This window comes from Halichoerus grypus, chromosome 10, assembly GCF_964656455.1.
Source record: "Halichoerus grypus chromosome 10, mHalGry1.hap1.1, whole genome shotgun sequence".
In the NCBI taxonomy this organism is placed as follows: domain Eukaryota; kingdom Metazoa; phylum Chordata; class Mammalia; order Carnivora; family Phocidae; genus Halichoerus; species Halichoerus grypus.
In genome coordinates this window covers 51,507,446-51,634,828 of record NC_135721.1, presented here as the reverse complement: position 1 = coordinate 51,634,828, position 127,383 = coordinate 51,507,446, and the positions used below count along the sequence as shown (strand labels likewise).

General features: G+C 41.8%; 2 protein-coding genes and 2 long non-coding RNA genes across 5 annotated transcripts; 2 read left to right on the top strand and 2 right to left on the bottom strand.

Annotated features, from left to right (window-relative positions):
- Positions 1-52,728: 52,728 nt before the first annotated feature.
- On the bottom strand, positions 52,729-58,379 carry LOC144379220 (uncharacterized). Its single transcript, XR_013441748.1, has 2 exons — positions 57,667-58,379; positions 52,729-53,522 (listed from the first exon to the last, which is right to left on the bottom strand). It is a non-coding gene; the product is annotated as an uncharacterized LOC144379220 (long non-coding RNA).
- Positions 58,365-127,068, top strand: ANXA4 (annexin A4). 2 transcript variants are annotated; one of them, XM_078056453.1, is made up of 13 exons: positions 58,365-58,489; positions 88,557-88,615; positions 100,327-100,414; positions 104,121-104,215; positions 106,578-106,691; positions 107,516-107,606; positions 109,160-109,239; positions 110,972-111,028; positions 115,932-116,025; positions 119,052-119,147; positions 119,706-119,764; positions 120,736-120,858; positions 126,003-127,068. In XM_078056453.1, exons 2-13 carry the CDS (start codon positions 88,613-88,615, stop codon positions 126,060-126,062), a joined length of 960 nt encoding a protein of 319 aa, XP_077912579.1. In that variant the 5' UTR covers positions 58,365-58,489; positions 88,557-88,612; the 3' UTR covers positions 126,063-127,068. The 2 variants fall into 2 exon arrangements, with proteins under 2 accessions (XP_077912579.1, XP_035944165.1); XM_036088272.2 differs by having other exon boundaries at positions 58,365-58,548.
- On the top strand, positions 67,894-72,283 carry LOC144379354 (uncharacterized). Its single transcript, XR_013442182.1, has 2 exons — positions 67,894-68,189; positions 71,404-72,283. It is a non-coding gene; the product is annotated as an uncharacterized LOC144379354 (long non-coding RNA).
- LOC118533251 (ubiquitin-ribosomal protein eS31 fusion protein-like) lies at positions 72,422-73,091 on the bottom strand. The gene is made up of 2 exons (XM_078057447.1): positions 72,930-73,091; positions 72,422-72,734 (listed from the first exon to the last, which is right to left on the bottom strand). The coding sequence occupies exons 1-2, from the start codon at positions 73,079-73,081 to the stop codon at positions 72,422-72,424; spliced, it is 465 nt and encodes a 154-aa protein (XP_077913573.1). The 5' UTR covers positions 73,082-73,091.
- Positions 127,069-127,383: the final 315 nt, after the last annotated feature.

The window sequence follows — 127,383 nt, the reverse complement described above, 5'->3', positions numbered from 1 at the left end:
TGGGTGGCTCAGTCAGTTAAGCATCTGCCTTCAGCTCAGGTCAAGATCCCAGGGTCCTGGGATTGAGCCCCGCGTCAGGCTACCTGCTCAGCAGGGAGCGTGCTTCTCCCTCTCCCTCTGCCTGCTGCTCTGCCTACTTGTGCTCTCTATCTCTCTGTCAAATAAATAAAATCTTTAAAAAAAAGAAGTTTAGGGGCACCTGGGTGGCTCAGTCGTAAAGCGTCTGCCTTCGGCTCAGGTCATGATCCCAGGGTCCTGGGATCGAGCCCCACATCGGGCTCCCTGCTCGGCGGGAAGCCTGCTTCTCCATCTCCCACTCCCCCTGCTTGTGTTCCCTCTCTCCCTGTGTCTCTGTCAAATAAATAAATAAAATCTTAAAAAAAAAAAAAGTTTAAAAAAATGTGCATATGTGGGCACCTGGGTGGCTCAGTCGGTTGGATGTCTGACTCTTGATTTCGGCTCAGGTCATGATCTCGGGGTGGTGGGATCAAGCCCCGTGTCGGGCTCTGCACTGAAAGTGGAGCCTGCTTAAGACTCTCTCTCTCCCTCTCTCTTTGCCCCTTCCCCCAGTGCTCTGTCTCTCTCTCTCTCTAAGATAAATAAATAAATCTTAAAAAATAAAAAAATAAAATGTGCATAAGATCTGAATTTTCACTTCTTCCAAGATACACAAATGACTAATAAATACATAAAAGATGTTAACATCATTAGTTATTAGGGAAATGCAAATAAAACCACAAAGAGATACCACTTCACACCTATTAGAATGGCTGTAATAAATGAGACAAACAATAACAAGTGTTGGCAAAGACATGGAGGAATTAGAACCCTCATCCACTGCTGGTAGGAATGTAAAATGTGCAGCCAGTGAAAAACAGTCTGGCAGTTACTCAAAACATTAAACATAGATTACCATATAACAGCAGTTCCACTCCTACTTATATATTCAAGAGAAATAAAAGCAAAATATATACATCTATACACAAAAATATACATGAATGTTCATAAAAGCATTATTCTATATTATACCATATATAACATATAATAATAGCATATATAATATATATCACCATATATATTATAGTACATAACAACACGTAACTATGTAATATATACTATATGTAGTATATTAGTATATATTATATAAGTTAGTATGTAATATATTAGTATATTATACTAGCCAAAAAGTGGAAACAACTCAATGTCCATTATCTGATGAATGAATAAGTAAAATAGAGTATAATCCATACAATGGAATATTACTCAGCCATAAAAAGGAATGAAGTGGGACGCCTGGGTGGCTCAGTCCATTGAGCGTCTGCCTTCAGCTCAGATCATGATCCTGGGGTCCTGGGATCGAGTCCCACATCGGGTTCCTTGCTCGGTGGGGAGCCGGCTTCTCCCTCTCCCTCTGCTGCTCCCCCTGCTTGTGCTCTCTCTCTCTCTCTCTCTCTCTCAGATAAATAAATAAATAAATAAATAAATAAATAAATAAATAAATAATTTTAAAAATGCTATATAATATATTTAACAATAAAATAAAAAGGAATGAAGTATTGACACTGCAACACGGATGAACCTTTAAAGCATTATGCTAATTAAGCGAAGCCAGTCACAAAGGACCACATACTGATTCGATTTATATGAAATATCCAGAATAAGCAAATCTGTAGAGGCAGAAAGTAGATTAGTGGTTTCCTAGGGCTGCAGTAACTGGAGAAGACGATGGGAAGGAAGTGGGGAATGGCTGCTAATAGATACAGGATTTCTTTTTGGAGTGATGAGATGTTCTAAAACTAATTGTGGTAATGGTTGCACAACTCCACAAATATGCTAAAAACCACTGAATTGTACATTTTAAATAGGTGAACTGTGGGCTATGTGAGTACTTCAATAAAGCTGTTGGAAAAAGAAGTCCCATGAAAGTGTTACAAACTAAGATTTAGTCTAATTTAAGAAGTACTCCAGCCTATCCTTAGAAAAAGGGACAGAATATTCTGTGATGCGATGTCTGGAGATGCTGTGGCAAAATTTATATAAACTCTCCTTTTTGTCTCTTGGTTTTCTCCTCTCTACACAGCATATTAGTTTTTCTTTGTTGTATCAGTTATCCATTAATACAATAATCTGATGACAAACCACCTGAAGCCTTATGCTCGCTGCTCACCAGTCTATGGTAGCTGAGCCGTTACCTGATCTTGCATTGATCTTGGCTGGGTTCTCCCACATGTTGGAGGTTGGCTGGCTGTTTTCTGGACAAGGATGGTCTCTGCTTTTCTTCACTTGTCTCTTACATCCCTCAAATGGACAAGCTGGGGCAAGTTCTCATGCTGGGGCAGAGATTCAAAAGTGAACAAGCTCAGCGCACAAGAGAGCAAGCAGAAATGCACAGGTGCTTTTCAAGCCCCTGCTTGTTCACATCTGTTAACATTCCATTTGCCTAGGTAAGTTACATGGCTGAACCCATAGTCAGAGGGAGAGGGGCCTACAAAGTTACAAGGCAAAGGACATGGAGACAAGGAACCCGTAATTGGGGCCATTGATATAATACATAGTTGTGTTTATAAGTTTTGCTTATCTGTTTAATAAACTCAACATAGTTTATTTCATATTGTGAATTTAATCTTGAAGTAAAGAATTGCTTCTTGAAGTAAAATTTCTTCTATTGTTATGTGTTACTGCAGAAGTATAAGAAACAAAGAAATTATAGCCAAGTAAAATGAGCATAAGGAAATGTGATCATTTCCCCTACCTATAAAGATGGTCTCTCTTGATGTACATTCTCCCAGCGCTCTTCCTCTTTCTCCAGTAAGAGGTATATATTCATTATAAATTTTCTTGAGAAATTAAAATTAAGTATTTAATTTTTTATTAAATATGCACTTTCTTTTTTTTCCCCTTGAGCTCATTTTTGTCAAAGGGCTTATTGCACAAAAGTGTTACCAAACAACATAAAGAATTGTCTATTATCACCATAAAATGAATGGCAAAATCACTATGACAAGAGTGTCCAGTCTACTTTCTGTATACTCCGTTGCAGCACTGTTCAGCTTCTATTTCCTGTGCATTGTCCACATGATCTCACCTCGAATTTCCCACATTTCCCACTGACTGGTGGCCCAGCAGGCCTGGCACTGCTGTATGGTATACCAAGTAATCATCGGAGGCAGCAACATCTAATACTTCTGTCTCCACCGCCCAAGATCACAGAGCTCACTGTCCTTGCCTTATTTGTTCAGGAAGTACCCAGCATGTTGTTCTTGAAAGGGAATTAATAGGTCTCTTGACTCTGGAAAGGGTTGGAAGAAGACATACAGATTATTGCTGATTATATTTCAATTTTAACCATGAGTTACAGTGAGAATTCTGTTTGCTGCATATGTGTCTCACAGGCCAGAGATGGCAGAAGCTGAAACACAAAGTGGCGGTTTACCAAGCTCATTCCAGCTATTGTAATGCAACTATTAATAATGGTATGTGGTTTTAAAAAAATGACAAATCTGAGACAAATGCCAAACTGGATGGCAGCTGGACCACAGTAAGCCTGAAGCATTGTTGCTCTAATGATAAAGCTGTAGAAATTAAGACAATGCAGTGTGGGCACAGGGATAGACAATCAGACCATTGACAGAATCAAGAGACCAGAAACTGACCTATAGATAAATGGACGCCTGGTATATGATAGGTCTGTAAGGAAAGAGTAAATGGTACTGAACATTTTGGTTATCTATATGGGAAAAAATGAATGTGGACCTTTACCTTACACTAATCATAAAAATAAGTTCAGAATGGACTCAAATGTGAAGGGCAAATGTTTAAAATATCTAGAAAAAAATGAGTAGAAGTGCTTTATGACTTTGGGGTGGTAAAGAATTCCTTAAATGAGACACAAAAAATTGATAAATTTAACTACATTAAAATTGGTAACTTCTGTTCATAAAAAGACACCATAAAGAGAGACAAAAAAAGACAAGCTACAAATTCAAGATATCTGCAACTCAAGTAACAGAGGTTTAGGATCCAGAATATGTAAAGAATTCTTATGAGTCAATAAGAAAAAGACAACACAATAATAAAATGAACGAAAAGACATAACAAAACATTTAAAAATATAAATTGTCAATCAGGACACAAAAAGATGATTGACCTCATTCATAATCAGGGGCATGCAACACAAAACCAAAGGAAGATATTTTATCATAGCTGTAAGATTGGCACAAAATTAAAACGTCAGAAACCGCCAAGTGTTGATGAAGATGTAGAGCAGTTAGAACACTCATTCACTGTTGTTGAGACTGACAAATTTAAAAACATTTTGATATTTTCTGCTAAAGATGCACAAACATTACGACTCAGTGATTCAACTCTTATGGTTATATGTCCTAGAGAAACTTTTACACAGCTTACCATAAGACATGTGAAAATGATCTTAAAGTATTGTTTATAATAACAAACAAAAACAGTTGGAAGCAACTTGTTTATAGATTGGAGATAAATTGTGGAATATTCATGAACTGCAGTTACATGGATCAACATGGTTGAATATAAAACATACTACTGAGCAAAAAAAAAAGTCTCCAAGAATTAAATAACAGTTTAATTTCATTTTTATAAATATATACATTTCAAAAACAGCAAAATCAAAAAATATTTTTGTGAATACCTACATGTATAGAAGTAGTCTAAAAGCTTATTTGTGAATGATAACACCACTTTCAGAATAATAGTTACCCATGGAGATAGAAGGAAGGAAATGGATTTAGGAAGAAATTAATAAACTGTTTCAACTGTGTTATTACTTTCTTTTTTCTAAAACAATTATGGGAACGTGCAAAGATTTGATAAAGCTGGTAGTGGACATATGTTGCTTAGTGTGTTATTTTTTTTTCTATGCAATTAGTTGGTATACATAACAAAAATGTTTTCCAAAGACAAACATGCAAAGGAGAAAAGCAGTGCCCTGCTGTTTCCCTCCATGGAACTGACTTCGGCACCACCTCTCTCCTTTGCTCAGCCTAGCACCAAACACGACTGAGCTGGGAGGGCCCTTCCGGGATTCTACCTCCCTACAGACTAAGGCATAAGGGTGGACTGCATCTGGCCTACCTTGATAGTCCTTGCTCTGAATTGTCCCCGAGGGTAGCCAGTGGGGCTTAGGGGCTGGAGGGAAACTGGCTCTCCACCATGCTATTTACACTATGTGCCTGGCACAAAGGAGGTGTCCGAGATGTATTTGTTGAGTCGATGCAAGCCATTGTCAGCACTTCTGTGAGCTGCTAGTAGGACATGAAAATAGCTACATGATGAGGTGGTGTTCACTAGCGTCTGTCGAGGTGCCTACCTCTGCCAGCACTCTAGCTAACATTCTCTGGGAAACCTGGCCCATTTGCAGGAGGCTGACAGCAGGTATTCAGAATTTTTAGGATTTGGGCTTAATTTCAGATAAGCAGGGCAATCTGGGCTCCATGCCAATGAGAAGCAGATTCTGCTGTCTTTTCCTGCCTTTTTAATATTTCCAGCCAAGTTCTTACACCCATCCATCCATATAAAACTTTCTTGTGCAGAAAGTCATCTGAGCAACTGGCAGAGCACCATCTCAGAGTTTTCTATTTTTATCCGTGTGTGTAATCAATGGGAACATAGTGTGACAGAAATGGAGAATTATGAATTGATAAGAACAAACTATTGACACTTGTTTTTTTCCTGGGCAAGCTTACAAAAGAAAATGTACCTCATGTGCAGAAGTATAATGGACATTTTATGGGTCAGCCTTTCTACAAATATACCCAGTGATTTCTGTGTCTATTTTCAGGAAGGAAAAAAATACATATGCTTTCAACATTCAAACCGGTTTGGAAAAAGTTTTCACAAGAGCTTGATTTTTTAGAAACATTAAGATATAAGATACTATCAGCCCTTTCTCCTCTAAATGATTAGCCTGTGAATTCAATATCTGTTTTCTGCCATCCTTTCATAATCAAAACTATTTTTCTCCAACTTGATAACACAGTTGATAATTTTTTTAAATCGCATTTCAAAAAGTGTACCACCCTAAAAATAAACCATTTTTATTTTCCATGGTCTTCCTTTCTAGTCTTTCTCCATACAAAGGAATTCCTTTTACATAGTAGAATCACAGCATATAGATTTGTCTGCTATTTTGTTTAGGTGTATAATGTGACTTCAAAATAAAATGGCACACAAGTCTCATGACTTCATAGTCATGCTGACAATACACTGTCACATATACATTCACATAAGATAGATAAAAATAAGTATATTTTTAAGTATCTGTATGCATTTTATTGTATGTAAATATTACCTCCATTTTTAAAAAACACTGGGATTTTTTTTAAGTTGACTCTTTGAAACTAGCAGTGTTTTCAACCAAGATAGAGCAGAGATTTTTTTAGGGCTTAAAAGTGAATAAAGTTGAGGTATTTAGAATAGTCCGCCATAGGGATAGAAAGTAGAATGGTGGTTACCAGGAGCTGGGAGGAGAGGGGGAATGGGGAGCTATTGTTTAATGGGAGTTTCAGTTTGGGAAGATGAAAAAGTTCTGGAGGTTGATGGTGGTGATCATCATCCAACCGTGTGAACGCACTCAACGCCGCTGAACTTTAAAATGGTTAAAATGGTAAATTTTATGTTTGCATATTTTACTGCAGTTTTTTAAAAAACGAAAGTTAATTACCAAGTAATAACATCTGCTGCCTCATATTCATTTTGAAAATGTGATAATATGTAAATAATACATTAATGTTCAGATGCATTGAGTTTCAAAATAGTAGGTTCAGAAACAAATGAATAAAGGAATTTCACCTCAAAATTAAAAATTAAACTTAACAGATGTGGTTTGTTATAGATTAATGAGAATTGAAGGAGACTTTGAAATTGTGGGAGGCCCAGAATTGGTAATTAGTTCACTTGTTCAAAATCTTAGTCCGTTCAGGCTACTATAACAAAATGCCAGAGTCTGGGTGCCTTATAAACAACATAAATTTGTATCTCACCGTCCCGGAGGCCAGAAGTCAGAGACCAGGGTGCCAGCATGGTCAAGTGAGAGTTTTCTTCTGGGCTACGAACTTCTCATTGTGTCCTCGCATGGCAGATTCGAGCAGCAGCTCTGAGGGGTCTCATTTATAAGGCACTAAGCCAGGCGCCAGGGTGGCTCAGTGGGTTTAGCATCTGCCTTGGGCTCAGGTCATGATCCCAGGGTCCTGGGATTGAGCCCCACATTGAGCTCCCTGCTCAGTGGGGAGTCTACTTCTCTCTCTGCCCCACTTCCTTCCCCTCCCGGTCCCCCCCCCGCCCCTCCCCTTTCCCCTCCCCTTGCTCCTGCTCTCTTTCTCTCTCTCAAAAATAAGTAAATAAATAATCTTTAAAAATATATAAATAAGGCACTAATCCCATTCCCCAGGGCTCCACCCTCATGACCTAATCACCTCCCAAAGACCCCACCTCCAAATACCATCACATTGCAAGTTAGGATTTCAATGTATGAATTTGGGGGGGAACCAAACAGTCTGTAGCAAAGTCTCACACCTACTGAATGACAGAGATGTGAAAATCCAGGCAATTTTTACTAAATGGTAAAAAATGATTAAGATTTTTAATACTGTATGGATTCAGATTTTTAAATGTTATGTTTTATTGTGTTTGAATTCATATTTAAATTCATTAAATATGTATTAGTTTCAGTATTTTTTAAAAAAATTATTCTTCTGGCTATAAGAGAATACATGATCCTTGTAGAAAATTTAGAAAATAAGAAAAGTATATAAAAATTTTAAATCACCCATACTCCCACCTCTGATAGGTACTTGTTAATATTTTGGTGTTTTTTTCTTTTTTCCAGGCTATTTTGTATATGTAGCTGAAATGACTATACATAAAATTTTGTGCCCTCTTTTTCTCACTCAATATTATATGTCTTAGTAACTAGTTATTTAAGTTTCTTTATAAACATAGTTTTAAATGTCTTCAGAGTATTCTAACTTACGGCTGCATCATACTTTAATCATTCTTTCATTGTTGGACATTTAAGCCATTTACAATTTTTGTTATAAATAATGTGATCTGCTTCTTTATGTGTAAAGGTTTTATCTGCATTTCAAATTATTATTTAGGAGAGAGTTCTAGAAGTAGAATTACTAAGTAAAGATTATTAATATTTTTAAGATACTTGGTTTATGTTGAGCTATAATTTACTTTTAAGCCATTTTAAGTATTATTTGTAAATCATTAGTTGCATATTTTTTTATTGTGAGTTACTGTCCTTACTGGTTTATATGAGCTCTTTATATGTTAGTATGTTAACCCTTTGTCATATTTGCTATAGCTATTTTACAGGTTGTTTCTTATTTTTAAATTTTCTTTATGCTATTTTACATATCTATGTTGTCAAAACTATTGAGTTTTACTTCGTAATTCATCCTTGCTTTTTAAAATGTTTAATTTTATTAATGGCTCAGTAATAATAAAGTTATATCTTATAGGTCTGACACTCACTGTTTCCATACACTATTTCAAGCTTTTGCAGTAGGAACAACCAAACCAGATTCTTGTGCAAATGTGTTACTTTACATAACTTTATATTTTTTACATAACAGTTCTTTTGAAGCTTAAAAAAGTTCCTTCTCAACAACCTATATTTTCATCCATATGGAATTCTCTAAGTATATGGAACAAATAAAATACAGTGGAAAACTAAGGAGTCCTTGAAAAGTCATGCAACATAGCTGTATTTAGTGACACATAAAGATGTTAATGACATTATTGAGGAGGAAGGAAGAATATAATGCAGGAAATAAAGAACATGCCACTCGTGTAAAATTAAGCATATATATACACAGGAAAATGTCTGGAGAGACTTTACCAAAAATCTGCCAGTGTTTATTTCTAGATCATAAGTCTTCAGGTAATTTTTATTATCTTCTTTGTGCTTTTCTGATTTGTTTCAATATTTCACAATGAACACGAATCATTTTTACTAAAATAACCAATTTATTTTTAAAAGCATGAACAGGGGCACCTGGGTGGCTCAGTCGTTAAGCGTCTGCCTTCGGCTCAGGTCATGATCCCAGCGTCCTGGGATCGAGCCCCGCATCGGGCTCCCTGCTCCGCGGGAAGCCTGCTTCTCTCTCTCCCGCTCCCCCTGCTTGTGTTTCCTCTCTCGCTGTGTCTCTCCCTGTCAAATAAATAAATAAAATCTTTAAAAAAAAAAAAAAAAGCATGAACAAAACTTTTTTCACATACAGAGGGACAATAATATTTGCCTATTTTTTTCCTGGTCTTTAAATATGTAGACACATAAATAACATTTTCCTTAGCATTTGAGCAATTTCCAGAAAGGTATATACATTTCTACACATGGGTCAAATCAATATCAATAAATGCATTTTCCAAGAAACTTGGGACTTCTAAATACTGGATAAAAGTTCTGACTGAAAAGAACTCTTCGGTGAGCTATTCTAATCCGAGACCTTCCTACTGCATAACTCTCTGGATGATGTCATACAACCTCTTCCTGCATCTGGGAATGTTTCCAGTGGCTACACGTGGGAGCTTCCCGTTTTTGTTCTAAGTGAGTGATGTTTACTGGAAATGAAGGTGCACTAGCAAGATCTCAGTTCAGATAGCTTTGTGGGGGCATTAAAGAAGGATTGTGAGATGAATTTGGCCAAAAACTTTTACTTTCTCCCTTGTCATTATCTTGTTTTGATAGGTTGATTTACTTTTGTTTTGAAATTACCTCTTGTGAAAAACCTAGGAGGAATGATATGGGCTGTCTTCCTCCTCCCCCTCCTCCTCCTTCTCTCCCTACCAAGACTCTCAACTCAAATCTTTCTAACCCACCCCTCCATACAAAACCTGCACCCTCATGTCAAGTATAGAGAGTAGATGGTGGTGGCCAAGAACCCACAGGTAAGATAGCTGGATATTTCTCTTAGATCTGAAAGGGACTTACAACAATAATTAGATGTGAAAAAGAAAAGAAAAGGAGACTTTTCTGCCAAGATTGCAGAGTTGATGAGTGTCAGAACAAAGTGGAAAACCTAGGTTTCACATTCTTAGTTCGGGGCCTCTGGGTTAAAACCCATAAACATTGTTAACATTTTTTGGAACTATGCATAAGGGCAACTTAGAGAGTTCCATGTAGAAGAATGTGGTATAACAAGAGTTGATTATATTAAGAGGTTATTTTATGTTAAAGATCAGCTCCGTAAAATTAAAGAAGAAAAGCACCTAAATATACTGAGTTCTTCCCTATTTGCAGGTCCCCTTAATTGTGATTTTGTGGTATCAGAGCTATCTACAGTTTTTGTGTTTTTTTGTCAAAAAACTTAAAGATGAAAAATTCTCCAGACCCAGTTAATTAAAAATTTCAAGACTAATATACACAATGCTGCACTTTAGGAGATGGGGAGCTTATTGCAAATTCAAACAAGGATGTGATTTCACAACTACTGAAAGGTCATGAATCTCTTTACCAAATATCTATCCTACTGTCAAATTACCATTACCTGTGCTGGGATATCCATGGGACACATTTGTAAGTATCAGAAAGACTAAAGCTGCAAATAAGCTCAAGTTATTCCAAAACAACAGTTTTCTGTTATGGCTGTCATTTGGGTCTTCCATTCCTTTTAGGAAAGTTTGAGGAATAACTTCAAGTAAAGGACAGAACCTGCAGCTTGGGGCCCACTGTCAATGGGGGAATATAGAAAAAACAGAGCTCTTCCATTTTCTTTTGTTTCTGACTTTCAGGGCAAGGACATTTCTTCTCCACATGGAATGAGTGCGGTGAAGAGGAATAGAAAAATGGAATGAATCTTGGTAAGGGAAGATGAAAGCCCAAGATGGAGTAATAGAATGTGGAAAAGCCCAGAGCTGCTCTAAGTGAGTTCCAGCCCCCAACTTTGAGAAATAATGTCTTAGGGCCCTGAGAAAAAGTTATTATGGGATCACCAAACAATTGTCAGTGATCTTTTGGGCATCATGGAGAATTCGAGAGCTATCAGAAGACTGGAGACAGTGGAATATTCTAATTTTCAGAAAGAGAAGCCAGAGCCAGAAAAATTGTAGACAGTTGTCTACAACTTCAGTCTCAGGCAAGACTCTAGAAGGGGTTACTAGAGGAACAGTTTCAGGCACTAATGAAGAAGGAATGATTAAGACCCAGAATGAATTCACTAAGGATAAGCCAGGACTGGTTTACATACTTCCTTCCTTGACAAGGTTATGAGCCCTGTAGTTCTGGGAAAGCCCATACCTAGAGAGTATTTTGTCATTGGTTAGATATTTAATGAGCTTTTTCATGATATTCTTTTGAAAAAGAGGGAGAAATATGAATTGTTGGACTCTAGCATACTGAATGAATTAGTAACCAGTTGATTATATACACAAGGTGCTGACTAACGAATTCATACCAAACTACAAGGAAGTATGTAATGATGCGTCCTAGGGCTGTGTCCTTCATCTGCCCCTCATAAATGCTTTCATAATAAATATACAGAAGGTGTGCTCATCAAAGTTATAGGTAACCTGAAGTTAGAGGTATGGTGAATATTTGGATGACAGAATGAGAATCAGTGACTTGAATTTTCAAGGATGCATTTAAAAGCAATTAATATGAGGTCTTAAGGAACTAATTTTATCAGTAGGAATGGCTTATACTTGCTTTAGCAGTACTAAGAGCTTTAGCCCAATTTGAGTCAGAAATGTAATGTGGTTGCCAAAAAAACCTAAGATTTTAAGCTATAGCCAGTGGTGTGGTGGTAAATGTGAAATAACTGGCTCTCAGGAGGAAAAAAGCACCTTGATTTATAGCACTTGCCAATTTCTGTCATGTAATTACTTCCATCATGGTCAATTTCAAGCTACCAACATGATGTCACCGAACACAGTTTGGAAGAGATTCGCAGTAGCACACAATTATATAGTATTCTCACCACACAGATACAATAAATGTAAATAAGCTCAAGAGAAGAGATAATAGTAATATGTAATAAAATAATTAGGAAGTGATGAGTTTTAAGTATTACCTTTGTTGGTTTTTTCCTTTTGTTTTTCAAAGTTTTTATTTAAATTCAAGTTAGTTAACATATAAGGTAGTATTGGTTTCAGGAATGGAATTTAATGATTCATCACTTACGTATAATACCCAGTGCTCAACACAACAAGCACCCTCCTTAATGCCTATCACCCATTTAGCCCATCCCCCCACCCCCATCCCCTCCAGCAACCCTCAGTTTGTTCTCTGCAGTTAAGAGTCTCTTAGGGTTTGCCTCTCTCTCTCGGTTTTTATCTTATTTTATCTTTCCTTCCCTCTCCCTATGTTCAACTGGGGTTTTTTTAACTTTTTTAAAGATTTTATTTATTTATTTGTCAGAGAGAGAGAGAGCCACAAGCAGAGGGAGAAGCAGACTCCCTACTGAGCAGGGAGCCCTATGTGGGACTCGATCCTAGGACTCTGGGATCATGACCTGAGCCAAAGGCAGACGCTTAGCCAAATGAGCCACCCAGGCATCCCTGTTCATCTGTTTTGTTTCTTAAATTTATTACCTTTATTTTTAATAAAATATATGTTATTGTAAGTTTATGTAATTTAACTTTTAATTATGGCTGCGTTTAACAATTAGCTCAAAGAATTCTTGAAAATTTAACACTCAGCCCTTGGAACTTTGTGTACCCAGGCTCCAGCCCATAGGAACAAGAAATGCGTAACTGGAACAAGGGAGGCGATAGCCCTGTTGTTCTCTCCAATTGTCAAGCCACACCCAGATCACTTCATTCCAGAACACATAACTTATAAGTCAAAGTGTTCTGAGATCAGGGCAGAGCCGCCAGGATGGCAGGGGACCAAAGTCATGGGTCTGTGGAACAGTGGACAGAATTAGGGCTGGAGCTCAAAGGCCCTGCGTATGGGGTTAGGGTGGGAGGAACAGGTGAATGCTTGTTTTCAAATATTTGAGGGACTATTGTGTGAGGAAGGTCTAGGCCTAGAATTTATGGGTAAAAGAAAGATATAGGGAGACAGATTTCTGCTCAATATAAGAAAATAAGTAAATAGAGAATAAGGAAATAGATAGATAGATAGATAGATAGATAGATGATAGATAGAAAAATGAGTGAATGAATAAAATATATAAGAAAGAACTTTGAAAGCTGTCACAGGGGAATGGGTTGAGGGTAACCCTGCAGAAAGTGGGCAACAACCTTTAGGGGCACTGTAGAAGTGGTTCAAGCCTTGGAAAAAGGAATAGAGTCTCCCTGAAGTCTATGATTTCCTGATTTTTTTAAAAATCTTATTCATTTATTTGAGAGAGAGAAAGAACACGAACAGGGGGAGGGACAGAGGGAGAAGCAGGCTCCCCCCTGAGTAGGGAGCCCGATGTGGGGCTCAATCCCAGGACTCCGGGATCATGACCCGAGCCAAAGGCAGCTGATTAACTGACTGAGCCACCCGGATACCCTGATATCCTGATTTTTGATCCATTGCTCTTTCTAGGTACATGCAAAGAGGCATCCCCCACTCCTGGCTCTGCTTGACTCATATTAGAAGGCTGGTACAGGGGTGCCTGGGTGGTTCAGTCAGTTAAGCATCTGGCTCTTGATTTTGGCTCAGGTTGTGATCTCAGGGTTGTGAGATGGAGCCCTGAGTGGGGCTCTGCACTCAGCACAGAGTCTCCTGGAGATTCTCTCTCCCTCTTCCTCTTTCCCCCACCCCCAAATAAATAAATAAATAAAATCTTTTTTTTTAAAAAAGGGTGGTTTACATTTTATATATTTTTTAAGATTTTATTTATTTGGTAGAGGGAGAGAGAGCACAAGCAGGGGGAGTGGCAGGCAGAGGCAGAGGGAGAAGCAGGCTCTCCACTGAGCAGGGAGCCCGACGCAAGACTCAATCTCAGGACCCTGGGATCATGACCTGAGCCGAAGGCAGATGCTTAACCAACTGAGCCACCCAGGCACCCCATAGAGTGCACTTTAAAAAGCCTTTTTAGGGCGCCTGGGTGGCTCAGTTGGTTAAGCGACTGCCTTCGGCTCAGGTCATGATCCTGGAGTCCTGGGATCGAGTCCCGCATCGGGCTCCCTGCTCAGCAGGGAGTCTGCTTCTCCCTCTGACCCTCCTCCCTCTCATGCTCTCTGTCTCTCATTCTCTCTCTCGCAAATAAATAAAATCTTAAAAATAAATAAATAAATAAATAAATAAATAAATAAAAAGCCTTTTTATTAAGGAAAATCAAATATTAAAAAGTAGAAAGAATAATATCATGAATACATCACTATGTTTCTACAATTATCAATTTGTGTCTGTCAAATAAATAAATAAAATCTTTTAAAAAAATATATATATATATATAATTATGTAAAATATTTACAAGTGTCTAAAGTCAAATCTACAATCCCAGCTGCATTCAGAGGAGTGTGTCTTCTACCCCAGGCTTCTTCACCTGTTCCTCCTCTCCCACATAGATGATCTTTTTTATTTTTATTTTTTTAAAGATTTTATATATGCATTTGACAGAGAGAGAGATAGAGTGAGCACAAGCCCGGGGAGTGGCAGGCAGAGGGAGAAATAGGCTCCCCGCTGAGCAGGAACCCGATGCAGGACTCGATCCCGGGACTCCAGGATCATGACTTGAGTGAAAGGCAGATGCTTAACCGACTGAGCCACCCAGGCATCCCTGATAATCTTTTTTAAAAACCAAGTTTTATGGTTTATTCTTTCACTTAAAAAAAATAAGCAAATGCTTTCATAGATTGAATACTCCCTCCTTAGATAAAACAGGAGCCCTCTCTAGATACTTTTTTCTACCTTGCTTTGTTTTCACTAACTGTGTATTCCCAGGATTGCTCCCTATAGTCCTCCTTTGTTTTTACAGCTGTGTAGTACTCCAGTGTGGGAATCAAGCACAGGGTTTGTTACTTGAATGTTAGATACATTTAATCGAAATAAAAATTTAAAGCATTGTAACACGGAGCATGGTCTGCTGAGATAAAATTCAGGCACCCCTTGAAATTTGCCCTCAATTTCTCTCTCCCACCTGTTTAGAAGCCCTGCGCTGTTTGTCCAGTTCCAATACCCTTTTCCTTGGGACACTCTAGCCTGAGCAAATGTCCTATATTTTTCAAACAATTCTCTCAGGCATCTAAATTAAGCCTTTTTTTTTTCAGTCCATCCCCTTAAAACCCTGCTCTTTTTGAGGTGGCAATGCATGCTGAGGAGTTCATTTAAAAATAACTCCTGCAAAAGCTTTACCCACCTAATGAGTCACCTCTCCTGGGTAACATGAGGCCTTGACTTCAGATGCGCATATATCAGGACATCACTGGTTGCTTTATTAAGCACCATGTTTTAGTTGATAGTGCTTTAGTATTGCTTATAAAACAAACAAAGCAACTCACAATTATCCTGGATCTTGTTGGGCACAAACATCCCAGAGTAACAGATAATAACAATAATGGTAAATCGTATGTACCTATGAATGTTGGGGATGGAGGATGTGGCAGCAGTTTTTCTTGCCTTTTAATATGGCAAGGTTTTTTTTTGTTTTTGTTTGTTTGCTTGTTTGCCTTATGTGGGTAACAGAAATACAAATTTTTACAAATACTCTGCCCAGGAGACCTACCACTTCCTGGGATAGTCTTTGCACTGAAAAACAGATGACCCACCACAAGATAAAGATGAGAGTTTATTCTGGAGACAGAAGAGAAAAGGGAACCAGAATAAAAAGTATAGGCTCAAACTTAAAATATGAGAAACCTCAGTAATTTTACACACACACACACACGCACGTGCACACACACACACGCACGCAACTATAAGCTATTTGATCAGAACCAGCCACCAGTCCCTGGAAGCTGCCACTGAGATCCAGAGAGCTGTAGAGTACAACCTGGAAAGGCCTGGTGTGGAGGGTCTGGAGTAACCCTCCTGAGCTGTCCAGACCTCACACAAGAAGGACAGGAGTGAGCAGAATGGGAACAGAGAGTAGGGCCAGAGCTGCCTGGCCGCTGTGCCTGGCTTCTCCGCATCTGTACACCTTGAAGAGAAATGGGATTAGTTACTATCTAGTAACTTATTTTTCTTAAGAAAAGCCCAGACTCTTATCTCAGATGGAACCACTATAAGGAGATTTGATATATAGAACTCTGAATTTAAAAATATAAATTTGCGGGAAACCTGGGTGGCTCAGTCCGTTAAGCATCTGCCTTCAGCTCAGGTCATGGTCCCAGGGTCCTGGGATCGAGCCCCGCATCGGGCTCCCTGCTCAGCGGGGAGGCTGCTTCTCCCTCTGCCCCTCTGCCTGCCACTCCCCCTGCTTGTGCTCTCACTCTCTCTCTCTCTGACAAATAAATAAATAAAATCTTTTAAAAAATAAATAAAAATATAAATTTGGGCATGATAATTTGCATTATGCAATTTACTACAACGTTTATAAAGTCAAGGAATTTAGATCTAGAAATGTCTCAGAAAAATTTAGTGCTTTAGGCCTCTAAGCATTTATACATTCTGTGCCCTTAGCTTAGAATTCCCTTTCCCCATATCTTCTCATCCTAATAAACTGCTCATTCTTTGAGACCCAACTCAGTGTTACTTCCTCTCTGTACTCCCATAACACTTAGTATATATCTCTTATAACAGTATCATATTGTATTGCAATTATTTGTCTATTGCTTGTTTCTACTAGGAGTTCTTTTGGAGGAGGAGCCTGTTCTTTACACCTTAGTGCTTGGCCAAGTGCCTGGCATAAAAAATACTGAATATTTATTAAGTGATCATAGAAGCCAACTTAGGACCAAATAATCCTCCAAGTATAAGAAGCTGAGACCCCAAAATTTTCTTCAAATTCAGTAATGCAATAAGTGTCTGCTGAGTATCTACCATGTGCCGAGTTGTATAAGGCTAAATGTCTTTAGTGAATTTAAATGTGATTCAAAGTATGCTTAATTTCTGTTTGTCCACAGATCAAAAGATAAATGCTAGAACTTTATAAGTCCTCAGAGAAAGATTAAATTATATTCAGAATTGGTTTACATCAATGTATTATATTCTAAGTTAGCATCACCCAAGAACAGTGTCTGCAGAAAGCTACCTTAATTGTGTGTGTGTGTGTGTGTGTGTGTGTGTGTTTGAGAGAGAGAGAGAGAGGGATGGGGGACAGGTTGAATGTCCAAATTAATTTAGGAAACACTGGGTTAAATAAGTAGTTTCTTCCCTAAACTTTCAACATACTTAATAGTGATTAGTTACATCTAATTTGTAGTGTTTCACAAATTCATTTGCCTAGGAAACCCCCCCTCTTTGTTGTTGTGCTTATTAATATACACCAGAAATGGTGTTCTGAGAAGCACAGAGTTGGTAAATGGACCTGTTCTTTGAAAAGTGCTCACCCATGTTTAGTGAGGACTTCAAAGGAAAATAGGAGCCAGAGTCAAAGGGCTGACGATAAAGCTCTGGGGTAGAGGGCAGAACATAGCTGGAGGAGAAGGAAAGCTTCGGAGGAGAGGCAGTGGCAGGGAGACTGGGGAGGTAACTGGTCCTATCTAGGGCCTGCAAGAGAGCCACAAGCAGACATCAGAGAAGCTGTTTTCTTGCTAAGCTCTGTGAAGTGTTTGGGGCACAAGCAGATGGACTCCAGGGCAAGATTTAAGATGGATCACAAAGAGAGCTGAGAGCACTCCTGCAGGGACATGCAGCATGATGTCAGCCCTCTGGGGACTCCAGAGGACACGGGCACCCTGCCTGTAGCTCACCACGAGCTGCCACACATCGCAGCCACGGTGTCTATCTGTGGGGACAGGAGAGGAAGGAAATGCAGGGGCACAAAGCAGGTGACCAGGTGATTTCATCAAATCTGTGAAACCCCCAACCCAGGGAGCTACTAGACAGAATTCGGGTTGGTTTTAAGAAGGGGTTGTAGCAACAGGGAGCAAAAGTAGATGGAAGCAGAGCCAGGGAACAGGATTGGCTCCCTAATTTGCAAGGCCCAGGGCAAAATGAAAATGTGGGCCCCTTGTTTTTACATTAAGAATTTCATGAAAGAAGATGTGGTATATATATACAATGGAATCATACTCAGCCATCAAAAAGAAAGAAATCTTGCCATTTGCAATGACATGGATGGAACTAGAGGCTATGATGCTAAGCAAAATAGGTCAGTCAGAGAAAGACAAATACCATATGATTTCACTCGAATGTGGAATTTAAGAAACAAAACAGATGAACATCGGGGAAGGAAAGGAAAAATAAAATAAGATGAACGTTGAGAGGGAGGCAAGCCATAAGAGACACTGAACTCTAAGAAACAAACAGGGTTGCTGGAGGGGAGGTGGGTGGGGGGATGGGGTAACTGGGTGATGGGCATTAAGGAGGGCACTTGATGGAAGGAGAACTGGGTGTTATATGCAACTGATGAATTACTAAATTCTACCTCTGAAACTAATTAAAAAAAAAAAAAAAAAGGATTTCATGACATGACAGCCACAGCAGGGAGTTATAAGCATAGGGCCTGAGTATGGAGGCTATGCAACTGCATAGGCTGCCCGACCACAAAGCTGACCCTGCCAGAGAGTTATCACTGGTCCTGTGACCCCCATTTGAATCCTCTGGCTAATGTAGCCTGGAGACACCAGGTTACATATGTGTCCTATAGAAGGTGGGTTTCCTTCTCTTAAGATACTTGATTATCATGGAAACCCTATTTACCAGCCATACTGGGTAAGCTTAACTTTGCTGCAAGATAAATCTATGTACACATTAAATTTCAGGAACATATTTAATGCAAAAATCCACGCACATCCAAGATATTCCCATATATAATTCTCACATCACAAACAATATCCTTTTTTCTCATGCCAAGAATAAAAACAGCCTTGCAGCTGCATAGCAGAAATGTATGACCTTTGACTTTGTCCTGGGGTTAAATACCAGTATTTAGTTGGTGCTGAGGCAGCACTCAGCACCATGCTGAGTTCTCTCAAAATGAAAAACAAACTCAGGTGGAAAATCTGGGCAAGCAATGTCATTTGCTATTTTTGGAGGTGGGGGAGAGAAGAAAGTTGTGGAAAGTGTAAACAGCACAGAGCAGCACCATGAGTGTGAAATAAAATAACACCCGAGTGCTCTCCCTGTTGATTGGATGGAAGCCACGAAGTTAAGAAGAAACCATCCCAGGAGAGCTGGCATCCTCTTGTGAGTGGCCACTGGCCTCTCAGACAATGGAATGAAAGCATGACTCACCTCACCCTGTTAGATTAATCTCCAGCTAACCAGCAATCCTATCTCTGAGAGCATTCAAAGTGTCCCCCAGGGAAACAGTGAATACAAGGGGGCTTGAGGACCAGACACTTTCCCCCCCCGCCAGGAGCCACTTCACACTGAATGTTTTGGAGCTGAAGAGCTACCCTTCACCTCCCCCATCCATCTCCTTCACAGCTGCCTTCCACCTGCCTCTCCCCACTGTTGCTCCACAGAGAGCCCTGGTTCGCTAAGAGGACAGGCTCGAGTGGAGTAAGCCATGAGGTGCAGTTAGTGGGAGAGGAGAAGGAGTACCAGAGGGCCTGGGAGCTGGGGTGTCACCTGTAGAGAGGATGGATCCTAGGGACAAACTGAGATCAGGTAGGGCAGGACAGGACTGGGCAATGGGCAAGCATGACTATTTATTGCCCATCATACAGATGGTCCCAGACTTATGATGGTTCATGACCAATTTTTTTTTAATTTATTTATTTGAGACAGAGAACGCCTGAGTAGAGGGGAGGGGCAGAGGGAGAGGGAGAAGCAGACTCCCCGCTGAGCAGGAAGCTGGATGTGGGACTCGACCTCAAGACCCTGAGATCATGACCCGAGCTGAAGGCAGAGGCTTAACCGACAGAGCCACCCAGGTGCCCCTCAAGGAACGATATTTTTATTTTTCAATTTTACCATGGTGCAAAAGTAGTACATAGTCAGTAGAAACCCTACTGAATTTCGAATTTGGATCTTTTCCTGGACTGGTGATAGGCAGTAAGGTCCTCTCTCAGGACACTGGGCCGTAGCAGCAAGACACAGCTCCCAATCAGCTACACAATCACAAGGGTCAACAACCCACACACTTGCCACCATTCTGTACCCACACAACCATCCTGTGTTTCACTTTCAGTACAGTATTCAATAAATTTCATGAGATATTCAATACTTTAAATAGGCTTTGTGTTGGATAATTTTGCCCAACTGTAGACTAATGTAAGGGTTCTGAGCACGTTTAAGTTAGGCTAAGCTATGTCGTTGAGTAGGTTACATGTATTAAATGCATTTCGACCTAGGATATTTTCAATTTATGATGGGTTTTATTGGGACATAACCCTACCATAAGTTGAGGAAGGTCTGCACATTGAAGGACCTGAAGCCCAAGGAGGTCAAGAGAGTAAGTGGTCATATTGGAATCAACTCTAGTCCTTGTCGCTCTAGGACTCATGCTCTTTCTGCCATATCGAGCTTTATCCCTGCTTCTCAACACTGTAATGTAAACTACAAATGCTCAGCAAGGGGTGGTTTTGAGTTGTAATTTCAATTAGGAGTGGAAAGAAAAGATAGAAACTAGATTTGTTTTTATGACTCGAAATGTTGAGTGAAGGAATCAGCATCCTTCAGAAGGAAATAAGAGGATAAGGAGAGGAAGGAAGGGGAAAATGCTAAACAACAAAGTCTGGAAAATATACTGTGCTGATATCTGAAAGGGCTAATGAATTAAGGGAAAGATGCTGGGGATGGGGTGGGGGTGGGGAAGACCCTCCAAAATGAGATATGTCTAAGATATACATTGTGAGTGAAGAGGAGGGTGTGAAGTTCTTGGCTGAGACTTGAACTGGCAGTGAGAACGGGGGGTGGTGGAGGGTCAGGGGGTCCAAAGTTCATCTTCATTTCATAGAGTTGCACAGGAAATTGATGGCCACAGTGGGACTAAACTTTGGTCTGCAGGCACAAGGGTCCAGGACTCTTTACTCTGCTCACCCCGAGAAGGGAGCTAAGGACCAAAGATGTGGAAAACCATCTGTGAAGAGTTAGAGGACAGCCATACACAAACAACTACAGGCTTACCAGTTGGCCACGAACATGACTCTACTAAAAATGGAGAGAGGAAAAACGGTGCAGGGTTGAGGTGCTGGGAACAAAGTGTCCGGACTGCAGCTTGGAGGCTTTCAAAGCCAGGGCATCAGTCACTACCAAGAAAAATGTATCTTTCGGAGAGGTATTGAACTTTCAGTACATGCTGTGCATGTACCACGTACAAGGAGAACTACAAAAAGTTCGAGGGAGCAGTTCCAAAGACGTCCCGACGCATTGTCTAACAGCCACACGCGAGGTGGTGGCTGGATTTAGGCAGGGAAGTGAGCACCCGGGAGGAGTGGAAGGAGAAAAGGAAAAACAGAAGAAAGGTGTAGACAGTCAAAGTAACGTTTAACGTTATGATTTTGAAATTTGACCTTTTTAAATAAGGATGGTTAGATAAGATACTCAAATGGAAATACATCTTGTAAACCATATGCCGAGGCTCAGCATCTGAGTACAAAATGTTACATTTCCTTTATACTTAGAAAAACCAAAAACGAATACATTCCAATAGGGGAAAAAAATCCAAGTACTGCCAAAAGGCCTGACGTGACGTCTTACTGTCACCACCACCATCATTACTCCTCTCCCCATTATTAATAATTTATTTGTAACTGCAGCAAAACATTTTGTGGTCATATAAAAATTATCATGAATATAATTAGTAGTTGGTTCTGTGTCAGCTGGGGCTGTGGGGTGACTTAGCCACATGTCTCTCACCATCCAGCAGGCTAACGTGGGCTCAATTCAAGAGTAGTGGTTTCGCCAAAGGTAAAAATGTAATGCTCCAAAGAGGCACATACACCCCAATGTTTATAGCAGCAACGTCCACAATAGTCAAACTATGGAAAGAGCAGAGATGTCCATCGACAGATGAATGGATAAAGAAGATGTGATACACACACACACACACACACACACACACACACACTGGAATATTACTCAGCCGTCAGAAAGGATGAACACTTATCATTTACATGGACATGATGGAACTGGAGGGTATTATGCTGAGTGAAATAAGTCAAGCAGAGAAAGACAATTATCATATGGTTTCACTCATATGTGGAATATAAGAAACAGCGCAGAGGATCATAGGGGAAGGGAGGGAAAATGGAATGGAAAGAAATCAGAGAGGGAGACAAACCATGACAGACTCTTAACTATAGGAAAGAAACTGAGGGTTGCTGGAGGGGAGGTGCGTAGGGGGATGGGGTAACTGGGTGATGAGCATTAAGGAGGGCACCTGATGTGATGAGCACTGGGTGTTCTATGCAACTGATGAATTACTGAACTCTACATCGGAAATTAACGATGTACAACTATATGTTGGCTAATTGAATTTAAATTTTAAAAAAAAGAGTAGTGGTTTCAAATTTCTTAAAATGGTTAAAAAAGAGGGCCAGTTCCATTGCAAAAGTACTTTGCAAGTTTCTGTTTGCATCATGTTTCCTAATGTTCCATAATCCTAAGTCAGTGGTCCAACTCAGATGCAAAGTGTGGAGAAATAAACTCCACCTCTGAGAAGAGCTGCAAAATAGTGTAACCATTCTTGCAATTTCCCACAGCTTTCTAGTATTTCCTTGGTCTATTATCTTCAGGTTTCTAGTTATTCTTTTTTTTTTTAGGCTCCATGCCCAACCTGGGGCTTGAACTCACAACCCTGAGATCAAGGGTTGAATGGCCTACTGACTGAGCCAGCCAGGTGCCCCTCTAGTTATTCTTTGATATCATTTCAAATAATAAATCTTTCTTACCTTAAGTGGTACTTTACCTCAGGGCACCTGGGTGGCTCAGTTGGTTAAGCAACTGACTCTTGGTTTCAGCTCAGGTCATGATCTCAGGGTCATGAGCCACACGTCAGGCTCCCTGCTGAGCTGGAGCCTGCTTAAGATGCTCTCTCTCCCTCCCACTCTCTTGCGCTCTCTCTGTTTAAAAAAAAAAAAAAAAAAAAAAAAAAAGAGGTACTTCACCTCTTAAATTCTTTCCTTACTTAATTATACTGGTTAGGATTTTCAGAACATTATTAACCTATGATAGCTTCTTCCTTTAATGGAATTAAAGTATGATGCCAGATTTTTATGATGGCAAAAAAAAAAATCTATTCCTAGGATACTAAGATGTTCTGGGTTTTGTTTTGATTTCAGTTTGTTTGTTTAATCAGGAATGGATGTTCGATTTTGCTAAGTGGCATTTCATCCTGAGATGATTGTATTTTTTTCTCCTTTGATCTATTAATATCGTGGCATATTAAAACAAATCCCTATAATGAACCATACTTGCATTTCTGACATGACACTTGCTTGAGGTATGTTTTTCATTATAGCTGATGTAGAAAAATTATGTTTCAATGGATCTGCCTATTCTGGAAATTTCATATAAATAGAATCATACAATTTGTGGCCTTTTGTGTATGGCTTCTTTCACTTAGCATAATATTTTCAAGGTTCCATGTATCAATACATCATTCTTTTTCATGGCTGAGTAAATCTCATAAATGGAAATAATACCCCATTTATGTGTGGTATGGATGTATACTTCTGTGTCATCTACTGAGGGAGTGATCATATCATCTTCCTCTTTTATTTTGCCTTTCCAGTGGATTGCATTCTAGATATTCTGGTGTTGAAACATCTTTTCATTCCTGGGATAAATCTTGTGTGAGCATAATTATTATTCTGTTAATGAATTGCAAGATTTGACTTACTAGTACAGTTGACCCTTGAACGAGGGAATGAAGATTGCCAACCCCTGTGCAGTGGAAAATCTGCATATAATTTTTGACTCCCAAAACACTTAACTAATTACTAATATAACTTACTATTAACTGGAAACCTCGCTGATGACATAAACAGTCTATTTAAACACATACTGTGAATGTTGTATGTATTATATGTTGTATTCCTTCAATAAAGTAAGGTAGAGAAAATAAAATGTGATTAAGAAAATCAAAAGGAAGAGAAAATAGGGGCGCCCGGGTGGCTCAGTCGTTAAGCATCTGCCTTCGGCTCAGGTCATGATCCCAGGGTCCTGGGATCCAGCCCCACATCAGGCTCCCTGCTCAGCGGGAGCCTGCTTCTCCCTCTCCCACTATCTCTCTCTGTCAAATAAATAAATAAAATCTTTAAAAAAAAAAAAGAAAATCAAAAGGAAGAGAAAATACATTTACAGTACTGTAGGTATATTTATTGAAAACAGTTCCTGTAAAAGTGGACCCATGCAGCTCAAACCCATGTTGGTCAAGGGTCAACTAACTGTACTTTATTAGAATGCTGGAATATTTTTATAAGTGAGTTTAACTTGTGTTTTTAATTTCTTTTGCTTTTCTTATTTAGTTCTGTTATAAGATTATGCTAGCACAGGAACAATTGTATAAAACTGGAAATATCTGTTCCTCGAAAGTTTGTTAGCATCTAAGCATAGAGTCACAGGATCTGGTTCCTCTTAGGAAGGAGATCTTGGGCTACCATCTTCTATGGTTATTGGCTTACTCGATTTTTCTATATCTTCTTGGGCCTGTCTGATACACAGTATTTTTTTTTTAAGATTTTTTATTTATTTATTTGACAGAGAGAGAGACACAGCGAGAGAGGGAACACAAGCAGGGGGAGTGGGGGAGGGAGAAGCAGGCTCCCTGCAGAGCAGGGAGCCCTACAGGGGCCTGGATTCCAGGATACACAGTATTACAAAGTTTACAAAACAATTTGATGACATTTCACAAAGCAACACCCAGGTCAAGAGTTACAGAATTGCCAACACTTCAGAAATCCCCAAAGTCATTGCTCCTAATCACTACTTCTTTTCTTTTCAAAGATAATTATTACCTTAACTTCTGTGATAACTATTTTCTTGCTTTTCTTTATAGTTTTATCTCCTAACCATGGAACCCTAAATAGTAAATTTTTGCCTGTATTTAACTTTATATAAAATGGAATTATGCCATATATATTCCTGTGGATCTGGCCTCTTTTATTCAATAATATGTTTTTAAGATTCCCCCAGGTTATTATGTGTAGCTCATGTTTTTCTTTTACTTTGCTTAATAGCATTATATTGTATGAATATACCGCTATTTCTATATTCATTTTGCTGTTGATGGACTTTGAGGCAGTTTCCAGTTTGAGAGGATTACAAATAGAGCTGCTATGATCATTCTTGTGTATGTCTTGTAGACAATATGTATACGTATTTTTGTTGGGTATATTTCCTATAAATGATATTGTTCTTTATAAGTTACATAAGTTATATATAACTTCAATTTTATTAGATACTATTAAGAATTTTTTAAAGTGTCATACTAATCTGCACTCCTCTAGTAGCATATGAACGTATTTCTCCCCACATCCTCACCAACACTTGGTAGGGTTGGTCTTTTAATTTTAGCCATTCTGGTGGGTATATAATGGTGTCTGGTTATGGTTTTTATTTGCATTGCCCTGATTACTAGTGATTAAGTATCTTTTCATATGTCTATTATCCATTGGATATCCATTTTCCCCCCCAAAAGTATCTGTTCAAGTCTTTTGCCCATTTTTCTTTTGGGTTGGCTGTCATTTTCTTATTGGTTTGTAGAATTTCTTTATGTATTCCATACTTGAGCTCTTTGTAGGTGATAGGTGTTGCAAGTATCTTCTCCATGGTCCTTATCTTTTAATGAATAGAAGTTCTTAATACTAATATTAAATTTAAATGTTAAATAAATGTCAAATTTATCTATCTTTTTCTTTATGATTAGTTCTTTTGTGTCCTATTTAAAAAATCTGGGGTGCCTGGGTGGCTCAGTCATTAAGTGTCTGCCTTCAGCTCGGGTCATGATCCCAGGGTCCTGGGATTGAGTCCCGCATGGGGCTCCTTGCTCAGTGGGGAGTCTGCTTCTCCCTCTCCCTCTGTCTGCTGCTCCCCCTGCTTGTGCTCTCTCTCTCTCTGTCAAATAAATAAATAAAATCTTAAAAATAAAATAAAATAATAAATTATAAATAATTTTTAAAAATCTTTCCTTACTTTAATGGGGTTTTACATTTTAATGTACTCAAATATATCAATCTTTTTCTTTATGGCTAGTACTTATTAAGTAATCTTTCCCTACCTGAAGTCATGAAGCTTTTGTTTTATATTGCCCTCTATAAGCTTTATTTTGCCTTTTACATTTTTGTCTATGATATATCTAGAATGAATTTTTATGTATAGTGTAAGGTAAGGGTCATGTTTCCCCTCATAGTTATCTAATTGTCCCAGCACCATGTATTGAAAAAGTTTTCTTTACTGCTTTGCAGTGCCTTTTTTTGGTCATAAATAAAATATCCATATACACATGGATCTCTTTCCAGATTTATATTCTATTCCACTGGTCAATATGTCCATCCTTATGCCAAAATTATTTATAGCCCATGTAAATATCCAGTAGAGGAAGTCCTCCCACTTTGTTCTTCTTCACCATTGTGTGGGTTATTCTTGGCCCTTTGCATTTCCATTTTATCAAGCTTCAAAGAAAAAAATCTTGGTTGGATTTTGTTGGTTAACAAATTAAAAAACAAAACAAAACAAAAAACCTCTACTGGCTCTTCTGAGTAATCATTTGAATGCTACATCTTGGTTTCACAGATGACTCATCAGCCAACATATATACTGTGCCTGCCTTAGGTAAAGTAATTGACCAGATTCAAAAATATCTCTGCTATCAGCTGAATCACTGACCTTCTCAAGATATTTTACCTTAGGAAATTGCCTTCTTCTGAGAGTAACCCCTATAGGGACCTCTGAGTTCCTTCCTCTCAATAAACCCAGGAGTAAATGTACTTTCTTTCCAGTCTTCATAAGATAACAAATAACTTCAGAACTAGAAATAAAAATGAGTAAAAGGTTACAAATTATTTGTAGGCTAAGACTTCACAGGTGCAGAATTTATCTACAAAGTTCTGATTCAAAGTCTGACCTTTCTCAGTCCAGAGACCTGTTTGCTTCCATTCTCCCTTCTTTCCTCCATTTCCTCTTTCCCTCCCATCTGTCCTCTTCTCAGTTCCAATATCTTCTTCAACCCAAGCCTTTTCTCTTTGCACACACTGCTTTCCCTCCAGCTCTCTGAGTCCGTGTCTCTTTGGCCTCATTCTCTATTGAGTGAAAAACAGATATTCTCTCTTCTAAGTATTAAAGTCATGTCTGACTTCTCAAGGTCTTCCCAAGTCATTGAACACAAGCTCAGGAGCTTTTGCATATCTTAGAGCACATACTTGGGGAGCAGTTTCTCAGAAAGCTACATGGCAGCCTTGCTAGGTACTTCACAGTTCTGAATCCCATTTTAGACAGGAAGAAAAACTGCCTGGAGTTCAAGGACAGAGCTGGAATTATAGTTCAAAGCTTTTGGATGGTCTGTTAAGGAATTAATGAACTCACTTGGTTACTAATGGTATCACAAATCATGCCAAAGTTCAGGTGGACTTGTAAAGGAAGCATCAACCACTACTTTAACCACGTAGTTTTTTTATGAGATGCTTTTCCTTTTTTAACTAAGACATGCCTACTGTATAAATCTTGAAAAATATAGAAAAGTGGACACCTGGGTGGCTCAGTCAGTGAAGTGCCTGCATTCAGCTCAGGTCATGATCCCAGGGTCCTGGGATTGAGTCCCGCATCGGACTCCTTGCTCAGTGGGGAGCCTGCTTCTCTCTCTGGCTGCCACTTCCCCTACTTGTTCTCTCTCTCTCTCTGACAAATAAACACAAATCTTTAAAAAAAAAAAAAAAAAAAGAGGGGCGCCTGGGTGGCTCAGTCGTTAAGCGTCTACCTTCGGCTCAGGTCATGATCCCACGGTCCTGGGATCGAGCCCCGCATCGAGCCCCGCATCGGGCTCCCTGCTCGGCGGGAAGCCTGCTTCTCCCTCTCCCACTCCCCCTGCTTGTGTTCCCTCTCTCTCTGTGTCTCTGTCAAATAAATAAATAAAATCTTTAAAAAAAAAAGAAAAAAATATAGAAAAGTATAGAAAATTTAAACCCCAGCCATAATCTTACCTCTTAGATATTATCATTCTTACTATTTCAGCATATACTTCCAGGCTTTTTTAATACATGGCTGATATTATACATAATTTTATTTTCTACTTAAGAATTATATCAAAAGTAGGTTTCCAAATCTTTAAATGTTTAATATTAAGTGACTGTAAAATATTCCTTTGAATCATAAGGAAGTGGACAGTTTCCCTTTTATTAGATTGTAACTTGTTTCCAATTTCATCATAATTGTAAATAACATTGATAGGAAAACCTTGTTCATGACTCTTTGAATTTCAGGCTATTTCTATAGGCAAAATATGTATCTGATAAAGGTCTTATATCCAGAATATGTAAAGCACTCTTACAAAATCAATATAAGAAAACAAACAACCCAATGTTTAAATGGGCAAGGAATGTGGCCAATTCACCAAAGAAATTATACTTAAGGCAAATAAGCACATTCTTTTTTTTTTTTTTTTTTTTAAAGATTTTATTTATTTGTTTGAGAGAGAGACACAGCGAGAGAGGGAACACAGCAGGGGGAGTGGGAGAGGGAGAAGCAGGCCCCCCGTGGAGCAGGGAGCCCGATGTGGGGCTCGATCCCAGGACCCTGGGATCATGACCTGAGCTGAAGGCAGACGCTTAACGACTGAGCCACCCAGGCGCCCCAAATAAGCACATTCTTAAAGTATGTTCAACAACATTAGTCATCTGGGAAATAGAAATTAAAAGGACAATGAGGTAATACTACACATCCATAAAAATGGCTAAAATTTTAAAAACTGACAGTACAAAGTGTTGACAATGATATGGAGCAACTGGAAGTTGCATATATTGCTGCTGGGAGACTGAAAATGATGCACCCTCTTTGGAAAACAGTTTATTCATGTTTTATAAGGTTAAACTACACTTAACCATCCAACTCAACAATTCTCTTCCTAGCAATGAAACTTCCCAAGAGAAGTGAAAATATATGTCCACACAAAGACCTATATGTGAATATTCATAGCACTGAATTCATAATAACCCCAAACTGAAAACAGCGCAGATGTCCATCAACAGATGAATGAATAAACAAACAATTGTGATGTTTCTGTACAGTGTAGATAAAAATGAATGAGCTACCAATACATGCAACAACATAGACAAACTTCCAAAGCAGTGTGCTGAGAAAAGAAGCCAGACACAAAAAACTACATTTAATTCCATTTATATGACATTCTAGGAAAGGCAAAACTATGGTGATAGAAAGAAAACTTTCTGGAGTGATGAAACTATTTTATATCTTGATTATAGTGGTGGTTATATGACTGCATACATTTGTTAAAAATGCATTAAACCGTACACTTAAAATGGGTGAGGTTTTGTCATATGTAAATTATATCTTGATAAAGCAGATTTTAAAAATAAGGAATGAGTCTGAGTGGCTTTTTTTTTTTTTTTTTAAGGCAACTGACCTGAAGTGGAACCTGAGAACAGTTGGGGGAATTCAGAGAGAGAAGTAGAACTTGAGTGCAGTGGGTGGTGTCAGGATAATGACTTCTGGTTTTGGAAGTGTTAATGAGGTTGAGTTAATAAGGGCACAGAGAGAGAAAAGAGACCTATAGAAATGAGAATGGAAAAAAAATCTGAATTCAGTAAAAAAGGAAAAAAGAGCATGAAATTGAGAAAAGGAAAGACTTGGTTCTTGTACGTGGGCTTTTTTGTGTTGCCTATTTTTGTCTCAATTTATTTCCATTTCTTTATTCTTTATTCTATTGGGTCTTTCCTTTTTCTGGAGTGTGTGTGTCAAGTGTGTGTGTTGGTGGGGGGGTGTTACACACCATGTGTTACCATTCTGTGCTTCCAAAGTCTATCTCCCTCCAAACAGACCACACACATGCATTCCTATACACACATACATGCATGTGTACATATGCACACACACACCCCAACAGTACAACCAGATGAAAATAGTAGGAGGAAGAAGTAAACCAAGAAAACAAGAAGGTAAAGAAGTTTGGCACCTGCCTAACACGCATTAGCAGGGAGGGTTCACTCTTGGTCCTTCACATTCTATGGAGAAGAGCAATAGAAAAAAAGTACCAGGTTATTTAAACCGACTTCCCAGCTTTTTAAACTCTGAGTAGGAAAATAGCTTTAATAGTCCCATTAGGGCCTGGGCCAAGGACTTTTCCTTTGGATTTGTGAATAATTAAAAGTTAATGGTGGCATTTCTCTTTCAGACTAGGGGCGGCAACCATACCATCATGATCCTAATTGAATCCAACTGGGAAACTCTAGAAAAATGTCAACAAATTTGCAATGGTTAAAACGTTCTGGGCCTTTTAATCTGTATCCATAAAAGGCAATGAAGCTGTATTTTTATTTCCATCCTATGAATGAGGAAGTTGAAATTCAGAAAAGCCATGGGATCTACTGACTCCCTCATAAAGAAGAACCAAAAGACAGATGTTAGCAGCAGGATCTCCAGTTTGGCATTTTGTAAAGGTCCTTTTTTTTTTTTTTTTTTTTTTGAGGGGGAAGGGGAGGGGCAGAGGGAGTGGAGAGAGAGAATCTTAAGCAGGCTCCACGCCCAGCAAGGAGCATGACGCAGAGCTGAGCTCGATCTCGTGACCCTGAGATCGTGACCTGAGTTGAAATCAAAAGTCAGATGCTTAACTGACTGAACTATACAGGCACCCCAGGCATTTTGTTTTTAGATGTGTCTGGACGAGGTGGACAAGAGAGCTTCTTAGGCTGTTGAGGCCTGAGTTCTGCACGAATTATCAGGATATCACCTAGATCTATCCATATTTCTATAGACCACTACCACCATTCAATACAGTAGCTCAGAGAAAGTGAGGGCAGGACTCTTTGGGGCCCTTCAAGATTCTCTTGAGAGAAGTGAAGAAGAGAGCAGCCTGGCTTCTGCCCCAAAAACTTATCGTGATACTTCTCATTCCAACTTTACTCCACTTTACACAATACCACATAGTTAGAGAGTGTGCAAGCTGGGTTATGAACCCAAATTCTGTGCTCTCAACCGCCATACTATGTGGCCTCCTATTCTTTTCTGACATTTCCAGTATATATGAGGTAAAAAGAAAAAAAAAAGGAAGGAAGGACAGTAGGAGGACACCCCCTATTTCCATTTCATTTGTTTCCATGAAGAACTTTCCAGTCTGCTTTTTAGGAGGGAAGCACTGCTTGTGCTCTCTCCTGCCCCTTCTTTCATTCTCCCCAAGATAGGAGCCATTTACCTGAAGGAGACTGGGAGAAGGTCACTCTTACTCGCGGGGGTTTGTGGGTAAATGTTTCGCAAGCGGCTCTGGGACAGGGGTGGGGCCCTGGTAGCTAACCTTCCATTGTTTCCACTCCTTCCCTGAGGGCATCACGTGTGTCCCCTCGCCTCCTGAAGCAACTAACTCTTTAAGGGGTTTAGGACTTTGAGGAGTTCCGCCTTTCTCTCTCTCTCTCTCTCTCTCTCTCTCTCTCTCTCTCTCTCACACACACACACACACACACACACACACCCAAACAAATTAAAAGAGTTTCAGCAGCTTTTACTTTCTACCCTACAGCACAGACTTCACCTGACGAAGGAACACAAGGGCCTGGCTGCTTGCCTTGAATAGGAGAAAAGGAAATTTTAATATAGAGTGAACAGGATCACACTTCAGAGAACTTTTACTTTCCACTGCTCTGTCTTCCACTACAGAATGGGGTATAGGCAGTCTTCAGTCCTCATCTTTGTCCCAAATAGGTCCCAGTGAAAGCAGTGCCTGGTGGGTGACATCTGGGCCTAGATTCTGAGCATGTTTCTGACCTGGGCTGAGGTCAGGCTGGATATGTGAGAACGTTGTGATTGGCAGCCCCCTCAAATCCCATAGACCGGGGAATTGACTTTCTCTAAAGGAAGGGAGTATTCTGTTTCCAGGGGGAAGGGAGGATGCTGTGAGAACCTAAGGCACCCACCACAGGACTTCAGATATAAACAAGTCTGTAGAATATAAGCCCCTACTCTTGACCATCAAAGCAGGAGGAAGCATAAGAAGACCGGACCCTGGGGCTGAAGTAGGGGCATGTGGCCGAGACCTCTCACAACACTCGAGCCTTCTCCAGAGCCAGCCTGCTGTCCATAGTGTGTCCACTGCTGGGCCACTGCCACCCCTGTGGGCACAGGCCTTATCGAATATTAGTAGTTTATCTCCTGGGACTCAGGCGGGGTTGAAAGGCTGGCTGGGCTCCCACTGAACTTCCTGTGTTGTCCACTTAGCTCATATGCATGGGAGAGTGTTTACACTGGGCCAGATCCCAGAACTGGGGCATAATTTGTGATGAGATGCCCTGGGAGGGCAACCATGGTTCAGCCTGGGCCCAACCAATAGCCAGGCACTCATGTGCAGAGGGGCCTGAGTCAGTTGGTAGAATGCTGTGCCTGCTCCAGGTCTAGGTTCAGAACTATAGCCCTTGGATTTCCCCGGGCTTGTTCGCAGCGCCCCCTGCTGACCATTTTTGGTTAACCCTGTGTCTTTGGATCCTTCGTAATTCTGTTCCTGAAATCTAATTCAGGGCCCTCTGGGATAACACAGTAAAATTAAGTTAAGAGACATGAAGGTGCTTTGGAGAGTCAAAAAAAAAAAAAAGACTATATAAATGCAATGAACCATTATTATAAAGCCAATATTGAGAAGGACAGAACTAAATGACTCCCTTATCCTCAAAATTTGCCTTATCCTGCATGACTTCTCACTAAAGTTTTGGACAGAAATGAATTGTAATGGGCTGAATTGTGTCCCCCCCATAATTCACATGTTTAAGTCCTGACCTCCAGTACCTCAGAAAGTGACTGTATTTGGAGATAGGGTCTTTAAAGGGGTGACTAAGTTAAAATGAGGTCATTAGGGTGGGCTCTAATTCACTATGACAGGTGTCCTTACAAGACAAGGTAGTTAGGACACAGACACACAGAGGGAAGACCATGTGAAGACAGAGAGGAGGCAGCCGTCTACAAGCCAAGGAGAAAGTCTTCAGATGAAACCCACCCTGTTGACATCTTGATCTCAGACTTTTAGCCTCCAGAACTGTAAAAAATAAATTTCTGTTGTTCAAGCCACATAGTCTGTGGTACTGGTCATAACAGCCCTAGCAAACGGATACACCAGTCTCTGAGCTCTGCTATTGTAACTGAGTTTTACTGTACCTAAAATAAGGCCCTGCCTAAAGTAATTCATGGTCTAGAAGGAAGAAATAGGCAGATCAGATAATTGACTGTTATGAGTATTATTAATATTGGTACCATCTGTGTACCAGATACTTTTCCTATGTTGTCTTTAATCCCCACAGCTATCCTAAAATATTGTATAGATGAGAAAGTAAAGGCACAACGAGGCTTAAAACTTTCTCAAGGTCACATAGTCATCATAAAGCCAATAATTGAATCTATGTCTGACTCAAAAACCTGTTTTGTCCCCCATTGGTTCCTCTGCCTCTGCACAGAGGACAATGGGAACACGAAGGAGTGGGAGGGAGGGATGAGATGGTGGTTGTAGTAGACATCAGTGGTCTACTCTCTTTTCCTGATAACAGTACTCTCTTTTATTGGAGAAGGGTTCCCCAACAAAAGGAGTACACATTCTTCCTCCCCAGGTTAAGAGGAACAGTCCAAGGCCTGGCCAATCATAACTTTTTCCCTCCAGCCATGGGTCAATGGCTGGGTACATGTCTACAGCCAAGCTAATCTTAGATTCTCCTATAATTGTTATAAGCTGAAACCAGGGGAAAGAAGACTTCATTCTCCCCTGGGGTGACCAAAGTGTATGTAAGCCTGGAACTCCCTTGACCACATTTTCCCTTAACAAGAGAGAATGAAATCAACTCATAACAAGAAGCCAAAATCCCTGTGTGTGTGTGTGTGTGTGTGTGTGTGTGTGTGTGCACCTGTGTGTGTCTCTGTGTGTGTGTAAACAGAGACAGAGAGAGTGATAACAGCATCATTTGAGTGTCTGGATCCAGCCATTCCTGAGGCTGCCTGCATCCAGTCCTTCCTTATATGAGTTAATACATCCCCTTTTAACTGAAGCTAGTTTGTGTTGGGTTTCTGTTCCTCAAAATCAAGAGTCCTCAGAAATATAATACTGGTCAAAAAATATTTCATAGATGAAGTGACACAGGAAAGAAGGGGATTCACCAGGAAGACAGGAGCAGAAGAGCTGCAGAGGTTGAGGAGTGTAATAGCAGCTACACTCGGAACTGCAAGCAGCTCAGTGTGGCTAGAGCTGAGACATGTGGGATGGCTAGAGAGGTGGGCAAGAGCCACATCAGCAAAGGCCTGAGTGCCCTACTAAGATAATTTGGCCTTTATATGAGGTCAGTGAGGAGCTGCCCAAGAGTTTGAAGCAGTGGTGTGACATGATCAAACTTGGGTTTCAGCAGGTCACTCAGGAGATGAATCTGAGAGAACACAACAGGAGGCAGTCTCAACAGGAGGCTGCTACAGGAATCCAGGTGAGAGATCCAGGTGGAAAATGTCTCCCAAGTTCTTGGCTTAGCCATTGGCTGGAGGGGAGGACAGGGACAAAAATAATTGCATTTTGGTCATTTCAAGGTTGAAGTGTCTGAGACATTTAAGTGAAATTCTCCAGTTGATATATTAAGAGGTGCCTGGGTGGAGATTTATTTTATTTTTTTTTTAAGATTTTATTTATTGGGGCACCTGGGTGGTTCAGTCGTTAAGCGTCTGCCTTCAGCTCAGGTCATGAACTCGGGGTCCTGGGATCGAACCCCCGCATCGGGCTCCCTGCTCGGCGGGGAGTCTGCTTCTCCTTCTCCCACTCCCCCTGCTTGTGTTCCCTCTCTCGCTGTGTCTCTCTCTGTCAAATAAAGAAAATCTTAAAAAAAAGATTTTATTTATTTATTTGAGAGAGAGAGAGAGAGAACACCAGCAGGGGAGGAGGGAGAGGGAGAAGCAGACTCCCCGCTGAGCAGGGAGCTCCCTCCCAGGAGCCGGAGATCATGACCTGAGCCAAAGGCAGAAGCTTAACCGACTGAGCCACCCAGGCGCCCCCTGAGTGGAGATTTAAAGAAACATTTTTTGAATCATTGATTCAACCATTTACTGCATACCTCCTACTGGCCAGGCAGTGTACCAAGAATAATACGGTCAAATCTCTGGTCCCCCAGGATTACACTCTGGCAAAAACAAAACAGATAATAAACAAATAAACAAATAAAGAAACCAGGTACGTGCTTCATAGGCGATAAAGCAGTGTCATGTGGTAGAGGCCACGGAGTAGGGGCCTCTATTAGTTTGGGAGGCCGGCTGGTAGCAGGTGCGGAAGCCCTGAGGGCATAGAGGCAGCCACAAAATGAGTATTCCCACATTCATGTGAATATGAACATGCCCATTAAAAAGTTCCATCCATGTGGCGCCTGGGTGGCTCAGTCGGTTAAGCATCTGTCATCAGCTCAGGTCATGGTCCTGAGGTCCTGGGATGGAGCCCCGCATGGGGCTCCCTGCTCAGCGGGGAGGCTGCTTCTCCCTATGCCCCTCCCCAGCTCGTGCTCTCTCTTTCTCTCTCTCTATCTCTCAAATAAATAAATAACTAAAATCTTAAAAACAAACAAGAAACACTTCCATCCATTTGGTGAAGTTGCCCTCTTTGCCGGGCCACGCCCTCGAGGCTCGCGCTTGGGAGACGCCCACCAGCGCTCCTTTGTGCTTCCCCAGCGCCTTTCATCCCACGTTCACAAAGCCCATCGTGTCGTCCGCTCTGGCAGGCCCGGTTCACCGACACAGGCAGAGGCTTTTGATCATTATCCCTGCATCATAAATAGGGGCAACAGAGGCCTCAGTGTACAGAGCATCAGCCAAAATTATTTTCTGAGTCAAGGGATCTTGCTTCTGAGTTGAACCAAAAAATACCTGATGCCTGCTTCTTCTGTTTTCCTGGAATCGCCAGGTGCTGCATCTTTCCTCTTACAGCTGTTTTCTCTTTTATTCCACGCATCTGACTAAAAACTTAGTTTTTCTTCAAGGCCCCTGAAGCCACGTTGCTTTATTCCACTGATGCCAGGCCTGTTACCCAAGCTAATCGGCTTTTCTCCCCAGAACACTCTTTAAGTTGAAGTGGTACATAAAATTCTAACTATCCAGTATAATTTATTTCCTTTTGTAGGGCCCTTGGTATGATGGCATAATTTACATTACACTTAAAGACACAAGTTTTAAATGTACAGTTCAGTGAGTTTTAATAACTGCATATACCAGTGTAACTACTAGCTCATTTAGAACATAGAAGATATTTGCAATCCTAGTAAAAAGACAACCTAATTTTTAAATGGGCAAAGGACTTGAATAGATATTTCTCCAGAGGAGAGTAGACAAATGGCTGGTGAACTCAACATCATTACTTTTTAAGAAAATGCAAATCAAAACCACTTAAGATACTCCCCCCACACACACATGACTAGAATAAAAAAAGTGGAAAATAACAAATGTTGGCTTAGATGTGGAGAAATTGGAACCTTTGCACCTTGCTGTTAGGACTATAAAATGTTGCAGCTGCTGTGGAAAACAATTTGGCAGTTCCTCAAAAAGTTAAACAGAGTTACAACATGGCCTAGCAATTCCACTCCTAGGTATATATATACCCAAGAGAATTGAAAACATCTATCCATACAAAAACTTGCACATAAATGTTCACAGCAGCATTCACATTAGCCAAAAAGTGGAAACAACCCCAATGTCAATTATCTGAGGAATGGATAAATAAAATGTGACATATCCATATAATGGAGTATTATTCAGCCATAAAAAGGAATGAAGTATTGATATATACTACAAAATGGGTGACCCTTGAAAACAATATGCTAAACAAAAGAAGCCAGAAACAAAAGGCCACATATTATAATACTTCATTTATATGAAATGTCTAGAATAAGCAAATCCATGGAGACAGAATATAAATTAGTGGTTCAGGGAGTGGGAAAAGGAAGGAATGGGGGGGGTGACTGCTAATGGGTAAGGGGTTTTCTTTTGGGATGATGAAAATGTTCTGGAATTAGATAGTGGCAGTGGTTACATGACCTTGTGGCTATACTAAAAACCATCTAGGGGCATCTGGGTGGCTCAGTCGGTTAAGCGTCTGACTCTTGATTTTGGCTCAGGTCATGATCTCAAGGTTGTGAGATCAAGCCCCGCGTGGAGCCTGACTAAAATTCTTTCTCTCCCTCTCCCTCTGCCCCTCCCCCCCCCGCCTCTCTAAAAAACAACCCCCAAAACGCCATTTAATTGTACACTTTAAAAAGGTGAATTTTATGGCATGTGAATTCTGTATCAGTTTAAAAAGTTTAAATCTGGAGGGCGCCTGGGTGGCTCAGTTGGTTGAGTGTCCAACTCCTGATTTTGGCTCAGGTCATGATCCCAGGGTTGTGGAATCAAGCCCTGAGTCGGGCTCCACACTCAGCACAGAGTCTGCTTGAGATTCTCTCTTTCTCCCTCTGTACCTCTCTCCACTCCTGCTTTCTCTCTCTGTCTCTCTAAATAAATAAAATCTTTAAAAATAAATAAATAAAACATTAAGATTTTTGCACTTCAAAAGACATCACTAAGAAAATGCAAATACAAGGTAGATTGGGATAAAATATTTGCAAATCACATATCTGATAAAGGACTAATACCCAGAACACACAAAGAACTCCTACAACATGATGACAGTAAAACAAACAATCCAGTAAAAAATAGGCAAAAGACCCCTGGGAGTAAACTAGTTATATGCCCCAGACTTCAATTTCTGACCCCCAATACTGATCACATTTCCTGTGGTATATACATGCTTACAGAACTGTTCTTTACTTCAGAAAACTGTTTTTAAGGTATGTCTATTGGGGATTATTTGACTGATATTTGCATTTTCTAATAAACTGTAAATCCCAGGAAAAAAAAAATAGGCAAAGACTTGAGTAGACATTTCATCAGAGAAGATATTCAAATGGCTTATAAGCATATGCAGAAATCTTCAACATCATTAATCACTAGGGAAATGAAAGTTAATAAGACAGAGATCTACAGACTCACTAGGATGCCTATAAGCAAAAAGACTGAAAATAAGCATTGGTGAGATTATAGAGCAATTGGAACTCTCAGACATTCCTGGAGATTGTAAAATTAAAGTTACTTGGGAAAAGTTTGGCAGTTTCTTAAGTTAAATATAAATATAACCTAACAATTCCATTTCTATGTATGTATCCAAGAGAAATGAAAATACATTCCCAAAGAAACACTGCCTCACAAATATTCACAGCAGCATTATTCATAATAGCCTCAAATTGGAAACAGCCCAAATGTCCATCAACTGATGAATAAACAGTGTGGTTTATCTATACAATAATATATATCTTAGCAATAAAAAGAAGAAATTACTGATGCATGCAACAAATGCATGAACTTCAAAAATATCATGCTAAGGAAAGAAGACAACGTATTACATGATTCCATTTATATGAAATTTCTAGAAAAGGCAGAACCAGAGACAGAAAGCATATCAGTGGTTGCCTGAGGCTGATGGCAAGAGTAGGAACCGACCATATGGACAAGAGGGAACTTTTTGGGATGCTAGAAGTGTTCTAAAAGTGGATTATGGTGATGGCTACACAACAGTATAAATTTACTTAAAAATCAGTGAACTGTTAGCAGAAAAGAACCACCACCATCACCACCACCACAACAACAAAAACAAAGAAATGGACACAGGAAATCTTCGGGATAAAGGTAATATTCTTTTTCTTGGCTTGGATGGTAGATGGTTATTTGGATATATTCACTTGATGATAATCCATGACCTTATATATATATTTATCAAATGTATAATTTATTCCTTTTACTGTACACATGTCATTCTTTAATTTAAGAAACTTTAAAATAAAAAAAATAACAATGCAGATGGTCTAAGCGATTTATTGATGAAAGAAAAATCAGGGTGAATTTCAGTGTATTGCCAATGGCTGGTGGGCCTGATTTGTGCTCCCATAAACCACCAAGACTACCCATTCTACCCATAAATTAACATCAACATATTTTCCACCCATGGTGTCTATTTACCCTTCTCTCAGGGATCATCTCACTACATTTTTTGGTTTATTTCCATACCTGTTCTGAATCCTGTAAGATCGGAGGAGAGGCAGATGCTTCTTACACAGATTTTTTTGTTTTTGTTTTTTAGATATAACTTGTAGACAGTAGAGTGAGCACATCTTAGGTGCACAGCAAGGTGAATTTTTACACATGTATACACCTGGGTAACCATTACCTTGATAGAGAATATTTCCAACACTCCAGAAGCTCCTTTGTGCCCCTCAGCAGATCCCACCAAGTATAAGCACTGAATACCCAGATCCACCAAGTATAACATCCTGACTCGTATCATCATAGATTACTTTTGCCTGATTTTGAACTTCATATATGGGTCTAGACACGTTTGTGTCTGACGTCTTTCATTCAACACTGTCTGTGAGATTCGTCCATGCTGCTGGACTGTACAGCCGTTCCCTCTTCTTCCTTATTGTGGGACTCTGTCACAATTTACTTTAAAAAAATGTTTTATTTATTTATTCATTTGAGAGAGAGAGAGAGAGTGAGCAGGGGGAGGCGCAGAGGGAGAGGGACAAGCAGACTCCACACTGAGCTCAGAGCCCCACGCGGGGCTCGATTCCACGACCCTGAAATCATGACCTGAGCCGAAATCAAGAGTCAGACGCTTAGCCGACTGAGCCACCTAGGTACCTCACAATTTACTTTTGATGGACATTACATTTTTCTAGTTTTTGGCTTCACAAATGAAAGTGTCCATATCTTTTGGTGGATGGAAGCACTCACTTCTGTTTTCACCTAATGATATTTTACACTGTTTTATTTATTTTATTTTATTTTATTTTATTTTATTTTATTTTATTTACTAAGTTTTAATAAAGTAAGGTGCAACATCCAGATCAGAGTAGGTCCAAGCATTTGGACTTACAATCCCTGATCTCTACCATGCAAAGGTAACATCAAAAGGCTATGAATGCTGGTAATTTTGAAAACAGAAAATAATATCCATTTCACGTCTATAGGAGATCTAAATAAGAAGGAGCCTGTGAAGACCCCAGCAGAAATTGAAATCTGTCATGTCTTTTCTCAGCGAGTATCCAAGACTTATTGCTTTACTAGTGAGTGAGCCCAGCCTTCTGCTCAACCTTTGTAATTACTAATGGTTTTAGAGAATTGAGGCATTCTCAAAGAACTATAAACTATTCATTGATTATATAAAGGATCTAATTGCAATTAATGTTGTTGTTGTTGTTTTCCAGAGAGTGATAAGAGGAGAAAAGAGGAGGGACAAAGACAATTGATTTAATTATGACTCTGAGGTATTGGTCAGTCCTAGAGAAAATTGTAAAGTAGGTCAGGTGCCTTTAAGGACCTCCTCCACCCATGCTTTTCTCTTCTTTGGAATATCTTCTTCCCTGTGAGGCCCTCCTTCCAAAGCCCCTGTCCTCATAATGCCCTGGACTTGGTACCTCATTCAACCTACTCATTTTAGGTGATGTGTAAACTCTGAATCTGCCTACAACTCTACAGCAGATGCCCCTGGGGCTTGGCTTTCTACCAGGTGACAGGCAATCAGGAAACTTACACCATCTATCCCTTCCTTCTAGGATGTTTTAGTAGACTCATCTAGGAAGAAAGCTGGAATTAAAAGGAGCTGTTTTAATGGTGGAAAATCTGGCTGGGGGTAAGCTCTCATGGGAACCACAGGGCTGTGTCTCAAGCTGGCTAGGTCAGGCATAGCTCAGCAGGCTCTGCACTTCACTGCAGATGTTTGGTTTGGAAAGTCCCTTGGTTATTTGGCTTCTGGAGTCCTTTCTCACCATGGGGCTCCTCTGTGGGAGGACAGAGCTCATCAATCACATTCTCCAAATGTCAGGCTTCTGCTGTGAGACCCCAGAAGAACTTGCTTCCCATCTACGTAACAGAAGCAAGGACTCTACATTTGCTGGAATCAAGTGTGAACTGTGGGGCAAAGGTCCTCCCTGATGGTTAAGAGTTCCCAAGAGACGTGACTGTTGGGATATAAATTGGAATATAAATGTCTCCCCAATCCTCTGACTGTTATCATTTCACCCTTCCTTCTTCTCTTTCCTACAGTCTCTTAAGAGACTCTTGGGGGATGTAATTCACCAGCCAGAAACTAAATTATATTTAACTTTCTCAATTAGATGCTATTTCAGCTATGTTAAACCCATACTTGAGATGCTAAGCCAGAACATGAGAGCCCTGGAAAGGGGTCCTGGAATCATTCAGGTTCGGACTTGTAGAATTATTACTTTCACTTTCTAGAACCCACTACACCTTCTTTTAACTATAAAGCTTTAGATCTGCTGCCCTCTTTGCCTGAAATTCCCTCTTTTTCACCAGGCCTATCCAACACACACACACACAGAAAGAGAGCGAGAGAGCAAGAGCGCTGAGTGGCTTCTGCTTGTCCCTCAGGACTCAAATCAGGCATTATCTCTTTAGGAAAGTTTTCTGATATCCCACCCCTGTACACAGTTTTCAATCACTGATGGATTTTCCAGTCTTAACCAATTGGCAATAAATGACCAATAAATATTAGTGTCATTGAATGAATAAATGGATTCTTATGGCTACTGTTGTACTCAGACTCTCATTCTGGTTAAGAATGAGCCTCCTCACTACTGGGTATTTACCCCAAAGATACAAATGTAGGGATCTGAAGGGGTACGTGCACCCCGATGTTTATAGCAGCAATGTCCACAATAGCCAAACTGTGGAAAGAGCCAAGATGTCCATCGACAGATGAATGGATAAAGAAGATGTGGTATATATATACAATGGAATATTATGCACCCATCAAAAGGAATGAGATCTTGCCATTTGCAACAACGTGGATGGAACTGGAGGGTGTTATGCTGAGCGAAATAAGTCAATCAGAGAAAGACATGTATCATATGACCTCACTGATATGAGGAATTCTTAATGTCAGGAAACAAACTGAGGGTTGCTGGAGTGGGGGGTGGGGTGGGAGGGATGGGGTGGCTGGGTGATAGACACTGGGGAGGGTATGTGCTATGGTGAGTGCTGTGAATTGTGCAAGACTGTTGAATCACAGATCTGTACCTCTGAAACAAATACTGCAATATATGATAAGAAAAAAAGAAGAAGAAGAAGATAACAGGAGGGGAAGAATGAAGGGGGGGAGATCGGAGGGGGAGACGAACCATGAGAGATAATGGACTCTGAAAAACAAACTGAGGGTTCTAGAGGGGAGGGGGGTGGGAGGATGGGTTAGCCTGGGTATTAAAGAGGGCACGTTCTGCATGGAGCACTGGGTGTTATGCACAAACAATGAATCATGGAACACTAAAAAAAAAAAAAAAAAAGAATGAGCCTCCTCCCCAAATAACCAACCAGCTTGGAGAATACTTTCTGAAAATGTAATTCAATTATACTCACTTCAATTCAGAATTTGCTTCATATACTCAAGGCCCTAGAGGATTGGAGAGAGGGAAAATAGCTACTAATTGTAATCTCTGCCTTCAAGAAGCTTTCCATCTTTTTGAGGATGGCACTAGTGTTGGCCTCCTCCCTACACCACTTCAGATCCTCTCACCCTCCCTCACTCCAGCAGTGCCTGGGTGACCACCCTCATACAGCCTCCTCCAGTTGCACATGTTCAAAGGCTCATGAGTGAAAGTGTACATCATGGAACTTCGAGGTTTAGCGTAACTGAAATAAAGTGCATTCATAGCGGGGAGGAGCACAGGTGATGGGAGGAGACGAGGCTGGAAGGCTCAGCAGGGGTCAGATCCTAAAGGACCTCCCGATCATGCAAAGTAATTTATCCTGATGTCAAGGAGCAGCCCTGGAAGGGTTTTGAGCAGAGAAGTGACTTGATCAGATTTATGTTTGAAAAAGATTCTTCTTGCTGCAGTGTGAAAAATTAAGCAGAGCATAGCAAAGCTGGAGGCAGGAAGTCTGCTTGGCAATTACATGTTGTCAATCCTGCCGTACATGAGAATCACCTGGGGAGCCTTAAAGATAAATATCAAGAGGTGGGACCCAAATATCACTTTTTTTCCTTCCAGCTCCCCGGTCATTCTCATATGCAGCCAGTGTCGAGAACCACTGCAGTAGAGGTACCAGAAGTCCAGCAGGGCCGGAGAACAGAGGGCCATGGACCAAGGCAGGAGAAGCATGCAGGGAGAGAGCTGAGGGCCCTGTGCCCTGCGGGTTGTGTCCATCCTGTTCCGTTTTCGCAGATTCGCACTCATTTTGGCCCAACTGGTTTTTAAGTTTAAATCAGTTGTGCAGAGGATTTTAGGGCAGTGAACCTATTCTGTATGATACAACAATAGTGGATACATGTCATTACCCATTTGTCCAAACCCTTAGAACATACAACACCTAGAGGGAACCCGAATGTAAACTATGGACTCTGGGTGATATTGCTATGTGCATGTAGGCTCATCAACTGTAACAAGTACACCACTCTAGTAGGGGATGGTGATGGTAGGGGAAGCTGTGCATGAGTGAGGACAGGAAGTAAATGAGAAATCTCTATACCTTCCTCTCAATTTTGCTGTGAGCCTAAAACTGCTCTAAAAAGTAGTCCATTGGGGCGCCTGGGTGGCTCCATAGGTTAAGTGTCAAACTCAGTCTTGGCTCAGATCATGATCTCAGGTTGGTGAAATGGAGCCCTACGTGGGCCTCCACACCCAGCAGGGAGTCACCTTGAGGATTCTGTCTCTCCCTCTGCCCCTCCCCCCTCACCCGTGCTCTCTCTCGCTCTCTCTAAAGTAAATAAATCAGTCTTTTAAGAAAGCAAAGTCTATTAAAAATATGTAAAATTCACACAAAATATCCAAATTTCTGCTTCTCTAGGAAGTTGGAAGCTCCGGCCACACTGGGTCTGCATGCCTGCAGGACAACAAACCAAGGACTGGCTGCCCACTTTAGAAGTGGCACGCATGCCCCACACCCCCACAGTACCCACCAGTGCAGCTCAGTGTCAGTGCTACTTCATCTCACTTCCCACCAGCTCACCCATTTAACTGTCTAGTGCCTATCAGGATGGGAGTTGAGAATGTAAGAGCCAGACTCTACCGGGTGGGTGAACTTGTTAAGGATTTTCTTTTTGGGGACACCTGGGTGGCTCAGTCGGTTGGGCAGCTGCCTTCGGCTCGGGTCATGATCCCAGGGTCCTGGGATCGAGCCCTGCATCGGGCTCCCTGCTCTGTGGGAAGCCTGCTTTTCCTTCTCCCACTCCCCCTGCTTGTGTTCCCTCTCTCGCTGTGTCTCTCTCTGTCAAATAAATAAATAAAATCTTAAAAAAAAAAAAAGAAAGCTAAAATTGACAGTGACTGTTGAAAAGAAAACTGAAATTCAGGTCCCAAGTATCTTTTTATTTTTTTAATCTTTTTTTTATTTTTAAAAGATTTTACCTATTTGATTCTCTTCTGCCAGGAGACCTTCAGAGTTCTGTAAAAAGGCAAAGATAAACTCACTACCCCCACGCTGCTTTTGGCCCTATGACTGCCCGTCCTGCCACTAGATGGCAACCTCCCCCAGGTACTGGAAGTGGACTCTCGAGGACTAAACTGGGGAAGCAGGAAGCGCGGATGCAGGGCTGCCTGTGTAGAAAGGACTTTAGTTTGATCCCAGCTTTCTTAGTGTGTGATTTGGAAATATGTTATCATCCCGTCATGCAATTTTATTAAATTGAGCAACAGTTTTATAGCACTCATCAAGCTCATACAGAGCTAATTCTTCTCTTGTTCATCTGATTCTGTTTCAATCTGCAGATGCTTAAATTCGGGAGACACAGGTCAAGCTACAGAGAACTTAGCTCCCTGAGAACTAGTACTTCTAGAACGCCTTATTAATAACATAATGGGGGGGGGCGCCTGGGTGGCACAGTTTGTTAAGTGTCTGACTTCGGCTCAGGTCATGATCTCAGGATCCTGGGATCTACCCACTGTGAGCAAGTTGGGCTCTGAGCTCAGTGGGGAGTCTGCTTGTCTCTCTCCCTCTTCCCCTGCCCCTCCCCCAGCTCGTGCTCTCTCTCTCCCTCCCTCTCTCTCTTTCATATAAATAAATAAAATCTTTTAAAAAGACATAATGGAGTATTGGTTAAATAAATTCTAATTCCAGGCAACCAATAGCCATTAATGATTTTTAACATTCTTCTTTTTTAGTTGGGGCATAATTTATATTACATTTGAAAGTACAATTTTTAAGTGTACAGTTTAGTGGGTTGTAATAAACGTACACACCAGTGTAACCACACCCCATTTAGGACACAGAACCTTTCCATCACGATGGTAAGTTCTCTTGTCTGCTTTCAAGTCAATCCCAATGACCTGAAGAAGGCTCAAGGCCCAGAGGAGTACAAACAGTGGGTTGAGCAGGGAATCTGTGTGGCCTTGAGGATAATGCACACTGTAAGAGGCTAAATACAACTCATAATTACTCACAGCCTTGTGCTTTTGTGTTTTCCTGGTAAAATCAAGCAGTCATTTATTTTTAAGAAAGAAATGACATTTTAAGAATCAGTTCCTTTTACCCAGCATTTTAGTAACATAATTTTCTTCCAAATATAAAAATGCTCAAAGTTCTCTAAAATGTTTGATCACTGCTTGACAATTTGGTTCTTGTGAAGTTCTTTTACTTTGCAGTTGTCAGGCTGTCGCTGAGAAAATGATCAAAATCATTCAGTGAGACCATTGCTTTGTTTTGAAAATACTTCTTCCTGAAGAACTAATCGGAGCATTCTTCAGCCCAGGAGTTGAATTCATTTGTCAGCCTGCACTAAGCTTGCCTTTATTACTATGCTAGAGAAATGCAGTGACTTCTACTAAAAGATGATTTCTTTATTGTTGACTTCTTATGGAAGCATAACATACATGCAGAAAAGTACACAGCTCAATTAATTTGCATTAAAATGAACACACCCATGTAATCAGCACCCAGATCAAGTAACAGACTACCAGAACCCTAGAAGGCCTTCTAGTCACTCCAGAGGTAACCATTACCTTGACTTCTAAGAACATAGATGAGGGACACCCAGGTGGCTCAGTCGGTTAAGCATCTGCCTTTGGCTCAGGTCATGATCCCAGGGTCCTGGGATTGAGCCCACATCGGGCTCCCTGCTCAGTGGGGAGTCTACTTCTCCCTCTCCCTCTGCCACTCGTGCTCTCTCACTTGCTCACTCATTCTCTCTCTCAAATGAATAAATAAAATCTTTATAAGAGCATAGATGAATTTTACCGGCTTTTGAACTTTCCATAATAGAATCGTATATTAGGTGCTGTTTTATGCCTAGTTTCCATCACTCAATGTTTTATTTGAGAAAGACATTCATATTGTTGAGTTGTAATTTGTGCTTTCTCTTTCCATTGTGTTGCCCTTCCACCACTTATTTATCCATTCCATATTGATGGACATGTAAATTGTTTCTAGTTATTGGCTATTACAAATAAGCCTGCTATGAAAATTTTTAAAAAATATCTCTCGATGCACATTACTTACATATTGCTGGAATCTACATTTGTTCAGCTTGAATTGGTGCTGCCAAAGTGTTTCCCAGTATGGTTGTACTAATTATACTCCTACCAACAATGCATGAGAATAGTAGTTGCTCCATTTTGACAACATTTGATATAATCAGTCTTTTTCACTTTAGGTATTCTGGTATGCACAGAGATATCTCACCAGGGCTTTAATTTGCTTTTCTTGATGACTAAAGTCGAGCACTTTTTTCATGGTATATATTGGTTATTTGGATATCTTCTTTTGTAAAGTGCCTGTTAAGTCTTTTGCCAATTTTCTGTAAAATACTTAACGCAAATTTTTAATTGTTTTCTTTCTTTTTAACTTTCCATTATGAAACAATTTCAGACTTTTGCAAAAATAGTACCAAAAAATCCCATATTCCCTTCATCTAACTTTGTATCTCCATATCTTGCTTGACTATAGTCCACTTATCAAAATCAAGAATTAACATTACTCATCTACAGACTTTATTAAAGTGTCATCAGTTGTCTCTCTAATGTCTTTTTCCAGACCAGGATTCAATCCAGAATTACACATTGCCTTTAGTTGTCATGTCATCTTGGTCTCCATTAATCTGGAATTGTTCTTGAGTCTGTCTTTAATGATCTTACCACTTTAGAAGAGTATTGGACAGTTATTTTGTAAAATGCCTTCAATTTGCTTTTGTCTAATGTCCTCAGGATTAAATTCAGGCTATGCATCTTTGAAGGAGTGATGTTGTATCCTCAGTGCATGATAGCAGGAGGAACATGATGTCAATATATTTTATCAGTGGTGATGTCAACTTTGATCACTGGATTAGGCTGGAGTCTGCCAGATGTCTCCACTTTAAAGTTACTATTTTTCCCTTTGTAGTTAGTAAATATCTAGTAATGCAGTAGGTACATACTCTGTTTCTTTTTCTCTACAATGTTTTTAATGTACAGTATTCACTTAGGTCTTCTTCTAAAAGCTTTATTGTTTTTCCTTTCATGTTTGCATATACAGCTGATTCTCTTTTAGTAAATGTCAAGATTTATTATTTTCTCATATGATATCAAATTGACCTAGCACCATTTATGGAAAATCCATCTTTTGTTATAAATCAGGTGACTATATGGGTGAAGGTCTCTTTCTGCCTTCTCTTGTTACGTTGGTTCATTTGTCTATCTTTGTGTGACCATACTGACTTAAGAACTATACTATCACTTCTTGATATCTTTATATTTCTGGCTTTGATCTTTTTTCAAGATAGACTTGGCTATTTTTGGCCTTTTGCATTTCAGCTTAAATTTCAGAATCCATTTGTCAATTTCCACATATACCCCATAAACCTCTGATAGGATGATTTGGATTGTTTTGAATCTATAGATATAGATTGTTTTGGAGGCATTTACGATATTGAATCTTCAAATTATGAGCACAGTACTTCCCTCCATTTAATTAGATCTTTATTTCCCTTTATAATGTTTTACTGTTTTCGGTGTAGTGGTTTTGCATAGCTTTCACTGATTTATTCCTAGATATTTGATGTTTAACAATTTTTGAACTATGGAACTACATGAGCAGAGAATAGCATAGAGCAGTGGTTCTCAGTGGGAGGTGACTTTGCTCCCAGGACAACTTTGGCAGTGTCTGGAGACATTTTTGTTTGTCACACTGGGGGTAGTGCTGGTGACATCTCTTGGGTGAAAGCCAGGGATGATGTCAAACATCCTACAATGCCCAGGTCAGTCTCCCACAATGAAAAATTATACAGCTGAAATGTCAGTAATGCCACTCTCAAGAAACTTCAGTATAGAGTTAAGAATTTCAAAAGCAAAAGTCACTTAATATAGTCATGATTTTTTTTGTACATTGTTTAGGAATTTTTGTATGTCATGTATGTAGTTACGTACAGTGACATTTTCATCATATTAAAGTTATACTTTCCTACTGGGGTGTGAATAGATCTTGGAATTTTCAGGATTTTATAAAAAGGGTGTTATAATTGTTGGGAGATAATTCTCCATGGGTTTTGGGTTTTCTGAGCAAAAGACATAGACCATTTTGTTCAAGGATGTTTGCATAACAGACAGCCTTGGAAACATAAAGACAGAGGCTTCCTGCAGAGAGTTGGAGATAGCTCTCCCTGGAGATATTCCAGGGTAATAAAGCTAGAGACCTTGCCCTTCCTTCCCTGGAGATTATTTGCTAACATTTTAGTGTAATAAAAGATAATACCTCTCTCTGGGGGGATAGGCATGTTTGTTAGCAGTTCCCTCATAAGATTAGGGGTTTCCTAATGCTCACTGTTCCTCAGCTGTGACACAGATCCACAGTATGCCCGGTATCCACCTCAGCGTACCCCTGTGTGGCCCTGGGACTTGGAGGCAAGATGGAGGCCATGCTGCCTGCTGTGCTGTGAGTAATAAAACTGTCTAAATCCATTTGGGCTTGTTGTCTCTTTACTGGCTGAATCTATAGATTCCATATCTTGGCTATTGTAAATAACGCTGCAATGCACATGGGGTGCATATATCTTTTCAAATTAGAACACACAGGTTTTCTACGTGAGAATCCCTCTTATAAACCTTTCATAGATTTTTTTTTATGCAAGCCTAATACACTGCTGTGACTTGTGATTGGGATGTCCTATTACAAAACCTCAGGAATCACTGGATTCTATGGTGCCCCAATGGGTTTGTGCCTAAAGCAGCACTAGTTGCCTGGCAGAAAGATGGAGGAGAGGAGATGGGGCACTGCCATTCTTGTTGCAACGAGCCTTGTAGAACTATTTGCCTCTTAAAATTCTGTGCATTTGCAACTTCGATTAAAATAAACATAATTCTGTGCATTTGCAACTGTGATTAAAATAAAAGCTATCTTTTTAAAAAATGTGGTAGATGGGATGAATAAAATGGACACAAGTAAAAATGGAACGAATGAATGTGTAAGATGAATCCTAAAGAGTCTCTCAAACTCAGAGGTAAAGGGCTAAAGCAAAAACAAAAACAAAAAGAAACAAAAACAACCAATGAAAGAAAAGTTAAGTGACATGGAGGATAAGGTCAAAAGTTCCTGCAGCATCAAACAGAAATTCCAGACCAAAAGAATGGAGATAACAGAAGAGAGATAATATAAAAGAAGAGCACTTCTGAATTCAGAAAAGAGTCAAGTTTTTGGAGTGAACAGACCTAAGAATGCCAACCAGGTTTAGAGAAACAGGTCCCACTCCTAAATGCATAGGGAAAGGGGAAAAAATCTTAAATTTTTCTAGTGAGAAAAACTAGATTGTTCCTACAAAGGAACAAGAATCAGTTTAACATCAGATTTTTCTTTGATACCAGTGGATTCTAGCAGACAATGGAGAAATATTTTGAAGGATGGTGTCAAAGTTAGTTTCCTTTAGAGCCCCCAAACATGGCATTTACATATATATTAGGTGATAGCAAATACTATTTTTTTTTTTTTAAAGATTTTATTTATTTATTTGACAGAGAGAGAGAATAGCGAGAGCAGGAACACAAGCAGGGGGCGTGGGAGAGGGAGAAGCAGGCTTCCTGCCGAGCAGGGAGCCCGATGTGGGACTCGATCCCAGGACCCTGGGATCATGACCTGAGCCGAAGGCAGACGCTTAACGACTGAGCCAGCCAGGCGCCCGATAGCAAATACTATTGATTGAGGAAGGGAGTGATTGGTTAAAAGTTTTATTATTGAGAGTCGCCTGGGTGGCTCAGTCGGTTAAGCACCTGCCTTCACCTCAGGTCACAACACCAGGGTCCTGGGTTGAGCCCCACATCAGGCTCTCTGCTCAGCAGGGACTCTGCTTCTCCCTCCCCCTATGCCTCTCCCCCTTCACTCATGCTCTCTCACTTTCTCTTTCTCAAATAAATAAAAAATTTTTTAAAAGTTTTATTATTGAATTTTATCTTTATTTAGCTGTGATCAGAAAAATAGCCAACACTAATATAGAGCTCACAATGGGCCAATAACTCTTAAAAATTTACATATATTAAGTCATTTAATCCTTATTACACATAAGAGGTAAGTACTATCATTATTCCCATTCTACAGATGAGAAAACTGAGACATAGAAAAGATCAGTGACTTTCTTTCTGTCTCCAGCTAATAAATGGTAGAGCTGAGATTCAAACCCTATTTTTATTTTGGAATTTAATGAAGATTTCCTTGCAAATAAATATTCTGTCAGTTTTTGTAAATATTCAGTAGATGATTGAAAAGAAGGTGCTTTCTCTGTAGAATATGGAGTCCAGTTTTCTTCATAACTATTAATTCTATGTCATTAAAATATTGTTCAGATTACTGCTATGTTTTTCGGTTTATCTGTCAAAGTCATAGCAGAGACCATTGAAAATTTATTTCTGCCGGGCGCCTGGATGGCTCAGTTGGTTGAGCGTCCAACTCTTGATTTCAGCTCAGGTAATGATCTCAGGGTCATGTGATAGTCGAGCCCCTAGTCGGGCTCCACGCTCAGCAGGAAGTCTGCCTGGGATTCTCTACCTCTCCCTCTGCCCCTCCCCCTGCTCATGTGCTCTCTCTCTCTCTCAAATAAATACATAAAATCCTTAAAAAATTATTTCTGCTTCATATTGTAAAAAATTTTTTAAGTTTCTTCTGCCTCTTAGAGGCTATGTTTTTGTTTCTATGTTCCAGACTTTTTTCATAGTTCTATATACTTTTTTATGCTTACTCATCCTTGAATGTTAAAAGTTTTATGTATGCTTTGCATTTGTTCCCAAACAGGATGAGCTAATTCTTCTTGGCTCCCTGCCTGTCTATTTGGATGCTGTTAGAACCTTCTTCTCATATCTTAAGCTGAAGGATTGGTTACCTTTCGGCAGCCTGAGAAGATTGTGGAGGGAGCCAGCTGGCAAGGAATGTCACCTCTGCAAGATTTCTCCCCAATGTTTTACAAAGCCACTGTCCCAAGGGGCCAAAAGTTATTTGGCCTTTGTCCTTGCCTCCTTCCTGGCAAACAGCCAGACTAGATATCAGAGAGGAGCTTGCCATTCAGAGTAAAAATTCTCCCTTTTTGCCTTAGGCCGCTTCAATAAGCATTGGGACGGGAGAGTCAGAAGATTGGGCTAAACCCCCACTCTTCTCTGGAAGTGTTCTGGTTATCTATTGCTCTATAAAGTAATCCCAGCAATCACTCACTATTGTTACCTCTCCTGATTCTGGTGAGTGACTGGGCTCAGCCAGGTGGTTCTCATGCAAGGTCTCTCATTTGGCTTCCGTGAGACAGAGAAGATGAAAGAGTCATCTCAAAGGCTTTTCCATCCACGTGTCTGGCACTGGGACTGGGGAAGTTCAAACTGCCAGGGCTGGAACAGCTGGGGCTTCTCTGCCTCGCTCTTTACCTTCATGTGTGCTGTCCATGTGCTCTCTGCAACATGGTGGCTTCAGGGCAGATCTACTTGCCACTCAAGGCTCCACAGGCATCCGTTCTGAGCAAGAGAACTAGACGGAAGCTGTGTCATCTTTTAAGACCCAGCCTCAAAAGGCACATAGCGTGTTACTTTCGTTGTGCAGTCCCAGAAGCTCACCCAAGGAGCCCATTCAATTTCAAAGAGGCCATCTCTTGACTAGGGGTGGGGGTAGGGGGCTGGATTTTGGAAGCACATGAGACTGAATACATCGTTGTGACCAATTTTGAAAAATACACTCTGTCACAGGAAGTTTGACACAATTTTGTTGAATTAATAAATGACCGTATACCATCAATAGTAATACTTATTGACACCTACTTTATGTGAATATCTAACTGATGGAGCTGTTGTGAGGATTTATTGGTTAAAACTGTATATCTAAAGTACTTGAAATAGTGACTGGCTCATAGTAAGTGCTTATATAGATGTTAGCGACACTCTACAGTTACAGAGAATTAGGGATCAATAAAGATAGTGTCCACTGACCACTCTTCCCTGCCATTCAGTTTCAGTTGTCCATTCTACTATTCAATAACTTTAAAAAAAATCTTCTTGGTTTACCTACTTGCTTCGATGGAACATACCATCTGAAAGCTTCCTAAGAAAAGGCACACAGAAGATCAACTTTTTGAAATCTTGCGTGTCTGAAAATATCTTTATTTACCCCTATACTTGACCAATAGCTTGAGTGGCTATGAGAATCTACGCTGGAAATAATTGTCTCTCAGAATTGTAAAGGCATTATTCCATAGTCTTTCAGTTTGATGTGTTGTTATGGAGAAATCTGATGCCATTCTGGTTCTTGATCCTTTGTATTGTAGGGGCCAATGGCAGGTTGCTCCAAGATGGGCTGCTTTGGCAGGAACATTATTTTGAGTTCAAAGCAATCAAAACCCAGCTGATTTAAGAAAAGCTATTTACCTCCCCCTCAGCTGCCTGCCTGTACCAGGAAGAGAGCTATTAACAGATTCCTCTTTACCTAAGAAACTTACCTACATAATAGGGCAACTTTTGTTTTCCAAACATCTCCTCTCACCTTCCTGCTAATGGTCTTTCTCCCCTTTGTATCCTCAGACCCCTACCCCTCTTCTTAGCTCATATAAGTGTCATGTAGCCTCACTGTCTTTGGAATTTCCATGTCTGTGTGGACATGTCTGTGTGGATTTCCTGTATGAATGCTATTAAATTTGACTTTCTGTTGTTAATCTGTCTCATGTCGATTTGAATCTTAGTCCAACTAGAAAGACCTTGAAGGGCAGAGGAAATTCTTCTCCCCCGACAGTATGCAACCTCATTTTTCCCTCTGGGTGCTTGTCAGATCTTCTCTATTTCCCCAGTCTTCTGAAATGTTATCATGATATACCTTGATGTGATTCTGTTTTTGTCCATTGTGCTGGGCTCAATGAGCACTTTCAATGTGGAAACTCAATCTGTAAGCAGAAAGAATTAGGGGTCTTCAGAAAAAGACAGACATAGATTTCTCGACATAAGAAAAGTCATTTTAGGCCCCCCACCACCTTGTGAAAGAACGTAAGATCAAATAGCCACTATTAGGCCAGGAGATAAACCTAATCATATCAGGGACAATAAATAAGTGGTAAAACTCCCAGGGCTAATTCAAAAGTGAAGATTGACTTGTTGTAATTCTTAAATTATCTTTGCAGGATCTTAAACTTCTTTGAGCGCTCAGATAGCAGACCAACTGGAGCCAGAGAATTAATGACGCTGACCCTTGCCAGCTCTTGTGACTTTGACCTGGAATCTATTACCTTTTTTTTTTTTAATTTAAATTCAAGTAGCCAACTTATAGTACATTTTTAGTTTCAGATGTTGGACTCCATTCCCTTAAGATGACTTTTACCCCAAATCCCTGCCTAATTCCTCATTGCATAAGCCCTTTCATGAATATGTATGAGCCTGTAACTTAAAACTTCCCCCCCATTGTTCTGGGAGACACTACTTTGGGAAATATCCACCCGGTGTTCTCCTTTACATGTTGCAAGTAAAACACTTCCTTTTCCTAGTCTTCGGGCTTGGTTGTGTCTTTTGGCTCGACAATCACCAAGAGGCAAAGCCGGTTTCGGGTAGCAATATCCTGTAGTTCTAAAAATGTATAATTGGGTTATTTAATTGATTTCTTTTCTGTTTCCCAGGTGTCTTGGGCTGGCTTTCAAATATTCTTATCTCTTTCTCTCCTTTTTGCCTTTTGTCTACACATCCTAGGATATTTCCTTAACTTTGTCTTCCTACCACTGTACTGAGTTTTTCATTTTGTTATCGTATCTTTAATTTACAAGAGCTCTGGTTCTCTGGGTGTTCATTTTTTAGAGACTCTGTTCTGGTTTTTATTCTAATTCTTTTTATTTCTCAAAGGAAATTGATAATGGATTTTTAAGTTTTCCTCTCTCCACATACTCTGTTTCTTTGAAGTTTCTTTTTTCCTGTTCTGATTTATGTCAGATTCTTCTCTTAAATTCTGATGATGTTCAGCTGTCTGTTCTTATTGAAGAGTGCCAGATTTAGCAAAACAAAACAAAACAAAACAGGACATGTAGTTAAATCTGAATTTTAGATAAACAATGTTTAGTATAAGTGCATCCTGTGCAATATTTAGGACATGCTTATGGCATAGAAGTATTCTAGGGGTGCCTGGGTGGCTCAGTCGTTAAGCGTCTGCCTTCGGCTTAGGTCGTGATCCCAGGGTCCTGGGATTGAGCCCCGCATCGGGCTCCCTGCTCCACGGGAAGCCTGCTTCTCCCTCTCCCACTCCCCCTGCTTGTGTTCCCTCTCCTGCGGTCTCTCTCTCTGTCAAATAAATAAATAAAAATATTTTTTAAAAAAGAATTATTTATTGTTTATCTGGAATTCCATTTAACTAGGTGTCCTCTATTTTATCTAGCAACCCTAAAAGTGAGATCTTAAATGCTGCCTGGACGCTATGTACAGGTGGGTAGGACTTCACTAGGATAAGTTCACTAAAGGGTCGCTCTAGTTCATTGAGTACCTGATGATCTCTTTAGGTCTTTACTCTCCCCAAAGAAGAACATTCCAAACTCCATGTTCTGGCTGCCGTGTTAGAGAAACCACATAAGGAAGAATACTGTCCAGCTCAAGATTCATCATTAAGTTTCATGTAGATATTCAATTTCAGTACAATTGCTGTTTAAACAGAAAACCACAGGCCCAAAATGGCATCACTTAGGATGAGGCCCCAAGTCATTAAACCAAGACTTAATACCTAACCTGACTGCAGTTCCACGCCGGCCCGCCCCCTCCAGGAATGTAACCTTTAACCAGCCATGGAATTCCCTGATCAGCACTAGGAAATTTACTGATAGACCCCTTCTGTTCCCCTTAGGAGGGCAACCTTGTCTAAAACAATGGATTCTTTGCTAATAATTTCCTTTTTTCCACTCTCTCCCTACCTTTAACAACCTTTCCCTTTCTGTAGCCCTTTGGAGTTCCCCTCTACTCGCGAGACAGGATGCTGCCCGATTCATGAATCGATTAATAAAGACAACGGGATCTTTAGAATTTACTTGGCTGAATTTTTGTTATTTAACATTGCCACTTTTTTGTTAGTACCCCCATTCAGGGATGGAGACTAATTCCCCTTCCCTTGAACCTGGGCTCACCTTAGTGACTTGCACGACCTGTAGGATGTAATGGAAATAACATTCAGGGGCTTCTAAGCCTAGGTATTAAGAAGCCGAGTAACATCTACCTGGATCTCTTGGAGCATCCTATCTGGGAGCCTGAGCCTCCAGGTAGGAAATACGACTACCCTGAAACTGCCATGTGGAGAGAGCATGCTTACTTAGATGCTCTGCTGGCCAGTGCCCGCTGAGACCAGTCTCCCAGCTCACCTTGCCATGATACCAGACACGTGAGTGAATCCTCCAGACTGGCCTGTCAGCTGAATACCACTAAGTGACCTTTGTTGATGTGGTGTGGAACAGAGGATTGCCCAACCAACAAAATCATAAATACCATAAAATGATGGTTGTTTTAAGTCACCAAGTTTTGAGGTACTTTGCGAGAGAGACTTAAATAACCGGAACAATGTGACTACACCCGGAATGCCCCCATTCAAGAGATCCTCTGCTTTATGCCCTCCGGAGAATATGGTTTCAATCGTCTGCCGAAGTGGGAGAGGGCGGTGGCCGCAGTGCAGTACTGGGGATTCTACACACAGAAAAAACCCGGTGTTTTTATTAAGTATACATAACCACTTTCAGAAGCACCTGGTGTAGCAAGACCTGCATAGTCTGAGAAATTCTGCCATACTATGTTGCTTCCTGGCTTGACCTACTCTGGGCTCAGGAGCCCCCTTTTTCTCAGGTCTGCTAAGTCAAGGATCACCTGTCTCTCTGCTTTCTAGCTTCCAAAATTTCTTTCTTTTTCCTCTCTTGTTACCTTGTTCTTGTGAGATTTTTTGTTTAATCTGCTTTTGTTTTACTTGAATTTCAAGAGAGAGCTGACACGAATGGCGTATGTTTAATCTGCTATCTTTAATCTAAAGGCTCCTTTGAGTCTTTAATTTCAACAATGGCATTAATATTTTTTTAAAGATTTTATTTATTTATTTGACAGAGAGAGACACAGCGAGAGAGGGAACACAAGCAGAGGGAGTGGGAGAGGGAGAAGCAGGCTTCCCGCTTAGCAGGGAGCCTGATGTGGGGCTCGATCCCAGGACACTGGGATCATGACCTGAGCCGAAGGCAGACGCTTAACGACTGAGCCACCCAGGTGCCCCGGCATTGATTTTTTTTTTAATACTCTGTCTTAGATCAGGCTCCCTAGAAGCAGAGGTTCTTGTGTAAGTGCCTTACTTAGTAAGGGCTCATTCTTGGGAAACACTTGTACTTGAGACAGAGCAGGAGAGTGCAAAGGAAGAAGCAGAGCACAGATGTGGTTTCTACAGAAATTTAGCTCCAGTCCAAGCCCACAGGAGCTCTGGAATTGGAAGGGTATCACAAATTTATTCCTGGCCTTTTGTACCCCAGAAACTTGGCTTTGGACTGTGGCTCCCCAACCTGCTGTGAGGGCATTTATTAGACAAAGGGGCAGTTGTGAGCTAGGTGTACCTGCCTGGTAAAGGTGATCTTGGCAGAGTGCATCAGCTCCATTCCCAACCTTTTATTTGTTTATTGTTAGAGTAGCCTAATTGTTAATTTTTAAGGAATGCGATAGTCTCTCTAATCACTCTGAAGACATGAATTTTCCTATTTCATTCTTTTTCATCCTGATTTTGTTTCCTCTAGGTGAGTTCATAAAGTGAAGCTTAGAAACTTTAATTTATCAAAGCAGAGAAAAGGGGCAGAACGAGGTCTAGAATCTAAACCAGTCCGATCCTAAAACCCATGTTCTTAACCATGTCAAACCACCTTCTTTTGCTACATCTTAATGACATGATTTAATGTCACCTCTCCGGCTTTAAGGGTGTAACAGCCACTTGGATTTTGTTCTATTGGATAGCAAACACACTTCCCCAAGCTACCTACCCTCTGTTAAATAAAATCCGAATTTGCCGGTAGATTCAAAGGATTCATTCTGCAAGCACCAAGCACCTACCATGCGCTGGAACCGGTACTAGGCGCGTGTGCCAAGACGACCTAGACTCGGTGCCTCCGAGGCCAGAGTCTCGGGGAGGCAGCAACGAACGCATAAACCGGTCTCACCCGGCGTGAGCGCGGCTCCCGGGCCGACCCTAGGGGCTGCCGACCAGTACCAAACCCTGGTAATTTCCTGGGGAGGAGAGAACGATCTGCGGCGGCTCCGAACTCCTATTCCCAAAGGTCTCCCCAAGGAAAGGGAACTCCGTTTTCCGCAAGGGAGATGGGGTACTACTGGGAACTTTTCGGGGGTATTTGTTTCAATGTACCGGCGTGATTTCACTTCCCACTGCTCGGGCCGCAGACTGGGCGAGAAAAAGTGCGGTTTCCCGGCGGGGGGGTTGGGGGGAGAGCGGTGATTCGCTGCGGGCCTCCGGGCCTCCGCCGGCGCAGGGCGGGTGCGGGAGAGGCTCGCAGCTCCGAGAGCGTGGGGGCGCCCGGGCGCCTCTGACCCGGAGAGTCCAAGTGCTCGGAGTCTGCGGAGGCAGGCGCGGGGCCGGGCGGGGCCGGGCGGGCGACGGGGCCGCGGAGCCTGCACAGCGGGCCGGGTCCCCGGAGGGGCGCGGGCACGTGCCGGGTGCAGCCCCAGGTCTGGGAGCGAGGCTGGTCCCCCGCTGGCCGCCAGGCGTGGGGGTCCCGGCCCCGGGCCCCAGGTGCGCTTCGCCCCCCCTCCCGCAGGATCTTCCGGTCCCGTGTGCAGAGGGACAACCAGGAACTCGGACTCAGTCTCCACCCCGAAGTGGGGCGGGTCCGCCCGGGATATGACCCGCTGCCGGGCCCCGGTAAGGGTGTGATCTGCGCGGCCGCCGGGGACGAGCTCAACCCGGTCTCGGCACGAGCGGTAAGGGGCCCCGGGTCGGGGGTCCCGGGCTCGGGGAAGGGGACGCAGCAGCCTCGGGGCGCCTCACGGGGACAGCCCTGCGCCGCGCCCAGGAGGGGGTGCCCGCCGCCTGCCTGCGGGCGGGGCTTGGGCGGCCACCGGGTGGAGCGGGCGCCGGCCGCCCGGGGTTTGCCCGAAGTGGGCCTCGCGCAGGCGGGTATCCACCGGCACCTTCGGGAAGGAGCCGTTGATACAGCTCGGAATGTAGACCGGTCGGAGACCACAGCAGTTTTCTCTTGAGTTCTTGTGTCAAGAGCTGCGCTGGCTTCGGGCATTAACAAGAAAGCATTGAGTTAATACTCCCTGCAGCTGACTCAGTCTAATACCTAAGTTTTCTTTTTCGTTCTTTCTTTTCTCCTTTTAAGAAACTTACTCGCTTTTCCTAGTTTCTTACCCTGTCTCTCCTCACGTATCTAATGGCCTCGGCAGAATGGCCGGCTGGCACATGGGAACCTGTTATTATGAGATCTATGACTTGAGTCTGCCAGCGGCACAGTCTCACTCTTTTGTCTTGGCTTTGACTCGCGGGAGACTTTGGGGCCAAAGAGACTTTTGCTCTTCAACAGTCTGCCCCACTGTAAGTGCTCCCTGGCTTGATGCAAGTCCAGGAGCTGTACTGAGTAACCCACACCTTTCATGACAAGTGGGCATCTGCTCTCTCCAGCTGACCTTGGGAAGAAGGGATAGGGTCACCCCCTCCAAATTATGCATCCCACCTCCTCCTTACATTGCAGGTAACACTTCTGATAGCCAACCCCTAGCTCTTTCCTTACCAGGGAGTTCTCAGAAGACACAGAGGTGCAAGAGCAAGCAGGACGGGAAGGGAACAGGAATGAGATGGGTAATCACAGCCACCCACGACCTGCTTGCTTCCCAGAACCCAGCCCTATCTGGTCAAGGCCAGATCCCTTAGATTCAGCTCAGGCCAGATTTCTGTTGTTTTGGGGGAAACACACACACACACACACACACACGTGACTGTTAGATCAAGGGCGTCTATGGATTTCCCTCCTAAATATTTTTGTATTTGGCTAGGGATATTTTTTCTCTGAAAGCAAGTAGGAGAGTAACATGCAGTCAAATCGAAACACACGAGCCCTCAGCATCTGAAGAATGAGCCCCATGGCCATCCTCAGACTCATATCCTTTGGCCCATTTCTTTATGTCTAACCACTCATTTGTTTTTCCCCATCTTGATCCTCTGCTTGTCCATGAAGCCCACTCTTCAAGAGTGAGTACAGGGCACTGCCGGGAATACCTGAAGCTTCAGCATAAACCAAGGGCCTGGGGGGTGGGCGTCAATTATACCTCGATCTTTGAGATTAAAAACACTTTTTATGCTAAAACAACCAGATATATTTTAGAGTAGAATTCAAAATTTGTACCTTTTTAATATAAAACAAGAAACTTAAAATTTTTTTTGCTTGGGGTTTGGGCTGTGATTTGGCCCATACCTAGCCCTTGAAGGTTTGCTTTCACTGCCGTTAGGGCTACTGTGGAGGCAGTTTGATGGGTGCTGCCGTGTCCTACCTGGAGGGACTTTGAATAACAGTCGTCCTTGGTTACTCATTTAGTAGTGATTTCAACTTGAGGTAGGGTTCCTAATCTTGTTTTACAGATGAGGTGGGTGTGGGGACACGTTAATGGCCCTAAATTCTTTTTTTTTTTTTTCAACATTTTATTTATTTATTTGACAGAGAGAGACATAGCGAGAGCAGGAACACAAGCAGGGGGAGTGGGAGAGGGAGAAGCAGGCTTCCCGCAGAGCAGGGAGCCCGATGTGGGACTCGATCCCAGGACCCTGTGATCATGACCTGAGCCGAAGGCAGACGCTTAACGACTGAGCCACCCAGGCGCCCAATGGCCCTAAATTCTTGAGGAGCTTGGCATGTGGACCAGAAAATAGACTCATTCCTTGTGGTTGGGCAGAGCTATGTTAGATGGCGGGTTCTGCTGGATGTAAGGTGTGGCTTTTGAATCCCCTAGGCTGGGTGGACTTGGAGATGGAGAGCTTTCTCAACAGAGGTGTCTAGGCAGGGGCCTTGTAGCGCCTTTTGGATGGGGCTGTGAAGGGTAGAAGGTTAAACTAAGATGACCTCCAAAGCCATAGCTTCCTCACTTCAGGGTACATCAGAGTTCCTCAGGAAGCTTGCACAACATGGAGATTCTTGCCCCAATCCCCAAGATTCTCATCCAATATGACAGGGTTGGGCCCAGGAAAATGCATATTTAATAGGTTCCCTGGATGATTGTGATTCAGATGTTTCTTGGACCTTGCTTTGAGAAACTAAGCTTTAGAAACACATGAATATATGCATGCTTGATAAATAAAGTCAAGCATTACAAAAACCTGGAACTTCAAGGAACTTAGGCCTGTCATTATGCTGTAAATAATGTGGTAAAGCTGACATTGTCCCCATTCTCAAGGACAGCTCATTATTATACCTATCACATCAAATGCACCCCATTGTTTTATAGTGCTTGACACCCCTACGCCAAATAGAGGGTCTAAAGCAAAGGGGTTTTGTTTATTTTTAAACTTAATTGAACCTGAGATGGATTACTGTATTAAGAATAATTTACCTAGAAATTTAGGATTTGTTAGGTCTGTTGCTTGTTTTATTGGGACTAGCTTGTTAGTGTTCAGTTGTGTCTGCACTGGACTAAGAGCTTTTGCTATGGAAACCTGAACCACCACCTTTGAAGAATTCTTTTTAAAGGTTCAAGATATTTGAGGTCAGTAAATTGCCATATTGCTTCTTGGTCCAGATTGCTAGACATAAGAACCTGGGTGAATGTTTTCACCAGAATGAACCACAATCAGCAGGAGGGATAAATTGCAGCTATAGGCCAGACTATAAATTGCTCTGGAAACGACCTCCACCAACCCCACCTCTCCATCATTAAGGCCTACAGCATGAGCGGCCTGACTTGTAACAGAACAGGAAGTCCCAAGAGTGGCCTTTTGTCAGGTCAGTAGAAAGACCTCCCTGCCCAGTCGCTGTGGATTCATTTCTCTGGGTTAAGGCACTCATCCCCCCTGCACCCCTCCCACCAGAGGTAACATTAAATTATTACCAGAAAGTAACATAGAAGGTTTGTGATGGGAACAATTCTCCTGATTTATGTGTACTTGAGTCATCTCCCGTGGAGGAGGTCTTTAATAGATACAAGCCCGGTGGTATAATCAGTCCCCAGCAGCTTCCCTCTCGCTCCTCTCCAGGGGGTCAGGAAGGCATTTTCTGGGTCCTGCTTTGTTTCAGCTTTTGCTATTGATGCTTTTGGATGCTATACACGAATCCGTTGACTCAGTAGTTCTCATCCTTGTTAGTTACAGACCCCTTTGAGAATCTGGTTAAAGCCATGAATTGTCTCTTGAGAAAAAGAAACACATATTTGACATTGTTCTTACAGTTTCAAGGGGTTTATGGACAGCTGTCTAAACCCAGTCATGAATACCTAGCAGGTACATAGATGGAATTGCCCTGAAATTTGGCAGTTTGTTAAAATTTAAAAATGGATTTGCCTTTGTTCTAGCAATTTGAATTCTGAATTTATCATAAAGATATACTTGGATATGTGTGTAGAGGCATGTGTACAAGGATATATATACTGCAGCTTGTTTGTAGCAGCAAAAGATTGGAAATGAACTAAATATCTGTCACCAAAGGGCTGGTTAAATTATGGAACATCTATTCATTGTAGTACTGTGCACCTGTTAAAAAGTGATGCAGGTTGACAAGAACAGATATAGAATGATATCAAAGAATCTTTTAAAAAAACATTTTTAAAAAAAGTAAAATATAGGTTTGCATGGTATTCTACTCCTTTTTTGTAAGAATGGAGACTATCGTCTATATGCTTGTTAATGCATTAAACAGTCCTGATAGTATACATAGGAAAATTATAACAGTGGTTGCCGGGGCGCCTGGGTGCCTCAGTCGTTAAGTGTCTGCCTTCGGCTCAGGTCATGATCCCAGGGTCCTGGGATCGAGCCCCACATCAGGCTCCCTGCTCCGCGGGAAGCCTGCTTCTTCCTCTCCCACTCCCCCTGCTTGTGTTCCCTCTCTCGCTGTGTCTCTCTCTGTCAAATAAATAAAATCTTTAAAAAACAAACAAACAAACAAACAAAAAGTGGTTGCCAAAACAAGGTAGAGGGGTAAAGTTCATCCAGACTTATCACTTTATACCTTTTTGTATTATTTGAATTTTTTAAATCATACTCACATATTATCAATTTTTTTAAAATAGAGAGTTACAGCTATCACCTACCCATTTAACATTGCTTGTGAAGAGGGAGAATGAAGTAGAAATGAAAAATACATGTGTATTTTAAAATTTTCCAACCTCAAAATTAATACAAGATCATATATTTTCTTATTTGTATACAAGGAGCCAGTATGCAGTTATGCTTCGGTCTCCAGTGAGATATGATAGCAATCACTCGTTCTTATCATACATTTCAGTTGGGCTAATTTTTCATTTGGGTATGCTCCAGCTAGTTCCAAAAAGAATGTAAGGTGCCTTGAACTGCATGGGGGAGAAAGCTCTGTATGTACATGGGCTGATGAGTTCCATGTGTTTTTAGCTGCAGAAGCAGAGACAGGAGTAGATGGGTTAAGTCCCAGCCTGTCGACTAGATAGACCTGCTAGGGCAGGGCCTAGGTCAAAGTCCTAGCAATGGTACCAGATCCTGGGCACTGAGGGGCCTGGCCTTGGCTTCAGAGCCTGACTCTTAGTCAGTGAGGCCCCCGCCTCTGCATATTGGAGCCTCCATGTCACAGATATTAACAGCTAATGTTCACCAGTGTTTCTTAGGAGCCTGACCCTGTGCTAAAAAACTGGCATGTCATTTATTAAATTTTCATCCATAATAAGCGGGTGCTACCATTATCATCCCCATTGTATAAGTGAGGAAACTGAGGCACAAAGGGGTTCAGTAATTTGCTGGAGGTCACGTATTAAGGGCAAGTGGTAGAGCCAGGATTTGAATTTGGCAGTCTGATTCAACATCCTGTGCTCTACCACTCTGTTATACTATATAATGGGTTAAGAACGGGGAATCGGCCTGAAAAGGCAGGGCTGGGGGATTAAGCCGGCTGTGGGGCTGGCCTCTTTCAGAGGGGAAGAGGTAGAAGCTGTGTCCGTACCACTTGTCTGAGATGAACTTGATGCTGACCTGGGTCATTCTAAATATCCAGGGGGTCCCGCATGATAGGTGCGTGAGGAGTGCAGCAGTTACGGACCAAGACAATGTGCTACTCTTGATTCCGTAGGCCCACCCAGGTGGTAGCAAGACTTGGGGCAGCATTTAAAGGCAGGAGAGACAGCCCAGCACTTTGGGGAAGAGTCTTCAGGTGCGAGGCAGGATGTCAGCAGCCCTGCCAAATGAATACAGGTTCACCCATTTATCATATAATGTGACAGGCACTGGAGATTTGAAGGTAAAACATACAGACCCTCTCCTTAGGGAGATAAGCAGATCAATAATTCAAAACTCATAGGACTGCATGATAAATGATTTGATACACTTTGCACAGACTGCCATAGAACAATAGAGGAGGTGTGCCTAAGTCCATCATGGGTGGTCAGAGAAGGCTTCCTGGAGGTGCGAGAGGAGAAAGGTTTATGTACAGCCACAGGGATGACAAGGCAAGACCATTATTCACTGGAGGTGTGGCCTCTTGACCAGAGCAGGGCTAGTCCCAGACAGAAGAGTGGGAGGGCCCTCAGAAATTAAGGTCATTCTGTAGGCCTGTGGGGGACAGGACCAATTGGTCTTGGGGGACAGGTCCTAGAGGGTCCATAGTCAGAACTACTGTCCTGGATGGTAGATCCTCATTTTCTTTTGCATCTGCTCTAGTGCTTAGCCCCTTTGTCTAATAAATGTTTTTTTTTTAATAAAATGGAAGTGCTGGGCACCAGGAAGGAAATCAAGGCAGAGATTTAGCCTTGGAAAAACAAGACTCCCTGTTTCCCTGTCCTACGCCTGGCCAACCCTTGAAGGTTCAGCACGGACATAGTCTCCTTCCCTGTTTGACTTAATCTGGGTGAGGGACCTCTCCAGTATGCGTGCTCCTCTTTCTCTGTGATTCTCCTGTCACAGAAATGCTCACGCCTTACTGTGTCTGATTCCAGGCCTGGGCCGCCCCCTCAGCCCTGAGCTCCTCTGAGGGCAGGAACTACACAGCCCCCATCCCCTGGCCTAGCACATAGTGTGTGTTACTATGTGTGCTGAATGAATGTATGATTTCCCACGGCCTGGAAAATTGAGTCCAGTCTCCAAGCTCAACCTGCCACAAAACGACCCATTTGTGAAAATTACCTTTCTAGAACTTTGTCTCCCACCGCTCTCTTCAGAGTCTAAAGCTCCAGCCCCACTGCAAACGAAGTATTTTCCAAATCATAGCTGAAGCTTCATTTTTACAGTTCTCTCTCCGCCAGCAAAACCTTTCACTATTGAAATCCTATCTGTCCTTGGAGGCCTAAGTCAAATGAGAACATTTGACTAGGGGTGGGGTGGGGAGGGGTGGGGAGCTTAAGTCTCTCTTCTCCTGCCCTGCAACTCTGCAATAGTTAGCACCTGCTGCTTTGTCTTGGATTGACTGTCTCTCTTACCAGCTTGCATGCTCCCTGACAGCAAGATACTGTTTCCTCCATCTTTGTTTGTCACAATGCCTGGTACCTGATGAGGCAAAATCAATACTTAAGTAAGGACTGTGAGTGCTTGTGCACATGGTGAGCGGCATTTTTGGAACTGGGGTCTCATGCAGGGACCACCTGTGTGAGAATCAGGGCCTGGAACAGGATGTGAGGGGAATCCCCAGGGGTGCTTATTGAAAATGGATTCAGTAAGGTCTTTGGGCCCCACCCAAGATTTACTGATTCAAGTTCTGGAGTACAGCATCCCTAAAATCTGTATTTCTAAACACTCCCCAGGTGCTTTTGGTGCACACTAAAATTTGAGAACTTTTCCTAGATACCGTGTTAAGTGTCTTACAGTCTGTATTATAATTAGGATCCTTTTGAAGCCGTAGCCACAGACTCGGTGTCCTGATATCATCCAAGGCCAGAAGAGAGAAGGAAGTTGGCAGGATAACTGTCTTTATAATCTGGGGAAGTCTTTCTCCGAAGCCTCTTGGTAGACTTGTTCTTATTTCTCGTTGGCCTGAAGTGGGTCACTTGGCCACTTGAAAACCATTTGTTGCCATTGGAATGGGGTTGCCTCAGACCGATCATTATTTCTTCCTGGGATGAGTCCTACCTTCCTGATTTTCCAAGCCCAACCACTAAACTCATGAAAGTTCTCTTAATGAGGAAGGAAGGTATGATGGGGGTTGACATTATTACTAATCCTCTCAGAAATTCTGCACAGTAGTCACTACTATGTCAATTTTATGTCAGGATAGAGTAGCCGTGTTAGGTGGGGTTAAATCTGGAGGGCAGAGCAGAGACTGGAATTTGGCCCTTGTCCTGGATTCCCAGCCTGCTGTGTCCAGCATGGAATGATCTCCATTACAGCCTCTGCCAGCATGTGGGAAGAGAACTGAATTCAGAGTTTCACAGATATCATAAAATAACATCAGGTTTGCAGGAGTAATGCATGTTTGTAGTGAATGGTTTTGAGAACTCTGTTATTTAAATAATCTTTGCCAAACACATTTCCTGAGTCATATTTATACAAATATTTTAAAAGTGTTATGACTCTCCCCGTTAATAGAATTTTTCTTGTTTTTTATCCCCATTCCCTTATACTTGATGTATGATCATGAATGGGAATCTACACTTAGGAATGACCATGGAGCATTTTGAGGACCTTTTTGAGCATCAGTAGTTGGAATCTAGAATCATTACTGTAGAGCAGTAGTTCTCAAATTTGAGAATGCATCAGAATCACCTGGTGGGCTTCTTACAAATCAAATTGCTGGGCCCTACCCTCAGAGTTTTGTAGGTGTGGTGTTGGGCCCAAGAATGTGCACTTTTAACAAGTTTCCAGTGTATGGTGACTGAGTTGTATGAACTTCTTTTAGGTTGAAATACTGGCCTGCTGTTTATTGAAAAGATAAACATAATCGTGCACCTGGTACATTCTACCCTTTCCAGATTCTCTTGAGCTCCCTATTATAGCTGCCCTGGGGCCTCCACAGCTGGGCTATGATTTGGGGAAACTGGATTCCCTGGGTTTTCTGTGCTTTGGTCAATTTATGGAAGGCTTATTCCTTGGAACTGAGAGGGTGGAGGCCAGACATGGTTGTGAAATAATTGAGAGACACAAGTGGAAATATGATACGGTTCCACATAGGAGATACCTACTAGCCAAATTCAGAGACAAGAAATAGAATGATGGTAAGCAAGGGCTGCGGTAAGGGAGAAATGGGGAATTATTGAATGGGTACAGAGTTTCTGTTTGGGATAATGGAAAGTTCTGGAAATGGATAGCAGGGATGGTTGCATGACATTGTGAATGTAATTAATACCACTGAATGGGGCACCTGGGTGGCTTAGTGAGTTGAATGTCCGACTCTTGGTTTCAGCTCTAGTCATGGTGTTGGGGTCTCGGGGTCATGGGCTTGAGCCCCACATTGGGCTCCCCGCTCAGCAGGGAGTCTGCTACTCTCCCTCTCTCTCTGTCCCTCCTGCTTATGCTCTCTCTCTCAAATAAATAAATCTTTAAAAAAAATACCACTGAATTATATGCTTAAAACTGGTTAAAATGGTAAACTTTTTTATGTTTATTTTATCACAATTTGAAAAAAATCTTGCTTTCTTTACTGTTCTGTCCCCTGGTGGTGTGCTGGAGTGTCCTTATATCAGCCTATTAGAAGTGATTGTTAGGGGCGCCTGGGTGGCTCAGTCGTTAAGCGTCTGCCTTCGGCTCAGGTCATGATCTCAGGGTCCTGGGATCGAGCCCCGCATCGGGCTCCTTGCTCGGCGGGAAGCCTGCTTCTCCCTCTCCCACTCCCCCTGCTTGTGTTCCCTCTCTCGCTGTGCCTCTCTCTGTCAAATAAATAAATAAAATCTTTAAAAAAAAAAAAGTGATTGTTAAATTTTCAGGGGTTCTGTGACCTTATTCAATTCAATTATATGAACTTAGGAGTAAATAAATTATATTAAAATATAGATATTTATAAATAAGTTGTATTTAAAATAACATCACTTTCTAATTATTTTACTACGATGTATTATTATATATGCTCTTGTGGTTACTTATGTCTGTTCTGTCTGTAAATACAGTATAATGGTGTCCCACTGCCTACCTATTCCTGGTTCTGAGTTCAGTGACATCATATTGGTGATTTGAAATCAGTCATGTTGGAAATATTTATGGCAAAGAAATAGCTACAAATCAGAGTTTTCTTTCTTTGGAGAGCCAACTGTTAAGTTTATCAGCAAACTCCTGGTCTTACCATGTCTTTTTTTTTTTTTTTTTAAGATTTTATTTATTTATGAAAGAAAAAGAGAAAGAACAAGCAGGGGGAACGACAGGCAGAGGGAGAAGCAAGCTCCCTGTTGAGCAAGGAGCCCAATGCGGGACTCAATCCCAGGACCCTGGGATCATGACCTGAGCTGAAGGCAGACACTTAACCAACTGAGGCACCCAGGTATCCCTGGTCTTACCATGTCTTATTGGTGGGGCAGGGTTGGAGTAAGTTTGTAGGAATAAAGCTTGGGATCTTCCAGGGAAACTTCGTTAAATTGAATTGTAGCCCTTTCCAAACAGCTGTGCCTTTGGGTATTTTTGGGTGCCTAGAAAAGAAGAGGTTGTGGCTAAGTTTAGTGGGTGGGAAACAAAATGACTCCTATGGTAAATGAGTTACTTTAACAACCTGGGCAAGAATTTCCTCAACTGGAACATGAAAAGGGGTGGGAGAGAAACTAGTAAAAGTGATTGCTCTAGCAATGGGAAAGGGATACTTTTTTTTTTCTTAAGATTTTATTTATTTATTTGACAGAGAGAGACACAGCGAGAGAAGGAACACAAGCAGGGGGAGTGGGAGAGGGAGAAGCAGGCTTCCCACTGAGCAGGGAGTCCGACCATGGGGCTCGATCCCAGGACCCTGGGATCATGACCTGAGCCGAAGGCAGACGCTTAACGACTGAGCTACCCAGGTGCCCCGGGAAAGGGATACTTTTAAAGAAAGTTTTTTTTACGGACATTTCCCAACATATACCCAAGTGAGATAGTAAAATGAACCTCTACGTATTTATTCATCACCTGGCTCAACAATTATTAATATTTCACCAAAAAAGAGACTTTCCAACTATTGAAGTAATAAGAGGGAGGAGTACAAAGGAAAAGATGGCCAGATATGATTGAAAATTTCTCTTCCAAATTTTGGCTGTACTGAATTAAAAGGATAATATTAAATTGGTAAAATACTTAATAATACATTTTAGATATAAAATATTAAAATTTATAATATAGGAATAATTTCTGTAAATTTTGGTAAAGCACCAAGATGCTAAAAATAGGTGAAAAATGCAAACAGATAATACACAAAGGAGGACAGGAGTTGAAAAAAGGGAGTCAGTGTTCCTACTACTAATTTTAAAAAGCAAGTTAAATCAATAATAAGATTTAGTATTACACCCAAATATTACATTATAAAGAAATAAAGCAAGCAAACTTATGGCTGGCTGGGCTTTGGACGTCCTTGTAAATTTGGAGGACAACTGGAAATATAAGTATCAGATATCACAAGAAATACGTCAAAATGAAGAATAAAATATCTTACAAAGCTAAATATAAAGATTGTAGCCATGGTCTTAAAAAACCCGAACAACCAGTAGTAGGGACATTGAATAAGTTATAAGATATCAATATAATGGAAGAGTATAATTTTAGTACAGTGATCTATATGGTGATTGCGTGCAGTGTGAAAAATTAAGAGGAAAGAGTAGAACGCAAAATCACATACATACTGTGATTACAGTTAAAATATTGGCACAAATAGAAATAACAGTAGATGGTAAGTTTACGTTGTTTTAAAATGTCCTTCTCAGTGCTTAAAGTTGATTAAATAATTTACAAAATAAAATGAAAGAGGGAAATAGGGGATTGCTTAAGGCCTCACAGTTTCTACAGTTCCCTGAAAGTTAATCTTTTCCATTCATTGGCAGTGGAAAGATCCATAATTTTCAGCATTGCAACAGAAAATTTTACTTCTACCCACATTCTGCTGGGTTTAAGAAACAAGTTTATCAGCTTGCACAGGCAATTTCATAACAACTGGAGGGAAGGAGAGGCTAATACGACAGGTAAAAGTAGCACTAACTGCCCTGTATTGTTACCTGCCATAAAATCCGGAGGTTGCTAAAACAGAAATAAAATTATAATAAATAAGCCAAATAATAAATTTTAATATATAAATTATATTACATTATAATTTAATTTAAATTTACCAAATTTAAATTTCTGTTGCTATATTCTATTGCTAAAACAGAAATAAAATTATAATAAATAAACCAAATAAATTTTCTGTCATGTACATTTATTATCTTTGATATTCAGAAATAAATAAAGGTTATTTTTTAAAAGTCAGCCAGTATTTTCTGTTTTATCCTTCCTGTGATATTTCCTGAGGTGGTAACACTAAATTTTTTATGATCTCTGCAGATAGTCTCCATTTCTTTTAGAAGGATTCCTGCTGGAGGATTCTATTTTTATGAAAACAAAACAAAACAAAAAAACCCACAAAAACAATTTAGTTGAAACCAAACTGTAGTGGAAAGAAAGATATTTAGATATGACTTGGTGAGCCCTCTTAAATACATATGTATGTTTTACAAATCTAAAATGTCTTGTCACTTGATTAAATAAAGGGAGGGAAAGGATGATCATAGAAAATTAACCTGGGCCTTGATATGATGAGTACAGAATATTTAAGCCAAACTCTTTAGTCTCAGAGGATTTCTTGATGTTATTACACTAGTCATTTTTCCCTTCCTATTAATTAACTAATTAATCTTTAAAGATTTTTATTTATTTATTTGTTTGTTTATCTGAGAAAAAGAGAGAGAAAGGGAGTACCAGTGGTGGGAGGTGCAGAGGGAGAAGAACAAGCAGACTCCCCACTGAGCAGGAGCCTGACCCAGGGCTCCATCCCAGGACCCTGAGATCATGATACCTGAGCTCACAGGTGCCCCTCCCTCCTATTTAGAATGTGTGTTATTTTGCCAAATAGTGAGGATGCCTGATAGTTCCCTGAACTTTTCTTGTGAACAATTAAGTGGATTATTTCCAGGAATAGACTTTCCCTTTAAATATTCTGAGGTCTAATTCCTTTTCTCCTCTAGCATTTTGTCCTAGGCTATATTGTGTTTTTCTTTCTTTTTTTAACAAATGGGGAAATGAAAGCACTAAGAAGATGAGCAAGTTTTTTTGTGAGATTTAAAAGAAATCATCTGGTCATTCACATGAAGTGTTTAGAACAGTATCTGACACATGGTAAAATAAGTGCTCAACAATAGCTACAATCATTATTATTAAACAAGGCCAAGTATGTCGAGAGCAGTGGTATGCAATAGAAAGACAGGGCGAGGCACAAATGTGTTTGAGTTATCTAGTAGTCACATTTTAAAAAGTTAAAAGAGACAGGTGAAATGAACTTTAATAATATAGATTATTTTACACTTTACCCCGTAGATCCAAAGTATTATCATTTCAACAACTAATCAATAGAAAAAAAATATTAAGATGTTTTACAGTCTTCTTTTCAAACTAAGTTTTAACAATCTGGTGTGAATATTTTACACTGACAGAACATCTGAATCTGAATGCTTAATTTTCTTTCTTTTTTTTTTTTTTTTTTAAAGATTTTATTTATTTATTTGACCGAGAGAGACACAGTGAGAGAGTTTTGTGAAAGCCCTTCTGGAGAAGACCATCATTCTTAGGGTTGAACCCTCAAATACAATAGAAAATGTAAAGGCCAAGACCCAAGATAAGGAAGGAATTCCTTCTGATCAGCAGAGACTGATCTTCGCGGGAAAGCAATTGCAACCTACTCTGTCTGACTACACCATTCTTTTTTTTTTTTTTTAAGATTTTATTTATTTATTTGACGGAGAGAGACACAGCGAGAGAGGGAACACAAGCAGGGGAGTGGGAGAGGGAGAAGCAGGCTTCCCGCCGAGCAGGGAGCCCAATGCGGGGCTCGATCCCAGGACCCTGGGGTCATGACCTGAGCCGAAGGCAGATGCTTAACCACAGCCACCCAGGCGCCCTGAATGCTAAATTTTCATCAGAAATATTTTATCTGTATTTAGATTTCATAAAATTTAGTTTTTATGAAGATTCACAAACCCAAATTATTTTAAATATACTTAGAAGTTTTCCAGTATCTGAATTGAGTACCAAAAAATAATTTTCCTTTGATATTTGCATCCACATTGGAAAAACTGGTTCATCTTTTTTAGAAGCCTTGATTTGACTTTGAAACTAAAAGCATAATACTTTTAAAACTGCATTTGTCGGGGCATCTGGGTGGCCCAGTCAGTTAAGCATCTGCCTTCAGCTCAGGTCATGATTCCAGGGTCCTGGGATCGAGCCCCCACATCTCCCTGCACAGGGAGCCCGCTTCTCCCTCTCCCTCTGCCTGCTACTCTTCCTGCTGGTGTGCACTCTCTCTCTGTCAAATAAATACATCTTTAAAAAAATAAAATAAAACTGCCTTTGTCCAAGTTAATTCACTAACTTCTGCCAGTTCAGTCTCCTTTTTTCTTTACTGTGTGGCTCATCATGCCTCTGCCTCTCCACTAAATTCCACATCAATAACATGCCTTGGTTTTAAATTTTAAAATGTGTCCATGTCTTTTACTAACCTGCATAGAGTTACTTGTCTTTAGGTTTGTTGAAGCAATAGGTCAGACATTTACCACAATAACGTCTGTCAAAGTAGCTAGCCGTAAACACCTCAGCACCATATTCATTTGAAGGGTGCTCCCCAATGAAGGCAACAGTTTTGCCATTCTCATCCACCTTACAGTATTTCAACACAGCCAGCTTAACCTTCTTTCTCTTATGTTTATTCTTCTTGGGAGTGGTGTAAGACTTCTTCCTTTTCTTAGCACCACCACGAAGTCTCAACACGAGATGAAGAGCGGACTCCTTTAGAATGTTGTAGTCAGGGCGCCTGGGTGGCTCAGTCGGTTAAGCATCTGCCTTCAGCTCAGGTCGTGATCCCAGGGTCCTGGGATTGAGCCCTGCATCGGGCTCCAAGCTTGGCAGGAAGCCTGCTTCTCCCTCCTCCACTGCCCCCTGCTTGTGTTCCCACTCTCGTTCTCTCTGTCAAATAAATAAAATCTTAAAAAAAAAAAAGAATGTTGTAGTCAGAGTACATTCCAGTTGCTTTCCCTCGAAGATCAGTCTCTGCTGATCAGGAGGAATTCCTTCCTTATCTTGGGTCTTGGCCTTTACATTTTCTATTGTATTTGAGGGTTCAACCTTAAGAATGATGGTCTTCTCCAGAAGGGCTTTCACAAAACTCTGCATCTTGGCAACTGTTCCACCTGAGGTTGAGGAAAAGGAAGAGAAGAGTCAGACCTGGAGACACAGGAGAGGGTGTCCGGTAGACTGCTGGCTCGAGAGGGGCTGAAGAGCACACAGTCCCATACTTTTTTTTTTTTTTTCCAAAGATTTTTTAATTTATTCATTTGACAGAGAGACAGACAGCGAGAGAGGGAACACAAGCAGGGGGAGTGGGAAAGGGAGAAGCAGGCTTCCCGCTGAGCAGGGAGCCCGATGTGGGACTCGATCCCAGGTCCCTGAGATCATGACCTGAGCCGAAGGCAGTCGCTTAACCAACTGAGCCACCCAGGTGCCCCTATTTATTTTTTTTTTAACTAAAAAATACTTTGTTATAATTAAAATAAGAATTTAAATTTTTTCAAAAGATTTTATTTATTTATTTGACAGAGAGAGACACAGCGAGAGAGGGAACACAAGCAGGGGGAGTGGGAGAGGGAGAGGCAGGCTCCCCACTAAGCAGGGAGCCCGACCATGGGGCTCGATCCCAGGACCCTGGGATCATGACCTGAGCCAAAGGCAGACGCCCAACCAACTGAGCCACCCAGGCGCTCCTAGAAGAATTTAATTTTAATTACAAATTATAATTTACATAAATATCACTGTAGCTGGTGCTGTCTATAAAACATTCAAGTAAGCACATGAAAAAAATTACATCAGTGCAAAGAAAAATATTCAGAGTGAGCAAATGTGTTGATGCCAGCTAGATGGGTGGCAGGATTAGGGGTGACACTAGAAAAGACGTAGCACGCCTGACGTGTGTACTCAGTGCAGGGCTTAAAGTGAAATGCAGCTGACCAAAACATAAAAGTTGTGTGTTATGGAAAAATAGTTTATACTGCATCAATTTGAAAATTTAAAATTAAACCAGATTTAAAATTCAGTTTCTCGGGCACCTGGGTGGCTCAGTTCGATAAGCGACTGCCTTCGGCTCAGGTCATGATCCTGGAGTCCCGGGATCGAGTCCCACATTGGGCTCCCTGCTCAGCAGGGGGTCTGCTTCTCCCTCTGCCCTCTTCCCTCTCGTGCTCTCTGTCTCTCATTCTCTCTCTCTCAAATAAATAAATAAAATCTTTAAAAAATAAAAAAAAAATTAAAAAAAATAAAATTCAGTTTCTCAGTTGCACTGGCTGAATTTCAGTGGCTCAGTAACCACACGGGGCTTGTGGCTATGGCATTGTACAGGGCAGGCGTAGGGGCTGTGACTCAAAAGCCAGGATGCACCCCATCCCGTGCACCTTTTTGTGTTGGCATCAGCTTTAAGCAGGTGACAAAGTTGTTGGTACAGTGCCTGGTCCAATTCCCAGTTCCTAGCTCGTTTTCTCTTTGTTCCTCTCTGCTTCTCTGAGGTGGCACCTTTTCCTACCCCCGATGCTGGTTCTCTGAGCTATAGATATGTAATATGTATTTGTTATAATTCTAAATTATAAATACATTATAAATTATATGTTATATATAGTTATAATTTATATATAATATATAAAATGTAAATGCATAAAGTATACTTCCCAGCATGCATTTCTGCCAAGGTTCTTCTCATTGGTCACCTTTTCTTGCATCCATTCTGCCACCACAGTGTCCATCCCAACACCTCTTTGCTGGTTTGGGGGTGAGTAGGGCCAGTAAGGGATCCCCCTCGCAGCTGCTCAGCTCAGATGGGTGGACTGGAATGAGGTTTTCTGGATGGATCCCCTTAACAGACAGAGCTGCAGAGGAGGTATCACGCATCTCCCCATCATCATGCACGCGTGCACATACTCATAACCACTCTCTGTCTGTCTTAAAGTAGCTTCAGTTCCTCTCAGCTGCTGACATAATCTCATGTCAGTCCTAGTCTTTTCGGCTTTGTCATGAGTTTCTTCTTGTGCCTCCCCATGCCTTCGTCAGGTTTTTAATGACAAATTGAGAGGGGCTGCATCAGAAACAGCAAGTTCCCTATGTGAAGCAGAATTCCACTGTGGAAGAATTTTAACAGTTCTGTTTTTGTATTCTTCTGCCAGAGTCAGCTTGAATTCTGGCGAGGTTTGGCGCACTGAGGGAGTGGCTGCTCCAGGGGCAGGGGGAGATGCCCCCACAGCTAGAACTTGCCAATTTGCTGAGCATGGGAGGTGGCAGGAGAAAATGTGACATTTAAGAGAGCAGTGTTTATTTTCTGCTCACTTCCAGATCTCCAAGGTTGGGCCAGTGTAAATCTACGAAGGAAAACTCAGCTGCTTTTCCTGTTCATCTGGGAAGAGAGTTTTCTGTTTTCTTCCCTCCTGGGCAAACAGAAGTGGTGGTGTTGAGGGGCGCCTGGGTGGCTCAGTCAGTTAAGCAGCTGGCTCTTGATTTCAGCTCAGGTCATGATCTCAGGGTCCTGGGATCGGGGCCGTGTCAGGCTCCACGCTCAGTGGGGAGTCTACTTGAGATTCTCTCTCCCTCTCTCTCTGCCCCTCCCCCCACCCCATCCCCACATGTGCACTCTCTCTCTCTCTCAAATAAATAAATAAACCTTAAAAAAAAAAAGTGGTGGTGTTGATAAGGAAAGGACTGGGCTGCATAATACGTGTTTTTCTACCTACAGGTAAATAAAACTAGCTGGACAACAGGGAGCCTGGCCACATGTTTGGTTTCTCGCCGACTCACTGCAGCTCCCTTCCTTCCTGTGCTCCAGTTTCTCATTCAGATCCAGGCTGTCTGTTCCCTTCCTGCATGACAAGGATTTTGTAAAGAAAGATGGAGTGGATTTTACTTTCTCTGGGAAGGTATAGAAGAGAAAGACTAGATGCTAGATTCAGGGTTCTGATGAGGTGCTTCTCTTGCTTTATCCCTAAGACTCATGCTTGCTGACACAAGAGAAGATGTCAAGACCTTGGAATCTGGGTCTTGGGACATGGCAGCCTGTAGTTTGTGATTCATAAGGAGAAGCTGGGGTGACCCAAGTGCAGATGGACACGTGAAAACATGGTGCTGAACAAACTAGAACTGGAGATCAGTGCAGTAGCTTGTAATCAGTTACTTGGAGTTTCTGCATTAGATTCTCACTTGTCTGGAATAGTTTACTTACGGTTTTTCTGAAGAAGGAACATGGAATAAAGTGACCTTTCACATTTCCTTGAGGGCCTCTGATTCTAAAATAACTCCGAAAACGGGTCAGTAAACATGATGTAACCTGTGGCAAAGCCTAACCATGAGAGACAGATTTTCTCTTTAAATAATTGTTAAACCTGAGGAGTTTAACAATCATTTTACCCATGATGCTGTGCAAAAGCTATATGGAATTTGGGGTTCACTGAGTTGGGTTTTGCCTTAAAAGTAGGTATTGCTCAATGAAGGATAATAGCAACGTGCTTCCCCTAAGAGGCCATTACCAACCTACAAAGCTGAGACCTTGACCTCTTAAGCTATATAGATGTGTATTATTTTACTGAGGTATAATTTACATACAATAAAATGCACAGATCTTACGTTGTTAGTTTGGTGCGTTTTTTTTTTTTTTTTTTTATGGAGTTCACATTTAAAAAAAAACTATTCTAAAAAATTGTGGTAAAATACACCTAGGATAAAATTTACCATCTTAGCCATTTTTTAGTGTATAGTTGAGTGCCCTTAAGCACATTTACAGTGTTCTGCAACCATCACCACCATCTAATCCACAGAACTCTTTCCATTTTGTAAAACTGAAGCTCTGTACGTGCTAAATTATTCTTTCTCCCTTCTTCTACCCCCTGGCACTGCTATTCCACTTTCTGTCTTATGAATTTGACTTCTCTGAGAGGAATTATACAGTATTTGTGACTTTTTCACTTAGCACAGTGTCCTCAGGGTTCATCCATGTTGTAGCACACATCAACATGCCTTACTCTTTAAGGCTGAATAATATTCCATTTTATGCATGTATGTACCAGATCTTCTTTATCCATCCATCAGTCGACACATGGGTTGTACATTGTTCCACCTTTTGGTTGTGAATAATACTGTCCTGAACATGGGTATACAAATATCTCTCCAAGTCCTGGCTTTCAGTTCTTTTGAAAGAATATATATGTATCCAGAAGTGTATATGCCTAGAATATATACCCAGAAGTGGAATTGCTGGATCATATAGTAATTATCCAATTTTTATTTTTTTGAGGAACTGACATACTGATTTTCATAGTGGCTCTACCATTTTACATTCCTACCAGCAGTACTCAAGTGTTCCACTTTCTCTACATCTTCCCCAACACCTGTTATTTTCTGTGTGTGTGTGTGTGTGTTTGTGTGTTTATAGGAGCCATCCTAATGGGTGTGAGGGGAGTTGAGTAAGTTTGAATAAGTTTTGACGAATGCATATAATTGGGTACTACTACCCCAATCAAGAATCAAGCTAAGGAACATCTCTAGCACCACCTAAAGTTACCTCTCTCATGCTCCTCTACAGTTAGTATCCTCTGCCTCATCACTACCTCCAGTCCTTGGAAAGTGGGGGCCCAGGATGGAAATCCTGTGAGCAGAGTCCAAGGAAGGTGCTGTCTTAGCATTCAGACAGCTGTGAGGACAATGATCTTTTTAAAAATTAATTAATTAAAATTCAATTAATTAACATATAGTGTATTGTTGGTTTCAGAGGTAGAGGTCAGTGATTCATCAGTCTTATATAACACCAAGTGCTCATTACATCAGGTGCCCTCCTTAATGTCCATCATCCAGTTATCCCATCCCCCAGCCCCCTCCCCTCCAGCAACCCTCAGTTTGTTTCCTATGATTAAGAGTCTCTTATGGTTTGTCTCCCTCTCTGATTTTGTCTTTTATTTTTTCCTCTCTTCCCCTATGATCCTCTGTTCTGTTTCTTAAATTCCACATATGAGTGGGATCATATGATAATTGTCTTTCACTGTCTGACTTATTTTGCTTAGTGTTATACCCTCTAGTTCCATCCACATCATTGCAGATGGCAAGATTTCATTCTTTTTGATGGCTGAGTAATATTCCACTCTGTGTGTGTGTGTGTGTGTGTGTGTGTGTGTGTGTGTGTATCACATCTTCTTTTTTTTTTTTTTTTTTTGTATCACATCTTCTTTATCCATTCATCTGTTGATGGACATCTGGGCTCTTTCCATAGTTTGGCTATTGTGGACATTGCTGCTATAAACATTGGGGTGCAGGTGCCCCTTCGGATCACTACATTTGTATCTTTGGGGTAAATACCTAGTAGTGTGAGGACAGTGATCTTGTCAGAGTACAGACACACACAGACTTGGTGGCCAAAAGAACCATATGGGAAGTCCGGTTTGACGTGTTGGTGGTAGATGTGAAAGCCTGAAGTCTGTACTCCACAGATGTTTTTAATACAGGTGGAGTTGGTAACCCACGCCTTAAACAGCTCACTGAACAGGTAATGCTAGAATGTGTAGATGTGGCAGACAAAGGTTACCTGGAGAGAATAGTAATAAAAAGAATAGTTAACATTTGTTGAGTACATAATGTGTGCACTATTCTAAGTACTTTGTATGATGCAATACCTGGTTTAATCTTTGCAACAACCCTATAAAGTAATTTTGTTACTAATTCCATGTTACCAATGAGGAGACTGAAGTACAGAGAAACAATAACTTGCCCCAAATCATACAGCTACAAGTGTATATAGGAGAGTTATAAACCCAAGTTGGTTGGGCTCCAGGCTCTAGCCACGTTGTTATAGAGGAAGGATGACATGGTCTCTGAGGGAGGAGTTCCCACCATCATGTGAAATTAGTAACTAGACCATGAGGTTGGCTGCACTACACTCAGGCTTGGACCTTCCTGTTGCCATTTCTCGTCAGAAGGATGGCATGGATTCTCCCATCCTCGTGGGATACCAGCATCTGCCATACCTCAGGTCAGGGGAGACAACCCAATGCATTATTACTATGCATATGACCCACAGGGCAGACCCACCACTTCCCTGTAGACGGGCATTCCATCTGCAAAATGAAGGGGTGGGCTGGGCATTCTCTGAGGTCTTCTCTACCCTGACGGCCCTACACTGGCAGAAATGAGCTCTTTCTGGAGCAAGTGCTCCCCCCCCCTCCATTTCTACTCCTGCTTTCTTGGGGCACTTACATCTCAACCTTGGAATTACTCTCTCACCTGTGCTTTGCTGGACATTTTGATCTGACACAGGGGAGAAGCAACTCTGGAAGATAAAAAGAATACTTCTTCTAAGTCTAGAACATCACTGCCATAGCACAGAGCATAAGTAACTGCCATCTAGGGCTTGAGAAAACATGTCACAGCTGTGCCAAACCCATCTTAGGCTTTGAATGAAAGCCCGTAATGTTTTTGGTTCATAGCATAAGCCAGACGAGCTATTTCTGGCATTCCTTCTTTCTCCCCCTACTGGTATACCCTGGGTAGTCTTAATATTGCTGGCAGTATGATACATATAACCAAATGGGGTCATTATTTCTAACCTCCTTTGATACTCGATTCAGACTACCCCAAGAGCATGATGCATCAGTCAGTCTCTGAGGCAGGCTGCACTTCGTGGGCACTTTTGTATTATGGTTGGATCAGCCATGACCCCCCCCCCCAACAATACTCAGCTCAGGATGCTGGATCTTGATATGGGGGGTGGGGAAGATGGGCACAGAATGTGCTTGGATGGAATCCTTATGTCTCTCCCTGGGGAAGGCACTACTCTGACCGTGTCTGCTCCAAAAAACGTTATCACGGAGCTGTGTTACATTGTTTTGCACCAGAGAGGCTGGATGGCTGAACTAGGGCAGGGGCATGTGGGTTGGAAATGTGCTTTTTCTTCATGGGGTGCCTGGGTGGCTCAGTCAGTTGGGCATCTGGCTCTTGGTTTCGGCTCAGGTTGTGATCTCATGGGTGGTGGGATTGGCCCCAATGGCCCCCCATGGGGCCCCGTGTGGGGCTCCCTGCTGACGGGGAGTCTGCTTGAAAGATTCTCTCCCTCCACCCCACCCCCTACTCACTGACTCGTGCTCTCTCTCTCTCTCTCAAATAAATAAATAAATCTTAAAAAAAGAAAAACGAAATGTGCTTTCTCTTCAGAGAGCCAACAGTCTTGTATTCGACACTTTTGATTGGGAGCTGTCTGCCAAAGCGTAGCCAGTTGCTGCCAGATAAGTCTGGGAGAGGAATATTTTTGTCATGGTTTTGTTTTGTTTGATTTTGTTTTGCACCCAGCTTGTTAAAGATATGAAGAACAAGAATGCATCTAGCTCAGCAAAAATGTGACAGTTTACAGTATTTATTCCATTATTACTCTAAGAGCTCCTAGCATTGTCGCCTGCCTGTATGCACGTGGCCACATGCGTGCATTTGGCCTGTATGATATAAAGGTCTATAGAGTCAGACCGTGAAGAAACAGCTCCTACCGCCTACTACTGCAATGACCTTGGGCACTATGCTTAACTTTTCTAAACTTATGTTTTTTTTAAAGATTTATTTATTTATTTATTTGACAGAGAGAGACACAGCAAGAGCAGGAACACAAGCAGGGGGAGTGGGAGAGGGAGAAGCAGGCTTCCCGCGGAGCAGGGAGCCCGATGCGGGGCTCGATCCCAGGACCCTGGGACCATGACCTGAACCGAAGGCAGAAGCTTAATGACTGAGCCACCCAGGTGCCCCTCTAAACTTATGTTATCACTAGACAGTGAAAGGGCAAAATGATACCATATGGATAAAAGCACCTGGGCACTCGATACAACTAAGTGGTCAATAAATATTTACCTACAAATAAAGTCTCTCTAGCTCCAGTGCACAGAGCAAGGAATACAAGGCTAGCTTTCCTGATGCTGAGCCTGCCCCATGGAGGATGAGCCCCATGACCAGAGGGAGGATGACTAAAGGCTGGAGGTGACCATTCAGGAAGGTTTGGTAGAGGGTCCTTGCAATGGGAAGCAAGTTCAATGGAGTTATCTCTAGCAGCCTCCAAGATTTTTTCTTTTTTTTTTTTTTTAAAGATTTTATTTATTTGTTAGGGAGAGAGCCCAAGCAGGGGGAGCGGCAGGCAGAGGGAGAAGCAGACTCCCCGCTGAGCAAGGAGCCCGATGCTGGACTTGATCCCAGCACCCTGGGATCATGACCTGAGCCGAAGGCAGACTCTTAACCGACTGAGCCACCCAGGCATCCCCAAGATTTCTTTTTTAAATGATAGAGTACTCTTGAACAGAGCATAGGGGATATTCTCTGAATGAAGGGTATATAGGTGGGAATTAAGGTATGCTTTTTAAAAAAAATTTTAAAAGATTTATTTATTTGACAGAGAGAAAGAGAGAGAGAGAGCACAAGCAGGGGGAAGGGCAGAGGGAGAGGGAGAAGCAGGCTCCCCGCTGAGCAGGGAGCCCAATGCTGGGCTCGTACCAGAACCCTGGGATCATGACCTGAGCTGAAGGCAGCTGCTTAACTGACTGAGTCACCCAGCTGCCCCTACGGTATGCTTTTTAGCACCTAAAATGGTGCCTGGCATGGGGCAGGCATTCCGATCACGTTTGTTGAATGAATGAACAAATGTGCATGAAACATCAGTGAAACTATCCTATCAGTCCCATGATTGTGAGCAATAATCAGCATTACCACTACATCAACTTCTTGTTTCTATGGTCACTGTCCTGAGAGGAGGGGAATCCAGTTTGTTTGCAATTAAGAGTTAAACAAAACAAAACAAAGCACTGCTACCAACAAAAGACCAGCCGATGAGAATGCCACAGGTCTTCAGTCCACATGTGGTACTGGGAGTTGCTCAGATAACACTTAGGAAAAGCCGAAGCACTATTCTGTGCAAGCTGAATACAGAATGCAGAGAAACAAGGAAGGGTAGCTACACATTTACAAAGCTTATCAGAATATGCTTTGATTGTGCCCTACTCGAAGCTTGTGCCTGGGGAAACCGAGGTATTATGTGAAGTACAGAGACATCTAGCAAGGCAAGCATTGAACTGGGAGTATAGGACCCAGCCCCTTGCTCAGCAAGCATTTAGACCACCTCAGCTATCTTTTTATTTTTCTAATCTTATCTCTTGATGTAATAGAGAACTCACCATAGCCAGCTTTCATTATTATATCATCCAGCTGGTTTGCAAAGTGGAGGTAGTAGTCGTGACTCCAAAGGTTATTGGGTAGATTAATTAAGATAATGTAGAGGAGTACTTAAAAAATGTACCTTCCCTCCTTCCCCCTGCCTTTTGGACAAAGGAATCTTTGGCATAGAGAAAAGGCTTTAATAGACTTTGGCATGATGTGGAAACGACAGAGAAGAAGTGGGGATGTTTTAAATTGTATGTGAAACGTGTGTTTTAGAATTATTTATGGATTGAAATTATTATTATTGTTCCCCACCATGCTGTGAATAAGTGGCTAAAATTTGGACAAAAGACTGTCAATAAGTTGTTTGCCAGGTGCGGGGCTGGAATAGATTCTTCCCTAAGATTCTTAGCAGTCAGGTTTCCAAATTTGTCAGCCTTCCTTTGGCTTATACACTTGGCCTTTGATTAAATGTTTGAAAATGCTTATTTCTCCAGACTCAAACCCCATCACGGCAACAAAACTTCCTTTACTTTTCGAAGGATCTAAGCTCCAAGGAGTTTGGGTTGCATTCATTTTCCTATTTCATAGACAGTTTTGAAGTGCTTGGGCGGGGTCCCGGCACACCCTCCACGAATCCACAGGCTAGAAGTTTAAATCTGTCATCCCGTGGGATGCAAAATGAAACCGCGTACCAGAGAAAAATGGTGAATGACTCACTCACATGTGATCTTCCAGGGAAGAGAGGGACTCAGTAAGAATGTGTCACAAGGACAGCAAATCCCTTCCTAATGAACATTCCGGTTGCCCCTCCTGGGACCAGGGTCAATATCATGAATCTGGATGGAGGCCACCAAGTTATGTTGGGGTTCCAAGGGGAGCATCCAGTACTGGGGTGAATTCAACATGGTGCCACATCCAGCAGGACCAGAGAAATTGCATTCATTAGCACACCAGGAAGGGGTTCAGCTCTCAGGGACAGGTTCATATTTACAGGCTCACCACACACATGCTGATAATATCTTTATTACCTTGAGAAATATATGGGGCGCCTGGGTGGCTCAGTCAGCTAAGTGTCTGCCTTTGGCTCAGGTCATGATCCCGGGGTCCTGGGATCGAGCCCCGGGCTCCCTGCTCCGCGAGGAGCCTGCTTCTCCCTCCCCCTCTGCCTCTCCTCACCCCTGCTTGTGCTCTGTCTCTCAAATAAATAAATAAAATCTTAAAAAAAAAAATGTAATTGTTACTGAGACAAAAATCCTTGTGCTCCAGTACTCTGAAGACAGGTCCATGTGGGAAGCCAAACTCTAGTCCAGGGGTTGCTTGGCAATCACGGAATCAGAACAAAGGGTATTAGATAGATGACACAGCCATGGGAAATATCTGATCCTGGACCATTGGATCTAGGGCCAAGCCACCCTTTCCTTAGGACAGGGCTTTGATGACTATTTCAAAGTAAGCCTCTCTGAGGATTTTATGTGGAGCTCGCACACCATCTTTCTTTAAATATGCTAATGCTTTCGGCAAACTGGCCATAGGTCAGCAGCCATTCTTTCTCATAAATGAATTTGCATATCTTTGTTTTGATGGTTGTTTGCTGATTTTACTAGTCTAATGCGCAGGAAACCATCTAATTTGCCTGTTTTCCAAATTCTGGGTGAGTGGGGAGGAGTCCACCACACTGCCGCCTCCATGTATGGCCTCCTTAAATATTACATGAAGTCCAAGTCCTTGTTCCATGTAGCTGCCCGAAGGACATAAGGAACTTTCTACTTGAGGTCATTTCTAGCAGTGTTACAATAGGGCAGTTTGTGGGGCGGTGTGAAAATGATCTTCTTGTACACCTAAGCAGAAAACAGTATCGATCTGTTCTCGACATATCTAATTTTTCTTTATGAAGCCATCATTAATTACTTGTGCAAATTTTTGTAATCTTTCCTGCAATAAGTTGAACTTATTTATAACTCAGTATTCCCTATGTAACTGCTCTTGGGATATGTCTCTTATGTTGTGTTCCCAGCTTTCTTTCAGTTGCTCTAAAACCGTGTCTTAACATTTTCAGGAGCCCTATTGTGAGCCCTAGTTGTAGAGTTCAGGTATGATAAAGAAGTTGCAGTCCCCCCCCCTCACCCCGACTCCAGACTGCATAACCCTTAGAGTTTTTTAGACATCACTCACATATGGGCCCTTCTGTCTTCATCTTCCCATCTTGAAGAGCCCCTGGTGCTTTTAAGGTCATTGGAGCCGTGTCCAAACCTGAGTGGGTTTGCCTTTTTCCTAAAACTGAGGCACAGTTGCTAATTATTTTGCCCCACCTGTGAGCAGCCAAGAAGCTTTGGAAACCCCCACACGAAGTCTGAGTCATTATGAACCTGGGGATACTGTTCGGTTTATGGACTTGTAGGCTGGCCTTCAGAGAGAAAGAATGAATGGATCAAGGAAGCTGCGGCAGAGAAGGGTTCCTATAAAGAGTCCTTGGCTCTTCAGGCTGGAGGAGAATGTGGGAGGACTTTTAGAGGTTGAGCTTCCAGAAGAAGGGCATGGCATTCTTTGGGAGCCGATCATTTTGTGCAGTTAAGAAGAGGCCTGTGGCAATTCTGGGAGGCGAGAATTCTACCACTGAACCACCAATGCCTTCCTGTGACAGTTCTGTTCCAGGGGGTGGTCCGAGTGATTCCTTCCCCTCCTTTCCACTCCCCACCCATCCTTGCCGAGAGTTCCTGACACCTTACTGGGTGCCAGACACTGTGCCAGTAAGCGTGAGCGTGGGTCAGCTTTACATGTGTTATCTGATATCTGATCAAGGGGTACCATTTCCTGCCTTCATTTCTATAATCTATTGAGAAACTTGCTTGGTGCTAGTAAATAACAAATATACAACAGCTGTCTCTATGTAAATGGACTAAAGCTGTGTGCTGTCCAAGTTTCAAAATAAATTGGCTAAAAGCACCCTGTGTTCAAGTATGATACATTTTTTTCCCTTTAGTAAATTATTTCTAGCTCATTGAATAAGATTCTCAGTATTTCCAGAAGGTTTTGTGCAAGCATTTTTTTCCACTTCTTGATGTGGTCAAAAGGATTGGAAGTATTTATGTTAAAGGCTGGCTTTTGGAGGACGTGTTTCTCTTCCCTGCCTCCTTACTTGTCATCTACAGCAACTCCCCCTTATCCGTGGGGTATACGTTCCAAAAGCCCCAACAGATGCCTGAAACTGTAGGTAGTATGGAACCCTATTTATGCTGTTTTTCTCTATACGTACATGCCTATGATCAAGTTTAATTTATAAATTAGGCAGAGTAAGAGATTAACAACAAGAACTAATAATAAAATAAAACAATTCTAATGATATAATAAAAGTTATATGAATGTGGTCTCTCTCTCAAAATATCTTATTGTACTGTGGTTACCCTTTTTTTTAAAGATTTTATTTATTTACTTGAGAGAGAGCAAGGAAGAGAGCACGAACGGGGGGAGGGGCAGAGGGAAAGGGAGAAGCAGGCTCCCCACTGAGCAAGGAGCCCAGGACCCTGGGATCATGACCTGAGCCGAAGGCAGGTGCTTAACGGACTGAGCCACCCAGGGGCCCCTGTAGTTACCCTTCTTCTTGTGATGATATGAGCTGATAAAATGTCTGTGTGATGAGATGAAGTGAGGTGAATGATGTAGGTGTTGTGAAGTAGCATTAGCCTACCATTGACCTGATGTCAGAAGGAGAATCACCTGCTTCTGGATTGCCATTGCCCAAAAACACAGATAAGGGAGGATTACCATATTCCAAAACTATATAGAAACAAAGGGAGGGCCCTTGTTCCTTAAACTGGGTCTGCTAGATTGTCTACCAATTAGCAGAAACTCAATCCAACTCACATATAAATTATACTTAATGAGGGATATTGGCGCATTTTGATCATTCATATGATGTGAAACAGGGCCTCCAGACAAAGTCATGGCTAAGTCTCAAAGAGCCCTGCTCTTGGCTTCCCCTAGCACATTCTGGACAAACAAGAAATACCCCTTCCTGCTCCCACAGATAGTCTTGACCCTACTCTAACCCCAATTCATGCCACTCTGGCCCTTGTTCATGATGCGGTTGTTCATTCCTCAAACACAGTAAGTTCATTGCTGCCTCAGGGCCTTTGCATTAACTATTTCTTCTGCCTTCAGTAGTTCTCCTCCAGCACTGAATAGCTAGCCTCTCTCCCCATTCAGGTCTTAGCTCAGACGTCTTCTTGCCACCCTGTCCAGGCTAGCCCCTTCCCAGTGACCTGATCACATCATCTTCCAACCCAGGATTCAGCAAATTTTGTCTGTGAAGGGCCAGATATTAAATATCTTCAGCTCTGTGAGCCATATAGTCCGTCACAGCCGTTCAGTTCTGCTGTTGTAGCACGAAAGCAGCTGTAGATAAGATGTAAACAAACGGGTATAACCAAGCTCCGGTGAGTCTATTTATGAACACTGAGATTTGAATTTTATATAACGTTCATGTGTCACAAAATATTATTCTTTTGACTTTTTGCCAACGATTGAAAATATAAAAACCATTCTTAACTTGTAGGCCATTCAAAAAACAGGATTTGGCCCATGAGCTGTAGTTTGCTGATCCGTGTTCAATAGCATTGTCCTGTTGTACTTTCATCTTACTGATATCTGAAATCATCTTATTTATTTATTTGTTTATTTGTTGTCTGCCTTTCCTGGTAGACTGTAAACTCTTTGAAGTCATGTTCTTTGTCTTACTGTATTATCTCTGTCGACTAGAACAGTGTCTGGAATATAGAGGTACTTTATGAATATTGGGTGATTGAGTAAATAAATCCATACAGTCCATGAGCTACTAAATCCAGTAAAGAATCCCTTCCAAATATTTCCTATGTATATCCCATTCCAGGGGCCACACCCCACCTAGGTCTCTGCCTCTGCCTGTCTGTTCCTCAGTGCTTTCTCAAGCCTTCCTGACCCTGTCTCTCACTCCTGTCTGTTCTGTAGAATAGGGTCTTGTGGAAGGAAGCATGTCTTTTGTTCTATCATTTCTCTGCAAAAACCAAAACTTTTCCACTATTTTCCCATTACCTACAGTATCAAGTCACACTCCTCAGCTGGGCATACAAGGCCTTGCCTATCAGTTCCCTACCTGATTTTCCAGCCCTATCTCTGAGCCTTCCCTGGAATGAGCCCTCTGCCCCAGCAGCCTCGTCTCCTCATTGTCCCCGAAGCCACTGCTTATTCCCACCTTTGCTCAGGCTGTGCCCCAGAACAAGTTGGCATTCCCCTCAGGAAAGAATTGAGCTCCCTAAGTGGTTATAAGGCAAGTCTGCAGTGATGGGAGACAAGGATGAATGGAGCTGAGCCTCAGGAGAGCTGAAAGATGAAGTGAATGTGAGCAGATTGACTCAATCGGTAATAAAGTGGAAAGGATTTAGTAATTCTCGGGGTATAATTGAAAAGTGCTGCTTGGGAAAGTGGCCTAGGCCAGTGCTTTTCAAAGTACTGTGCAGACAAATATTGGGGGAATCTTGTTAAAATGCAGACTCTAGCAGTAGGTCTGGGGTGGGGGTTGGGGGGCCTGAGACTGCTCCCAGGGGATGCCCATGCTTCTGGCTCCAGGATGATTCTTTTGAGTATCAAAGAGCTAACAAAATGCTTAGGAAAGCAGCCTTTTCCATAGGACTCAGATATGGAAACAGGAAGTCAGTTGGCCTGTCCCTCAGAGGCCTGCCTGTCAATCATGAGACCAAGAGTCCTGGCCCAGAGTCAAGTCATTCCTTGCATTCTGAGTGACTGAGTACATGTGCAATGATCGAGCATCCTTGCTGCACAGAATGGAGGACAAAGCTGAGTGTGTAAGGCTACAGCTTTGAGGGAAGAAGCACCTGCACATCCCGAGATGGTGGCAGTGAAAATGGTCATCTGGAAATGACAAGTCTAATGTGGGCTGGCCGCTGGCCGTCCTCACACACGCGCACACACTCATGCGCACGCACACACGCACAGACACATGCACACACGCGCACAGACACGCGCACACACGCACACACAGAGCATGGGCTGGAGTGCCGTGCTTTTCCCTAACACGGCTGCATTATCTTTTCTCTCCAAGGAGACGCCTGTTCTGTTCCACTAGAGCTTACTGTTCGGAATCCAGGTTTGCCTTGACTACAAGTAATGTACTTCATCCTAACAAACAATAGGAACCATTTCTGTAATGTTTATCTCCAGACAGAAGAGCAGGTCGGAAAGTGTTTTGTTGGAGTAATAAACTCGCTTGCTTGAGCAGTTTCTCTTTAATTATTAACCCGGCCTTCGTATCTTTGGCTAATCAGTAGCTGGCCTTTCGATGACAGTGGGTGTTATTTCCTAATGGTTTAACTTCTGCAAACTACAAGTTATCCTGATTAATGATTTTGATGACACATCTCTCATCACAGTAATTTCCCCTCTGCTTTTTTCACAGAGGAACTTGTGCTCGGGTGACTGAACTCTGATCCCGATACAGAGAGAGTCACGGCCATGGTAAGTTGGGGAGTGCCTCGCCTGCCTGGTGCCAGCCACGGACAGGCACAGGTGTGTGTTCAGGGACTGTCGACTCTACAGAGGATTGTTTGCTTAATAGAGGGGAGAGAGGAGGAGATGAAAAGGCAGTTTTGTTTTTTTCAGGCATCCTTTTAATTTCTTTCAGGGGTGGTAAGTAACTTGACCCTGAAAATTAATTCAAAAAGAGAATCCTTGGAATCCTTCTAACATCCAGAGATACAAAAATAAGTTGTAGGGGGCCCCTGGGTGGCTCAGTCGTTAAGTGTCTGCCTTCAGCTCAGGTCATGATCTCAGGGTCCTGGGATCGAGCCCCACATCGGGCTCCCTGCTCGGCGGGAAGCCTGCTTCTGCCTCTCCCACTCCCCCTGCTTGTGTTCCCTCTCTCGCTGTGTCTCTCTGTCACATAAATAAATGAAATCTTTAAATAAATCTTTTAAAAAAAGTTGTAGTTTTCTCTCTGTGGGAGTACTTACATGTTCATTATAGAAATTCCAGGCAAATGAAAAGGAAAAACTAAAAATCCCACAGGTCCTACCATTGGGAGACAAGTGCCATCCACATTTTGGTGTAGCATCATTTCAGGCTCATCAAGAAGGGTGTTTGTTAGCCATATGGGCTTGTCATCTGCCTCCTGTTTTTGGCCATGACCGGACTCCTCAGAGCTTGATTATCTGATCTTTGGGACAGGCAGGGAATTGGATCCCTTTGGGAGTTCTATGAAGTTCAGTGTTGAGATGGAAGCTGAGCCTCTTAGCTGCAAACAGGCTCTACCTGAAGCTGGCCATCTGCTCTCCTTCTCCCACCCAAATAAGGTATCTGAACAGACAGGTGATTTTGATCTCTGGTCTTCTTGGAAGGAATAATAGAAATAGAATCTTATACCTGGAGAGGAACTGGAGATCCTTCCAGCTCTAAATGGCCTCCTCTAGGAAGATGGAGGTGTAAACTATCTTGAACAAATAGTAATATACTCTTAACATTGTCTTACATTAGACATTCTAGAATTTTCTTTATCATCCCTGACAGTCAAAACCTTACTCATATCTGCCCTAAATCTCCATGCTTTATTTTAAAATTCATGTCTTCTTGATTCTCTCCAGACACAGAGAACATTTATTCAGAAATGTTTACAGTGTCCCAACTTTGTGCTAGATGTGGTACTTGGCTCTGGGGACTCAAAATTAATGTGACAGTCTTCCTGTCTGCAACAAGCTCACAGGCTTCCTACATGTGAAGCCTATAACCTAGTGACCCTTTACTGTGCTCTTCATTCGAGGAAAATTACCTCAGTTGCTCTCATCTTTCCTCCTAGTACCTGTTTTTCCAACATCACTGTTACTTATTGGACAGATAAAGGACATTTTTAAAGGGTAGGAAAAACACACAATAGTCACAATATTGTAATTCCCAGTTGTTTTCCATCATTTTATTTTAGACCCTACTCACGTGTATAATGATTTTTAAACAGTAGTAATACAAGCATAAATAACAGTTATATATTCACTCTAATCTTTGCTTTGCTAACACGTTAATATTACATTTTGTGGCATACTAAAATTATTTATTCTAGATGGTGGAGTTATGGGTGTTTTAATTTTCTTCTTCTTTTTTTTTAATTTTCCAAATCTCTACAATGACCATATGATACATTTCTAAAAAGAAAACATGTTTTAAAAGCTAAAAATATTTACAATATTTTTAAAATATATTTCTTTTAATTTTTTAAAGATTTTATTTATTTATTTGACAGAGAGAGACACAGAGAGAGAGGGAACACAAGCAGGAGGGGTGGGAGAGGGAGAAGCAGGCTTTCTGCTGAGCAGAGAGCCCGATGCGGGACTCGATCCCAGGACACTAGGATCATGACCTGAGCTGAAGGCAGACGCTTAACCGACTAAGCCACCCAGGCACCCCTTTAAATAGATTTTAATTTACATGTAGTGAAATGCACTGCTCTTAAGGTTACTGGTAGATGAGTTTTGACAAACCTATGGACCATGTAACCTACTCCTCTATCAAGATAGAACATTTCCTCGCTCCAGGAAGTTCCTTTATGCCTCTTTCAGGTCGGTCCCCTCCCTGCTCTCCACTCCACCCTAGAAATACAACCACTGTTCTGATTGTCATTACCACAGATTAATTTTGCCTGTTCTAGAACATCCTATCAGTGGAACCATAGAATATGTACTCTTGTGTGTCTGGCTTTTTTCGCCGAGTGTTATATTTTTGGCAATTCATCCACGTTGCTATGAGCATATCAGCAGTTTGTTCCTTCATGACTTTTTATTGCTGATTAGTATTTGTTGGAGATTGTCATCAAAAAAGATGTGACCGCTGACTGACTGGTGAGCTGGACCCGGGCAGTCAGAGGCTCCTCACCCCCACCCGTCTGGAATGTGGGTTCTGCTTACCTTTCCTGCTCCCAGAGACTGCTCCAAGGAGATCACCTTGAGGTGGTGATGTGGGGTTGAAGACAGCTGCATGGTATACACGACTGAGCCCATTTAGGACCTCTTTATAAGCTTTTAAGATTTCAAGGATGAGTCTAGGGATCGATTTGTCTTGCTGCCACTCAAGACAAGCCTCGTATGTAAGTTCCCTTTGCCATTGTTAAAATTGTCATCTACCGACAAGGAGAGGCTTGTTTCTCTTCAGTCTTCCTGTGCCCTCTGCCTACAGGGGTCAGATTCAGATGACGCCAGGAAAGCTCCTGAGGGGATTGTGGACCTACAGTATTCCACTGTATCGGATTCCAACTTTTGACATTTATTAACTTCTTGATTATTTAATAACTGAATAATATTTCATCGATAGTGCTCTAACGCCTGTGTCTAGCCATTCATTTTTGTTATTCTTTCCTACATCCTCCCTGTTTCCTTTGCCTACTGCCACAAGAAGCCTTCCTGGGATAGAATCCCCTGCCTCCGCAGAACGGATAATGGTACCTTACGCCCTGGAATTTGATCAATACAGTTACTGCAGGGCGACCAGGAACAAGTTTCCTGAGCTTATCTTTTTCCTGGAAGAGTCACTGAGAATGTTAATTGATAAGCTGAAACATCTTTGCAAATCCCTCCATTGATTCATCTTGTTAGATATTAATTTTAATCCCACAATAGCGTCCCTCAGCAATGCAGTTTGTGTTAAAAGTCGAATGCAGTGTTTTGGGCACCATCCAAAATTTTGCAATAAAGCTCCAAAAGAAACCTGTGAAACATTTCACTCAGAAAGCTGTCTCATAGTGGAGCCAACGGCTGAGTTAGGCCATGGTGGAATTTTGACAGCAGATCACCAGTTTGCTTATTACTTACTATGGATGCATAGTAGAAAAGAATGAAAGAACCTGTATTAATTTTCTAGGGCTGCCATAACAAAGTCCCACAAACTGGGTGGCTTAAAATAATAGAAATTTGTTGTCTCACAGTTCTGAGGCCAGAAATCCAAAATCAAGGTGTTGGCAGGGTCAGGAGCCCTCTGCAATCTGTAGGTGACTCCTTCCTTGCCTCTTCCTAGCTTCTGGGGGTTTCCTGGCAGTCCTAGGCTTAACTGTAATCTCTGCCTTTAGCGTCATGTTGTGTTCTCCCTGTGTGCCTGTGTCTTCACGTGCTGTCTTTTTTTTTTTTTTTTAAGATTTTATTTATTTATTTGACAGAGAGACACAGTGAGAGAGGGAACACAAGCAGGGGGGAGTGGGAGAGGGAGAAGCAGGCTTCCTGCTGAGCAGGGAGCCCGATGCGGGGCTTGATCCCAGGACTCCGGGATCATGACCTGAGCTGAAGGCAGACACTTAACGACTGAGCCACCCACGCGCCCTCACGTGCTGTCTTATAAGGACACCAATCATATTGGATTAGGGGCTCACCCTACTCCAGAATGACCTCATCTTTTTTCTTTTTTTTTTTTTAAGATTTTATTTATTCATTTGAGACACAGAGATACAGAGAGAGAGAGAGAAAGCATGAGCAGGGAGAGAGGGAGAAGCAGGCTCCTCGCTGAGCCAGGAGCCCGATGTGGGGCTCGATCCCAGGATCCTGGGATCATGACCTGAGCCGAAGGCAGACGCTTAACCATCTAAGCCACCCACGTGCCGCCCAGAATGACCTCATCTTAATGTAATTAATTACATCTGCAATGACCCTATTTCCAAATAAGAATACATTCTGAGGTCCTGGGGGTTAGGACTTCAACATATCTTTTGGGGGGTTACAATTCGACCTATAACAGTGTCCAAGGAAGTTAATGTCATTGACTTCTACTTTCCTCTGTCAGGTGTATAGAGGGTGGTGACTAAATGCTAGATGCTGACCATATCTAGGAGGTGAAGGCCTGGGCTTGCAGCAGACAAGGCCCACACTCTATCGTACCGGAGGCCTTTGGATGGGCTTGATGTGGACCACAGTGAGTGAAGTCTGTCTTCAGAGAGAGCTTCCCTAAGGCATAAAAATCCTCTGTTCCTCTAGATGGTCCGCATTATATCCTTGGGTGAAATTAAATCATCAGAGAGCCTTTGATCTATTCTACATTGTTTTTGCCACCTGTACAAATGCTCTATTCTGGATTTTGCTTTGGCATTACCCCATGGGCTTACATTAAGATATTATCAGAGGGGCACCTGGGTGGCTCAGTCGTTAAGTGTCTGCCTTCGGCTCAGGTCATGGTCTCAGGGTCCTGGGATCGAGCCCCGCATCGGGCTCCCTGCTCAGTGGGAAGCCTGCTTCTCCCTCTCCTACTCCCCCTGCTTGGGTTCCTGCTCTCGCTGTCTCTCTCTGTGTCAAATAAATAAATAAAATCTTAAAAAAAAAAAAAAGAGATTATCAGAAATAGATACAAGAATCTTCACTCATATTTATTGTGGAGATCTTTTGAAGTCATATTTAATAATTATGATGGCAATGATAGCCACTGAGTTTGAATTTTTGTTTTAGTGTTTACTACTTTGCTGGATTCTGTGCTAAATGCTTTGTTATATTATTCTGCTTCATTTTTACAAGAACTCTGCGAGTTGATATCATTATTCTTAATGTACAGGTGAGAAAAATGAAACTCCCCCTATTGACAACCCAGCTAGAAAGGGTTGAAGCCGGGATGCCTGGGTGGCTCAGATGGTTAAGCGTCTGCCTTCAGCTCAGGTCATGATCCCGGTGTCCTGGGATTGAGCCCCTGCTTCTCCCTCTGCCTCTGCTGCTCCCCCTGCTTGTGCTCTCTCACTTGCTGTCAAATAAATAAAATCTTTAAAAAAACGCATTTCTAAAAAAAAAAAAAAAAAAAAGGAAAGGGTTGAAGCTAAGATTCAAAGCTGGGTCTATCCCACCCCAATATCCATGTTCCCCCTACTAAGCTTTACTACCTCTCACTGTAGCCTACTGTGTCTCCTTCACAAAGACCCACAGATGAAATTTCCCTCAATATCAGAATTCCCTTTATAGTGTTGGTGACACTAAGAGTGATGTAGAGGAGATGGAACTCTCTCCATGAATATTAGATTTTACTGGATCGTGGGCACAAGGCTATGGGTACATTTCAACCAAGGCTTATATAAGATATAAAACCCTTCTCACTCAATAATTCATATCATCTCCCTGTTCTGTTTCCTCCCATTACCATAACATCCTACCACCATTTACCAAAAAGGACGTTATCAGAAAAGTCAGGAGAAAGAGACCTACTATGTGACCTGAGCCCTAAATTTAGCCATACCCTCAGCTTGTGAGCCCTAGCATTGTAAAAGCACATAGCACCAGCTATGAACAGCGGAAGGTATCCAGCTTGGGCTGAACCCCATTGACATCCTGGTGCCAAGAAGATCACTTAGATCCTCCCCATGTGCAACTTCAGCCAATCAAATGCACGCTACAATGCAGACACCTGACAAATTAACTAAGGGAAAGGAGACGAGGCAGAACAGTTCTAATGCTGGTCATGACTAATTGGGTCATTTTTAAGAACAAGAAAACAGAATTCAGAATATCAAAACATGGGTTGCAAGGGCTATAATAATGCTTAGTGTCAGATACGGAGAGGAAGATATCTTTAAAATCAAAGCTAGTGGGGTGCCTGGGTGGCTGTGTTGGTTAGGCATCCCAGCTCTTGATTGCAGCTCAGGTCATGATCTCAGGGTCATGAGATCACGCCCTGTGTCAGGCTCCAGGCTGGGGCATGGAGACTGCTTGGGACTCTCTCTGTTGCTCTCCCTCTGCTCCTACAACCCCCCCTTCTCTCTCTCTCTCCCCCTCCCTCTCTGAAAAACAAAACAAAAAACCCAAAGCTAGTTTGATTCTACCCTCTACTGCTAAATCAGGGAGCCCAGAAGAGCTCTAGTAATGCAGATTACCTCTCTGTAATCTCAGTACAAAGAAAAGCAGGGCAGTTCTGGGGCAACTGGTCTCTTCCTCTTACAGACACAGTGAATCTCTCATTACTGATTACAATTCCCTCTTACTTTGGCTTCTAGGCAGAGAAATCTGTGGCTTCCCTCTAATAACTGTACAGGCTCTTAAGGTCTGCATTTTGGTTTCCTTCCCACCCCCCTAGCTTTACCTTAGTTTTCTGTGTTTTATGCCCTGTCACTGAATTTCCCCATCTACTTATTTACATATTTATTTATTTTTAAAGATTTATTTATTTGGGAGAGAGAGCAGGGGAGGGGCAAAGGGAGAGGGAGAGAGAGAGAGAGAATCCTTAGGTAGACCTGGACCCCGAGATGGGGTTCGATCCCAGGACCCTGAGATCATGACCTGAGCTGAAATCAAGAGCAGGCCACCTAACCGACTGAGCCACCCAGGCACCCCTATTTATTTATTTATTTAGATTTTATTTATTTATTTGAGAGAGAGCGAAAGTGAGAGAGATCACAGAGGGAGAGGGAAAAGCAGACTTGCTGCTGAGCAGGGAGCCCGATGGGGAACTCAATCCCAGGATCCTGAGATCATGACGTGAGCCAAAGGCAGACGCTTAACTGACTGAGCCACCCAGGCATCTGATTTTTTATATTGCATTATATGTATTTCTTTACACTACATCCCACAACATAAATCACGTATTAATAAATCAGTAAATATATTCAAAACATTCAGGGCACCTTGATCTTAATCAGTAAATTATCTCTAAATCATAATCCAACGGCAGTGGCCCCTACTGGTCACTAGCCTATGTTTTGCTTGCTATTGTTTTTAATTTTTGATTTTTATTTTGACAGGATCAGGTTCACTCATTTTAAATTTTTATTTATTACTTTTTAGAATTCCAGTGTCATTAACATACAGTGTTACATTAGTTTCAGGTGTACAATATAGTGATTCAACAACTCTTTACATTACTCAGTGCTCATCATAATAGTACTCTCAGTCCCCATCACCTATTTCCCACATCCCCGCCCCCTCCCCTTTGGTAACCATCAGTTTGTTCACTGTAGTTAAAAGTCTGTTTTTCTGTTTGTCTTCTTTTTCTTTGTTCATTTGTTTTATTTCTTAAATTCCACATATGAGTGACATCATATGGTATTTGTCTTTCTCTGACTGACTTACTCCATTTAGCATAATACTCTCTAGATCCATCCATGTTGCTGCAAGTGGCAAGATTTCATTCTTTTTAAATTTTTTATTCATTTATTTTTAAAGTTATTTATTTATTTCAGAGAGAGAGATTGAGCACGAGTTGGGGGGGGAGCAGAGGGAGAGGGAGAAGCAGACTCCCCGCTGAGCAGGAAGCCCGATGTGGGACTCGATCCCAGGACCCTGGGGTCATGACCTGAGCTGAAGGCAGACACTTAGCCAACTGAGCCACCTAGGCGCCCTTCATTCTTTTTTTTATGGCTGAGTAATATTCCACCCAGCTTTATTCAATCATAAAGCAAAGTTAAATCACAATTATAAAGCAGGTTCAAGATTCCAAACTCAATAACAATGCACATGTGATTAAACTTGGCTTCTTATACAGCACACAAGGCAGGACAGAAGACAAGCCACACAACAAACAAGCTCACAGAAGGGTGCAGGAAGTTAAGGAACCAACTTCACGTCAGTCTGTGGGCCCGCAGTTGAGATAAGGCCTTGGTCTGGTCTGGGTCAGCTCTCGGCACTACTGCTTCTGATGTTCAAGCAGCGAAGGATCTCGGTTCTGTTTGAAGATCAATCCAGCAGAGCCTTCGGCGGCAGTTACCTTTTTTAAGTGGTCAGACATAGAGGGGTCATGTCTGAAGAGTCTGACAGTTTGCTGCCAAAATCCTTCCCTTTTTAAAGGGATTTAATCAGTTTTGGGTCCCCGCAGACCTCCTCTGGTTTTGCTCCTTATCAGTTCTGGAGTGTTAGCTGACGCTGGTCCCCGCCATACCTCCTAGCTGCAGTACCTTAACTGCTTGCGTCATTGCTTGACGCAAGCTACTGCTTGAAATGAGAGACTCCATTTTGCTCTCTACAATAAATTACGTATATATTCTGGATATTAACCCCTTATTGGATATATCATTTGGAAATATCTTCTCCCATTCAGTGGGTTGTCTCTTTGTTTTGTTGGTGGTTCCCTTCACTGTGCAAAAGCTTTTCATTTTGGTGTAATCCCAGTAGTTTAATTTTGCTTTTGTTTCCCTTGCCTTTGGAGACATATTTAGAAAAATGTTTCTACCTCTGTTGTCAAAGAGATTACTGCCTATGGTTTCTTCTAGGAATTTTATGGTTTCAGGTCTCACATTTAGGTCTTTAGTCCATTTTGAGTTTATTTTTGTGTATGGTGTAGGAAAGTGGTCCAGTTTTCATTCTTTTGCATGTAGTTGTCTAGTTTTCCCAACACCATTTGTTGAAGAGACTTTTTCCCATTGCGTATTCTTCCCTCCTTTCTTGAAGATCAATTGACTGTATAATCATGGGGTTATTTCTGGGCTCTCTATTCTGTTCCATTGTTCTGTATGTCTATTTTTGTGCCAGTACCATATTGTTTTGATTACTACAGCTTATAGTATATCTTGAAATCTGGGATAGCGATACCTCCAGTTTTGTTCTTTTTTTTCAAGATTGCTTTGGCTATTCAGGATCTTTTGTGGTTTCATACAAATTCTACAATTATTTTTTCTAGTTCTGTGAAAAATGCTGTTGGTATTTTGATAGGGATTACATTAAATCTGTAGATTGCTTTCGGTAGTACGGTTATTTTAACAATATTTGTTCTCCCAATCCATGAACATGGAATATCTTTCCATTTGTTTGTGTCATCTTCAATTTCTTTTATCAGTGTTTTATAGTTTTCAGAGTACAGGTCTTTCACCTCAGGTTCACTAACTTTTAATCCCTTGTAACATCCGAGTACCTCTTACTTTAAGGCATTTGATCATTCTAGTGATGCTAGTCATCATCTCTGTTGTCCAGGGTGGCTCTCTCCTCCTCATGACTTTCCATTTTCCCCTCTGCCCACTCAGTCAGTCTTCAGTCTCCTCCATTCTACTGTAAAAGGTCTTGTCAGGGTCACCAGGAACCTCCATGTTGCCAAATCTGACCATTCCTTCAGTGTTCTCTTCTTCCACTACCCTTGGCACACACTGACCACTCCCTCCTTCCTCAGCCTCTGGACAACATGCTATCCTGGTTTTCCTTTTACTTCAGGGATCTTCCTTCCTTCCTTCCTTCCTCCTTCCTTCCTTCCTTCCTTTCTTCCTTGATTTTATTTGAGAGAGAGAGAGAGAGAGCACAAGAGAGCACAAGCACGGGGAGGGGCAGAGGGAGAGGGAGAAGCAGGCTTCCCAGTGAGCAGGGAGCCCATGTGGAGCTCAGTCACAGGACCCTGGGATCATGACCTGAGCCAAAGGCAGACTCTTAACTGACTGAGCCACCCAGGTGCCCCAAGGACCGATCTTTCTTGATCATCCTTTCTAGGCTCTCCTCTGCTTGACTTCTACTACTGGAGAGGCCCAAGCTTGTCCTAGGACCCCTACTGTTGAAATCACTTCCTCCCTAGGTCATTTCATCCAATACCATCCACAGGCTGATGTGTCTCAATTTGACTTCTACTTATATTTTATAACCAGCTGTGCTTTTTACAACTCCACTTGAGTGTTTAATGGACATCCCAAGCTTAACGTTTTGAAAATAGAACTTCTAAATCCCACTCCCCACTGCCCTCCACCCCCGATGCCAAATCTGATAGGTCTCTAGTTTTCCCCGTTTGGGTAAATGACACCACTCTGCACTCGGCTGCTCAGGGGAAAGATTTAGAGTTACACTTGATTCTTTTCTTTCCTCACCTCCCACATCCGTCCATCAGCAAGTTCTGTCGCCTTTGCTCCAAAATATGTGCTGAGTCTGCCTGTTTCTTCCCGTTTCAAATCTTCCACCCTCATCTAGCATCATGTCCATGGGGCTTGCTCCAGATTCTTAACTGGTCTCTGCCTCTCCCTTCAGCAGCCTGAGAGATCTTTTTAACATGTAAATCAGATCATACCCCGTCATCCCCTTGCTTAAAACCTGCCAGTGGCTTCCCACTGCACATAGGACAGACAATAAACCCCTTACCCCAGTGAGGGCTGCCTTGTTCTGGCCCCAGCCCAGCTCTCTGATTTTCCTTCTCCCTTTTTCATTTTTGAAACTTTTATTATGGAAGAGTGGAAACACATAGGAAAGTAGTAGACCGAGTATTTAAAAGAACCCCTGTGTGCCTACCAGTAATTCTTTTCTTAACTCATGGTCAGTCTTGTTTCTTCTTTATCTCCACTTACTTTCCCTGACCTGTGTTATTTTGAAGCAAATTCCGGACATCTTATCCTCTCATCTGTAAACCCTTTCAATCTATATAAGATTAAAACTCTCAAAAATAAAATATAACCACAGTACCATTATCATACCTAAAAATATTAATGCTAGTTCCTTAATGTCATCAAATATCAAGTCAGTGTTCAGATTTCCAGTTGTCTCCTAACTCAATTTTTTTTAGTGTTGATTTAGGATCCAAATTATTATTGATACGCCTTTTTAAATCTCTTTTAAGCTATTATTCTCCCCTCCCCCATCTCTCTCTTTTCTTATTCTCTTTGCAATTGATTTGTTGATAAACCTAGATCATTCATCAAATAGTGTTTCTCACAGTCTGGATTTTGCTGATTACAACCCTGTGCTGTGGGTTGACATTTCCCTCTTCTAATATCTGTAACTTGCTCTTTGGCTCTAGGGGCTTGATTCGATTCAGGTTTGATATGTTCCTTTCTCGGGTGGGGGTGGGGGAACAAGATTACTGCACAGGTGGTAGTAGAACTTAGCTTACCACTGTCCTCCTTGCCCACACCAACTTGGGCCACACTGGCCTCTGTCCTGCTCCTTTAGTTCCAGCCTTGGGGCCTTTGCCTTGGCTGTTTCCTCTGCTTATAACACCACCACCACTACCACCACCATGACCCCGCAACCCCCATCTTTGCATGGCCAGCTGCTTCATATCATTCAGATCTCAGCCTAAATGTCCCCTCTGGGACCTCTCTATCCGCTCCTTAGCATTTCCCACTACTGGACACCATGTATATATTCATTTGTTGACTTGTTTACAGTCTGCCTCCTCCTGAACTAGAGCATCAGCTCCATGGGAGCAAGAGCCTCATCTCTCATGCTCACTGCCGTATCCCCAGCACCAGGAATAGTGTTTGGCCCGTGGTAGATGCTCAGCAGATGTGTGCTGAAGGAGATGATGCCGCTCAGTCACATCTTTCTCTGTGTGCCCAGGCAGCCAAAGGAGGCACCATCAAAGCTGCTTCAGGATTCAGTGCCACTGAAGATGCCCAGACCCTGAGGAAGGCCATGAAGGGGATTGGTAAGTGTCCCACGGGACGGGAACACGCCCTTAGGTTTTGTGCATCACAGAGTCACACAGAGGGTGCTGGGTCCACTGGCAAAAATGAGCAGGTCTCTAAGAAAATACAGTGGGAACTAGTTGGCTTTTAAGACAGATTAGATGGGAGGGTGTTCGTTACTCACTTTTCTTACAGAATTAACATTTAATGCGCTCATTCTGGATTTCCCCACTTAAATCTGTTTTGCATGAGAACATTACAAATCTATATGTAAACTTTAGAAATGTATCTGTTTTCCAGTTAGTGCTGTATGTGTTTGGTGCCATAGGGTTTACAAAGCACTTACACAAATATTATTTCAATGGGTATGTACACAACAGCCCAGCAATGCAGTGAAAGCAGTGACTGCACTTGTTATTTTCAGCCCATTTCATGGATGTGAAACTGAGACCCAGAGAAGTGAAATCACATAGTAAGTGGAACTGAGCCATGAGTCACACACAGCACGTGGGCGTACTCTGGCCGCTCTTGCATGGGTGGATGTTTGGCCAGAGAAGTGCCCTTGGTTCATAGCTGCTATTTATAATCTTCTTGTGATCTGGTTAAAAACATTTGATCATGAAGCCTTATTTCCCAATTTTTCTCTCTCCAAAGAGCTTGTTTTACTTAGCCCCAATGTTACTAGCAGCAAATACGACAAGAACAATAACAGACAACAGCCTGTTTTACTGCTGTGAAGTTGAGATTTAGGGAGGTTAGCTAACTTGCCCGACATCTCAGAGCTAGTAGGTGTTAGACTCAGGATTCTAGGCAATTCCAGGCAGTCAGACCCAGGCAGTGTGACTCCACAGAGCTGGAGTTTAAGTCCCCGTGCTGTCCTGCTGCCCACCTCTGAATGGAACATTGTTCTGAATCGATATGTCCTTCTCCTCATTTTCCCTTTTTCATAAATAAGATGGAAGGTGTGCTTGGCCCACTCTTTTTTTCATGTTTTCCTGTTTCTTTGGTATATAGCAAGAATACCATAATTCAGAATGTGGACCACATTGCATTCATAATTCTCAAAAGTCAGGAGACATTTGACAACTGGTTCTTGTCAATGTCTGTTATATGGGGACCAATGTAAGGCAGACAGTTGGAGGAGACGTGGATTATAAAACCTAGTCCAGCGAGTCCATGGATGCTAGATGGGTAAGGCGTGCACAGAAATAACTACAATAATGTGATAATAGCTATCATAATATGATAGTGATAGGAGGGGCACAAATGAGATCCCATTAGGTTCAGAGAGGAGATCACATTTAATTTGGGGGCCTCAGGCAAAACTTAGAGGATATAGAATTTGAGACGGGCTTTGCAAGATAAGTTGTTTCAACAGAGATAAGAGAGAATGTGTTTCAGGTGAATGGAATAGCATGAGCAAAGGCATGAGAGGAGTGTGAGCATTGTGCCTTTTCCAGTTTAGCTGAGGCCTAGGGGACTCACAGTGAATACATGGAGAGGTGGCTTGCAGCAGGAGGTATTTGGAAAGCAGGAGTTGGCTGGTACCAAAGGGAGGTCCTGGGGTTGCTACCGAGAAGGCCACCTGTAGAATCACAGACATGGGGGGATGGCCCAAAGGCATTGGCCGGGAAGCCAGTGCCACAATCATGACACTCTTATGGGGTGGCTAGAGGGACATACAGACCAGTAGACTGGGAATGAAGAAGGTCAGGAGAAAGGAGTGCAGTACAGTTGGATCAAGTACAGTAATTCAAGAGCTAGGTCTGTGAATTTGGCTGCCTGGTATCCTTTTGTGTGGATATTTACAACAGTGAATGGGATATTGTAGAAAGTCTCAAATGCCGGACTGCAGCTCCTGTAGTAAATCTAGCAGACGGGGGGGTGGGGGGGGGTGGGGGGGGGATGTTGGTGGGGCATTGTGTATTCCTGAGCAGGGGAGGGGCCCTCTGAGAGTTTTTCTTTTTAGGAAAATGAATCTGGCAGGACTTTGGAAAGACCAATTAGGAGATAAGAATACCAGTTAACAGATGTTACGTGTGTCTAAGCCCCTAAAATCCTGAGTTGGAGTAGTAGTGGTAGGAATCAAAGAGGGGATGGAGACAAAAACGATTTTTAGAGTTAGATTTTGTATGCCTTGGCAGGAAATTTGAATGTGGAGGATGAGAGAGAGTAAAAAAAAAAAAAATCTATTTTGAGGGTTCAAACCTGACTGAAAGAAGGATGGTGCCTTTTATAGAAACGGGTGAGCGAAAGATGGATCTTCCCCCGCTGAGAGTTCTGAAGGAGAACGGGAAGGTTGTATATAGACACCTCTTTTTTTTTTTTTTTTTTAAGAGAACAGAGAGTAGGTCCCTAAGATATGTAAACAAAGTTCTATAGCTTCCGTCCCTACAGCTCACACTTTTCTGGATTTCTAATCTTGCAAAGAATAACTATGGTAAATCTAGACTTTTTCATTTCTCCCTGAAATATCCCAGTAGAATCTCTTCTGTAGTCCCTCACAATTCCCCATACAGGTTAAACAGTGAGGAAGCACAAAACTCACCAAACATACGTGAACATCCAGCTGTTACTAAGACAAGGGACCGATTTTGAAAAATCAGAATAAAGCCCCTCCCCCCCAAGTCAAAGTAGCTTCAAGAAACAGGCACACAAAATTTAGGACATTTAAAATTTGTAATTCTCATGAAGTTCTGGTCGGGTATTGCACAGTGGGAATTCGTCAGCAGTTATCAAAAGGGAACTGCCTGAGGTCAGGAAGGATAGCTTGGAAATGAAAAACACATTTACGGATCTCAGAGCGCCAGTGCATGAAGTGGGCAGCCCATAAAACCCTGCAGGCTTCACCCCCCAGGTGAAGGGGGTCGAGTACACTAGTGACGAGCGCTCAGCGATGGACAGAAGTGGTGAATCACTATATTGTACACCTGAAACTAACACAATACTGTTCGCTAATTATGCTGAAATTAAGAAGCAAAACCCTGCAAAGTGCAAGTGAATTAAGAGTCCGAATTGTTTCAAAACTCAGAGGAAATGATAAGATTAAAAATGAGAAGAGGGGCGCCTGGGTGGCTCAGTCGGTTAGGCGTCTGCTTTTGGCTTAGGTCGTGATCTCAGGTTCTTGGGATCGAGCCCCGTGTCAGGCTCTGCACTCAGCAGGGAGTCCGCTTCTCCCTCTCCCTCCTCTGCCTCTCTTGCTCTCTCTCTTTCTCTCTCAAATAGATAAATAATATCTTTTTAAAAAATGAAGAGAGAAAAAGCAAGAATATGGAAGATACAGAAGAACCAAAAGATATGAAAAGAATTGCAGAGGAGGGTAAAACACAATTCCAGTCAGCATTTAGTGAATATTTAGTCACTGAGGGGCATTGTGCTAAGGAATTCACTTCCTTGTTTTATTGAACACTTGCAGCAGCCCTGTGAGGGAAGGTGCTATGATCACTCACATTCGTGGGTAAGGAAGCTGATGCTCAGAGAAGTTAGGTTTTTTTTCAGTGGTAAACAGTTGATTCAAGGAGAGGCTAAAAAAAAAAAAAAAAAAGGAGAGGCTAAGACTCAAATCTAGTGTCTGGTTCCTGAAAAAATAGACAAACCTACTGAAAAAGGACCTCCTTTCTTAAAAAGATCTCTGCATGTGTTGGGGGTAACGCTGGTGTCCTTGGGGGACCTGTTTTCTCACTCCTCTCTCAAATCACCTCACTCACCGTCCCCACTCTCCGCCAGGCACTGACGAAGATGCCATCATCAGCGTCCTCGCTTACCGCAACACGGCCCAGCGCCAGGAAATCAGGACGGCCTACAAGACCACCATCGGCAGGGTAGGCCGCAGCCTCTCTGGCTCCGGGGGCTGACGAAGAACCTGTCAGGCAGCAGGGAGGCTGGGGTCTCTTCCTGAGCTAGATTCCTGAAGTGGCCCTGGGTTTTCAGAAGCAGATCCTTGCCCTGTTTAAAGATGTTCTTGAAAAAAACAAAACAAAACAAAACAAAATGGTTTCAGCATGTTCCCGCCACTCTCCTTAGCCAGATGTGATTTCTGGGAGCTCTTGGTGTCTTCCCACCCAGCTCCTTGCAGGGACTTGGTCGCTCAGTGGACTCTGCCCCCACCCTTCCAGCACTGCCTTCCTGATCCTGGTCAGGCTGCCGTTAGGCCACTGTGGATGGAGCAGTGTTTATATCTAGTTTGTTTTAAACAGGCTGTCCTAGGATTTAGAGTCTATTCCGACTCTTCCACATAAACACATTTGTCGCATATATTCATTCCTTTGATGATCCTCAGTTGAGGGACCCCCTCTCAAATTCTAGAATGAGGCCAGTGTGTTGGTGAAGATGTATATAATTTGTAACCTTAGCATTCAGAGGGTGTTCATTCACCCCTTCTGCTCTGAATCGTGCACCCCTCAGGGACCCTCTTTCAAACTCCATTTTCAGCAACTCACTTACCAGAGCCAGTCCAGCCAACCTTTCCTCCACACTGTCTGTGTGATTAGCAAGAATCTTTTTACGGAGGAAACATTATCAATGAGTGTTTTAGGTCTCAGAGTACAATAACTCTGGTAAATGTTTCTATCCTCGAGAAACGTTATAGCTAGTCCAACTGCAGCTGCTTCTCGAAGACTGGCACTAAAGTGCTGGCTGGGACAGAGCTGGCTTGGCGATCCCCCAGGGCATCTGCATGCCAGCTTTGGCTGGGACCCCAGTGGGGAATGAGATTCTTCATAGCTCAGACTGTCTTTTGGGCATTTGGAACTCTTCTCCGTCCCAAAGATACTTAATGAGCACAGATTGGTGTCAACATGCATGTGATGTGTGAACTGGAATATTCAGCCTCCGAACGAAGCTCATCTGATAGCAGTTTGTTAAGATGCCCAGCGTTAACGGATTGAGCACTGATTTGTTCATTCATGCAGTATGTGTGGATTTGAAATACAGGGCTGTGCAGTCAGGTTTGTGAGAATCAGAGATCTGACTTGAACAGTATCTCAGCTTCTTATATTGGTTGATCTTAAGCGGGTTCTTGAACTCTCTGACCTGTTCTAGGAGGAGATGTGAATAAACTTCTTTAGAATTTGGTCCTTTGTCCAAAGAATTACATTTCTTTTTAGGAATTGAGTCTTAAGAAATAATCATGAATGATCATAAAGATACAGCTAAATGCATGTATACGTAACAGTACGAAAATAGAAACAGGGGACCAATGAAAGAAATTATATTGCACCTACATATAGAAATTTTAGCAGCTGTTAAAAATGTCATAGGTGATTATTGACTTGGAAATATATTCAAAGTACACTGCTAAGTGAGTGAATACATTTAAGTCAGAGTCTACAAACTTTTTGATCTCAAGATCCTTTTACTTAACTTACTGAGGACTTTTTTCTTTTTGTGGATTATATCTACTGATATTTGCCATATTAGAAATTAAAACAGGCATTTAAAAAATATATGTCTGTTAACTTATTTAAAAATAATAAACACATTACATGTTAATATAAATAACACTTTTATGAAAAATAGCTATACATTCCAAGACAAAAACATTTAGCAAGAAAATTGGCATTGTTCTACATTTTGCAAAGTTCTTTAATGCCTGGCTTAATGGAGGACAGTTGGATTCTCATATCTGCTTCTGCACTGTTTGTGGTGATGCGTGGTTTTGGTTGAAGCATAGGAAGAAAATCTGGTCTTGTACAGATACGTAGTTGGAAAGGGGGCATTTAAAAAGCCTTGTAACAGGGGCGCCTGGGTGGCTCAGTCAGTTAAGCGGCTGTCTTCGGCTCAGGTCATGATCCTGGGGTCCTGGGATCGAGCCCCACATCCGGCTCCCTGCTCAGCGGGAGGCCTGCTTCTCCCTCTCCCTCTGCCTGCCACTCTGCCTACTTGTGCTCTCTCTCTCTCTCTGTCAAATAAATAAATAAAATCTTAAAAAAAAAAAAAAAAGCCTTGTAACATAATTGTAGAAATGTACATGTCTCCGGTAGCCTTTGCAAAACTCCACTGTACAACTGTGAGAGAATGACAGTGAAAAGGCAAATGCTGTCTTCGTGTTATCATGAAGAGAGTCGCGACCGTGCAGGCCCCCTGACGGGGTCTGGAGACCCCAGGCAGCCCCGGCCCACACTGCGAGAGCGGCTGGTTGAAGTTAGCGTGGCAGTTACACAGAGCCCCTTGCTTGCTTTGCAGGACCTGATAGAGGACTTGAAGTCGGAACTGAGTGGCAACTTCGAGCGGGTGATCGTGGGGATGATGACGCCCACCGTGCTGTACGACGTGCAGGAGCTGCGGAGGGCCGTGAAGGTGTGTGGCCCTGCTCTCCTGCAGCCGCTGACCAGCTTCCTCAAGAAAGCGACAAAAGCCTTGTGAGAGGGGGGAGGGGGAGGCACAGGAGAGACAGTTCCCCTCGTTGGTGACAGCGCGAGAACGTGACATTACATCACAGCAGTCGTCACGTAAGGGTTGTTCCCGACGACATGAGGCGGTCATTTGCTCTTTCCCGTGGCTCCGGGGGGGCGGCGATGGTTGTGCCCGCGGTGCAGCTCCAGGAACTTCCTTGCTGTGTAGCTGCTTCTGAGACACGAAGCTTTATGGCGGACCCAGTGCAGCCTCTGGGTCTGCTGTAGCCTCAGAACTGTCAGAAAGGGTTCTTGGCCTCCCGCATTGCTGGGTCCGCTGTGCCCCAGTCCAGGGTCTGCCAGTTTTGAATGATCAACTACGAAATTCAAATACAATTACCCTCCCCAGCCATGTCCCTGAACAGCCTTGTGGAAGGTTCTGGGAGAGCAAAGAGGTTGACAGTCTTTGCCAGAAGATTCTGCCCTTCAGAGGAAAAGTACAGGGGAAGTCAAGGAGAGATTAAGCGCCCCCAGAGGGCAGGCACTGTCCATAACCTGGCACAATAACCATCCAATACAAACAGCCCATAAATGTTTGTTATTACTAAAAACAATTACGAAAAATACATTGGAATTTGGGCAGGACAATTAAAATTAGCAAATCCTGTTGCTAGAACCCCGTGGGTTGTCTTTATTCTCTGCAGATTCCTGGCTATATATGCCTCTGTGTCTGGGATTCAACATTGTGAACTGGCTCCTAACTCCCTCTCCTCTGGGTTTCGTGTGTAGGGAGCCGGCACGGATGAGGGCTGCCTGATTGAGATCCTGGCCTCCCGGACGCCCGAGGAGATCCGGCGCATAAACCAGACCTACCAGCTTCGTATGTAGCGTCCTCAGTGGCCCCGTTGAGGCTTCACTGTGATTTGAGAAGTAAACTAGCAGCGGGTCATTACCTACAGATTAAACTCTCCTCATAGCAACACTGACTATGAGGGATCCTCAGTTTCAGGCAGATCCCTGTCTAGGGAAATGACAGTCTGTTGGCTTCTCAAGACTTCTCTGGTTAAGATGCCACTCCACTGAAGCCACCCAGTGTAGCATTTTATGACCCTGAAAGTTGGAAGGTTCTTATTATCAAGCAGAGAATCAAATGTGTTTGTTCAAAAGTGGTGGCACCAATGAATCTTAACATTCTAGGGAGTGGCCTGGGGGGCTGTCTAGCCCAACTTCTTACCTCCAGACGGGACTATATACCCTCCAGCCATCTCAGAAAGATAGACATTTACTGCCCTCTTAAAAATCTCCAGAGGATGATACTTATGAAGAGCCTTTAAAATATGTCTTTTTGCCCTAAGAGGGCAATAAAAAAATGCACAAAGGTTTAGATCCTAAAGTGCTTATTTGGTATTGTTCATACAGCTAAAAATATCCAACAGTAGCATATTGACTAAGCAAAATATGGTGCACCCACACAGTGGAGTATTATGTAGTCACCAAAATGTATATTGAAGGATATTATTAAATTTCATTAAAGGGATTATGGTAGAGTTTTGTGGGGGTTTTTTTTTCCTCCTTCATTTTATCTATCTGTTTTTCCCTAAGTTTCCCATAGCAAACATGCACTACTCTGGTAGAAAGAAAACAAAACAATAAGAGTTTTTTGGTAAGTGTTCAGAGCAGGAGATACTAGACCTTGGGAGCTTGGTTCAAGCACTCAGATCCCCACGTCTGCTGAATATAGGTTTTCTAAACCTGAGGGGCTGTGAAGGGTTAGAGCTTCTCTGGGGGAAACTCTCAGAAGGCACGTGCTGGAATTTGGGCCTGACAGCCCCCTGCAGGTCCCCAAACATGGGTTCAGAAACTGCTTTCTGTTTTCCTTTCAACCGTCACCATTCTCTATGTCACTGAGAACCACAGTGAGGACAGAGCCCTGGGCAGTAGGAACCACAGAGGGAGGATTACAGCCGCAGCCTTCTTGACCTCCCATGTTTTTTTTCTTTCTTTTAAATTTTTTTTTTAAAGATTTTACTTATTTATTTATTTGACAGAGAGATAGAGAGCACAAGCAGGGGGAATGGCAGGCAGAGGCAGAGGGAGAAGCAGGCTCCCCGCAGAGCAGGGAGCCGGATGCGGGGCTCCATCCCAGGACCCCGGGATCATGACCCGAGCTGAAGGCAGAGGCTTAACCAACTGAGCCACCCAGGCACCCCTCGACCTCCCATGTTAAGGAACAGGAACATCTTGTTTCCTCTAATCCTACCTTGACCATTTCATCAGCGTTCAGTTTTTGAAAAACTGTGTGCAGGGTGAAAACCCTCATGAGGAGCTGCTTCAGTAAACTGGCTCATCCTGGGGAGGGCAGACGGCTCTGCAGCAGGACGCGGTCCTGGGCAGGACTCTCTCCTGATGCAGCTCATTTTGCTCTCTTGCCAGAGTATGGGCGGAGCCTTGAAGATGACATTCGCTCTGACACTTCGTTCATGTTCCAGAGGGTGCTGGTGTCTCTGTCCGCTGTGAGTCGCTCCCTCTGTGGGCTGCTTCTGACAGGGGTTGAGTTCTTTGGGGCGCTCACTCCTTATCTCTTCTCCAGACTTTCTCATCCTTTCATCCTCCCAAATGTGAATATTCCCCAGGTGTTGTTCTTGGGCCTGTCTGTTGTTTTCATCTTCTTTCTTTTAGAGACTCTGGGTAGTCACGCATACCCATTTATTCAAATTTGCATATACAAGTACCTAATACATGCCAGATACCCTTGCTTTATGAGTTTATATTATCACATATATAAATATTATATTTATATATCAGGTACACAGGTTGCTGTAATAAAAGCAGGAAAAGTGCCCAAGGAGAGGAACAGAGTAAAAAGAAGGTTCAAGGAGAGAGTCTGGTTGCAGAAACAAAAGAAAAGCCTTCATGACAGAGGTGCCGGTTTGGAGAGGACCTGGAGGTTTGCTAGGATTTCAAGAAGCAGAGGTGTAGGTGGGTGCATCACACACAGGAAGAACAGCCAGAAAGAGGCAAGGAGGCAGGAACCATGGGGTGTTTCATGTCAGTCAACAACCGACTGAGCAGTTGGCAGGCAATTCTAGGAGCAAGGTGGAAGGAAGACCTGGGATCCCTTGTTGCAAGAGTAGTAGGGAGCCACTGAAGGTTTGGGAATGCTGGAGGGAACTGCATTTTCAGAAGAGTAATGTAATAGTGGTGTGTAAGATCAGTTGAACTGGAGGCTGGGAGGCCAGGTAGGTCGTTACTTCAATATTCCAGATGAGAAATAAAGCAGGACTGGGCTAGTGTGGGATCAGAGGTGCCAGAAAATAGATGATGCATCCATGAGATATTTCACCTGACTTCCAAATTTTGTCTTTATCTTGACCTCCTTCCTGAGTATAAGACTCTCATTTCTCACTGCTTTCTAAGGTGCTTCCTCAAATCAGGCCTCCTAACCTAAATCTGAACTCATTTCTCTCCGCCGCCCCCACCCCCCAAACCGGCTCATTTTCCTGACTTGCCTGTTTCTGTTAATACTGTTGCTCTTCTTCCAACAAAGCAGGACCCTGGAAATCATCTCCCACCCTCTCTCTCCCCTGTCTCTGATACTTAATAACGCCAGCCTGCTTTTCTTATTTCCTACCCATTTTGTTCTTTGCCTCCCAGATTTAGCATTCTGCCAAGCCATGCCTAGACCATAGAATATTGAGACAGCATAGCAAATAAAAATAGTCTAACAAACCAGAGGAAAGTCGCCTGTTTTGTGGCTCCTTAAGCCTTCCTCCAAGGCTTTAACCCCGCCGTCCCCGGGAGCTGGTGTCCGTGAGGGATGGAGCATTTTCACATGCTCCTTAAGCCCCACCGCTGGTCCTAGACTCTTGATTTTCTTCTGTTCCCAGCCCCTGTTTGGCAGAATTGATCAATGTAGATTTGCCAGTTAGGAAGGCCTTGGTCAGCTAGGAAGACATAGGCGTGGGGGGGGGGGTGCAGGGGAGGGGGTTGTCAGCAGGCGGGGTTCACTTCCTTCGCTTCTCCTGGCATAGACACCTGGGCAGCATTCAGGAATCGCTGGCTCTCTGGTTGGTAATGTTTTCTAGGCACAGGTTAGAGCCACAGGAATAATGGAAGCACATTCATCCCTCCCTAGGCTGGAAGTGTGACCCCTGTTGGCATTCAGTCTAATGACCATGTCCTTGGGTTCCCAGACATTCTGTCTTCATGGATACTGTCTCATTCTCTTTGCTTTGTTTTTCTCAGGGTGGCAGGGACGAAGGAAATTATCTGGATGATGCTCTCATGAGACAGGATGCTCAGGTTAGTAGAACTGCAGTTTCTTTCTTTTCTTTTGCCAGTAAGGCCTTAGTTGGTGGATTCCCTTTTATATTTATATTTCAGTGTATATTGGCCAGGCTGGGATATGTTCTATAAAAAAAAAAAAAAAAGATTCCCACAGATGACCTTTAATAGCAGAAATTTCTTGCAGAAATATACCTGGGGCTTGGGGTGACACAGGGCATTATTATATAAGATCCCTGGGTTCTTGACATTGAGATCATGGTATGGCCACCCCAGAGAACCATGGAGTGTCTTCTGAATCACCTGGAGGTGAAGGGACCTGCCTATGCTTTGTTTACCTTGCATTTTTACTTCCCCAGAGAGAATGTTTGATAGAACCTGTGTAAAAGAGCTTGGCACAGTGTGTACCCTGTGGGGTAAAATTAATATCCAACCGCAAGAAGCAGTTGTTTCCCTGGTGCCCAGCCCACTGATGGCTGCCCTGGCACCAACCCCGATTCATTTACTGTGGCCAGATAACACTAATTACAATAGTTAATAAAAAACAGGTCCTTACCAGGTACCAAACACTGTTGTGAGCTCTTGACACGAAGTATGTCGTTGAATCCTTGCAATAACCCCACGAACCAAGTACTGCTATCCCCATTTTATGGATGAGGGAATTGAGGCTTACAGTAGTCCAGTTCCTTGCTCAAGTTCACAGATAATACATGGAAGAACTAGGGTTTGAACCTGGGCATTTTGGATCTAGACCCTGTACTCTTAACCGACATACAACCACAGGGAAGGATTGGTCCCATTCAGTATGTGAGGAATGAATCACTATGGATTCTACAGGAAAGAACCTATTGCTTTCACCAGAAGGGAGAGGGGTAATCGTGTCATAAGAGTTCTGAGGATACAGAGGGGCCCATCCCATACTGGAGAAATAGGAAATTGCCTTTAATCCAGAAGCTTTGAGGAGGGAGGAAGTATTGAAGACATTGGAACTCCAGGATGCTTATGTGAATTTCAGCTACCTCAAGGACAGCATTTTTGGAAGCATGTTGGAAGGAGCCTCCATAGCCCGGGTGAATCTCAAATTAAATGAAGAGTTAGTGAGCAATTTATTCCGGAGACATTATACCCACCGTCGGTTTCTGATGGGTCTCCTAGGTGCCAGGCATTGCATTAACAACCTTATGCTTTTTCCTTACAACACATCTGTGGAGTAGATATTATTATTTCGTATGCTTTAGAGATTAAGAAACTGATGCAAAGATTTAAATAACTTGTCCCAGATCACATAGCTGGTGGAATTGGGCTCTTAGAATCCAGGTCTAATTTTTTAAAACCATGCAATTCAATGAACAAATGTTTTAGGGGCTCTTCAAGGAGCACAGTTCCCCTTGGGAGTGATCGGGGTGAAAAGGGGCTTCCAAGTAAGTTTGGGCTGGGGAAGTTGGACAGAGGGAGTAGAGCTCAGAGTAGGTTTTTCTGGATCCTTTCAAGTCTTTACCAAGAGGTGAGGAATTTAAGAACAACTGCAGCTGAGATTTCAGCTCTTAGAGGATAAAACAGGAGGAAAACCTTTTCAGCCTTTGCTCTGTGACTTGTATCAGCAACAAGGGGAGTATTTGCAAACAGTGGGTATTATATCTTGATTTTGACAGAGGAAAGTAAGTGAGTTTGAGATGAGAAGAATGATCAGGGCAGGTGGAATTAGGTAATGGTTACTTATAAAAGGTAGAAATCTAAAAATATAGAGGCTGTTATCCAGCAAGTCCAATTGTATCTGTTCTTGGGATGAAACTTGCACTGAAGGACATAACCAGGAGCACTCAGAATTCCCACTTTAGAAAGAAACTTGTGATATAGTAAAATGACATTAAAAATGCCCTTACGAGTTTTGGCTAGATGACACATTTTGATTCCCTTCTGAAAAACAAACAAACCAGCAAATATAAAAATAGGGAAAATCTGCAGCAACACTGGAAACTATGGAGGAGAGCCATTAAAATGCCAGATGGGCAGCGAACCTGGGCCAACGACTCCGGAAAGACATTTCTACCCCAGAAAAGCTGCTGATCCCCCCCAGCTCCAAGCCAGAAGCAGGCACAGTGGCTTCATGCAAACGGGAAGAAATTCCTCAGGGAACTCCTGTGTCTTGGCTGCCCTCCGTGGACAAGCAACTGGTGCTCCTGCTTGAAATCCATGCAAATAAAAAGTGAGGCGCTTCAGGAAGAATCCACTCACCTTGTTCTGGAGGGAAAAACCATATCCGGATAGGCTGCTCATCATTTAAGAATGGAAGAGCATGAAAAGCCACAAATGCCTCAGCCCAAACACCATGTGGCCTGTGAATACACAGAAGCAGGAAGGGAGGCAAACGTAGCCATACTGTAAGGAAGACACAGATTTCAGGTTGAGAGAAAAACAGATTTCAATGAAACAAGAGCTAAAAAAAAAAAAGTGAGAAAATAACAGATGAACATGAAGCCGAATGAAGAGCAAGAAGAGATAAAGGGAGCTAGAGGGGCTCATGAGAAATGATCTTCAATGGAAATCTGAATTTTACAGTTTATTACTTTACTACTTAGATGAAGCCTTTGTGCCCTTCGAGCTTTAAAATTCCATGGTTCTGTGAACTGACTCTAAAGCAGTGAGGAAATTAGACAAAGAAGCGAAGAATGAGGAGATGGAAGTAAGCCCACAGAGTGACAAAATGTGTCAAATAAGGGCATTTTGAAAAATTTAACAAGCCAGCTGCTGATTATAAATAAAGAGTTTAAAAACATTTGTTTTTAATAAAATACACATAACATAAAATTTGCCATCTTGACTGTTTTTAAGTATACAGTTCAGTAGTGTGAACTCTATGCACATTCTTGTACAGCCCATCTCCAGAACTTTCTCACCTCACAGAACTGAAACTCTATACCCATTAAACAACTCCTCATCTCTCCCTCCCCCCAGCCACTGACAACCACAATTTGGCTTCCTGTTTCTAGAAGTTTGACCTCTCTAGAGGTCTCATACAAGTTAATCACACAGTATTCAGTGTTTGTGTAACTGGCTTATTTCACTTAGCACAATGTCCTCAAGGTTCATCCGTGTTGCAGCCTGTGCCAGAATTCCCTTCCTTTGTAAGGCTGCATAGCGTTCCGTTGCGTGCGTACACCCACACTTTGCTTTTCCGTTCACATGTCAATGGACAGTTTGGGTTGCTTCTACCTTTTGGCTATTGTGAATAATGCTGCTATGAACATGGTATACAAATATCTCTGTAAAGATCTGCTTTCAGTTCTTTTTGCTGTATACTCAGAAGTAGTAGTATTAGATCCTGTGGTAATTCTATTTTTAATTTTTTCAGGAACAACCATACTGTTTTCTATAGCAGCTGCGTCATTCTCCATTCTCATCAACCGCACAGGGTTCCAGTTTCTCTACATCCTCGCCAACACTTGCTATTTTGTTTATTTTTTTTTAAAGATTTTATTTATTTATTTGGCAGAGAGAGACATGGCGAGAGAAGGAACACAAGCAGGGGGAGTGGGAGAGGGAGAGGCAGGCTTCCTATGGAGCAGGGAGCCCGATGTGGGGCTCGATCCCAGGGCCCTGGGATCATGACCTGAGCCGAAGGCAGATGCTCAACGACTGAGCCACCAGGCACCCCTATTTTCTTTGTTTTTTTAAATAGCAGTAAGGTGATAGGAATACTAGTTTTGATTTATCAGTAATGTAGTTAAAGCGACCAGAATTTCTTATAGTCCTACCTGTTTGGAATATAAGCAATTATGAAAAAAAAAAAAAAAAGGAATGTAAGCAATTACTAATGGGTCCTGGTTCTACTGTGAGATCTTCCGTAGCCTCAAGCAAATCACAGATCATTCCAGAGCAGTGCTGTCCGATAGAACTTTCTGTGATGCTAAAAATGTTTACATTGGCGTTGTCTAGTATGGGTAGCCACTAGCTAGTTTTAATTAACTAAATTTAATTTAATTTAAAATTCAACTTCTCAGTCAGACCAGCCACATGTGGCCACTGAGCACTTGAAATATAGCTAGTATGATTGAAGAGTGAATTTTTAATTTAATTTAATCTTAGTTAAAATGTAAATAGCCAGGGCGCCTGGGTGGCTCAGTCATTAAGCGTCTGCCTTCGGCTCAGGTTATGATCCCAGGGCCCTGGGATCGAGCCCCCGCATCGGACTCCCTGCTCAGCAGGAAGCCTGCTTCTCACTCTCCCTCTGCCTACCGCTCCCCCTGCTTGTGCTCTCTTTTTCTCTGTCAAATAAGTAAATAAAATCTTTAAAAAAAAATGTAAATAGCCACATTTGGTTGGTGGCTGCTGTACAGAACAGCTAGTCTAGGGCATGCCTTTTAGCTCTTAAGATAAAACAATGGGGGCACCTGGCTGGCTCAGTCAGTGGAGCATGTGACTCTTGATCTCAGGGTTGTGAGTTCAAGCCCCACGTTGGGTGTAGAGACTACTTAGAAATAAAATCTTTAAAAAAAGAAAAAGAGAGAACTATGTAGTCCGTATATTGGGAGCTGCTGGTGCTTGCTCTGACTTTCCCATTAGTCTTTTTTGGGGGCCGGGGCAGGAAGGGGCAGAGGGAGGGAGAGAATCCTAAGCACGCTCCACGCCCAGCACGGAGCGAAGGCGGGGCTCAATCTTAAGACCCTGAGATCATAACCTGAGCTGAAATCAAGAATCGGATGCTTAACTGACTAAGCCAGCCAGGCGCCCCAAGGTCCCATTAGTTTTATACCTAAGGAAAAATCTTGAGTCATTGCCACTCATCACAAAGAGCATTCCCACACCCATCACCAACAAAATAAAACAAAGCCAGCTCAACTCTTTGATGTTCTGGAAATATTTGCATGTTTCCTGGCACCTTCTCTGTGATGGCTTAAACTTGTGCTTTGTTTGGCTTCAGGACCTGTATGAGGCTGGAGAGAAGAAGTGGGGGACAGATGAGGTGAAATTTCTAACTGTTCTCTGTTCCCGGAACCGAAATCATCTGTTGCATGGTAAGGCGCTTGCCTCATCTTCCAAAGAAAATGAGAGACGATGAAAACTATTGTCCATTATTAATTGAGAATTTTCCCCCTTTACTTGTACAAAGAACAGATTGTACTGAATTGTCCTAGATGTTTTACCTTGGAGATGTATGAGTACAACGATGTGCATGAGGGCCAATTTCTTTTTTTCTTTTTTTAAAGATTTCATTTATTTGAGAGAGAGAGGATGAGTGAGGGGGAGGAGCAGAGGGAAAGGGACAGGGAGAAGCAGACTCTCCACTGAGCGGGGAGCCCGACATGGGGCTCGATCCCAGGACCCGGAGATCATGACCTGAGCTGAAGGCAGACGCTTAACCGACTGAGCCACCCAGGTGCCCGCTGAAAGCTTAATTATGAATAATTAGCAGATATACAACATATTAATAGGAGTTTGGCATTTCTGTTTGTAGGAAACCAAACCTTCACGGTCAGTCCTTTTTCTAAAGCAGCCCCATTTCATTTTAGTTACGTAAGAAAAAATCTTCAGTACATCAGTGAGCAAAAAAAATAAAATTGTTGGTTGACATTTATCCCTAGTTAATATCCAAGTTGTAAAGTTAATAGAAGTGATTTCTTTAGGGAATATGTTGCATAAGATAAATAGTGGATAATTCCAAATTTTATTTCCTATGTGTAATGTTTCTAATTTGCTTCTGATAATGCTTAGTCTTTGTAATGTGCTTTTAACTTCTTTGGGGAAAAAAATTGTAGCACATTTGTCGTCAGGTTTATTTTCTTCTTGTAAACAGCAATAAGGATTTAATAAGATATTTCATCTTTTATGTAAGTTCTTTAGGTCTTTACGTTGCATCATCATTTTTGAAGCCCACCATGCCTTATAATCACACACAATTTACAAAACCTATGGGAAATTTGAGAATGAGTTCAGTAAATTGAAAACATAATTGAAAATTACAACACATTTGGAAGTTGCATTTTTTTCGGATATTCCACAGTGACTAAAAATAGGTGATTACACCTGTTAATAAATGTCATGGGCTACCATCAGATGCACCAACTTCTGACTGAGCTCCCTATTTCTTCGCCTTCCCTTCCTTGCCGGATGACTAAGTACATAAATCTCCCCCTGGTGGTATTTTCCAAGAACTGCAGGTCCTCAAAAAATGCAAATAACAATTTTCACTTCTAGGCCCAAGTCAGTTGTTGGGAAGTTATAAAATATCTGCTTGTAAACCACTGGAAGAAAATCTAAGCACTCTTGGGATAAAGAAAACTTCATAATTTTTTTACCAACCAACAATAATAGTGAGGATTCAAATAACTAAGGTTTTATTAATTATCTTCTAGGTGCAGTGCTAAGCATATTAAAGATTTTTTTTTTTATTATTTGACAGAAAGAGAGAGAGCACAAGCAGGGGGAGCTGCGGGCAGAGGGAGAAGCAGGCTCCCCGCTGAGCAAGGAGCCCGAATGCGGGTCTCAATCCCAGGACGCTGGGACCATGACCTGAACTGAAGGCAGATGCTTAGCGAACTGAGCCGTCCAGACGCCCCCAGTGCTAAGCATATTACAGGCATTGTTTGTTGCAACATCCCATTGGGGCAGCCATTATTTCCCCCATTTTACAGTGGAGAAAACTAAGGCTTAGAAAATGTGTCAATTAGGGCGCCTGGGTGGCTCAGTCCGTTAAGCGTCTGCCTTCGGCTCAGGTTATGATCCCAGGGTCCTGGGATCGGTCCCGCATCGGGCTCCCTGCTCAATGGAGAGTTTGCTTCTCCCTCTGCCCCCCCCCCCCCCCCCCCGCTCATGTGCTTGCGCGCTCTCTCTCTCTCTCTCTCTCTCTCTCTCTCTCTCTCGTGCTCACATGCACAAAAATAAATAAGATCTTTAAAAAAAAAAAGGAAATGTGTCAATTAGATCTTTTGATCCTAAGCAATAGACACAGACTCCAACTTAAGTAAGAAGAAGAAATAATACAGAATGGGACAAGAGGGAAAATGGAAAATACTGGTGGCTCACTGAATTGAAGGGAGAGCCAAACATTTCCAGGAAGTACAGAAATCAAGGCAGATCTGGGGATCTCAGTGGAAGGGAGTCACATATTTTATTTGTAAGGCAGTTTCCCAAAGTCTGGTCTTCGTTGAAAATGCTGATTCTTGAACCCCTACTTCAGACTGGCTGACTTAAAATCCCTGAAAGTGACATCTAGGAAGTCTCCCAGGTTTCCCAGGTGAATCCTATGTTCTCTAGGGTTAAAGATGACTCAGTCCTTTTGGCCATCACCACGATCTGCTCAATTTAAAAATCCCCAGGAGGGTAAGACTGGTTCTGGTTCAGTGAACTGCCCACTCACTTGGTAGAGCTTATGGTGTATGTTAGGGGGCAGGGGTGTCCCTGGATTGACAGCCCTGTGAGAATCACCCTGATGGGGGGCCTGGGGCAGCACCCCAAAGAAAGCAATGTTAAGAAGATAAATATCCACTCTAAGAAGCTCCAGAAGAAGGCAGTAAGAGGAAAATAGGTTTATCACATTCAAAAATATTTGGCAAAAAGTGAAAAAAAAATTATGTTACAGTCTATTAAAAGATGCAGCCATTTGGTTATCAAATGTAACTCAGTCTTGAAGGGGTTGAATTGCTCTAGTTTTGATGAGCCAAAAGGAAGGTGAATATACAGGTGATTTCCAGGGCCAAAATTACAAAAAGACATGTTCTGCTCATTAAGGGAACAATGAGAAAAGAAAGCAAATCTCTCCAGACATTATCTCCATTTTATGTGTGAGAGAGCGGGGTCCCAAATAAGGGAAAGGGCTTGCCTGATATCCTCCGAGAGGCACAATAGTCCTTCGTCCTCTCCAGTACCCATTCCACTTGCCACATGCCTCTTGGGTTCTCACTGACATTGCTAATTAATTTCCTCTTGATGTATGCCAAAGAATAAAGAGTGAGCTCTAGAAAGATGCTCATTCCCTCCATAAATTTTCGTTTCCTCTATTCTTTTTTTATTATTTATAATTCCACTTTGTTATTGTTTGTAGTGTTTGATGAATACAAAAGGATATCACAGAAGGATATTGAGCAGAGTATTAAATCTGAAACATCTGGTAGTTTTGAAGATACTCTGCTGGCCATAGGTAAGCTGGTAGGGGGCGGGGAGCAGAGAAACAAATGTTTATAGACTGTCCTCCTTACCAGTTTGTTGTCATGGAGATATAGTTTTTTGTTTTCAGGGATTAAAAAAAATGTTTAAATCACTCATAATGAGATCCAGAATTTTAAACAAGAAGTATTATATATGATCTGATTGTTATTGTATTATGTAGCTTTATATATCTTATATCCTCTGTGCCTTTAGATCTCAGTATGCTGGAAAGATAATCCTACAGTAGCTGCATCTTGCAAGTCTATGAATGGTTAGAACTAATAACAGTTTCATATGGTGTAGATAGTAATCATTTTGAAACTGTATGCTGCCTTTTGCTTTAATTACCTTTATTATTTCTCCAATTAATTACTTTAGTAATTACTTCTCCATGGTCTATGTTCATAAAACATTGTTGGACTAAAATTTTTCCGACAAAGCAATCAAGAGATACTATTTCATACCTTGTAGAAACAGGGGGAACAACTGTCACTTTTTTCTCATAGATTTTATCTGTGATTTTTTATTTCTTTTTTTCATCTCTTAACAGTAAAGTGCATGAGGAACAAATCTGCATATTTTGCTGAAAGGCTTTATAAATCTATGAAGGTAAATGGCCTCATTTTTAGCATCTGAATGACCCCAACCTGTCTTGTGTCTGCCTTCATGTTTATTTATGTTTCTCACACAAATTAACCAAAATCAGCCTGAGATATTCAGTTCATCAAATACTTCACTGAGTGCCTGCTAATGATAATACTAGGTAATATTTATTGAGTACTTAATAATAATAGTGATCGCTATTCCTAGTGCCATATACATATGGATTAATTTTATCCCTACAACAGCTATATGGGGCAGGTACTGTTGTTAACCCCCATTTTACAGATGAGAAAAATGAGGCATAGGGAGGTAGGCAGTTTGTCCAAGGTCCTCAGTGAGGATGTAACGGAACAGGGATGCAAACACTGGCAGTCTGGCTTCAGAGCCCAGGCTCCTAACCATGCATTATACTCTGTGTGCAGACACCCTTGCTGGGAACCATGGGAGGTGCAGGAGAGATCAAAAGGTAGGAAGGGGAAGGCAGGTATGGGCAGAACACCAACAAGAACAAAATAGGATGTAAGACAGTAGTTGAGGACCCAAATATATAGGAACACAGAAAAAAGAGTATTTTTTTTTTTCAATATTTGTTGAGGGGGTGAGGATCAGAAAAGACTATATAAAGAAGTTGGTATCTGTGAGCAGGACCTTCAAGGAAGCTTTATATGGGGGGATTTCATATGGTAGGAAGGATGGTAAGGCTGGGGAGGGAAGGAGGACATTCAGGGGGAGGAATCTGCAGGCGAGGCAGCAGGCTGAGAATTGAGAGTATGTCTCCAGTGGCAGGGAGTGGTCTTCTCTGGTCAGAACACAGAACGTTGGAAAGCCTTGAACACTGTGGTGAGGAGTATTCCACAGGCTTTCTAAGGTTGTGGTGCAAAGGACATCATCAGGAGAGCCATGCAGAGAGATTTGCCTTGATAAGCTAAAGAAGAACACCGTCTGAAAACCAGCATGGATCTTGTTTTCTTCCTTAGGGCTTGGGCACCGATGATGAAACCCTCATTAGAATTATGGTTTCTCGAGCAGAGATTGATATGATGGACATCCGGGAAAACTTCAAGAGGCTCTATGGAAAGTCTCTGTACTCCTTCATCAAGGTAGGTCACGAGAGCCCAGCCTTGGCCCAGGGGAAAGCTCGGAGGAAAGAATGGAGTTCTAACCTGGGCATTCAGACACTTCTTAGCTGCTCTCTGGCAGATAGCATCCCCTTTAAAGATGGTACTCTAGGGTGCCTGGGTGGCTCAGTTGGTTAAGCGACTGCCTTCGGCTCAGGTCATGATCCTGGAGTCCCTGGATCGAGTCCCGCATCGGGCTCCCTGCTCGGCAGGGAGTCTGCTTCTCCCTCTGACCCTCCCCCCTCTCATGTGCTCTCTCTCTCATTCTCTCTCTCTCAAATAAATAAATAAAATCTTTAAAATAAATAAATAAATAAATAAAGATGGTACTCTAATTCAGGTATTTCCAGTTTCTCTCCTTTCACACAGATGTTTAAATCTCTGCCAGGTTAAAAGCTGGAAGTGTTTGCCTTCTGAATATAGTAATTATTTCATGTTAACCCCAGACAGAGAAAGAGTATATTTTAATGAATAGTTTTAACAATGCAGTTTCTTTGTCTACCTGCTTACGGTGGAAGGTATACAACTAAATCGGTCATCCAGAACCCTATCCCAGGCCAGCTGAGGTCCGCTGAAAACACGGAAAAGCATGTTAGTTACCCTGGATTGCTGCCTTTCCGTACCTGGCAGCAGACTTCCGGGAGTCCTAACCTGGCACAGGGGTGACGAGAAATGACTCATCCCTCAAAACCCCTCATTACTGGGATTTCGCTTCCTGAGGAAGCCAGAAGGGTCTCATGAATATGAAGCCAAGACCCACTTCCCTAGAAGCTGGTGTTGCCTGCACAGTAAACTTCAAATCAGGATTTGATCCGTGAATTAAATATTCTGAATCCTACACATAGCTTGCAGAGTATAATTATGAGGTGATTTGAGCTGCTGAGTTTGTTACTATGTATATAAAGCATTTAGGGACTTGTTTCTATTTTTGGACCTTCTATGAGGTAACTTTATTTTGCAGAGCTGAAATATAGCTAGCTGTAAGTAAAATACTTTTTAGATTCAAGGATGACTATAAGGGAAGTTATGGGAAAATATATTTATACTATATAATATAGAGTTAATATCCCTATATGAAGAGCTTCTACAAATCACTAAGAAAAAGGAAAAAATCCAAAAAGAAAACATGCACTTACTTCACAAAGGACAATAAATATATAGAATGATTAATACCAATAATATACAATGAATTGTAAGTAAAAACAAATCACCGTCTTTCACCTTATACCTTAACAAAGTTTAAAGAGATCATAACCAGCATTGAGAAGGGCTTGGGGAAAATTCACCATCTCTTATGGCAGGACTGTAAACTGGTCTAACCTTTCTGGGAGGCAGCTTGGCAATAAATGTTTGTTATTTTTTAAAAAATATTTTTTATTTATTTGAGAGAGAGAGAGAGCATGGGTGTGTGAGTGGGGGGAGGAGCAGAAGGGGAGAGAGAGAGAGAGAATTGGACTCCCTGCTGAGCTCAGACCCTGATGCAAGGTTCAATCACAGGACCCCGAGATCATGACCTGAGCTGAAATCAGAGTCAGACCCTTAATTGACTGAGCCTCCCAGGCACCCCAGCAATAAATGTTTAAAAAAATAAAATATACCTCTTACTTAGCTATTATAGGTTTAGGAATTTCTTTAGAGAAAATAATAAAATAAAAATGCATTAATCCACAGAATGGGAGAAAATATTTGCAAGTCATATTTAGTAAGGGTTTACTATCCAGAATATATAAAATGTTTTCTACAACTCAACAAAAAGACAAACAACCCAATTTAAAAGTGACAAAGGATTTGAATAGACATTTCTCCAAGGAAGATGAACAAATGGCCAATAAGCACACAAAAAGATGCTTAACATCATTAATCATTAGGGAAATGCAGATCAAAACCACAGTGAAATACCACTTCATACCTACTAGGATGACTATAATCTTAAAAAACAAAAACAGAAAATAACAAATGTTGGGGAGGATATGGAGAAATTGGAACCTTTGTACATTGCTGGTGTGGACTTAAAATGGTGCAGACACTGTGAAAAACAGTCTGGCACTTCCTCAAAGGGTTAAATATTTAAAAAAATAGTTAAACGTAGAATTACCAAATGACCCAGCAATTCCACTCACTGCTATATACTCAAAAGAAATGAAAACAGGGACTCTAACAGATACTTGTACACTAATGTAAACATTATTCATAATAGCAAAAGGTGGCAACAACCTAAATATCCAGCAACAGATGAATGGATAAACAAAATGAGGTATATACATACATAAAAAGGAATGAAGTTTCTGGTACATGGATGTACCTTTGGAACATGCTGAGTGGAATAAACCAGACACAAAAGGACAAATACTGTATGATTCTGTGTACTTACACAAAATATTTAGAATAAGTAAATTCACAGAGACAGAAAGTAGATTAGAGGTTACCAGGAGCTGGGGGAGAAAGGAAATGGAAGGTTATTGGTTAGTGGGTTACAGAGTAAGGGAGATGAAAAGGTTTTGGAAATAGTGATGATGGTTACACAACAATGTGAATTAGTGCCATTGAATTATACACTTTAAATGGTTAAAATGGCAAATTTTGTTATATATATTTTACCATATTTATGAAAGAATTTGAATAAAATCATCTCACAAAATGTGAAAAAAGTCAACTAAATATTGTATTTTATCTTATTTTTTTAAAGGTCATTTACCTTTTTCTTTTTTCTTTTTTTTTTTAAGATTTTATTTATTTATTTGACAGAAAGAGACACAGTGAGAGAGGGAACACAAGCAGGGGGAGTGGGAGAGGGAGAAGCAGGCTTCCTGTGGAGCAGAGAGCCTGATGCGGGTCTTGATCCCAGGACCCTGGGATCATGACCTGAGCCGAAGGCAGACGCTTAACGAATGAGCCACCCAGGGGTCCCTATATTTTATCTTAGTATTATTTATATTTATATTACTTTATGTTATTTATATTTTATAAATTATATGGTATATACTTATGGTACATAATTCATTATATATTATTATTTTTGTTAACCAATAGGGGATGACTCAAATAAATTATGGAAAATTTATACGATATAATACTATACAGGCACTAAAATGATGGGGTACAAAAATATTGATCGGCTCAGGCAACATCACTATAAATATATTTATATTATATGTTTATATATATATATATAAATATGTAAATATATATGTGTACACACACAACACTGGAAAAGATTAAAAATAAAGAATATATTGCCCATTTAATAACAGTTGTCAGAAGGATGAGAACAGATATATAAAATATGTCAATAATGGAAAAAATGACAGGGATACCTGAGTGACTCAGTCAGTTAAGCATCTGCCTTCGGCTCAGGTCATGAACCCAGGGTCCTGGGATCAAGACCCACGTTGGGCTCCCTGCTCAGCAGGAAACCTGCTTCTCCCCCTGCTTGTGTGTGCTCTCTCTCTCTGACAAATAAATAAATAGAATCCTTTAAAAAAATAGAAAAAATGACAGAAGTAAGACAAAATGTAAGTTATAAATAAGCCCTCAGGTTATATAAAAATGTAAAATCCAAGTCTGTGCTGTTTATAAGGAACAACTAAACCACAGTGACATGAAAGTAGCTTAAAATAAAGGCAGTTTACATTTGACAATATAAAAAAGAAAGCAGGGATTACACTATCAGGAAAAAGAAGAATTTAAGGAGAAAAAGCATTAAATACGAAAAAATGGATTACTTTATATTAAGAAAGGCAACTATTCACAACCAAGATTAAGTTGCATGAAACTTTAGGTGCCAATATTGCATTCAGATCTATAAACAAGAAATTTGAAGCTCCAAAAGAAGATATTGATGGCAATAGTATGCCAGATAGAGTTTAACAAACACATCCTTATTCTTTGGCAGATTGATGAGGCAAAGCATAAAGAAGGATATATTAAGATTTATTTTAATAGATTTATATATTAAACTTTGAATCCTATAGACAGAGATTCCCTCTTTATTTATTTATTTATTTTTAAGATTTTATTTATTTATTTGAGAGAGAGAACACAAGCAGGGGGAGGAGCAGAGGGAGAGGGAGAAGCAGACTGCCCGCTGAGCAGGGAGCCCCATGTGGGGCTCATTCCCAGAACCCTGGGATCACGACCAGAGCTGAAGGCAGACGCTTAACCGACTGAGCTACCCAGGCGCCCCATCTTTTTTTTTTTTTAAGATATATTTAGTTATTTTAGAGAGTGCAGGAGGGAGGGGCAGAGGGAGAGGGAGAGATAGAGAATCTCAAGCTGACTCTCGCTGCACACGGAGCCCAATGCTGGGCTCAGTCTCACAACCGTGAGATCATGACTTGAGTGGAAATCAAGAGTCGGACACTTACCTACCCCAGCCACCCAGGCGCCCCGAGATTCCCTCTTTTCTAGTGCCCATGAAACACAAGCAAAAATTGATCTATTAATTAGACCATAAAAAATTGTATGTAGAAATTATAGCACCTTTCTGGAAGGCTATTTTGCAACACATATTGAAAGGCTTAAGAAAATACATGATGATTAATCTGGTAATTCCCATTTTATGAAAATTTATCCTGACTAAATCATCAAGAAATGCACAAAAATTTAACTATAATTCTTATTGCAACAGTGTTTATAATAGTGAAAAACTGGAAACAACAAATATCTAACAATGGGGGAGGGTGATCAAATAAATTATTTTACCTGTATACGATTGAATTCCTTTTAACCATTAAAGAATGATGTTGTAGAAGAATATTTAATAAATTAAAACAGGGAAATAGTCTACATTATGTAAAAAAAGCAGAATACAGAACACTATAGGCCCATCACACAGAAACCTACACACATAGAAAAAAGTCTGGGAGGATATGCACACACCAAAATGTTAAGAATAGTCATCTCTGGATTGGTGGAATTAGGATTTTTATGTTTTTCTTTTAGGTCTTTATTCTCTACATTGAACATGTATTATTTTTGCAATAAAAAAATAACATGTTATTTTTAAAAAACACCTCTCTGAGAAAAAGCCAGACAAGATTGAAAAAGTTAACACAGATGGCTCTGAACTGTGTATTCCATGTCGAAACCCATTTATCTGACTGTACATTTGCTTCGCTTGCCCCCAGGGAGACACATCTGGAGACTACAGGAAGGTACTGCTCATTCTCTGTGGAGGAGATGATTAAAATAAAATCCAAGAAGGATAGGAGGATTCCCAACACTTTGAATTTTTTTTTAAGTTCATTTTTCTGCACTACTATTAGCCTTATCTCGTTGCTTATTTCCAATTAAAATGCCTACAGATGCTTCCTAGGATATTGACTGGCTGTATTATTACTCATCTATAATTACTCATTATGATGCTTTAAAGCTGTACTTGCATTTCAAAGCTTATAAAACCTAACAGGAGATTTAAAGTTAGAAATAAAAATGTACTCCATGTTTTTAACAGATTTCTTCCTCATCTGTGTTTCACAGAAATTGGAATGTATTAAATTTATTTCATGGTTTTGGTGAAAAACTATTAAAGTGGAAGATTGAAAGACTGTCCTAAAATCACTCTGCTTCCCTAATTGCATTCTCAAAGTGGCTAGTAATTTCTTGATTTGAAATTGTGAGCATTTAGTTCATAAGAATATCCAATTTGCTATTTTACACGGTCATACTTTGAAGACATCCAATAATCTCCTTTATTTAGATTTTGTCTATACTGTTAGTTGATCTCTACAAAAGTTTGCATGGGAGACTTCCTTCCTCACATCTTATATTAAGATTATTTACTCTCTCCAGGTTGAAGTATACCAAAATCAGCAACTTGTCTGAACAAATTAAATTCTTAGTGTGCTTATACGGATCATATATGTGTGGTTAACAAACATAAATGCTGAACATTCCACAGTATTATGGTTAACATCTTAATCTAGCTGGAAGATGAATGGAAAAAAATTAAGTGTCCAACCAGGTATTATTTTGGTGATGGTGTAATGGTCTGAATTTACTTAAAGGAATTTTTTTGTGCTAAAAATAATTTTTAAAATGTTTTCCAATTTTGTTGATTTGTAGCAATTTACATTTGCATTGTGCCTTTCAACTCTGAAATTATTCTGTAGTTGTACTTGATTTTATTCAAAAGTTCAGTTTGTATACAACATGGAAAAATAATTTTAATAAAACATGGTATCTTTAAAATGACATATATTCTTTCTCTAATTGAATTTTCCACTATCTTTAAAAAACTTCTGTCACTTAATTTCTATTAGAAACTACAACGTTAAGCAGCACCTGGGTGGCTCAGTCGGTTAAGTGTCTGCCTTTGGATCAGGTCATGATCCCAGGGTCCTGGGATCGAGACCCACATGGGGCTCCCTGCTTGGCGGGGACCTGCATCTCCCTCTTCCTCTACCTACCATTCCCCCTGCTTGTGCTCTCTCTCTCTGTCAAAGAAATAAATAAAATCTTAAAAAAAAAAAAAAAAGGAACTACATTAAGAAAAAATAATATGGTCTT

What these genes read in the sequence shown, in the direction of transcription:
- LOC118533251 (XM_078057447.1), bottom strand. Translation starts at nt 73,081, where the DNA reads ATGCAGAGTTTTGTGAAAGCCCTTCTGGAGAAGACCATCATTCTTAAG. An exon ending in TTCGAGGGAAAGCAACTGGA is followed by an intron (nt 72,735 to 72,929) that starts ATGTACTCTGAC and finishes TGCTTAACCGAC; the next exon opens with TGAGCCACCCAGGCGCCCTG.
- ANXA4 (XM_078056453.1), top strand. An exon ending in ACAAGACCACCATCGGCAGG is followed by an intron (nt 104,216 to 106,577) that starts GTAGGCCGCAGC and finishes CTTGCTTTGCAG; the next exon opens with GACCTGATAGAGGACTTGAA. An exon ending in AAACCAGACCTACCAGCTTC is followed by an intron (nt 107,607 to 109,159) that starts GTATGTAGCGTC and finishes CTCTCTTGCCAG; the next exon opens with AGTATGGGCGGAGCCTTGAA.